Source organism: Zophobas morio, unplaced genomic scaffold (genome assembly GCF_036711695.1).
Source record: "Zophobas morio isolate AGI-343-1 ecotype UQ-CSIRO unplaced genomic scaffold, CSIRO_AGI_Zmor_V1 ptg000019l, whole genome shotgun sequence".
Lineage (NCBI taxonomy): Eukaryota > Metazoa > Arthropoda > Insecta > Coleoptera > Tenebrionidae > Zophobas > Zophobas morio.
In genome coordinates this window covers 1487152-1626215 of record NW_026972124.1, presented here as the reverse complement: position 1 = coordinate 1626215, position 139064 = coordinate 1487152, and the positions used below count along the sequence as shown (strand labels likewise).

The 139064-nt window shown below is 37.4% G+C and overlaps 17 protein-coding genes and 1 long non-coding RNA gene across 40 annotated transcripts in view; 8 read left to right on the top strand and 10 right to left on the bottom strand.

Annotated features, from left to right (window-relative positions):
• The window catches only part of LOC135131121 (potassium voltage-gated channel subfamily KQT member 4-like), a 36122-nt gene extending 13003 nt beyond the window's left edge, over positions 1 to 23119 (bottom strand). For 2 of the 8 annotated variants that reach the window (XM_064058671.1, XM_064058672.1), the window contains exons 1-3: positions 22961 to 23118; positions 13355 to 13545; positions 1 to 165 (exon numbers count right to left, since the gene is read on the bottom strand). The exon at positions 1 to 165 is cut by the window's left edge and continues 9 nt beyond it. In XM_064058671.1, the coding sequence (XP_063914741.1) occupies positions 1 to 165; positions 13355 to 13518 (329 nt within the window). In that variant the 5' untranslated portion in view covers positions 13519 to 13545; positions 22961 to 23118. Of the gene's footprint in view, positions 166 to 7163; positions 7354 to 8751; positions 8932 to 8987; positions 9171 to 13354; positions 13546 to 22960 lie in introns of those variants that run through there. The other 6 variants (XM_064058673.1, XM_064058670.1, XM_064058676.1 and 3 more) reach the window with 6 other exon arrangements.
• On the bottom strand, positions 4662 to 5682 carry LOC135131229 (uncharacterized). Its single transcript, XR_010280900.1, has 2 exons — positions 5429 to 5682; positions 4662 to 5376 (listed from the first exon to the last, which is right to left on the bottom strand). It is a non-coding gene; the product is annotated as an uncharacterized LOC135131229 (long non-coding RNA).
• A 2960-nt stretch (positions 23120 to 26079) lies between the features above and the next one.
• Positions 26080 to 28533, bottom strand: LOC135131195 (solute carrier family 25 member 32-like). Of its 2 annotated transcripts, none has more exons than XM_064058788.1 (6): positions 28375 to 28533; positions 27987 to 28202; positions 27785 to 27935; positions 27083 to 27335; positions 26892 to 27005; positions 26080 to 26823 (listed from the first exon to the last, which is right to left on the bottom strand). In XM_064058788.1, coding segments are annotated over exons 1-6 (990 nt in total). In that variant the 5' UTR covers positions 28376 to 28533; the 3' UTR covers positions 26080 to 26568. The 2 variants fall into 2 exon arrangements, with proteins under 2 accessions (XP_063914858.1, XP_063914859.1); XM_064058789.1 differs by having other exon boundaries at positions 28333 to 28531.
• Positions 28534 to 30399: 1866 nt separating this feature from the next.
• Positions 30400 to 34129, top strand: LOC135131235 (CTTNBP2 N-terminal-like protein). 2 transcript variants are annotated; one of them, XM_064058865.1, is made up of 8 exons: positions 30400 to 30809; positions 30863 to 30964; positions 31015 to 31548; positions 31600 to 31760; positions 32476 to 32639; positions 32688 to 32773; positions 32823 to 33117; positions 33228 to 34129. In XM_064058865.1, the coding sequence occupies exons 1-8, from the start codon at positions 30633 to 30635 to the stop codon at positions 33230 to 33232; spliced, it is 1524 nt and encodes a 507-aa protein (XP_063914935.1). In that variant the 5' UTR covers positions 30400 to 30632; the 3' UTR covers positions 33233 to 34129. The 2 variants fall into 2 exon arrangements, with proteins under 2 accessions (XP_063914935.1, XP_063914934.1); XM_064058864.1 differs by having other exon boundaries at positions 32823 to 34129.
• Positions 34130 to 34780: 651 nt separating this feature from the next.
• On the bottom strand, positions 34781 to 43401 carry LOC135131234 (histone-lysine N-methyltransferase trithorax). Its single transcript, XM_064058863.1, has 8 exons — positions 43188 to 43401; positions 41606 to 43111; positions 40876 to 41286; positions 40462 to 40620; positions 36071 to 40410; positions 35860 to 36022; positions 35567 to 35713; positions 34781 to 35518 (listed from the first exon to the last, which is right to left on the bottom strand). The coding sequence occupies exons 1-8, from the start codon at positions 43323 to 43325 to the stop codon at positions 35345 to 35347; spliced, it is 7038 nt and encodes a 2345-aa protein (XP_063914933.1). The 5' UTR covers positions 43326 to 43401; the 3' UTR covers positions 34781 to 35344.
• A 712-nt stretch (positions 43402 to 44113) lies between these two features.
• On the bottom strand, positions 44114 to 46316 carry LOC135131196 (adapter molecule Crk). Its single transcript, XM_064058790.1, has 5 exons — positions 45554 to 46316; positions 45384 to 45506; positions 45001 to 45334; positions 44523 to 44630; positions 44114 to 44472 (listed from the first exon to the last, which is right to left on the bottom strand). The coding sequence occupies exons 1-5, from the start codon at positions 45589 to 45591 to the stop codon at positions 44269 to 44271; spliced, it is 807 nt and encodes a 268-aa protein (XP_063914860.1). The 5' UTR covers positions 45592 to 46316; the 3' UTR covers positions 44114 to 44268.
• A 4499-nt stretch (positions 46317 to 50815) lies between these two features.
• LOC135131200 (uncharacterized) lies at positions 50816 to 51414 on the top strand. The gene is made up of 2 exons (XM_064058795.1): positions 50816 to 50904; positions 50984 to 51414. Exons 1-2 carry the CDS (start codon positions 50864 to 50866, stop codon positions 51351 to 51353), a joined length of 411 nt encoding a protein of 136 aa, XP_063914865.1. The 5' UTR covers positions 50816 to 50863; the 3' UTR covers positions 51354 to 51414.
• Positions 51415 to 54489: 3075 nt separating this feature from the next.
• LOC135131198 (protein giant-lens) lies at positions 54490 to 60470 on the top strand. Its single transcript, XM_064058791.1, has 4 exons — positions 54490 to 55081; positions 57418 to 57626; positions 59731 to 59905; positions 59956 to 60470. Exons 1-4 carry the CDS (start codon positions 54887 to 54889, stop codon positions 60163 to 60165), a joined length of 789 nt encoding a protein of 262 aa, XP_063914861.1. The 5' UTR covers positions 54490 to 54886; the 3' UTR covers positions 60166 to 60470.
• A 6819-nt stretch (positions 60471 to 67289) lies between these two features.
• Positions 67290 to 82865, top strand: Dsx-c73a (doublesex cognate 73A). Its single transcript, XM_064058893.1, has 5 exons — positions 67290 to 67943; positions 80826 to 80939; positions 80990 to 81130; positions 82037 to 82190; positions 82243 to 82865. The coding sequence occupies exons 1-5, from the start codon at positions 67476 to 67478 to the stop codon at positions 82422 to 82424; spliced, it is 1059 nt and encodes a 352-aa protein (XP_063914963.1). The 5' UTR covers positions 67290 to 67475; the 3' UTR covers positions 82425 to 82865.
• A 185-nt stretch (positions 82866 to 83050) lies between these two features.
• On the bottom strand, positions 83051 to 84749 carry LOC135131246 (GTP-binding protein Rheb). The gene is made up of 5 exons (XM_064058894.1): positions 84249 to 84749; positions 84127 to 84198; positions 83869 to 84076; positions 83655 to 83784; positions 83051 to 83605 (listed from the first exon to the last, which is right to left on the bottom strand). The coding sequence occupies exons 1-5, from the start codon at positions 84295 to 84297 to the stop codon at positions 83516 to 83518; spliced, it is 549 nt and encodes a 182-aa protein (XP_063914964.1). The 5' UTR covers positions 84298 to 84749; the 3' UTR covers positions 83051 to 83515.
• A 70-nt stretch (positions 84750 to 84819) lies between these two features.
• Positions 84820 to 88869, top strand: LOC135131244 (AP-3 complex subunit beta-2). Of its 3 annotated transcripts, none has more exons than XM_064058890.1 (12): positions 84820 to 85047; positions 85094 to 85169; positions 85220 to 85390; positions 85437 to 85597; positions 85762 to 86570; positions 86628 to 86848; positions 86904 to 87150; positions 87234 to 87540; positions 87588 to 88023; positions 88070 to 88208; positions 88257 to 88464; positions 88514 to 88869. In XM_064058890.1, exons 1-12 carry the CDS (start codon positions 84926 to 84928, stop codon positions 88650 to 88652), a joined length of 3036 nt encoding a protein of 1011 aa, XP_063914960.1. In that variant the 5' UTR covers positions 84820 to 84925; the 3' UTR covers positions 88653 to 88869. The 3 variants fall into 3 exon arrangements, with proteins under 3 accessions (XP_063914960.1, XP_063914959.1, XP_063914961.1); XM_064058889.1 differs by having other exon boundaries at positions 84821 to 85047; positions 87225 to 87540; XM_064058891.1 differs by lacking the exons at positions 84820 to 85047; positions 85094 to 85169 and having other exon boundaries at positions 85301 to 85390; positions 85430 to 85597; positions 87225 to 87540.
• Positions 88870 to 88979: 110 nt separating this feature from the next.
• Positions 88980 to 90037, bottom strand: LOC135131132 (NEDD8-conjugating enzyme UBE2F-like). Its single transcript, XM_064058701.1, has 3 exons — positions 89547 to 90037; positions 89335 to 89496; positions 88980 to 89287 (listed from the first exon to the last, which is right to left on the bottom strand). The coding sequence occupies exons 1-3, from the start codon at positions 89802 to 89804 to the stop codon at positions 89171 to 89173; spliced, it is 537 nt and encodes a 178-aa protein (XP_063914771.1). The 5' UTR covers positions 89805 to 90037; the 3' UTR covers positions 88980 to 89170.
• Positions 90038 to 91631: 1594 nt separating this feature from the next.
• LOC135131128 (beta-arrestin-1) lies at positions 91632 to 106902 on the top strand. 10 transcript variants are annotated; one of them, XM_064058692.1, is made up of 12 exons: positions 91632 to 91724; positions 101635 to 101747; positions 101848 to 101878; positions 103250 to 103310; positions 103426 to 103616; positions 103676 to 103866; positions 103926 to 104207; positions 104942 to 105085; positions 105319 to 105462; positions 106185 to 106271; positions 106336 to 106479; positions 106602 to 106902. In XM_064058692.1, exons 2-12 carry the CDS (start codon positions 101713 to 101715, stop codon positions 106690 to 106692), a joined length of 1401 nt encoding a protein of 466 aa, XP_063914762.1. In that variant the 5' UTR covers positions 91632 to 91724; positions 101635 to 101712; the 3' UTR covers positions 106693 to 106902. The 10 variants fall into 10 exon arrangements, 9 of the variants coding, with proteins under 9 accessions (XP_063914762.1, XP_063914757.1, XP_063914761.1 ...); XM_064058687.1 differs by lacking the exon at positions 91632 to 91724 and adding an exon at positions 94589 to 94696; XM_064058688.1 differs by lacking the exon at positions 91632 to 91724 and adding an exon at positions 96059 to 96142.
• Positions 106903 to 108418: 1516 nt separating this feature from the next.
• Positions 108419 to 112332, top strand: LOC135131126 (patj homolog). Its single transcript, XM_064058685.1, has 3 exons — positions 108419 to 109443; positions 110075 to 110787; positions 110970 to 112332. Exons 1-3 carry the CDS (start codon positions 108703 to 108705, stop codon positions 112012 to 112014), a joined length of 2499 nt encoding a protein of 832 aa, XP_063914755.1. The 5' UTR covers positions 108419 to 108702; the 3' UTR covers positions 112015 to 112332.
• Positions 112333 to 112473: 141 nt separating this feature from the next.
• On the top strand, positions 112474 to 113802 carry LOC135131131 (electron transfer flavoprotein subunit alpha, mitochondrial). Its single transcript, XM_064058700.1, has 4 exons — positions 112474 to 112612; positions 112665 to 113082; positions 113136 to 113503; positions 113556 to 113802. Exons 1-4 carry the CDS (start codon positions 112577 to 112579, stop codon positions 113733 to 113735), a joined length of 1002 nt encoding a protein of 333 aa, XP_063914770.1. The 5' UTR covers positions 112474 to 112576; the 3' UTR covers positions 113736 to 113802.
• LOC135131130 (protein ABHD8-like) lies at positions 113792 to 116324 on the bottom strand. 3 transcript variants are annotated; one of them, XM_064058696.1, is made up of 7 exons: positions 116069 to 116324; positions 115552 to 116019; positions 115249 to 115495; positions 114918 to 115168; positions 114667 to 114840; positions 114336 to 114546; positions 113792 to 114280 (listed from the first exon to the last, which is right to left on the bottom strand). In XM_064058696.1, the coding sequence occupies exons 2-7, from the start codon at positions 115929 to 115931 to the stop codon at positions 114167 to 114169; spliced, it is 1377 nt and encodes a 458-aa protein (XP_063914766.1). In that variant the 5' UTR covers positions 115932 to 116019; positions 116069 to 116324; the 3' UTR covers positions 113792 to 114166. The 3 variants fall into 3 exon arrangements, with proteins under 3 accessions (XP_063914766.1, XP_063914767.1, XP_063914769.1); XM_064058697.1 differs by having other exon boundaries at positions 115552 to 116015; XM_064058699.1 differs by having other exon boundaries at positions 115552 to 115972.
• Positions 116325 to 116381: 57 nt separating this feature from the next.
• LOC135131202 (COP9 signalosome complex subunit 2) lies at positions 116382 to 118541 on the bottom strand. The gene is made up of 7 exons (XM_064058799.1): positions 118359 to 118541; positions 118039 to 118233; positions 117863 to 117988; positions 117471 to 117813; positions 117286 to 117424; positions 116906 to 117238; positions 116382 to 116862 (listed from the first exon to the last, which is right to left on the bottom strand). The coding sequence occupies exons 1-7, from the start codon at positions 118410 to 118412 to the stop codon at positions 116718 to 116720; spliced, it is 1335 nt and encodes a 444-aa protein (XP_063914869.1). The 5' UTR covers positions 118413 to 118541; the 3' UTR covers positions 116382 to 116717.
• Positions 118542 to 119282: 741 nt separating this feature from the next.
• On the bottom strand, positions 119283 to 121675 carry LOC135131127 (peroxidase-like). The gene is made up of 9 exons (XM_064058686.1): positions 121541 to 121675; positions 121136 to 121461; positions 120741 to 121085; positions 120349 to 120691; positions 120144 to 120300; positions 119926 to 120096; positions 119647 to 119845; positions 119463 to 119568; positions 119283 to 119411 (listed from the first exon to the last, which is right to left on the bottom strand). Exons 1-9 carry the CDS (start codon positions 121645 to 121647, stop codon positions 119354 to 119356), a joined length of 1812 nt encoding a protein of 603 aa, XP_063914756.1. The 5' UTR covers positions 121648 to 121675; the 3' UTR covers positions 119283 to 119353.
• Between the last annotated feature and the right edge of the window lie 17389 nt (positions 121676 to 139064).

Genomic DNA, 139064 nt, shown 5'->3' with positions numbered 1-139064 from the left:
TGGTAGAAGATAGCAACCCCCCTAGGCCTTTCCAAGAAGTTATAGACCCGGCTTTGAATGCGACGATAGCGAGCATCCCGTCGTGAAGCTCTGTAGTTGAGCGGTCTACCAAGAAGACTCATCCGGGGTTGAGTAAGACGACCGCGCTTTTGTCGTTGCGTCAAACTAAAACAAATTACACAGGTACTCAAAGAAACCATAATTAACGCCCCAATACTCATTTACATATAAATCAGACTCTAATCGTACAAACAAATTGGAAACACCAGATGCTCCTATCAACATTCTGCTGATAATGCACACGCTCGGCTACACATTGCTCCCATTGTTGGACTGCTGGAACAACCAATTTGGATAAACCACTACCCAAATAATTCCGACCGGTCCCGTGTTCCTTCGATAATTACTCACGCTATTTTGCAAACTTTGTCGATAACACTACTACCCTCACACTTTATTAACTTGGTTTTTATTCAACAACTTACCCTCTGTTTTTCTATAGTTATATACTGTGATGGGCTACGAATATGTTTAAATTCCATCACAGTATAGAAAAAACGGACGAATTTGAAATATTTTCCAAAAGACGCAACGTTTTGGAAGCGCTGGATTCTCCGTTCTCATCAAAGCAATCGCTAAAATTTTCAAGTAGTTGCCTAGCAACAGTGAAGCTTTACCGGTTTGATGCAATTTTTTAACGTCACGCTTGCTTAACTAGAAATTTCCTTTTTCAAGTGTCAAATAAAATTTCGCCAGATGTCGGCCGTTTTAAGAATGAAATCTGAAACAAAATATTTAAAGGATTGCTCATTGTGAAACGGCGTTCATACAAAATTTATTTACATTTGTCCTTGATTAGTCGTAATGGCCGCAAAGAGTCCAGTGGTGCCCAACTTTTTTCTACGTAGCTCTCTAATATGCGAATCGAGGGTAAATTGGATAACCACCGGTGTCTCTTTTCATGTTGAAATCGTTGGCACTGTGACCCGTCTGAGATTTATTAGAGTTTGAAGAAATGGCTGGGGTTTCAGGGGAAATACATTGATACGGCATATGAGTGAAAAGTCTCTCTTCCATATATTTTTCATTCGATTTTTGATTGGACTGTTGCTCAGTTTCTTTCGACATGTACATATTTTATATCGCTCGGTAATTTTTACAACTCGGGTTCGCTTGCAATTATGAGATGGGCTATATTTCAGCCAAATCGTTATAAGCAGTAAAGATGTCAGTAAATCTTTCCCGTCCGTAGTTTATTTTCGACGTATTACTTTAACATTCGTTTGTGCCGAATGTTTAAACGCGTCCCGTCGACATGAATATATAGCTTTTTTCAATTGGAGCGATCGAATTTCGATTTCCTCTCATCAAGTGAGCGTATGTCGTAAGTGTTATTGCTCAATAAAAACAAAGTGCGTGACGTAACGCGTTAGTCTGTTGTGTTCGGCATCAAACTGCTACCGTCGCTTAACGCTTACGTAATGATGACGTCACATAACCTCACAGTTGCATCCAGCGCGACAAGTCAGGTCAGTGACCTGTCGAGTCATCAGTCGCGAAGGGGAGTGATGAGCTCAGATCGAGCGCACCCGCAAATTCCGCTAAGTAACTTTTCATTTATGAAGCCGTAACCCCAATAAGTTATAAAATATTCTCCATGCTAGTGAAACTTACGAAATCGAAGTCGTAATTTATTTAGCTCGCTCCCCGGACTTGAATCTGCTAGAACAAGCACGAGATTTGTTGGAAAGAGGCTTGTGAACACACGAGATGTTTCAACCCAAATCCAGGCAGCAAGAAATGTTTTGCCTATTTTAGGAAACATATATGTATATCCTACATGATCATACTATATTATAATTTGTTGCATGGCACGCCGAATAACTTATCCTTTGTAGGGAGAAATATTTACTGCTTTATCTCCGAAATCCATTTTTTTACATTTCGAGCGGAGGCAGTGCAACGCGAATAAGACGTTACTACGGAGATAAAACCTTTTTCTCCAATACAGATCGCATTACAGTCGACTATCTGAAGCAACTAGTGTTTAATGCCACTTGAGCGAACTCGATCGTAGAATTAACTTTACCATCGATGTATTTTAAATTGAAACCAAGGGTGATAGTTTTATCACTACTTAAAACAAGTTTTAGTGCTTGGTGGAAACCGTTTTTAAGCACGCGAGTTTATAAAAGGAGATACTCCATGCGCCGATTATAAATCCGTTTTTATAACGATTTTCACTTACCTACATTTCTCGTAAATCAGTCTGTATTTGAATTTTATGTTAGTCACACGTTTACGCCAAAACCTTGGCCCTTTTACAATCTCGTCAAAGCAGGTAATGTGCTGCGGAACGGCATATGGTAAAGATATTTAGATCTTATCGGATCTAAAAGCTTATATACATACGTCTCCCAAATTAAACTCCTTGGGCATAAAATAGAGCTGCGCTAAGCTATATTATTAATTACCGCACGATACGCACACCACTATTATCAAGAACAAGCCAAGAACAAGATCTTTTATTTTCATGCTTCGACGCCGCCAATTTTCAGGTGTTTTACTTTTTCAATTAAATTATTCCGGTAGATATTTCAAAGTCGCTCCTACTTTTCGGATGCATGATGGACGGGATGTAAATGAGATTTTGTGTAATGAACACTTAGTTCTATACCCTCAGCCTCTCTCATGATATAATCCCGATGGATCAGCGAAAACTCCAAAATTATTTATCTCACGTAATTTAATATACCGACTACCTATTTATTATTGTCTAATACCACCTTCGCCTCCATTCTAAACAAATTGCTCCAAATATATCACTACATCGTTTATCAGCATGGCCCCTCTACAAACAGAAGGACACTTTCGCATCAGCATGACGCCACATCTGCCCCCCGCATCTTCCGAACTTTACATTAAACATCTAGACTTTCTCAGACGTCCAGAAAACCACATAAAAAATAACGCTTGAGAAGGTGCCAGAAAGTCGATTTTAATATCGCGTTCTTATTGTTTCTTCTGTTTGTTATTGTTTGTGCAAAGAAACACTTTTATTTAAGATACGGTTTATTTGAAAAGAAATGAACGTAATGTAATAGCGGCGTATAACGTTTAAAAATAATCGATCGACGTATAATTTCCTTGATTATAACGTTAAAAATAGTGAATATGAGGCGTCGGAGTTCATTCATTCGTTCATTTACGTACTTTCAAAATTATGATCCTACATAAACACACATTTTTGCGGCAATTGCTTTGTTATTGTAAATCAGGGAGATGGAAATCAGGAATTATTAATTTTTCAAAGTCTATAATATTTATACGTTATATACAAAAAGAGAACATAAATCACTCATGATCCTACGTGGGAAGTTTTGTTATTTTCGTGTTAAGTCGTTAAAGTGTATATTTTATTACTATTATGTCAAACATTTCTAACACACAATTTCATTTCATTATTGAAATTTACTGGATCGAACAGTTTCCCCCAAACTATTCCTTCATTTATATTCATGCCTCTCCTGTCATTCTAATTTCATCAATCTTTCGCCAGAAATGCCTACAACTCTCACAAGTACAGGGTCATTATAAAATATTGTAGTCAACTCACCTATGAAAAACAAATGAAATTTTTCTCGTGCCGCTAATCACCAAAATGATTTGAACTGTTTTGAAATGTCACGAACGTCCAAACAAATCTGTCAGATGTGTCAAAAATTGAAATGCCCGGTTCGCGGTTTAATTTCATTTTAAATAGACACGAAAAGACGCCAGGCCAGAGCATTAAGGGTTGCAGTGTTATCGAGCATTTGTGAACGCCACTGCAATACATTTCAGTTTCAAAAATTGTAAATTGTCAGAAAAACGTTTAAGGGCTTTGTCATGAATTACACCTTGGAAAGTCGATTGGAGTTGAACAGAATAAATCATCTGGTCTGTTTTGCAAAGAAGCAATAATTTTTCAAATAATGAAATCCAAAAAGTGAGGTTAAGTTTGTCGAAACCAATGAACACGGTAATTATTTAAAAAATTACATTTTTATAGGTACCCTGAAGGTAAAAATTGTGAAAAATCACGTAATGGACAATGGCAGAGGAAGTCTTATCACAGTTAACGAACACTATGAGTACCTAATGAGTTTTTGCAGTAAATAATTTTGCCAAAGTTGTGATCCCGCGAAAGTTCTGTTTGTAAATTGTAAGGAATCGTCAAAATATTGGTGCAGACATGGTTTGTGACCGGTGCTTTTCTCTTGAAAAAACACAACTGAAATCCTTGATCTTCATCCCTACAATAGGTGAAAATTGCTATGTCCAAACATTACCTTCAGCTTTGCAGTTTCTAGATATCTGAAACATGCCAGATCTGCATAACAGGAATGTCAAAAAGGTTCTACCCAAAACACGCCCACATGGCCATCCTAATATCAAGATTTTTCAAAATTTCTATAAGAAAAAAGATGAAAAAACCAATAAAATTTCAGGAGCATAGTGTTAAGAGTTCTGTAGCTGATTATGAGATCTCTTGAAACAACAGAATGTTTAATAAAGATTTTTAACTTTCCTAATAGTAAAATTACAATTATTACTAAACAGTAAGTTGAAGTAAGTTTTAAATTAAGAGAATGCAACTAACACCGAAAGAAAAATGAAAGTTACTGAAAATAAAAAACTTTATTGCAGTACCTACATACACTTTCTACATCTAATTTTGTTTATTGATCACATTCATTTACTTGAAAAAGTATCAGGCCTATGAATCGTCGTCTGCTAACCACACACCAACCTTCATTGCGTGTGATGGTGTTTCTTCAAAAGCGTGAGTATTTTCTATACACCAAATTCTGAAGTTCTGTCAGTTGACATAATAGCCTAACAGATGAAACCAGGCTTCATCAGAAAAGAACGACAAATCGAGAATCCCGTTATCGTCCATATCAGCTTGAAACCAACTACACTACCCAACGCGGCAAGGAAAATCAGCTGGTTGCAGCTCCTGAACCAACAAAATCTTGTATGGATGCATATGTAACTTCTCTTATACGATTTTCTGACATGGGCTGTATGGTACTCCGGACAGTAAAGATTTTTGACAAAGCTTTATTCGGACTTTGTTCCATTCTCATCCTTAAATCTTCAACAACGTCTTCACTAACTTGAGGTCTCCCCGTCGGTTTTCACTTAGAAATGCTACCAGTGTCGTTAAATCTGGCCATAATTCGCCATATAGCGTCTTCAAAGATTCTTCATCAATGACAACAGAACATTTCACTAGATACTCGTTTTTAGACGCCTCCACAGAGTACACTCCATCCCCATCCTCATTTAACACCCCATTACGGTAATAGGCATGATGATTGCGCCAAAGGACTAAAAAAATCATTTGTAACACTGACCATAGTTATTCCTCTCTGTTCATTACCTGAGATTATTCCACAATGATCTGTAGTTTTGATAAAAACTGTTTTTTGAGACACTTATTAAAGTTCTAACAAAGGGGAAGACAGCAAAAATGAAAACAAGACAAGTCAATTAACGCACAAAGTGAGGGAAAACGTACCAGTACAAACGAAAAAATTATTGACATCTGACAGAATTTGATGAAGCGTTGAAACAGTGCAACCGCTAATGTCAACTAATGTGGCGCTAAAAATAAAAATTCCAATATTAGTGTAATCCTTTCCACAAAACTGAAAAAGGCGGCACAAAATGTCACCAAAATCATGGCCTTCTTCGACTACAATATTTTATAATGACCCTGTATAATACCAAATTGGAAAATCATCGACTTTACACGACTTTATACACATTACAATAAAACACATTAATCTTAACTTTAATCATTTCTGCGTTCGACTCCATTGCGATAAACACACATCCTTTCTGAATTTATTTTGACAGACACTTCCGCCGCAATAAAATATGAATGCAGCTGAGAGCTGATAGCACATCTCGTTTCACATCCATTAGAAAATGTGTCAAAACGTATCACTTCATATTCAGATTCGATGTAGCTGTCGTGTACATTTTAAGAGATAACGAAACCCGCATCCGAAAAATCTACAAAGTGTATAAACGTTGGGAATCTCTCGTTCGCGGAGATCAAGTCTTTAATTCGTCCGAACGAGTAACCGTTTCTTTGATTATTTTCTTTGACAGATTATCCTTTGTGAATTTGTTTTGACAGGACACTTCCGTTACGGCAAACTACGAATAGATGATGCACGTACGTCAAGCGTGTTAGATCTAGTTACTTAGGGAGGTTTATTTCGAGAGTTGGTTATTTCGGTAACGTTAAAACAACGCGGTCTTAGAAATTAGTTAGATTAACGTAATGCGATCGACGTCTCGAACAGGTAGCGTAAAACGAACAATCGAGTTCGTTTTAGAAAATTGCCTACAAATATTCGCTTTACTCTTTATTGGTAAAGTCGATACTCAGCAGCCTTGAAAATGTAATTTATAAATCGCCAATCAATTTTTCATTCTTGCCCGCGTAACCGCGATGATGTAAATCTGAATTCAACCTTTTATAAAGTTACATGACAAAAGGGAAAAAAATCGCAAGCACTCTCAATTACGAGAACGCGGCTCAGTAATTTTGTTCAAAGTTGAAAGAAACAGGTAGTTGGCACGGCAGATTATAAACACAATGTTTGCGTATTTATATTTAGCTTAAGAAACAATTTTTCAAGTTTGTACGTTGACTTTTTCGAGCGTCGCATCTGAATCAAATACACGTTATAAAACCTGCGATCAATTAGTATTAAATTACAATTTAGTTATTAGTTAAAATTAATTAAATTTCTGACAGTGACAGCTGTTCAACAGCAGTCTCAGGAAACAAACGTTCCCTCCATAATAAAACTGAAATTTCAGACGGCATTCAGGTAAATGTGTTTTCGCTCGGGTGAATGTAAATAATGCTTTATTGAATAAAGAAAGGATTTAAGAGAAATGCAAATAAAAGTTTGCGATTTGGTGAAAAGCCAACAGATTTTTTAACTCGTCTTTGAGGGTATTTCGAGTAGACAGAATTATGACAAAATAAAAGTTGGATTATTTATAAAACCGCCTATTTACATTCACCAGTTGCAAACGATCCAACGCAACTTTGTCAAAAATATTAATTTTTTTGTTTTAGCTACGTCACCTACGACAAAAACAACGTGTTTGTCTCTTCGCCCTGAAACAAACATCTTCTATAGGATTCACTCCGTAAGTTTCCATTAGTCACATTTCTATTGATTCCTCGCAAGAACGGTCACCACTTGCACGTAATGGTCTTTGTTGTTAACTTGTTTCCACGAGAACTAGATTTTCTCCACAGCATATGCAATTAAATTTGGGATCGAGACCACCTATGAACAACCGAAACGATATGAATAAAGTCAGATAAATGTCAGACTTTCTTGATGCTTTATGCATTCGCGTCCACTTCGTATAATATACGTTTTGTAAGATAAATGTCGGAAACAATAAGACATTTATCTGTCACGTGTAACAGCGGTAACTTTAATTTCAGAACTCGTTCGAACGTTACACATATTCTTGTACAACCACGAATACGTATTCAGCTCGGAGAGCATTAACTGTAATTTAATTGTGGTACGTACATGTTATACGGGGTTTTGTTACACGAATATTGCGCTGACGTTTATTTGTAAATTCAATTAACTTTACGTGACATATTTTCAAATCTGTCGCCCAAAACATGCTTTTTATCTTTATGAGATTCGCTGTATTTTAATTATGGTATGTGCGTGTATGTTATTCGTGTTGTCACCAGACGAAGATTTTCCTTAAAAAATTAATTGAATTGCCTCTTTGTAAACTTAATTAACTTAGGCACACGCAATCCGGTAAAGGGAATGTTTAATAAACACAGCTTGGAGCAATCGTAACAGTCTGATCTGTTAATTTTTAATATAAAATATCCATTAAAATAAAATGGCGACCATTGTAAGTCGACATAGGAAGGTGTGTAAACATATTACATTGTTTGAAGAACAGTAATTAAGATACATTTAGGAGTTTCTCGCCACCATGAGCCATTCCGAATGCATAATTAATTCACTAAACGACAACCCACAGCTTTGCTTTCTCCCTTACATCAGCAAACAAACTCTTGAATTTCAGATTCAGTCCTATTAGGAAAAGTTTTTTCGCAAAACTTGGGACACTGGAAGAAGTTTGTCTCTGACATGAAACAAAAATGCCGTCCCTTAAGATTAAAAAAAAAAACTATCCGGCGAACCAGGTGTAGGAAATAATTACAAGAGAATAAAAAGTCGTCGGTATTAACCGAGATGGAACAACTCGACTTGACATGTATATATTTTCCGATAAAAGTCTAATCACAGTTTGTGAATATAACTGTCTTCGTGAGCATAATATTTACAGTTCGTTTTGTATATTGAATGTAAGCTGATTACTTAATAACCCCCGTACATTTTGTTTGAAAGAATCATCTATTGTAAAATAAACTTAATACTCTTTCGGTGTTCGGCTATTCTTAAAGGAATATTATGTCACTCTTTTATGAAATTTATTTCCGCTATAAATATAGCGGTTTACGACGCCTTTACAAGAATTATAACTACTACGATTACTTAGTAACGTGGCAACAAGACGTAGACGTTTTTTTTTTTTTTCTCAAATTAAGTTTTGTGGAGCAATGCAGAGATTCGACACAGCAAAATGTTGAAAGATTTGTAAAATAACGTGATTAAGCGCTATAATTACCATTATCCGCAATAGTGTGTGTATCGCAGACGAAACGGCATTCTTACCTCAGAAACAAGGGTTTTGCCTTAGTGCGGCAAAGTTTGAAACTTGTTGCATAATGCCGTTCCGCGCTCGCAAGTTCGTAGAGATAAAAAAAAGTTACCACCAGTCAGAAGCGTATCCGTTTCAGTCGTTTTCCTGGAAGTAATTGGTGAACATTTGCAATAAAATATTGGCGGGAAGATAAAAAATACCCTGTAGCCGGTGACACGTCGGCTGCCATGTGCACCGCGACCGGTTAGCGGTAGAGTGCGTTCGCGCGTTACACTGAGTCAAACGCAGCCGGCACCGAACTGACCGCCGTTACCGCCGTTACCATGGTGCCTCTCGGCCAGGTAATCAGGATCTGAATCTGAACGAAACGCGCCTCTGGGCAGGGCGCGTGCAAACGAACGACGCTGCCACGAGTGCACCCGAATTGGTGGCCATGCGCCTGGACGGCCACCTATTCGTCGAAATAACGCTGCCAGGTGCACGTCAAATTGCTCTCCACCTCACCATACGCATTGCTAATTCCGCCGCCGAAGATAAGCCATTAATCACCACTCTCCCGCGGCCGAGGAGATTGTTTATTTAAAGCCAGGGCTAAGGCAAAATCACGCCCTATAAATTCTAACGGACGCGAAATAAATCACCATATAGGTGGCGATTTTTTTCTGAGGCGATAAATCTACATCGGCAAGGAACGCAGCGTTGCCGCGTACGTTACCGTTTTCGCAGGCAACCGGGAACGAGAAGTTTTTTCGACTTGCTCGCATTAGCGAGAGTCCCCGCCGGACACGCTGTTTTTCAATTGCGAGGAAACTTTTTTCATGGGAACTGATTATGATTTTTTGAGACTATGGACCAAAAGTTGCTCCAACAAAAATTAGAAAAAGTGGAATATTTTGTATCCTAAGTAAATTTCAGGTTAAATAGCATGCCGATGAACTGATTCAACACCAATTTTGAAAACTCAAATAACATGAGAATATTCTAAAGTATGTCTGACTAACGAAATATGCTATTTTTGGAGACATGATATTAAAAAAAATAGTCTACAGTTATTTAGACAGAAAATTTACACCACTTAGGGTGGTAACGATGGATAGAAAATTTTTGGTCATTGATCCATCAGAATGATGATAGACTCAAAATCCGTGGTAGATTTCAGAACGAATAGCTTTTCTTATGAGTTTCTAAGTGAAATTTGATCGCAGTTTTGAATTTTTTTCTTTCAAACTTTTTCAAAAATAAAACATCAGGGGCTAAGATTCCTTCAAATTTTTTCAAAAAGTAGTAGTACTAGTATAAGACAGATTTTAGCAGATATTTTATTGGCAACTGACATATTCTCTAAGAAAATAGAGGGTGTTCCATTGGGAAAACACAAAGTATACATAAATTATTTAATTTGTTATACGTGTATTATGGCAAGGTGACTAAAATATTATGTGCAAAATTACAATTCTCCATTTTTCAAAATGGCGGAACAGAAAACAAATATTGTACACAAGTGTGACAAATGTTAACGATTTAAATATTCAAAATTAACATTCAACAGAGAAAAATGTGTGAACACTAGAGATGTACCGACTGTGGGTCTGGCCGACTAACCGACTAGCCGATTGTTTGGCCAGTAAAAACCGACTAGTCGGCCGACTGTTCGGCTTTGCTAAAACCGGTTTATAAATGCGACAGACAGTGTTTTTTTTCTATTTCTCTGGCTACTTTTAAAATTTGTTTTATTTTAATAAAAGGAATAACTAAAGTTCCTTTGTTTTCCAAAAAATGTGTTAAATTTGTTTGGATAATTCTAACATTTAGTTTTTTTGTAGTAACTCAGTACAAAAATAAAAAATAACACAATTTAGGGCCAGTTTATACAATATTTTAACTGAGATTTAGTTGATCGCGCATTTAACAAGGCCATTAGCGGCGTCTGATTGGCGTAGAGTCGGTCACATGGTTAAAAATTAAATCGCAATTAAATATTAATTGAGGTTCTGTAAACCGGGTTTAATTGTTTTATATACTATTTTAATTTCAATAAAAAAAGCCGACCGATCGGCTGTTTAGCCGACCAGTCGCTGACTGCCAACCGACGATGAAAAACGGCCGAATAGTCGGCTTATCCGACCTGTCGGCCACTAGTCGGTACATCCCTAGTGCACACATTTTAAGTGAATTAACAAAACATCCAGATGAAGCAAGAAAATTAAATTTAGAACTTAGGAAAAAGTTAGTTTTGGCTTTTTTTTCTTCTGAAATAAGAAATGAATCTTATAGCAAATAGTACAACAAAAAAATTACGTTTGGCTCTTTTTTCGCCTTTTTTACAGCCCACTCTACAGAAGAACATATAATTAACCCCACCCACCCACCCAGCCTCCATTTCACTGATTAATTTTATCTGCTCTGGATGGACACAAATCTTATACTCACCACAAATAAAATTTGTCGTTATAATGAGAAGAGAGCGGGTGGGCGGGGTTAGCACTTGCTAAGATAAGACTGATTTTGGATAAAATTTGTCGTTACAATGAGAAAAGGGCGGGTGGGCGGGGTTAGTATTTGCTAAGGTAAGACCTTAGATCATATAATAAATAGATACCACCATGCCGTGTTCTTTCCCTGGCAGAGCCTGTGACGACATCCTCCTGTCACACATCTCTCTTCTGTATAGAGGGATTACAATCAAGCTATCCTTGCTTGATCACTATTTGAATTTTGCGCGCCTAAATTTTGGGAAGTATGTCTGAACTAATTTCGTACGAAAGATGTTGACAGCTTGATTTTATAAATAATTCACAGTAGATAACGAAAGGAATAGTAAATTATTGGGCAGCAATTGTGATCCTTTATGATTACATCACTTAAAATAGAATCTTTGTTCTAAATTCTAAAATTGTTTTTCGTACAAGAACTCGAAAGAGAGGTTAGAAGAAACATCTGTCAAAAGCGATTTGTTGCGCTGGTGCGGTACCAGGATGGAAGTGAAATAGAGATATACAGATGAAATGCATATAACAAAGATGAAGATGTGGTGATCACACAAGGATAGCATTATAATACTCCCGTTGACGTAGAAAACGACAACAGATAGCTTCATGTCTAGTCACAGCTTTCAGTTTGAGTATTGGTATCTATTTATTATATGATCTAAGGGTAAGACTGATTTTGGCAGATCTTTAAATGACACATTCTCTAAAAAGAAAAATAGAGGTGTTCCATTGGGGAAAAACACCGCGCACACATTAGTACATAAATTGTTTAATTTGTTACACGTGCATCAAGGCACAGTGATTAAAAAATTGTGTGCAAAATTTCCCATTTTTCAAAATGGCGGAACTGGAAACAAATATTTAGAAAACTGTTAATCAAAAACATGTTTGGTTTATTTGTGTATGTATTGTTATAATCGTGAAAAATGATATATCAGGTGTTCAATTAGAAAAGTCATCAAGCTGGTTGATTTTTTGTAAAAGATGCGAAATTTGTCTAAATTTAACTTAAAATTTAATCGATGATAGCTGAAATGTCAATTGTATAGAGCGGTATGAAGTAATAAAACACATGCGTTTTTCTCTACGTTTTCTTCTATCGAAAAAGCAACGCCAACTTGATAACTTTTTTCGGCGTCAAATTTGCGTTGAATCTGGTGTGAGTCTATAAAAAACAATTAAAATTTTTTGGAAAATATCGCTCGGTTAATTTCTTTATTAATTAGTGTGATTAAGTGATTCTTGAGGAACAGTCTTTCGGTTTTTGGCGAACAATTTTTTCACAACAACATTTTTTGATGACGTCATGAACACTTTATCAAGGACACATATATCAATTTGAATGGGTGTAGTGTAAAAACGATTGGTGATGGGTGTAGCAATGAAGATATTTTTCTCTTAATGTAATATGTAGAAACCCTAGTCGTTTATATGCAAAGCCTACTCGTTTAAATTAACAAAATGTTTTAGCCACTCTTTGTTGAATTAATTTTAGCATAAAATAAGGTGTGCAATAATAATAGTTGACCAGTTTCATAATTTGGGTGATTTGAATTTTGGCCACATATTTTCGAGTTCGTCTTTCTGTGCGGCGCTACTTTCCGGGCAAGAGCGCCGCGGAACTTTGAAGTTGCCGTCGTTTTTAGGGGATGTATGAACTTGAAGCTCCTTATTGCTACTCAGGCGGTGATAGCAACGGCATCGTCGGATCGATGTATGGAAGCGAATAGAAAAGACCGAATTTGCAGACGTCGCTTCGAGTTGTAAAAGTTTATGCAAAGAATGTTTGCTGCGGTAAACAATTTTATTTGATATTTGTGGAAAAAGCGTACGCGTTTGCGCCACAGCAGGCATACACATGTGGGATTTGAAATTTTTAATTTGCCGGAAAGGCGGCGCTTCCGATCGGGCGGTAACAAAGAAATAGCTTTAGTTTGTAATTCGAAACTCTTCAGTACAGTTTCCCCTTTGAGAAGCTTTATAAAGTGAAAGCACGGAAGAAGCAGTCTGTCATCATTATTAAAGACACTCGACTACGTCTTCCAACAAATTAAAAGTCCGGCTATAGCGCTTCTTACCTTTCGGGATCCTTATTAGATTTAGCATCATCGGAGCTGTTTTTGGTGGGCACGTTTTCGAATTCGACTGTTTTTTTCAATGGTTGAACGGTGGCGGTGAGCAGAGGTCTTTGGGACAAGGACGGCGAATCCGTTGGTGTTGGTGAAGATGTTCCAGACGTCATGGTGTTGGTGGTGGAAGGTTAAAGTATCTGCAAATGTATAATATCTATGCTGGTTATGGCGAAACTGAAAGGTGGTTTTGAAGTGTGTTGTGTAAAGCCTGACATTTCGAATATTTGCTGCGGCGTAATGCTACTTGCGTTTGCACTCTCACATTTACCAATCTTATGACAAGTCACTAATTGCCCGATTGTCCCAGAATTATATAACACAAACTTCCGAGTTGACACCGCAATAAAGCACAAACGCCTCGAACCCGGCGCCTCCACCAAAATTTCGGGACACGAAAGCGAATATCTTCAACATTAATTTTAACGAATACTCGCGATTCTAAATTATATTCAATTATAAATGAAGTACGTTTCCATACGCTCCATTTTCGGAAACTTATATCTTAGGACTCTCGACTAATTAAGACGAGTTGCTTTTAAGATCGCTCCGCGTTAATTTATTTACACGGATTGAGTTCTGTTATAAAGACAATCTTAGCAAGGAAAGTATGATTTGAGGGAGGATTATTATAGTGACGAAAACGATGCTTAGTCTAAATTGATGTAGACGGCTTTTCAGAAAGAGACTGAATCACAATTCATTTATTCCTCAACAAGATGTGCTGCCAAGATGGATCAAGTCCAAGAATCCCATCAGTGTCAATGTCACTATCTTGGTTATGTTTCATGATTCACTCATCAAACTATATTATTGTGTTTCGTCGGAAAATTCGCGCCACTTTTATAAATATGCCTTCGTCCGATTTACATAACAAAGCACATCAGCTCGTCCTCAAAAAACCCTCCGTACTAATATGCGTCGCGTCGTGCGGTTTAATTTACTAGATCGAATGCGACATACAAAAAACTAATACCGGATAATGAAAGGAAATTCCTTCGATACACTGACATTAAAGAGTTTTATTTGACGGTTCGCGTGATGTATGTGAGCATTTTAAATTCCCGAATCAGATTGGGAGATGAACGGCAGACGTTTATTTATTTATCGCAATATTCCCTACCAAATCACGTAATTTAACTTTTCAATTTAAGAGATAACGAACCCACATCGGGACAAAGAAGACCAACAAATAAATGCGAACAATACCAGCCCAAAGTAATTAAAGTAATTAACGAACTAGTGGAGTTTGGAAGTTTGACCTTAGCTGCGCAAGCCGTACCTGAAAGATCCACGGAAATCTCTCATTCGTGAAAATCCAGTCTTTCGTTATACTACATCAAAATAACTCAAAATAAACTAGATTTAACTTGGAAATCCCTCGTTCGTGGAAATTAAGTCTTGTCTCTGGGGCGCGTGACGTCAAGCTTGAGTCACCGAAATCGGCGCGGATGATTTATTGTCGTAAACGCACGATTCTCATTACGTGATAATTTTATGGTGTCATTAAAATTTACTGTTTCGTGGGTTTTAAAGTTCCCGAGAGATGGCAGTTTGTGTACTCGTTCGTGTGTTATAACAATTATTACTAGATCGCTTATTTATAGCAGCCCACGTTTAAGATATTTGTCATGCGGAGCAATTTTATTATTAATCGAAAATTTTGAAAGCAAATTACATTGTAATGGCATTTGAACCAGCTTTATTGAAAATTAATCTCTCGCGCAGCAGGATAATTAATACGTTCAGTCCCTAACGTTCTAAAGACATGGCAAAAACTAATTTTGCAAAATTGAAAACAGTTTGTTAATACACGAAATCGGTTAGGAATTAAATTAAAAAATCCGACATCAAACATTTTTACATACAGGTAAAGACTTTTATTGAGTTTTTTTTTAATATACTCAGATGACGTAGTTAACTTTTCATTTTCTCGCTTGTTTACGTTTAATTTCAGCGCGGCGTTAAAAATAACTTTAGTACAGAAAAAAACTGACATTTTCAAATGTATTATTTCGTAATAGTAAAACAAATCAAAGCAGGCTAGTTTTATGTTAGTCGAATTTTAATGCTCTACATTATGGCACCGTCACGCATTCGGTTTTTTTTTGTGTCGAGAAATCGACGCAGTTTGCACGTTTTGTAGTCTTCTGTATTGAATTCCGTTCACGTTCCAAAAAGTGTTTTATGTATGTTCCCTTCAATTAATCATTTAATACGGCGAAATGCGATAATATTGTGTGGGTATAAGTGTTATCCACAAAATCAATACGCAGCGATTTCGTTTGTTTAAAAAAAATGAAAGCTGGGAGCAATGATTTTTTCGGCGTGTGAATGTTTAATACGTGCGGACGGTAAACACAGAACCAGTCTTTGCTCTGATGAGAGCTAATAAAGCTGAAAGGGCTGTACTGCTGGTAAGGTGAACGGCCTTTATCGATTTTCTTTTTAAAAGTAAAATTACATCATCAATGACAAAAGAGATGACTGGCAAATTGCGCCGCTGAAATCTGCCTCTGTAACTTTTTGATAGGGGTAAGCGCTATGATATGTCATTACAGGCGAAATGTTTAATTCATCTGCCAATAAAGAGATGGCGCTTCAGTTATCCCGCCTTCCATTTTCATACATAAAATATTTCAATCACGCGTCGTTGATATCGAAAAAGTTTGCAGGCATCAAATAAAAGTTTGTTAAATTGGAAAAAAGGTACAGGTATTTGTATAATTATACAACTACGCGTTGCGTCGAAATTACAGCTATGCGTAGGAGATTTTTTCTTTTTAATATTTCAAATGCAATAAACAAATCCGGCACGCCCAAATCTGTAATTTTATAGCAACTTGGGAAATCAAAACAAAATGATGCAAGATAGGTAGATATAAAATTGCGATTACAGTAGGAGGATTTTACGGGGGGAAACCGTAAAAATTATAACGCCGCAGTTACCTACATGCTCGCTTTGCACAATTAAATGTTTTAAACCAGTGATTTAGGGTTATATTAGTGCTAACTGATGCTTACAGCGTCTTACCGCTTACAGAGGTATTACTTCAATTCCTGCAAACTGAACAAGCTTATCTGTGCTTTCGTAAATATTAAAATTTAATTAGAAAGCTCTTTGTGTTACGATTCCAGCAAAGGGGGACGAGTCACACAAAGCAAATCAGCAGTAATCAATGCAAATAGAAAAACGCTAACGAATGTATACAGTAAGTTGAAACTAACGTGTGACGTAAGTGGGTTTTATACAGATATTAGTGACACCTGTCAACGACAACTGTCGGTGTTCATTATGTGCTCTGAAACATATGTCAGGAAGAGCTCAATTCTAAGAATGACGTCATATCTGGAGAGGCTATTCGAAGAGACCGGCGACATCTTGTGGGATGAAAAACGCGCTAAATCAGCTTTCCATTGAGTCCTAAATTGCGTTACATGTGCTTTACTTTCGTTTGCCGGTAGTGAATAGAAAACGCACGCTGGTAATAATTGGTGTAATTTGTATAGCTTAATTATGATCGTCTATCTGGACTTCAGATCGTCGAATTTGGCGAATTATTCTATTGTATGTTTAATTTGATGAAGCGTCCAAACTCGTCCGAAATATATGAGTTTTATTTCGGCTTTAACGATGTCCATTAGTTAGATCAATTGGAGATGATTCTTGTAGTTCCGTTCTAATAAACGTAAAGATTCTCTAACAGAAATATCTCCTCGGAACTTGTCCGAACTTTGTTAACGTATAGCCCATCTATTAGTAGAAGTAGTCCGACAAAATTTATCGAATTATCTCGTGTCGTGTCGATGATCGATTACCTGTATTTTTAGAATAGTAGATTCCACTATTCGCACAAATCAAAGGCGCGTATCCGAAAATAACACGTATCGACTTCCTCAATTGTCACCTCTCCAAAAATTTCGAAGAAAAAAGTGACGGCAAACAGGTGTACCCCATCAACACGTTTTACGATTCAAACAATATTCGAAAAATGATCGCCTTCGGTCGACGGCAGCCTATTTAACTTTCGTCGGGACAAATTTATAAACCGACGGAGCTAATTAATTGATTAAACAATTAAGTTTTCGCGTAAACAATTCCGAGGAAGCGTATTACAGATTAGAATTACATAAACTCGACTTGCTTAAGACAGGCTATAAACAGCTGCAATATCTAAATTTATTGAAATCCAAAGCGCTTTGATAAATTCGATATGGTTCGTACAAATGAGATTGACAAGATTCAGTTTTGTTAACAACGGGGTCTGTTGTTGAGTTCTACACTCTGACGCAGTTACAAAAGAGAGGAGGGTAAATTTCTCCAAGTGAGCTTAGCGAAATCCGTCTCTTTCTTCTCGAATAATCCAGAGCGCAGAATAATTTGTCAATAAAAAACACACACAAATGACTACCCTTCAAACATTATTCGCTATTGTGTAGACGTTTAATGCGGAAATCTTTGTTTCCCGGCTATTATGCCTCGATGACAATATAATTGCTTGTCGTTGTCATAAATCAACAATTTTCTGGTGAATAATTGCCACAGCATGCATAATATATCGTTTTTTCGGAAACCTAGTTGAGCAAAACCGACCTTAATTACTATCCTTTACTTGCACATTTACGTGTGATTAATACCGGAAACTTTAATTACTACAAGATGCTAATTAACTCCGTTTACTAATGGGGATAATCGCAGAGAAATTATGTAATAACTCACTAACAATCAAAGCCGGCGCTTCGATAACTTTTAATTCGAAAAATATTACAAATCTTTTGACACAAATTGGCCCTGTGCCTAGAAAAGAACACTAGATTTTTAAGTTGACTTGGTTGTTACAACCATGTGACGGAATGTGATGTAAGGAATTTTAAAGTACGAAAAGTTTGGAGTTACAGTTTTCGTAAATATAAACAGATGCTTAGAACGCGTAAACGTAATTTCGCTATTTACAAATCGATCGTTTTTGATAAATTGGATTTGTTTGTTTTTTGTAAACTTGTCTAAAATTAGCGAGTATAGTATTTGTTACGTGAAAATAACCGAATGTCTCGCAAGACATGTCAGAGCAATAAACACAGACGAAGCAGTTAAAAAAAACATTTATTTACAATGAGTGTTAATAGTTGGAAGGAAATTGTATTTATTTGTATTCTAGGAAACGTGTTAATACAAAGTAAAGAAAACTGACTTTAAACATTTTAACTTTTTAAAGCAACAAAAGATGCTTTTGAAGATAAAAATGGATGCGAGAAATTTCAGGTTTTGTTAGCCGCGGTAGCAGCGATATTGATTATTTAAATGGAGCAAATTGAGTTAAATCACTTGAAAAAACTCGACGGTTTAACATTAACTATTATGTTTTCAGACAGTGCATCCACATAAAATCTAATTTCGGAGAAGAATGTAAAATTTTTGCGAATAACGGAATATTAACGGTGGAATATAGTGACGTCGTCAAAATGTCGGAGGGCTGTTGGCCCGTTGCCAAATACTCCTTTCTTTAACGCCCTACACCTCACACTCTAAAACTGAATCTCTTTGAGAAAACGAAATATCAAGTTGGAATTGGTGCATCAAAGAAAAAATTGCTGCTGCATTGACTGGGTGGTTTTTACGTTCGCACTAAAAATGATTGTTAAGTTGTAAGTGGGACGTTTTTATCGACGTATTAATTACGTGAGGCATCCCCTTCGGGGCGGCCAAACTTGCGAAAATATGATAACTATCTGAACGTTCGAAGGCATTTTCTAAATTAAATTTAAGGTGGCGTTTCAGCATTATCGATTGACTTCGCCACCCATATTAACTAATAGTTTGCCACGACATCAAATTAACTTTACAACACGCCGCTAAATTTATTGGAAACATTCCACCAATAAACCCCATGCTCTCATTTAGAAACACTTCGTCTACAAAGGAACAAATCAAGCGTTTCGAACCTTGTCTGTGTTTTAGATCAGCAATATTTTCTAAAATGGCAAACAACTGTGAATATATTTTTAGCACACCAGCTCTGAATCCGACAAGCCACGTCGACGAAAAAGAGTGCATACTCGGGAAAAATAACAAAACTATACGAAACTATAGTAGCGTAAATTTTAAACAGACGCATCATACTCACGACTACGTTTAACTTTGCATGCCGGAATCACGAGTAACTACACCTGTTTAATGGCCTAATAGGATAATTGGGGATCTTGGTTCATATACAATACAAACTATGCATGGGTGTTCCACCAGCGGATATTATGGTACTCTTCTATTCATAGAATTTTAAAAATTAATAGTTCCCGTTTATTTGCGACTCATCATTGAAGATAATTTTAAATGAAGGGTGAAATTTCGTTAAACCATAATTTAAGTGACAGCCGGCCCATTTTTACACCACCGTAGGGTAAATTTTTTCCGTTTCGTTTTCCACTGTTTCGAATTCTCTATGATCCCGTGATATGGCCTGGAATGAATTTAGAGAAAATGATAAACTTTGCGAGAAGTTAATGTGGTTCGCAGACTGTGTGCGTAGTTTAGAACAAGGAACAAATTTAATTGTGTTCGTTGGTGAGAATAATTAATAATTTGCCAAGCGGCAAAAATAACTGGATGGATTTTAAACGCAATTTTCTCAATTTACAATATTTTCCGTTTCAGATGATTTCAAGAAAAACCGGTGAGCGGCAGATGCTGAACTGCCTGATCGATTGCACAACACAACATAAATCACAAGAGTTAAGGACGTAAATTCCCCACATTCGAACAATTCGTATAAGTTCCAGGTTATAACCCGAAACCAACCGCTCCACCCAAAACATGATTTAAGAAATCATTAACGCCGTTAATGTCTTTACGGACATCCTTTCATGACGCAACCGCAACATTTATCTAGTATAAGTGCATAATACTTAAAAAGTTAAAAACGCGTAACACAACCACTGCTCCAGTCGGACAATTGTATGCATTTTTATTCCAAAACAATTGTGTGTGTGTGTGTAAAATACGTGCACAGTTTAATCCTTCTATACATCACGCTTATAAAGTTTGAACTCGATCCGATTATTTTTAACGGTCCGCACACCTAACACTCCTGGACGTGGTTGCTACAAAAAATACAAGTACATGATTTACAAAGTACATCATGTGTCAAATTTTAACTCGATTGACGGGCATTTTAGTGCGAAATTTAACGGTTACTCAAAATTTCTGCGTACATCGCACCTACCGGGTTTGAACTTGACTGGGCTATTTTTAACGTTCCGCGTCCATCTGTATATTAGCCAGATGCGAAAGATAGTATATTTACCAAATAAAAATCGATCAGGATATTTTTAACGGTTCGCACCGATGACAGGTTTAGTGCACTTTAGCAGTTACTCGTAGAAACATCACATTAAATCGGTTAAATATACTACATACACAAAATTTCGACTCGATAAGACTACTTTTGACGTTGTGAACGTGATTTTAAGACATAGTTTTTAACGGTCACCCGTTAAACACACTTTACTCAAACCAGTTTTTAAGGGCTATACTCAAAAAACATAGTTATCGAATTTGAGTCGATTGGCAGTACTCTTAACGATCCGCATCCATTACAGTTTTAGTTGTTGCTCGTAAATGTTAAAATTTATACGTTAAGTAAATCATGCGTGTTAAGTTTACTTAGTCGGTCTATTTTTGAGCCACGCACCTGCGACTGTCTGACATTTGTTGGTAAATAAAAAGCCCATATTGTTTCACATCTAGCAGCGTCCGCGCACCATTTTGATTCGATCGGATTATTTTTAACGTGACAGTTTTGATTTTAACAGTTACTCATAGAATCACGTAAGTGTTAACTCCACATTGAAACTCGATCGAAGTATTTTTAGCTAGCACTACGGAAAAAAGGCAGCGCGTGGTTGTGACAAGTAAAGGCGTTCGAATGATGTATGACACATGTGTCAAGTTTTTGACAAGCGTATTGAGTGTCGGTGGTTTGATGTGGTGCGTTTATCTCGAAGTAGGCCGAGATTGAAAATATCGTTATTTTGTCCGCGCGGCCATAAATTAGAAAGTTATGGCGGGATTTTTCGACTCTCCGGGGAATCGCTATTATGACTCCCCACAACATAAAATGCTACAAGAATCACATTCACTCCAAAGTTATATCACTTGGCGTGATGTTGGAAATAAATTTTCATAATGTTGTTAAGATAAAGTTGACGAGATATTTCCTCATCTGAGTATGTATATTTTTAGTTGAAGTAACGGAAGTGTCGAGGGTCACGTATTTGGGATAGTAATCCTGTTTATCTCGGTAACATTTTTTCCTCGGTACGGACGTAAGTTTTATTGGAGTTGGCTAAAATTACGGAATTAACTTAACAAATCTTAATTTAATATCAAGTACAAAGCCGCAGTTTACGGCCTTAGAAAATGAATAGCACCTGCTGCCAAGTCTCCGAGTTTGGACTTTTAATAACGAAACTGCCGTCTTGTAGTTATCGAATTTTTTATAGACCTACGTATTTACATTCTTAAAGTCGGTATCCATCTTTGCAAGACTCGGAGTGAATTTTTAGAGGAACGGGTATCAGCTTTATGCGAAATTCAGACGGTTTTGTCGGAAAATGAGGGTCAAGCTGATATTGGTTTATTTGCTTCTGTTCAAAACGATCTCCTTCATTGTACCGTTTTATGATCGTGATCCATTGTAAAGTAAGTCGTTTGATTTTATTCGCTCTGTCCAGAAAGCGAGCACTGTTTTAATTGAGTTCTCTTCTTAGAAACATTTATGCCTGGTCTGCTTTTTCCATATTTCGCGCTAATTATTCAGGTCGAAAATCATTATGCAAATAGAGGATACTGTTTAGATCTCGCATATAAAATGAACCTTCTTAGAAAGGTGCTGTCAAGAGTGTCAACGATCAAGCTTGACCCCAAAATTCACACTCGAGTATAATTTATTCGGGGCAAATTATTTATTCATGTTCTGGATAAGGATCGTGCTTATAGTTTCAACTAATAACGAACGCGTTAATCACGGAATTACTAAGTGAGTATCTGGGATGCAGATCAGCTGTGAATAAATGTTGAATCTTGAGAGCCCACACATCTGCAAGGGGAATGAGATCCGTAAATCAGTTTGATCCGTTTTCCGCAAATAATGTTGTGGGTTGTGTAGGTGAGTTTTTCTTAGTGAGAAAGTCTTAATGAAAACGTCGAGTGGAGTAGACCACGTGCGAAACGTACAGAAATACTATACGCAAGAGTGAATGTCCTTAACCCGACATAAACACTCTTGATCAGTTTGCTTTTCAAACAGAAGAACTGACTTCTACTTCATCATGCAAGGGAAAAGTGAAGAATTAGTTAGCGCAGTTAAAAGTTTGAAACAGGGGAGTGACAAAATAGAGGATCGAAAGAATTGAATAAGAAAGTTTGTTCGGTGTTTGTGAGTAGTAGCGTCAAGTTTTAAAATTCATATAGAAGAGGCAGCAAATTGTTAAAGGCGTATCTGGTGAGGTAAACACAAAGATGAGATTGCCGGCTGAGGGAACTACTGTACTATTCACCTTTTAAGTTTTCATGAGTATTGTAAGGTAGCGGCGATTACGGAAGAGGAAAAATTCTTGATTATATTCGGCATAATCCTCAAAGTTGTAAATAAGTCACGAGATGTGGGAAAACGTGGAAACTCGAAGAACGGACGCTATGAACATAACGTTTTGGCACTGATTTTCCGCACCGGTCACCGCCGATACTAACATTACTAATGTTAAAATCCTCACAGGGCGCGCATCCTTCACACTGCACAGTCTCCGCTTTTCCGAACTCTGCCTCCGTTTCAAATCGCAGTTTACTACAATTTCATTTAACTCTAATTTATAATGTGAAAGCATTTTATTACAGCTGTGGCATTTCCATTTTATTATTTATCTCGGCTCAAATACGGTCGAATTGCGTAATTCCGCTCTGCTTATTCGCACCTAAGTTTCCTTCTACTTTGCACGTTGATTCGTCGAGAACCCGACAAGCGAAACTTGCCGGCACAATTACCTAAATAATTCATCGGAGCTCGCCAAAATTAAAATTATAACTCAGATCCGCAATTCTTCACTTGAACTCGACTACGCCTCCTAACAATACCGCCTTTGTATTAATCGCGCTCTTACACAACTAACGATCACCTTTGATATCGAATTTCAAAGAAAAATAAACGATCAAACCCCACAAACCACATCACTTAAACAATTATTTTGCTTGTTAATTGGAACCCATCAAATTTGGGTTCAATTAACACAACCGACCGCACTCGCGGCGACATTAGCTTATTTAAACAAGTCGCGAGCTTCGCTCGCCTTCAATATTTTACAGGTAACGCTTCGGGAATTATGACTATAAGTTTGACAATATGCCTACTTGCATTTAAAAAATTCTTGCCAGCACGCGTGAGTGCTAACTTCACCAATTAGAAAAAAATTCTTGAGCATGCGCACTACTCCGTAATAATTTTAATTTATTTTTCACAAATAAAAAACTAAAAGCAATTCGTAATTTTCTGTTGTGACGCTTAAATCAAGTTTTGTTAAACATAATTCCGTAAGTTCTAGTTCTTAATTGTAATTTCCAAAGTGGCTGGAACTAAAACGACCACCCGTTCGACGCCCTTTGTTCGTCGTCGAGTGTTCGCAAACAAGCTGCCATTGCAACGGCGAAAAATTGAGTTCGCGCCTGAAGCCTAATGAACGTTGTTAAACTCGTGGATGTTTTGTATAAACCCTCTCGAATTCTCGTTGCTGCTCAACAAAACACAAAACATTTTCTCGTCAAATACTGCGAATGTCCGATGAGTGTGCGGCGTCCTTTGTTTGTGTCTAATATCTGTTTGCAAACAAACCAGTAGTGCAATGTGACAACATTCTGACAAAGCGAAAGAAGGCTGAGGTGCTGAGGTATCGTTGAAAGCTAACGTGAGGCACTGGGGCTTGATTTTGTGTTGGCAACAATGCGTCTGAGATTTCGAGAAATCCAAGGTGGCATCAGACTTGCATAGAATTGGTTTTTAAAAATCATTTCTGCGTTTGGTTAGCTTTTGAAAGCTGTTCCTATAAATAACTCAAGCAACTGCTTTTTAACTTAAGAACAGGTGATTGAAACAGTACTTGCGTTTTGACATATTTATTTTGATGTTGTCGGTACGACAGATGAAGGAAGAGTCCTGGAGTTTGTAAAATTGAAATGAAAAGAAAGGTCTATAGAAAGCGGTGAAAACGGTTGTGTCTAAAGGGTTCTTGGAAGGTATTTTAAATCTGGGAAAGGATAAGTATTACTGAGAAGGGTGAACAAAAGATAGGTTTTACGACATGCAGGTGGACGAAGAGAAAGTTTCGGGGTGATACTGGTTGGAAGTAATTAAATACAGATTATATACAAATATACTAATGCTATACAATTTTGTGGGACTTGCCAGCTCCCACAAACATACAAAAGTCGATAAAAATTTCGATTTTTGATAATCATTAATACCTCACTCTATTGTGACACTATAACGATGTAACTACATTCCCCGTGTATTACAACCCAATCAACGCGAATACTTCAGAGCCGATTTGTGTGTAAGTTGGTGTTAGTATAACATATTAATTAACATACACTAATCCCATCACCACAAGAACTCAGAATAATAGACCAACATGAAACATAAATAGGAAAACGAATTTCGTCTGCAGCTACAAAAACGTAACAATTGCAGTCCGACTGCAGCTCAGTTTCAGCTGTGCACGCACTCTATCGTGCAACCACGGAAACTTCAAAACACACGCTCTAAGCATTGGGTTATTTCTTTTTTTCTCCTCTATTGTGTACAAATTTATCCTTTTGTTAAACATTTTAATTTCGAACTAAACATATTGTGTATTGTACATATACAAGTATGATATATTTAGTAGCCTACCAACCACAAAGCAAACTACACTGTTTCATTTCCGTCGTACGGGTGCTAGGAATATGGTTTACGGAAATCTTGAGCAAGTAATCCTTTAGTTACTACATATTTGATTATGTCAGTACGTGAACATAATCCGGGTATGAGCGAACACAAAATCGGGTTAAATTACGGAACCAAATCCTCGTTTATGATGTATGAATTAAGATTTTTCTCAAGATTCATAGCTAATTCATGTAATAACCAAATTAACTAGTGTAGTGTAGTGTACACGAAAGCCCTGTTTCTGAGACACCCGGTGTACGTAATGGTGTTACTTAAGTACATTTAAATGGTGTATTTCGTTAAGAGTATAATTGTTTTGTTTGTTTTCACCCAAAAAATCCGAGCTAATCTAATAATTCATCAAATATTTGAAATTCCTGCTGACGGTTTCATCGTATTTACATCCGGTTTGATTATTAATTAACTAAACATTAGGTATAGTTGATATTAAACGAGAACATGGATGTTTTACTTGTAAAATCCATCAATCAATCAGTAATAATGATACGCTTATCTTTATGCAGGAACAATAACTTTGAAGATGAGTGAACTTTGCCCGGGGCAGTTAAATGAGGAATGTCGAAGTCCCCTTGCAACACAATTTCACAATCCGTAATTTTTTATCTCAGAAATTGCAAATTTCACATGTTGTAAATATAATTTCGTAACTTTTCCACTTTTAGGGTCAAATAAGACAAAATATTTTCAAACATCACATTTATTATTGTAATGACAAGGACAACAATACTTTAGGTTCACCTAGCATCATAATAGAAAAATAATTTTATTAACCCTGCTTCATGTTGCATACAACGTAATTCTCTCACTCATTTATACATCACCCTTAAAATGTATAATGATATGTAAATAACTCACTAAAAACAGAACTAAACTTAACAGGAAAGTTCCATTAAACTATTAATACTTAGATCTTATACTTACATCTTTAATAATTTAATTTAATTATTACATCAGAGGTGATAAATGTCTATGAATACAAATTTTCTAACAAAATACAAAATGCATATCGTTAACTTTTGACAAGCAAGTCGAGTTCAGAGAGTGATTATGAATTTTATTTAACATTTTCTGAATATGCTAGATTTCTAAACAGTTAAAATCTTTCAAGTTAGTATATATCATCACCTAAAGAAATTAAGTCTTAACTTTCCTTTATTTCATTGAATTAAGTTAATTGTTAGTAAATTTTTCATAAATAAGCATGACTAGACATATATTCGGAGTGACGTGAAGTAAGTAAGGTGCTAAGCCTTTGTAAAAGCCTCTCATGTGCTCATACTTCCAAGTTTTTTTAATACAGTCCCATGTTCCATTATAGCAGTGGTGCTGATCTTGCAACCGCGCTCTTATTACTTGATATGGATAGGTAGCAGCAGCCGCAATCAACTTCGAAATTGCGGCAAAAGTCAAGTATTCACCTGTAGTCTATTGCAAAAAAAAAATATTATAATAATAACGACGTCATTTTTTTCTTTTTTTTTAAATAAACTTACTAATTTATTGTCAAATGGAATTCCTCTATAACGATTATAAAAAGTTTTCATTTCTTCGTAAGTCATGAATTGGAGAGCTCCATGAGTAACACCAAACATCCCCGGAATGAAACCCTGCAAATATTATATAAGGAAATCCCAATTCCCTAACACAGTTCATTGGAACTGATTTGGTTTCTTGATTAACTGACCCTATATAAACCCCGAACACCTTCTGTTCTATATATTTTAACTAAAGCATCTGTCATTCCTTTATAACATTCTCTTGTAGATAATGGAGTTTCTGGTCCATATTGCAAACACAGCCTAGTTTTCACCACCCAAATTGGATTGGTAACGAACAGCGTCAATACACCAGCTTCGGCCGCTGCCAACATATGCAAACTTGGTCCTAAAGGATACTGACTGTCGCCAGCCTGAATCCAATTTTTTATAGAATTGTAACTGCAAATAAATCAATCGAAAACGTTCAGATGCCATAAATAAACGGGCTTACAATGCCAAACGATAACCGGTACTAACAACCGACTTTCTGATAAAGACGTGTCTCCAGACAAAGCATAGGAAAATTTTATACGGAAACGTAGAATTCGAATCACATATACGCGAACACCAAATATTTTCCTTGGAAGGCGGAAAATACGATTACGTTCAGGAATGGTTATCCTTGGCATTTAATAATAATTGTACAAGTTTTGGCGAATTTTTGCTTTACGGGCACGCAAACAAAATTTCTTTGTGCAAATGCACGCAGGTTTGCTACTAAAACGCGGAAAACCCTTTCCGTGGATCGGCGAGTCTCGGATTTGTTACAGGTAGGTTTGCACAAGAAACTACTGTGCGTGTTGAATCAGCGGCCCGTGAAGTAAAAGATGCCCACGTTTCGAACTTACAACAAAAAATAACACCCCCAGGCACTTCCAGAGCCCCAGACGTTAGGGGCGACTCCTCTGTACAGCCCTCTGACCCCTTCTTGTTTAACAATCGTATAAAACGCGCTCGTTAAGCTGCTATATTGCGGAATTGTCGTTCTGCCGTCGCTTACTTTAAAAAAAGCTCTTCACCTACCGGAAGTTTTACTGTGACATTACTTACCTGCGAACCTAATTTTCATTAAATCTAAAGGATGCAATATGAGTGTGGAAATAGCCCCCCCTGAGATTCCAGCTATAAGGTGTTCGTATTTGATGTGACTGAGGAGTGAAATGGTGGTTTTGGATGTGGTGGGATTCTTCATAGTGGATGATTTTAACTGTAACGTGCCAGGTTCGGATGCCTCAATGATGAAAACGTCAACATCTTGAACTTTCACTGGAAATCGAAAACATTGCGGCTTCAGCTTCTCGTTTTTTCATTTTCGGAAAAAATCAATTTGAAGGTTATGTAATTTTTAAGCGAATTGCACCATTGGCATTAAATAAAAATTTGGAAAACGACTCACGTGGATCGATTAAGTAAATCGTGTTATAAACACATTATTTACTTTTTATTCAATGCATGCCACAAAGGAAATTCCATTTAGAAGCATAAAACCACTTCGGACAACCCACACATCGGAACCACAAGGCTGCACTACCACTACACGCAAGATAGAACCGTATCGCACCAGATCCCCAATCTGTCAGTGGACCTGACGCAGACGTAACAGAACGTAACGCGTAAACGTCCTGACGTCACTCGTTCCGAGAATCACGTGTTTATGTCGCAAATTTCCAACATTCTAATTTTACTTTAAACTTGCAAATAAATAATGTAAATATACAAATAAACAACTTAATGTTATCGAATTATTGAGCGAAATAACGCAAACAATTTAGTAGAAACTGAAATCGTTTCACAATGTTTAAAAAAATCGACGCAAGTCTGCGTTATGTGCACGTAACTTTCTTACTCTCTCAAGTATGTTAAATACCTGATGATGATGACTCTCAGAACGTGCTTCCCGGATTTTGTTATTTTTTTAATTACGAAAAAATTTGAATAAAATGTTTGTCTGTTGTTCTTTCAAAGCGTATTTTACCGTCAATTTATATTTTTATTATTAACAATGTTTTGACTCGGTGCAACATCTACACTACACGATATTCTTATAAAAGTTTGCGTAAATTTTTCAAATAATAAATGCAGACGGAAATGAGAAACCGACATTTTTGTATTTTACAATCTGTGAAACTCCGTAAAATTAAACATTCATCAAACTTACTATATTATCATATTTCCTTCAGTTATTGCTTTTTACTATTACCAAATGTAAAAAAGCAGGTCATGTTCCACATTTCGAGTGCGATTTATACATCACTGTTTAGGGAGGGGCGAAATAAACACGGTTCAAAGTTTGTATTTTACCGACTTTGCAATAATCGTACAAGTTCAAACTAATTAGATTTTAGAATCTAAATTTGAACCCTACATTTAGATGTAGGGTTCAAATTTATTTTGTGGAAATAAAGATATAAACAAGGGATGAGTTCTTAATTGCTGACTTTTATGAGACTGGTTCAAACTGGAGCACGGTTGTAGAATAGATAGGTTTGTACACTAATGGCTTGGAATGGCGACGCTTCTTTTCGATCCCTATATCCATGGAAAGGACACATACAGCTAGCGCCTCTACCTTGTCGAGCGGAAATCGTTCTAGTTATTTTGGGGATTTTCATTGACATTTCTTTATGAACAATACAAAATTTGTAAATGACATTTGATCGGAGTCGATAAATACGATTTCTTTTATTAATTACATCGGTTATAGACAGATGCCTATAGAGTTCTGGGTCCCTAAAACGTCAAAAACCAGGCGACGCGATCGGCAATTGGCGTCGCTGACCAGGGATATGCAAATGTATGCTAGTGTATCAACCTATCTATTCTACAACCGTGAACTGGAGTAACCTCGTTAGGTTTATTTAAAAAATGGATGTTTATTCTTATCACACTGGGTTGATCTATTGATTAAAACTCAATATGTCCCAGATGGAGTCACTCATATTGGGATGTCCCAATAATTTCCGCCAATAAATGTCTGAATGTGCTAAATCTACTAATCCAATAAAACATTTGTTGGGCAAATTTAACATCACAAAAAGTCATAATATAGTTAGACAAAAAAAACATAAAAAAATGCATCAAAAAAAGATGACAAAAGGCGTAAAAAAGTTGACCGAAAAAAGGGCCAAAAAAAAATTAAAAAGGGGTTACAAATTAAAACTACAAAAAATAAAAAAATAATTGACAGAATGCCAAAAAACTAAGAACAAGCAGTAGTGTGCATTACAGAAAGGATTTATCTAGCAAAATTTTGCAATGACGTCATGAGGTTTCTGCAGCGGGAAGTAAAAAGTATTTAAAAAAAAAAATAAAAAAATTGTGAGCCTCTATTTTTAGTCCGCGTCTTTTCCAGAGGTTTTGTCCCAGCTTTTGCTCTATAAGCTCTGTACTCTGTTGAGTCTGTTGCGCTGTGTTGCGTCCGGATGCGTCCCTTCCGGCTAGGGAGTTTCACATTTCGAATGCTGTGAAAAGTGTAAAATCGAAATTCCCCAAGTGGGTTGTTCTGTTGGTTATGAGAAAATTAATCGATTGTTCACTTTAACCTATAAGGGTGTTTTTGTCTATTGCAAAACGTTTATGCAACAGTAAATATAATGTCGATAATAAAAATATTATCGATAAAAACAAATTTAGGCACCCCAGGGTTCTAGCATCAAAATTGGTGAAAATTAGGAAGCAGGAAAAAAATCCGTCAACATGGCTTCTAATAACAATCAGCAGAATGGATGGTTGAGTGGCTTAGGAATAGGATTCGGAAACTCCTTAAGTTGTGTCCCTGAACAACAACAGCAGCAGCAACAGCCAGGAGCATCCTCAGACCCAAATCAATACGAACAACTCGATAGATCTACTGTTGGCAGTAACACACTCAAGGTTTACCCCATTGTACATAAGTCACTATCTTCCACTTACTTATTTTTTAACAGAGAAATCCCAAAATGGAGCTTTCAAAAACTGATCTACTCAAACTAGTTACTTACTTTGAAGGGGAAATCCAAGCTAGAGACATCGCAATAGCAGCCATGAAGGTATTGTTACACTTAACTCACTACATTGTTCTAATCACTTTTTCCTCCAGTCGGAGAGGCTAAAGCAAGTGGTGAACGTGGGGCGCTACAGACCAGCGGTAGCCGCCGATCCGTACACCGCCCTGCTGCGAGACAGCATCGCGGACGGCCCCAACGCCAAACCCGTCGTTACCGAACAAGAAATGGCGGTCGCAGCGGAACAACAATTGCAAGCTTTAGAACAACTGGCGCTTCAACAACGCCGTGCCCACCAACACATGATTAATATCTTAAAGGATGCAGAAACCAAACACCGGAAAGTTATCCAAGAATTGGAGGAGGAAAAATGTAAACATGAACATGACACCGCGCAAGGCGATGATATTACTTATGGCTTGGAAATGGAGAGAACTAGATTAAGACAAGAATTAGAAATGGAAAGATCTGCAAGGAAGAAATTAGAAAAAGAGGTGAAAAAACAGCTTGAAATGGCAGATGAAGAAAGGGCGAGGCAGAAACAAATTGTACTTCTTCTGCTAGCTGAGAGGAAGAAAATCATAGTTAAGTATATTGAAGAGAGGAAGAGAAGTGAAGATTTAGCGCAAGTAAGTTTAGGTGGGTTTTATTGGTTTTTGTTGAAGGTTTTGGTGTTTTAGATTTTGTCAGAGGAAAAGTCGCGAATTGATAGTATGGCTGAAGGGCTGGAAGAAGAGAGCAAAAAGTCATTGCAGATGGAAGCTGAACTTGAAAAACAAGTACATGTTTTTGAAGCCGATAAGAAAACGTTAACAGCTCAATTTGCGGTCAAGGAGGCTAGGTAAAATGGCTGCAGCAGTGTCAAAAACCTAACGGTTTTGACACATTATGGTTAAAAAATCACTAGACTGTATTTATTTATCATTTTACTAACCCACATAGTTTAACAATTGCAGGTATCAAGAACTCAAACTTGGATTAGAAAATGACGTTTTGCTATTTTTTATATATTCGTAGACTGCAGTAAATTTGAACTACAATGAAAAAATTATATGAGATGAATCTTTTTTGTTTCTAGAAAGCGATAGTTTAAAAATCTACGTCATCAAAACAAAAAAGATGTCTTGACGTCCAAGTTTCAGCTTTCTTTAAAAAATTACATTTCTACGATCAAGTGACCCGTGACGACTTATAGCTGTCATGAACTCGGATCTTGATATCAAGAAATTTAAGGTCAAAATCAATACAATCAAGATTATGTAGCTATTATTTGACCAATTTCTAGTATAAATGACATTTTGATAGTTCGTCAATTACGACAAACCGTCTAATTTTTTAGATTGTATTGGTTGGTAGGCGACCTTGACATTTTTAACATAGTGAAGCCCAGTCTGCAAGTCAGAAATGTGTCAAGACACGACTTTAATAATTTTATTGGGGTTAACTGATCTCGCTTGAGAAATACAATAATTGCATAGCAACTTGACAGTTTCTGACTTTGACGGGCCGGCGTCATTTTTTTGCGATTAATGACGTCTCCAACCAAAAAATTGCAGGTGTCAAGAACTCGAATCAGAATTACAGAAACTCAAGGCTGACTACGAGCTTTTAAAAAATCGAAGTAGTGCAACTTGTGATAGCGCAGCTCCCATGATAAGTAGCGTAGCGAAAGTCGTTCAACCAACAGCAACAGTATCAAGTGTTCCAGTGTCAGGGCCAAGTAACTATTTTGAAACTTTGTTATTCGAAATGTCTAACTCGATTACAGCTACAGGAATCGCTCAGTCCGTTACTCCCGGTCAAGCACTCCGCCAGACGACGATAGCGCCCCCTATACCGATCGCAACGACTAAGGTAAGTAAAAGGTTAATTTCGAGTGGATTGATGAAATGACTTTTTGTAGTTGATGACGAATACCGGTGCTGCAGCGCAGCAGTCGCCGGCGGCCCGATCTCAACCTAAACCAGGCTTTCATACTCAATATCAAGGCGCCACCGCCCCCCAAACGCCCCCGAAGAAGGGGGCGGTGGCCGGGAGAGGCGTTCCTCCCCCCATTCCCCCTAATAAACCTGTCATTCCTTGTAAGCAAACACCAGCGCGACGGCCGGAGAGCGCAGACGATAAAAAAAAAGCAAGTAGCGGCGGGAGCAAGGAAGCGGCGCCCTCTTCCGGTGAAAGCAGTCGTAGTGGTTCTCAAGGTATAGAAATTTTAGGGCAAGAATTGGCCGATTTTCAACAAATGTTTGTTACTATGGCAACTAGCAATAACACTTAGGAATCGTTTTGTAATTTATGTATTTGTTGGCAGATTGAGGTTTGGTAGTACTCGGACAGACCTCAAGTCCACTCCTTATGTGATAATTACTAAGTAAATCTACACTTGGACGCTGAGTTATTAGAATTATTTTTTTACTACTTTGCATTTGGCACTGCAACTTTAGCCCAGAGGTTTCAAAGACTCAAATTTACGTACCAAATATGTAAATGCTGATACCGATTTTGTTGACTGAAGTTGTAGCATGTACGTTTTCAGAGTTTGTACTTGGTTCTTAATTATTTCGAATTGCTTTTTTTCTATTTTTGTAGAAAGTATTGTTATTTAATTTGACTCTAATGAACTACTTAAATTTTGTTGTATTTTTTTTACAAAATAAACTCTTCCTATTGTCTCGCCTGACCATTTATGATACATCACCAACTTAAAATTGGCGTTTTACTTATAATTACGTCTAGGTGCATCTGTATATGTAATACATAGTAGGTATTAAATATCTGTATATAGTGTAAAGTGTTTACTTGTACAAAAATAGTATTAAAATGTGTATATGCATACAACACACTTAGAGACTAAGAGTAGTTCTTATGGATCTCGTGACAACTTCCTTAAGGTTACTGAATCGAGGCGTGCATTAGAAGGGGTTAATACCCTGTGATTTTCGTTTTTAACTATGATTTTAAGCTTATTTAGCGTAATTAAATTAATGTAAACTATAAGGGAGCTAGTCGTTAGTGTAGCCAACTGTGGTAGAAAACTATCACGATTATCGAGATTACATTAATCATACTTTACTATGGTATTCTGTGTTTTCCTGGCTCGATGTATGATCTCAAATGTAAGAGCACTCATACCTTGTGAGTAGGTACTAACTATTATTTACGATCCCCCCTGTTACTAATTTAAAGATTAAATTAAATTATTAACATTGAAAACTCATTTTAGTAAAAACACCACACAACCGAAAATCGTCGCGTCTCGCGGTACGAGCGAGACTATGCAAAAACCGCTTAATTAAACAAAGTGCGTATTCTGAATCTTTTATTCGTAATAGTACAAGTGTATAGCACAGCTGCTCGAATTAGTATAATAAGCACCAGAAGGAGCACGATTGAATTTTATATACAATAAAAATTTTAAGACACTGTTCATTCAGTTTATATACAACACTACAAGGCCTCTTATCACGCTGTAGAACTCGTCGTTCTACTTATAGACTGATATGTTGATATTGTCATTTGTAAGGTTACAATCACAATTTGTAACATGCTCTTTATTGTACACACGTTTTTAAGTAGATCGAAATTTGCTGTATGTAGTTTGAAAGTCATCTTTGCCGTAGGTACCTATAAAACACATTAACGTAAAAAAATATATACAAAATACAAATTTCCATATACATTTAAAAATATATAACTGTAATAATAGAACAGTTACTGAAGCCCTTCAGATTTCACAGTGGAGTTTGAAAATTTTTCGTTACGCGTACTGACAAAAAATGCGGATGGCAGGGGCGTCACTTCGTTGCAACGTACAACTCTACAATAACTTAGTGATAAGGAAAATATTAGCAATAATAGTAAATGTACAATAATAAGATCTGTATTTGTACGTAAGAAATTCTAATTAGTAGTTTCACATTCGCACTGAAAATGTGGTACAATAGTAATCATTACTCAAAATTAAAGAAATTTTCGCTCTGACGTGTATAACTAGATAATTACACTGGACTATGAAACATATCACATATTCACTTTTTATCAAAATTTATAACTATATAGCACCTATGCAGCCAATGGCACAAATGCATAATATCTCACAGCCAAATATATACATAAATTTCAAATACTGACGATACAAAATTCGAAGAATGTAATAACTTTATAAATGGCAAATATAGGTGCTACCGTGGAAGTAAATTACACATAAAATCTTAATATATACAAGAATAATTACAAAACAATGTACAGATACATACACAATAAAAAGTATAAAAAAAAAAGTAAGAAGAGGTCATCATTTGTTCCAGTTCGTATTTATCATGAGAGAATTTGAGCACTGAACAATACGCTCACCCAATAAAACAAAAATACTGACAAATTGAAAATATCATTATAGCTAAACCAGAATAGAACTAGTCAAATTAAATATCAGTTGAGAAATTTGCGACAACGCCTCGTTCCGCAAGTACACGGGATCTTATCTTCTTCAATAGGAAACTTGTAATCGTAAGTTAATTCTTCTCCACAGATTATTCTTCTCAAGGCAAAAATGATAATGTGCTTATGACCCAAAATTTCGACGACTTTTGAATAACAATTTGGCTAAAATTTCCGCGTTAGCTACGAAACGTCAACTTACGAACAACTTACATCACACGAATGGTTGATGAATCTCGCTGCGTTACCCGTCATGGTCGCATCAACTACTAAATTGTCATCAATTCGGAACATGTAACAACCTATTCCTTTCGAATTGTAAAACTTTTCTCTTTTATCAGTCAAAACAGATCTAATAACCTAAAAAATAAAAACACCACACTGTAGAACTTCGCGACGTGCCGCTTACTTCAAAAACGAGCAATGCTACAACTGTGCCGCCTCTCGCAAATAGTTACCGTATTAGTTGTTAATAGTACGACAATTAAGCTAAAAGTAATACTTACTTCACCTGAGTATTCTATAACCATTTCTCCAGCTTCAAAATCTCTCAAACAGAATAACCCCCTTCTGTGTATCTTTGAACGATATACACCTACTGAATATTTACTAGTAAGTTTCAGTTGCCGGAATCGCATTGCCATAGGCAAATTATTTACAGAGCCCCTTCTGAAAACGACCAATCACAAACGATAAATTACGTTACGTTCTACATACCTGGGCACCAAATCCGAACAAAACAAGCTATGTTCAGGTTTGCGATGTTTGGAAGCTAACCATCCAAACATGTCGTAAGGTTCATTTCTTTTCACGTGCGGGGCACAGCGGGCACACCCACTCGAGTGCCCCACCAGATCCTCTTCGATTTCTATATATTTCGACGGAAAATTGAAAGTCGGCCTGTACTTCGTGCATTTACTCGCCCCCGGTAACTGCTCGATCAAGTACTTCAAACCCGAAGTTTTCAACCCCAGAATTTGCAAACTGTTGACGATATTCGTGGAATCCGTAGGCAGCAGGGGCATGTTATGGGCAGCTCTGGCATTCTGCACGGCTTCGAAAACCTTGGTCCACAAATCCGCGATGGAAGTCGACGAGTATTTGAAACCATCTTGCGTTTCGATTGTATACAAAATGGAGGGTACGTTCTCGTTTTCTTTTTTCTCTTGAATGGGAAAGTGCTTTGGTGCTTCTAAACTAACTTTTTTATCTAGTTTGTCCTGCTGGCGGTTTTGCTTATCGCTGAGGGACAAGATGTGTACAGATTTGGGCGGGTTGAAAGTGGACTTGATGGGTTTCAACGGTGCTATTTGTACTGGAGAGTTGCGGCTGCTGAAGTTGTTGTTGATTTTGTAAACGGCTTCCGTCGGTTTGTTGAAGTTGGTTATTTTAGGGGTGGTGATATTCGGGATTGGGAGTTCTTCGGCCGCTTTAAAACAACTGGTTTCTGTTGGTTTTGGAAATAGTAGTTTTAGATTCTGGTCCTTTTTGATGTTCGGGTCGTTCTCGAGGGGTACCGGTAGGGGTTTTTTGACGCTCTCCGGGATTATTTTTTTGTCGTATTCCACCACGGGTTCGACTATTTTGTTAATTTTTATTTCTTTTCTGATGGCTTCTATTTTTTCCACCAGTTTGATTTTCGTTTCTTTAGTTTCTTTGAGAGTTTGCATCGGTAGTACCCGGCTCATCGGCCGACTCTGCATGGTCGGTAAAGGTTTCGGCGTAGGGGTAACAATGTTGGTTGGTATTCCTTGTTCCGGAACAAACGGGGCTGTTGGTAAAGTAATACTGTTCGAATTGTTGAGAGCAACCGTTTGGTTCAACTTGTGGAACGACGGTTGTGAGTATTTGCACGAATTAACCTCTTGTGGTTGTATCTGGAGCGTATTTTGTGGTACTTCTAACTGCGAATTAACCAACTGTCCTGTATTAACTAAGACGAAACTATTCGCTGCTACATCTAATACTGGTTCTAGTTTACTAGTTTGAAACACTTGCGTCGTTGTTGAATAACTACTATTAGCAGTTAACACCCCTGGAACCGTGGAAGGAAGGAACTGTTGAGATTGCATGACCGTGTTTTGGACTATAGTTTCAAAACCGTAGTACACTGGTTGTACTTGTTGTGGCGACCAACTCAACGAACCATTACCATCTACTATCAGCTGGTTTTCCAAAACCCGTGGTTGTTGTATGATCATGGTTGGTTGAATACCGGGCAGAAGACTAATCAAGTTACTGTCGGCTTGAAACTGCACTAGTGGTTGCGAAGGTATCGTCTGTGGCGCTATCGTCGTAACATACTGTACATTTTGCCCAGATTGTTGTTGAAACGCGTCTACGAACGTGGGAATGAAACCCGCAGACGGCAAATGTTGTAGAATCACAGGCGTAGAACTTGCTTCCTCTTCACCTTGAGCACGCTTCGCAGCAATAGATCGTCCTCTTCCTTTGAAAGTTTTCGGGCTTTGAATCTGCTCCACCGGCTTCACCCACCGATTTCCAGGAACGTTGATCACCGAGTTAAGTATATTTGGGTTGTTCAGCGGAGGCACGTTTATAATAGGAGCTATGTTCGTGGAGTACGGCAGTGATTGAATTGTGACGGATGGTGGTTGGAATTCCAGTTGTGGCTGACTTATGGCAATCTGATTTATAATCGGGTTATTATTGATAACTGGTTGCGTCGGTTGTATTGTGAGTGGTGGATTTACGCATAACGAAACCGGGTTGATGCAAAATTGTTGTTGTTCATTGACAGGAACGGACGGTTGAGACGGTGTGAACACCTCGTTGCTGATGATCGGTTCGGTTATTGGTTCGGTTACGCTACAAGATATTTCCGGTTGAATAATCGGTTTCTGGATGATTATTTCCGAGTTTTGAGGGACCGACATCACTTCGGAAGTTGCTTTAGAAGCGACGAAAGTTTGAGTATTTAAAACCGAAGTGTGGACCTCGTTTTGGTACGATTCGTACGATGCTATGACGAGTGGTTGAGTATCAGTGGCTACGGAAACGGGAGCAGTGTCCGGTATATGTATCTGAGGCGTTTCGAGATTACTATTCCCGTTATCTTGATCCTGGTTTAGTTCCGAATCACTCTCACTACTACAGATAATTTCGCAAGCGTCTAAATGTCTTTTGTAACTAGCCTGCGTTCTGTAAGTACATTGACACCTCTCACACGTGACTGGCTCTTCAGACAAATCTGAATCCCACACTGTGTGCGTAGTACCCACTGGAGACCCACAGTCACTCGAACTATCATCAAAATTACCATCCACTTGTAACAACTGAAAAAATAAATTATTTTCTCTTGGAGCAATTTTCCGTTTTTTAATCACAGGCGAGAAACTGTTGTCGAGTTTACAACTCAGCGTTAAATTACACGACCGTTGCTGATTTTTGTTTTTCCCGTCGAATTCGTCGACGTTGTCAAACTCGTCCGACTTTTTCACGTCGGTGACCCCATCGGAGTGATTCGTTTCCGATTTCGAGTCCATACTGATAAAATCTTCGTACGACATCAACTTAGGGAAAATATCCTGAACGGAGATTCCATCTAAAAGTTCGTGCGGAAGTTCCTCGAAAATCGCATCGGTTATTTCCGGGGACAACAAATCGGCACCGTTTTGTGGCTCCTCCTCATCGTCGAACTCCATCACGTCTAGCTTCTTCTTGTCGATATCTTTATGCCACAATAAAATATCTTTGAGTTTGCGTTCAACAACCGACTTCGGTAGCGAATGGTCAACCGTAAAACTCTTATCAATGTGTAAATTGTTCACGTGAGCGTTTAAAATGGACGTGGTTATTTTATAAGAAACCAACTTCCACGGTTCCACCGTCGACCAAAACAACCTCGAGCAACTGTACCCTGTAGGAATGATCGCCTCCGACGTATCTGACATCACAGGATTGATCTTCCCGAGATTCGTAACACAGAGCGATCCCACCATCACGTTAACTTTCTCGATGTGAGAAAACTGCCCCTTTTTATAATCGGCGAGTTCCACGAACACGCTTCTCCTAATATTGAAATCAGTGGGAGTAACTATGACGCTACTCGTTTTCGGCAGCTCGTGACTGCAACAGTACACAGTTTTGTCGTGCATGAAGTGGCACTTCGCCGTACGCGCGCATAAAAAATGGTAAATTTCGCAACAGTTCTTGAAACAACAACCCACAGTTGCCCCTTTTTGTTTACAGTAGGAGCACCGCATGAGGCGAGCGCGCGTCAAAGCCCCGTGGACGTTCTGCAACGATCCGTCGATTTCTTCGTACACTTCCGATGACCACACGGCGCAGTTAATGTGCACCCATTCGTTTTGGCCACAGTAGAGCAAGCGAGATTCGAGGTGGCTTAAGCCATCACCTATGCTTTTGCAAAATGAGCAATATCGTGAATCTATAGATACGCATTCGATTTGGTCGTAAATGTCTTCGCTAATACTAGTTAAAAACCGTTTGGAATTGCTTTTCGTTACGTCGTCGGGGGCCAGTGATGGCTTAAACCAAGGGAACACCGACTTGAAGATCGATTTGTAGATGTTTAATAACTCGTCGGATTGTGTGTGAGCCAACGCTTCTTCCATCTCTTTGTTGAAATCGCTCACGGAAGAGTATTCGTTCGAATTCGATTTGCGTTTAATATCTAACACAGTTAGGGTTCGAGGGTGGCTTTTAAAATCGGCTGCACTGTCGTTCAGTTTCTCGCTATTGTCAAAATATGTCTCGTGATTGTCATTGCTATTCTCACAATCGCTCTCTTTCTTATCACCGGCTCTATTCAATGAAATATAATTATTTAAAAAACTTAATTTTAACATACTTTTCGCTGTTTTGTTCTTACTCAGTAACCTTAAAACATGATTAAAACTATACTTCAGTTCGAACTCTACTGCTTTGCACCAGTACGAAGGCGACTGTTTGGAACACACACAACACAAGTACTTGACGGACTCGGGAAGATAACTTAATATATGATAATACTCTTCTGACAGATTTTCACAATCGGCATGAACCCATTTTTTACACCTTGTACACTCCATCACCTGAAATAAGGACGTTTTTGGGTGACCACACATGTTTAATGATGATAGTACCTTTTCGTCACAGGGTACTTCTTTGAAGGGTACCAGACACATCGGACACGAGTTCCCCTTTTTCCGTTGCTTAAAACACGAAATACAGAGAGGCAAGTTTCCGAAAAATTTTGTCGTGCTGTCTCCACAGTCTTTGCAACTTACGCATTTGGAACATATCTACAAAGAAAGCGTCATTAATGTAGTCGCTATGTTGCGTAAACTAACATACTGCTAGCATTTTTGAAAAAATTGAAAAAAATTAAATGCGACGAAAGACAAAGACATCTTGATATACACGTGTACCAAAAAATGGCGATGTGACGTATCGGAAAAACCAAACTAGGTACCGATATAGGTTATGTACTGACAAATGTGTCAATGCGCAACGCTACAACTAACGTACCAATACAAGAAATTAGTTTTTATACTCACAATTGGTCTATCTTTTCCGGTCCACTCTGTTTTGAAACATTCAGAGTGATACACTTTGGAACACTTTTGACAGTTCAGTTTTTGTCTGCCTACTTGATTACACCCATTGCACGTCGTGCATTTAGGGCACAGCCACAAGTACTGTCTACTATTGTTGCTATTAACAAGTGGAGGACTTCTCTCTAGACAATATGGATGATATGGTTCACAACAAAGTGAACAGTGTAACATAGCTTCACGACCTGCGCTCCCGCAGAGGAAACAAATAGCAGGCATTGGAAACTGCTGGGAAGCAATAAGACAAAACCCATTTTGATTTATATCGTCCAACTCGTAGTTTTCCCAATAATCTAGCGAGATCATATTTTGAACATCTTGTGGAGTGGGTTTCTTCTCAAGGTCCGATTTGTTCTGGAAAAGAACGAATTTAAAAATTTTTCAACAAAAGGATTTTCCGTCACTTGGAATCTTTGCTTGTTCATATCGCCAAGTTCGTAGCCTTGAATTATTTTTTTAAGCGATTTAAAATGGCGATATATCAAAGTTCATAAAAAAAATACAATAGAAATTTGCAATAAATTTTTTTGACGTTCTAAAAAAAGCACAAAAATTTATCAGTTGGCAAGACTCGAAGCGACGGTCAACCCTGCGTAAAAACAAAAAAGTTAATTTAAGCATAGACTCGGGCGGTTGTAAAAGTTAAAAAACGTAAATACACGAAATATTCTACCTCGCACGCTGGTGTAGATGAAAGTGAAGACGAAAACGCGGAAGAAAACGAAAGTGATGATACAGATGAAACAGTTGAAGGCACTCTATGGCTCCTATCCCTCTTGATATTCGCAACATTTTCATTAGTGAGTGATGGCACCTTTGCAGATTTATCGTTATCGGATTCATGCTCACTACATTCATCTCTTGCAGGTTTAGTAAGCTGTGTATCTAAATTTTCTGTACACGTGTTAGATACACCTTTGCTTTGTGCTTTTTTACCCGAGCTTTGTTCCTGCGCGTCTTTCTTTTTCTGCGTCTCTGAAGGAAAAGTAGCCAACGGCTGTCCTAAAACTATAGAAGCACTTCTACACACGTGCTTGACCCGAGGTCCTTTCAAGTCGACTTTCTGCCTCTTGATCTCCGAACTCGGGGGCGGCACACTGACGGGTTTATTTTTAAACCTCACAGGTCTCTGAGCCACGTCACTTTCGGTTCTCTGTTTGCTGATCTGATTATCGATATTCTGAACACTAACTTGCCATAACAACGGTAACGAGTTATTAAACATAACGTCAGACCCTTGCATATTTTTAGGAAGTAATTGGATTAGACTATTCTTTAAGGATAATGGCATTTGAAAGGAACGAAGGCACATCTTTAACCAACACGCCGGACACCGTGACCGATAAGCGCACCGAATGAGTTTCATCTGCTGGCTGCGGACGATCGGCGGCACGTGACACATCCCTTGTCCCTTGTGACACACCAACGTGGGGTTGTTGACGTTTTTCCCGCAAGATTGGCGTTTTATCATCTTCGAGATGAACTTCCTACAGGACTCGCAGCTGTATATGTTGAACTTGCGCGCTTGCTTCACGAAACGATAGAAACGGACGGCACCGCAGACACCGCACGTGACGGTTCCTGGAGGAGAGCCGTTCGTCGACGTGCTGGAGAAGGGGCCTTCGGAGCCCTTTGGAGTTTGGTTGTGGAGTTTGAGGCGGGCTTGGCGCAGCACTACTCCAGAGAAGGGCTTCGAAGGGGACTCCGTCACGATGTCCTTTTGTTTCGACGGGCCTTCAGGTTGTTTGAGGTGTCTTTTGTTGATGACGCGTTTTTTCAGTGTTAGGGTGTCACTGAGGTCGACGTTGATGAATCTCTTGTTGGGTTTGATGACCCGGGAAGAGTGGACGCTTCGGGTCGGCAAGACGAACTTTCCAACTAAATTGTTGCTTTCTTTCGCTCGACACTGCTTGATTTTTATCGGAGAGTAAGCGTGCACGGACTTTCGCGTGATGTTGGATTTGCGGGAACCTTTGCAGTTTAGTTTGTTTTTAACGGATAATTTAACACTGTTTTTGTTACAAAGTTTGGACATGAGCCCGCGCTTCGTCGAGTTATTGCTCATGAGTGCTTTCGAGCTCTGCATCTTCCTAGTCAGTCTTCTTCTCAATGACACTTTTGTGTTTATGGTATTGTTTAAATTTACACTTTCGCGGGTCTCTTCTACATCTTTTTCAACCTGAAATGGACGGAATTACCACTTTTAGCACGTACTCGAGGGGGCTTTCGGCATATACAAAACTGTTTATGTTTACCTGTTTGTTTTCTGCAACAGTTTCAACTGTCATAGGCCCACTAGATTCAATAATTCCGTCTGAGGTGGGTGGAAGAACGTTAATTCTTTTCCGGTTAACATGTTTTGATGGTTTTCCGGGAAATTTTGAACGACCCATTTTGTTTTATATTTATTATTTACATTTTAAAGACAGGATAATCAACAATCAACGCATCACACACTTTCCTAGTGTATGTAATTGTCCGGTCGGTAATGCAGGAAATTACCAACGCTAACAACTGCAAGGATCAAATTTCACCAAATGACACCTTCAAAACGTCGATTTAACCAAAACCTGAGCGAAATTTAACCAAAAATGACAAAAAATTTAACTATTTTACTAAACTTTGCAAGATAGGTGATTACTGAGTAATGTGCCATTGATAATTCGCACGAAAAAAATCTTTCCGGACGACGACCTTGAGGCTAAAAATACCTAAAGCCAGCCATAAAGGCGGGCGTTTTTCAAGTCGCCTTGACAACAACGCGGGAAATTCAAAAACCAACTCAACAATCTACAGAATGTTTCAATATGTTTCGACAGGTCGAAAAAAACGTGCAAAAAAAATCAAAGTAGAATTATAATAAAATAATCTTCAGGCAAGTTTACCCATCACTCGAAGTTTTCGTCGCAAATGCATGATTTGGGCGAAACATTGATTGTTACATAAATTGCGACACGCCCGTGATATTTGAGCGATGGTCATCTTATTGTTATTTTCTACTCACGTTGTCATACATAATTAACCATCAATAAGACGGATATCTTTAGTTCTGGTGTGTTACAAGGATCAACTATGGGTGCATTCTTATTTACTTTTTTATTAACGAGGTTGCGCTGAGTGATGTCGACTTCACAATACACATACTTACTCCAGACATACCAGTGTTGAAATAAGAAGCAACTTATGTAAATATTGATATGTAATTAATAAAAATACAAATCGATATTAACAACACAAGTAGCTGATTAGGTTAAACATTATATGTTAGTGCCAAATAAATTTAATAAATATACAGCAGATTGGAGCATTTATACAATCATATTATCATTTAAAACACTAAATTTCATTATCATTATCTAGAAACTCTACATGTGTAAACGGAAAGTAGCCAGTTTTCCCATTCAGCTCCCCCTCCCATTGCCCATTGATGTTAGTTTTGGTAACAGTGATAATATCGCCGATTTCCAATTTTAAAGCAGTTTTGTCATAAGCGTTTGGTACACGAACTTGTTTCACTCGCGCTTTTGCTGGAAGCTTTCGCTAGAACGTCATGATTAGCACACGCAACAATACTTCAAAACCCAACGTACTTGCATTTGACTTCGTTTCATGGCAGTTTCAGCTTGTTGAGCTGATGTTGTCACACCACCCCCAGAACCAGGCCGCGGGATTTCATTGTTTACTTGACATTCTTCATACTAAAATCAGCACATAAAAAAATTGGTATTTTTGCTTGAGGAACTTCTGGATTTTTTATTTTTTTCAAAACCCTACACCTATGACGTCCCCTTGAATCTTGTGCAAGTGTTCGTTAAAAATCTGAAAAAAGCACGATTGTTTGAATATATTAAAATTGAATCACGTGCACAAGACTACAATTTTTGTTTTCTAAATTCCAGAAGTTCAATAAACAAATGGTCAAAAATGGCGTCCACAGAAGGAGGGGCACGAATTTATCTACCAATAATAACGAAACGTAGGTCACGTGTATGAAATTGGGACGTATTATTGGTGGATGAGCGTGACGTGTGCGAAGTGGAAGCGAGGTTAGAATGGTCAAAATAATACCTTCTGAACATACGGAACAGGGATTGATCCTTTCATACCAGCACTATTTCTTGCCGTCCACCACTGCTCCTCGTCCTTTGCAATAATAGTGAGAATCTCTCCCTTTTTAAAGACTAGATCATCTGGATCCCTACCATCGAAATCGAACTTGGCGATAACTTTTTCCTCTTTCTTTGAAACAGGTCTAATAAGTGGTGTTGTATCTAAATAATGCACCTTATAGAACGAAAGCAAGCTTGGTAAATCGTTGAAACATTGATCTCCAATCCTATATTTAATTTGATCCATTTGTTGCGTCTTGTTAATTATATAGTGGCTTACTTTACTATCTTCTCTGAAATGGGGGAGTTAGCATTTATTATAAGGGGGTAGTCGAGACGTACTTTACACACAGCACAAAGTCTCCAACACAAGTTGCACTATCACGAACTAAGAAAACACCTCCTCCTCGTTCTGCCATAAGTAAGTCGGTCGCTTCTTTCCGGCTGATTGGTCCAAAATACCAGCTAAAAACAAGCGTGAGTAGGGCGTAGTGCGACGAAGTGGGACTCACCTGGCCTTATCTTCATGATCAAACGTATTATTTGCCATTTTTATGTTTGCACTATATTTTAAAACCACGTAATAATATAACAGCAATAGTTAAGCATGTTTAGATGGGACTCCAAGTTTTAATAAATTAATACATTTACATACCTATATACAGTCCAATATTGTTTAGCGTTTAATTACCCTATCTTAACCTAATTTTTTTTCTCATATTATGTTTGCGTTTGTGTGTCTTTCTATGCGACACATTACTGCATATTATCCCGTCATGAAATCACCTAATTCTCGATTTAACCTGATTTAACTTCCGTCTTCACTATTTATTATTAAACTGACATTTCAGTACTTTCATTTACAACAGCACTGTTCGCGTATATCGGCGTTTTATCGCATGGACGATACTGCGGCACTGTCGTTCCCGAATTGGCCAGCAGATATGGCCGACTGACCTGGCCTGCCTTCGAGCCTAAGGCCAAAATATGCGAAGAAGGGAATTGACTTTCTGTCCTAGAAGCCGGTAGTTTACCAGTAAGTACATTTCCAGACCTGTCTCACTACCAAATCCACTAAATGACGGCGTACGGGCGTTAAAAAAAATTCTCGAGTGACAGTTCTCTCCGTGCCCACTGCGATTATGTGATAAACACAATCACCCAACCAAGTTTTGGGGATGCCGAATTACTCTGATCGTACAGATGTATAATCTCGACTAGTAACAACAAATATCGAAATCGAAAGAAAAATCAACACTTATCGCAGACGTTGAAACAGTTTTCATGTTCGATAGCGTATCAGCTAAATTGCGCAATTTAATTATTATTAGATTTAAAAGTGAGAGACACAAAATATTTGCTGTTGTGCTCTTTTTTTATGCGATTACACGATTCGAACCAGCTTACTTTATATTAAGAACGAGTTATAAATGGCATCGATTTTTTTCAAGTAATGCGGTAATGCGACAAACGAGACTGTCGTTTTTATTGTAGTAGGTGGTCTGTAGGATTATATTTTTTCTGTTCTTTATTATGTTCATTACTGTTCATGCTGTAAATATGTTTGTTTTATTGTATTAGTGGTTTTTGCGTGACCTGAATATTAGGGAACTTATGTTTTGTTACTATATTGCATTAATTAAACGACCACTGATTAAAAATGTAACTAAAAACGACAATTGACTGTGAAAATGTGTAAAAGTGAGGCCAACGACCACAAGCAGATTACTGGGAAAACCTAGAACTTTGTCCAAAGGTTGCGTTTATACATTATGATAATTGTAATGTTGGTTGCATATATCGACGATTCAAAACTCATCATCATCAATTAGTTTTCTATAGTAATCCAAATCGCAAAAATCTCTTAGATGCAGCCTGTAATGGAAATGACGCTTCGTTGGCTTATTTTATCCACTCTTTCATAGATAGCGCTATACTGAATGTTAAATAAAATTGATAAACATATACTATGGAATTGGGAACACATTATTTACAATTTTTGCTATGAAAAAGCTGTTTCGTTATAATAACAACTAAAACTTCCAAAGCTTCCAAAAATGTTCGAAGGTGTTATCGAAATATAGGCAACACAATTAACACCGAGGTCTTATAGTTGCCTACTCATCAACATGGTTCTTTGTCAACTAGTTCAAGACGAGGCCAAAATGGAATTATAAAAAAAATTGGTCTAAAGAGTTTAGACAGTACTTCCCTTGCTGTCGGAAACGTGACGACTGCATGTCTATTATGTTTTTTTTTCGCAGTAGATTTCATTTTTTTTTTGAGTCACCCGGTATATGCAAATTCAAAAAATATTAATGGAATGATAAATTACAAGTACAGACCATTGATTAAATACATATGTATTTAATCAATGTACAGACTCATCATATTTTGTACATTTTACATAGGATTTATTTGGCAAACTTTTGAGCTGACGTCATCAAGTTTTTGGAGGGGATAACCAAATATATTTTGAGTAAAGATTTATGATGCTCTTTATAGCCTTAAAATATCTGCAACATTTCAAAACATTCGGATTAGCAAATTCAAAATTAGATTGCAAAATGTTATTTTATAATTTTGATTTTTTTTCCAAAAATCTGGACGTTTCGGGTAAAAACTCAATTCGGAGTCGTAAACTACATTATTTTATACAATTTAAAACCCCTTTACTATGTACAATTTTGAAGTGACGTCATCATATTAGTGGTGGGGATGATTAGACAAATTTGGTTAGCGTTTTACCACCTACATGATATTCCTAATATAAGTACAAAATTTCACAACAATCGGTCAAGTACTTTCGGAGATTATCTGCGTAATAAAAATCCGGGACGGCAGACAGACGGACAGACGGACGGACAGACGGACAGACAGACAGACGGACAGACGGACGGAAATGGGAGACCTATTTCTTCGTCTTCTAGGGGTCATGAAAGATCGAGAAAACGTAAAGTAGAAACTCGGCCGACGGACTCGATTACAATACTTCTTTTGCTTACGCTCGGGAAGTAAAAAACTAAAATAAAAACGTTAGAATATTTAATTATTTCAGAATCGACATATATTTTTTAAATACAAGAATCCAAAATGTAAATACTCATGGTATATAGATCCACGGGGGAACATAGCGTGTTATTACGACTTGTCCAATAATTTTCTCATTTTAATTTATTATACCCCCATACACAAAACTGTTATAATTGTCAATTATTTATTCTATTACTTCTGTAATTTTTTTTATTATTTAAAATTCAGAAAAAAGCTTTAAGGATAATTTGTAAAATTAGTTCAAGAACTTCTTGTAAAAATTTTTTTCAATCTCTAAATATATTAACACTACCTTGTTTGTTTATCTACATACTACACTTTAATCTATACTTTTGATAATCAATCCAAATTTTTGTTAAACTCTGACAATCATTGCTACAATACAAGAAATCGCAGTCAATTAACTATTCCTTATTGCCGTTTGCAAAAGATACAACATACAACAGTCGGTAAACTTCATCTCCGTAAAATTGTTTAATGCTGTACCGTGTACTGTCAAATGTCTTCAAAGAAATTGCTTTAAAAGTAGAATTAAAACAATGCTGCAATCGCATAGTTTTTATTGTATTAGCGAGTTTATAGACTTTGTGCTAACGGAAATTTAATGTAGACATTTAAAGTGTTTGTGAATCTATACATGTTTTGTGTACAATTTTATATGTTATACAATTATATACTTTCTGACGAGCTTTAATGTAGTTGTTTTATATATGAGCAATACATTTATTATTATTAAACCGCGTACGCTATCTCCTTTGCGCCTTTTTATACTGCGAATTAAACGATATTTTTAAATGAATGTATTTTAACCCAGTTTAATTTTAATTCTATGGCTTTAGTATCTTTTGTACCTCTTTCAGTCAGTACTATTTTGACCTTGCTACTGCTTGCCTAGAAAAAATTCTCTAGGAAAAAGTTAAACTTGGCCCCGCCCACCCACCCGTTCTCTCATTTATTTTTATCTTGAAATACGAAATAAATCTTATAACAAATAGTACAACAAAAAAAGTTACGATTAGATATATATATATATATACCGGTGTCTGGAAAATGGCCGATTAACTCTCCGCTACGCTCTTAAAAATCAACTGGTGAGTGTGGGAAAAAAATAAAAAAAATCCTTCCTACATTTTGGTGGAGTAATAATGATTTTAAAATTGGTTTTTTGCTACGTTTAACAGCTAAACAACTCATTCATTATCACAATAACTAGTAATAAAACTTTTAGTTAATATTTTTCTCGTCCATGACCATGTTTAATTACCATTTCACTTAGAATGCACAAAGATATGGTTGTGTTGTTTTTGTAATAATTTGATAAAATTCCATTTGACAACAATGTTTGCCTGATATAAAGCGAAGGTGGATTTCAGTCACCATCGTTACTAAGAAACCAGAAAGTAAGCCGAAGGTATTCACGCATTAGATGTGTGCTGTGTTGCCAATTTTACTTTTATAAAATTACATTTTTTTCGTAATCTACATCATAAAGAATTTTTTTATTATTTTTTTGGGACTCCCGAAACTCCCGTATATAACGTACGCCATTTTCCAGACACGCGGTATACATATAGTGCTCATTGTATCAGTTCACACTCCCACTCTATAGAAAAACATATAACTAACCCCGCCCACCCACCCGCCTCCATTTCGGTGACTAATTTTATCTACTATGAATGAAAGGTGGATCTTATACAGAAATAAAATTAGTCGCTAAAATGAGAAGACGGAGGGTGGGCGGGACTAGTACTTGCTAAGATAAGACTGATTTTGGCAAGTGATATATTCTGTAAGAAAATAGAGGGTGGGCGGGCGGGGCTAGTACTTGCGATGATAAGACTGAACAATATTAAGAGTAGTCACTGGAATGAAATGGGGGAGGGTGGGCGGGGCTATTGCTTGCCTATAATAGACTCTATAGGAAAAAATTAACAATAAATACTAAATAATTTTCTCATTTTAATTTATCACCACCATATATATTTTTGCACAAAATTGTTATAATTGTTAGTTATTTGTTCTATTACTTCTGTATTTTTTTTATTAAACGGCGTCTGCTACCTTCTTTGCACCTTTTTATACTGTGAATCAAAGTTTATTTTTAAATGAATGTATATTAAACCAATTTAATTTTAATTATATGGCTTTTGTGTCTTTTGTACCTCTCTCAGTACTATTTTGACCTTTTGTCATCCATATGGTATTACAAAAACCACAAAAACATTAAAAATACTAAAATATTTACAAAAATTTCACACTGGCACAACAAAGGTACATATTGAACATTTTTTAAAACTATGTGTCAAATTTGATAATACTCTGCAAAAATAACACAAACATGAGTGTATATATTATACCTATATTTGGAAGAAATTCACCCCGAACGTCAATCCTACGTATAAACCTGCAGGATTCTATATATAGCCGCTTTAACACACAAATTGTCTGGACAATTGCAACAAATTTAAAATACAATGGATACATTGTGATTCATGAACCCTTTTACTCAATATCACTTTAATGAAGTTATGTGTATTATTAAAAATGCAGGAAATGAAAAAGTAGATAAAAAGTAATGAATAACTTCATATTTTAAGCACTATGATAAACAAGTCAAGCTACAAGCGAATCCCTACAGTTGCGAAAAGAAGAAACTGTTTAATCAAACACTCATAGATAACAACGCATATGCTCCATTAATTATGAATTTCTCCCGAATAATAACTGACATCAAGATAAAACAAACGTATAAAAACGCTAAGCGTTCAATGATGATCAGTTCCAAGTGGTTACTCTTCCGAACTAGAGAGTAAGTAGCAATACATGTTCATATTTTAGAAACAATATATGTGTGTGCCGTTTCTAAAAATTTGTAAATTTGTTTTTAGAAACATGAAGGCCGCTTTCATCCTCCTGGCTATTGCCCTCCCGGCAGCCTATTGCTTCTACTTGCAACCTAACGTGCATTACATGCCCGCAAGAGTCAATTCTAGAAGTGCCCCAGTTTACAAGCGTCTCGGTGATATGTTCCACCGCTTGCATCTTGCCAGCAGACGTTGTGTCAATACGTTTGACGAAAGCTGTATCAATGACAACATTAATGGCGCAGCATCGGACGAAGGGTTCCTCAATGGAGGCAGCGGACCAGGAAAACGCTGCGTCAACACTTTCGACGAAAGCTGTGCTAATGGAGACATTGACGGAGCTGGAACTGACGACGACTGGCTCAATGGCGGAGACACCCCTGGCAGGAGATAATTTACCTATCGTTTGTAATTATCACAAGCAATTAGTTTGAATAAAGTTTAATATGAAGAGATCGAGTAGTTTGATGTGCGCGTGCGCGGAAATTAACAATTAACAAATACACATGCGCACGTCGCTGACTTTCTGAGCAAACGTCCGCTGAACACTTCGAGAAACAGCGTCGGCATCCGTTGAACCTGAAACTCGGGCGATAGAGCCAGTTTTTCTTGAAGTGCCTTAGGTGACGGAAGTCATACACTAACATGAAATTTACCCGCGCTTTGTATCTAGCAAATGACTTCTACCTTTTTTGTCTTATAATAATTATGTCTTTGTTGTGTCGAAAAAGGAACCAAATTTTTTGCTGCGAGGGCAAATTAATTCCTTTTAAATCTAAAATTTGCATTTGATTAATCAGTAAGAAACCACACAACTGGTTGAACCAGTTCGGATTGGTGTCATACAAACACGGTTGCAATTTTAAACGGAGTCGGTCCTTAATTGCCATCAATAAGATAACCGTCTGCGGGCACTGGTAAAATATAGCTCTGCTACCCAAATAATAATAATAACGTTAGTCTTTAATTATGCGTTATCGGCTTATTATTACGATTATTAGCGTTCTTCATTTGCCAGTGTGCATGAATTTAATAAAGCGAGTACGATCTTAGTACTACCACTTTATCGACACAACTAAAACGGACTATTAGTACTTTTCAAGAGTATTTTCTACGCTAATAGTCGCATCCGTGATATAAATAGCTGCCGCCATAAACTCTAGATACAGAAAAAAACACTCTCAGATAGCAATAAACACAAATTGCAGGTAAAACGGAAACAGTACGACATGAAGTTTTTTCGAAATTCTTGCGCCGGAAATAGTTTATTATAGCGATTATTATATTTGCATAAACATTTGTGGATCGAGAAAAGTGGTCTCGGCGCCAGACCTTTCCAAAATACGACCCCCCCGTCGAGACATCGCGGTACCACCATTTTAGTTATTTTTAATTGACATCTCATTTGAAAGTCCGCCGCTTCCGGTTTTTTAACTGTGCTACTAAGCAAGGACTCTCTAAAATTTTGACAAAACGGAAATTGGACACTCAGAAGCGGCTCAAGCCCGCCTCGGAGCGATTTACGGTGATACCGCCATGAGAAATACCAAACCATGCATACTTGGCACACCAATCACACAAAAAATTTTTTGTACTCATTCCGGATACTGATAACGGCACCCAAAGTGCACACACTATTTCGGTACTCGTTATAAATACATCGTCTTGAAGATTCTTCGATCTAATGTCCACTGCGCACTCACGCGTCAGTTAGTACCTCCCATCATTATTAAGAATCTGACATTTTGGAACTTGTTTATAGGAGACATTTCTGTTACGTGAACTTCCGGACGCAACAGGTGCGGAATGCACGGTCCCATACAGGTCAGGTATGAGGAATATCTTCGATCCATCCCTTCGTTTCCGTTTTCTCTTCAAATTCGGTACTACTTGATAAAATTCGGCGAGAAAACAGAAACGAAAAACCGGTATTTAAGTGAAGACTGTTTTCGATGACGTAACGTTGAAGAATGCGAAACCGCAGCAGGCCTAACTTCCACTGCCTAAATCCGGTACTGGTCAAGCACAGTCGGTACCATCATGCTGCGACTTCTCTACGGACTTCTTTCACGACCGGCTTTAAAAGCGGTCGCCGGAAATCAGATCGCTGCTAGATTTTTTAAGGCTTGGAACGAGGTATTCGTTCTCCGAGCGTGGGCGATGGGCAAGGTGAGATATTTAAATCGCGAAAATGGTACTTAGTGGTACTACTAATGAAAGGAGAAGCAGAGCACGCATTTTGATGCCTTGTGAAAGAAAAGGTGGGGTGACGCTGCTTTTTAACGAATGAAAGCGCCTACGTACCGTCGTACCGAAAGATATCGGCAAATATGTTGAAATTTATGTTGAGCACTTTGATTTTTAGATTACTTTTAAAAGAGAAAGATAATGAGAGGTGCCTATATGGTGATGATTATTTCAGGCTCAAAAACATGTCACACTAAAAATGCATTTTCGAATTTCTACACTTCGTAGAATACGAAAATGAAGGTTTTCCGTTGCCGTCTTTCTTTCTGTTGAAAATTTCGTAAAAAGCGAACCTTCAGAAGTAGAAAATCGACTATTTTAAAATTCGAGTTTGGGTTTTATATGGAAAGCCATTTTCTGTGGATTTTTTAATTTTGGATTCGTTGTGAATCTGAATGCTTGCGCCTCTTGTCCTGAATTTGGCCTTGTAATTAAAATTATATTTGTTGAATAATAATAATATTGATAATAATAAAAAAAAAATGGTGGCAAAGGGTTAAATTGTGTGTCGGCGGAATCAGTAACTTATAGTTAGCGGAGTTAGATATTACGGACGAACGCACACGCAGGCACCTATACAACGTAGACATAGTGGAATTTGCACACAACAACCGGCTTTAGGCATCATTGTTATTAATAATATTAAAATAATGTGAATATTTTTCGTAGAACAGAAATAATAAAAAATTCTGTGAACAGAATGAGTAAGCAGTCATCACAAAGAAAACAAAATATTGTAGCAATTAATGTTGTTAAGTATGGATTTTAGGAATTAATGATGAAATTAAGTCATCTCGACAATTAAAATTTTCTAGGAACAAGTTTTTGTTTGAATAATTATGATTTAAATTGAGAATGTTTACGTGATGTGTTGCACAGACAACACGTTATAAAAATAATAATAATAATAATAAAAAAAATTGGAAGTGGTGTGTTGTGTGCAACGAAGGAATTCAGGGCCTCTGTCACTGCCGGTGACGGCATAGTTTAAAGTGCGAGCAAATGCAATAACCGGGGTAATTAAAACAATTACGTTAGGAGTTACGTAGGAAAAAAGGTGGCCGGTGCGCGTCAAATAATTAAAAACAAACAATTAATCGATCCGATATGAAGAATAAATACGAAGCGGTCGCCTTTCACTTTTTCTCTCGGCCAATCGAACAAAGAACCGAAGTCAGTTTACGTTTGATAACGCGTTTGGTAGAATGTGCATGAATCGGCGTACGTATGAATGAAAATTTTACAATTACAAGAGTACGACCGTGGTACCATTCATAAATCCGGGCACCCTGCGCAGACAGCCCCCACTTCGGCGACAGGTGTGCGCTGATGTGCAAAAAAGTCGAAAAAACCTTACGCAATCGTGCTCAAGGCTTTGGTCTTTTTTCATAGGTGGTACCGGAGGAAAAGGGTGGTACCCTTGGCGAAAAATCCCGTTAGTGGTAGTGCGAATCGGCGAGTGCGTTGCGTCTAGGGGGCATGCCTGGTCCCTGATCTGTCTCCATTCATGCTCGCTAGTAGTACCTCTGGTAGTACGCTCTGTGAAATGATCAAAGTAGCACTAAGGCATAGTCTTAGCGTTACGCAATTCATTCATATCGGTACGCCGCTTGCGGTTCAGTGTTTGTGCGTTCGGACTGTGTTTTTGCCAATACTCGACTGATCGGATGGAATTTTTGTATGATGTATTTCGAAAGTGTCGTCGTTTTAGTGCTTTTTTCGATTCAATGCATCTGCTCGAGATTACCTTTGGAAGTTTTTCAGCACCATCCGATCGAACACTATGTTCATCACCATAGACTTAATCACAATGCGGGCTTTCATCGAAAGAAAAACATCGATTTCGACAACGTTAAAATTTTGTACCAAATTGGGGTAAGCATTTTCGTACATTTAAAATTTAAAACAACTTTCTCATATTTTATGGGCGACTTTACGCAATCAACTGGAAACACGACCGTCGTTACATATCCAAAAAAACAATTCGTTTGTTTATGTTGTGGTCATTCTCGGTCACAAATACTGCGGAAAAAGAAAACGAAGCCTGCAGTACCGCATAGAATATTCATAATTCAGATCCTGAGTAATTATCAAAAAAAAAACCGCGATTTTACAAACATCCGAAACCATTTTTTTCCAACGATGATAGCGTCTTTCTTGTTTGAAAAATCGCAAAAATCGACTCTGAAACCCGGAAAGAAAACCACCGGAAACTAAAAACATTACACAAAGCAATTTACTGACTCTAATGAGAAATCCCATTTAAAACATATTGGAAAACGCTTTGATTAATTACTTTAGTGATTTAACCCAAATCTTTGTACACATCCGCAGCAATTTTCCCAAATACCAACAACTTTAAAATTACCATATTACAGCATCCAGGAATGTTCTTTGTTTCATCGCTATAGACATCCACTCTCCTTCAAATTGTTTCTATTTTTTTTTCTCGCAGCAGCTCTGCACAGGTGTCCAAACACTGAAAGCTCGACCACGTGACATAAAAAGATCAGAGCTTCAAATTTCGTCGATACGGTACTGGTACTACACGCTTGTCCTCAATTAAAGCAATGAACACCTACGCTTCCAATACTTTCACATAACGATCGCTTCCAGAATTGATCTATTTGGCATTTTTACGGCGATTAGGCAACATTGTTTACCTAGCGATTCATAACAATAACACTCATTTGCATACCACAACAACAGCGAACATTTAAAATTTAAAAGTTACGATTTTAAATGTTAATTCGAACTGTTGCGTCATTTACTTACTCGTGGTAACATTCACGATTTTGAGAATTTCAATTTGTCGTTATTTTTTGATTGTAACTTTCAAAGGTTACTAGGTTAATTATGAAATTATATCGAACGGTACGACGATGTGCTCCGCCATTAATCTTCATTTAGCGTTAAAACGAAACAACACTGGACTGACAATTTTAGGGTTATCTTCGAAAATTAGTCAAGACGAATGAACAGTTAAACAGTAGCTGTTATTACGCGATTGGAATGTTCAGTCGTTTTGAACGAACTGTGTGAATTAATGGTTACTGAAGTTAACGAGTGTTATTTAAATGTTAACTGTCTCAAGTAGGTGTAATTGCGGCAAAAATGGTTTGGCGTTTTGGCGTGAATTTAAAAAATGCGGTTGAAAGGACTTCCTGGGGGATTCTTTGGATAGATGTGTACGAGTCGCGAAGGTTTTATGTCGGCTGACAAAAGGCAGCGAGCGATTTTAAAAGAGCGGAAGTACCGGAACCCAGGACGGGCAAGAGAGCGATTCTTAGCGTGGTCCTAAATCATTGCGGGCTATTGTGGAGAGTTCAATGGGGAGGAAGTGAATTGAAGCAGACCTACGTATCCGCATTTAACTAGCAATATTTACAATAGCGATAGTTGCGTCGGTTCTAAGAAACGCATATAGAAAAATGTCGAGGCTTCGGTCACCGGAACTGCTTTTACGAGACAAAAACCATCATTTTTACGTATACGTAACGATGATGGGTTGGAAAATTACAGCAGATCCGGTACTAAACGGGTTTTACGAAACTCCTCGAGTAATAAGAAGAAAAATGGTGTTTTTTAAAAAAGTTTTGATGGTAGCGACGGTACTTGGCCCCGCCTCTAAATACGGGACGTCGTTAATTTCGGGCTATCTCCTTATCGACGCTCCGAGTTAAATTCTAAAGCCCGGTAGTTAATTTATGTTTATGCCGTCAGATTTAATCTCCAAATCTGACTCAGGTAGCAGCGTACTAATTGCGAACGTTTCTCGGAACAAACCGAACCGGATTCAATTTTCGCGCTAATCGCGTGACCCAAGATGGCGCGCGTTAATTGCCAATCGACTCCTTAGTTCGAATTAGCGACGTATCCGTTCCCATGGCGAAATCTAGAAGGAAAGCTTCCGGCCAAATCTGAGCCGGCGGGGGAAGGGGGCGGATGGAGGGTGCCGGCATTGTGCTGGGCGGCTGCCTGGCCCACGACCAGCCGAGCAACTGGTCGATTTTCCCACGGCTGGCAAAGACCAGACGCAAGGTGTACGGTCGTGGGGCACCCCCTAAGAACACCTGTACGGCCGCACCGCCCTTCCCTCCGGCTCTCAACCTCGGATATCATGTTCGGCCATTCATTGTTTTCACCATTCTTCAAACCTGACGTCTGCCGCTAATTTAACGACCGTTGATTGATGAGCGTTTTTTCCGCAGACGTCCGACGCTGATCTACCCGAATGTGCACCAAGGGCGATCTGCAACAAGCTTGACCTCTACGACGCCCCGTGGATCGAAAAACAGTGCAGGTGCGCGGGGGGGAGGATGTGTCCTCTGGAACTCCAAACGGACGACGGATTCACTCTGGCGGACAAAACGAGGCAGTATAAGCTCTGCGAGCCCGTCAAGAAGATACCAAAGTGCAGGTAGGTTCAAGGCAGCGGTGCGAACGGAGCTCCGGACGCGTTCGAGCTGGAGTGTGGACGTGTCCATCAGGGGCGGCTTGTCCTATGAGGCAGGTGAGGCAGTGCCTCACCAATGAATTTTACGCCTTATTAGGATTTTTATTATTTTATACGGACACATTTCGGCCAATAATTTGTGTCTTTTTTCTAAAATTTTAAAAATAAATATAGAAAATTATATTCTTATTTTTATCTCGGTAGGTACTCGTTGCTCCCTTAATTAAACAGCGCGCTTAAACACTCGGCACAACATGTATTTTGTGACGCGAATGAGGCCGACTCGAAGCTTGCCTCTACAGCATATTATATAGAAATCATGTCGTTAATAGGCAAGCAACCTGCAATACACTTATAAGCGGTATGAGTTGAAAAAAGACAAAATTGAGGCTAGCCTCATTTCCGTGCTTGCAAAAGAGATGGACAACTATATTATTTGCGCGCGGGGAACGTGCGATTGCAATGCAGTCTGCATTCGCAGGAGTATTCAAAATTAGGCCGTTGATTGTTTTGCCACAAATCTGTGTGTGTATAAATTGATTCAAAATTTCGGTAACAGAATTTTGTCTTAAAAGTGCCTACGTTTGCGTGGGTCGCGTTAGTGCTTTGTGCTTGTCATAATTTGATTTCGGTAATCGTTATTTAAGATTACGAGTAAATCGGAATTTTTCTCTACTAACGTTAAATGACAATGGCAGTTCTGTTTTTTCTACTTTCACGTATGATGATAAATTGTATGTAGTTAAGGAATTAAAACCGCCGGTTCCTGATTTGAGTAAATCGTTAATTGATCCATAAAAAAAAATTTAAAATAAATCCGTATTTATATTTTATATTTTTTTCATTTTGTTTTTTGTTATAAATCAAATTAGCTTTATTTTATGTTGTATTTGATCTTTTTCGATATGTTTCCTTTAAAGTTTATTTTAATTTTGTTTTTTGTTAGAAGTTATATTAGTTTTTTCTGACCACGCTTCCCTTTCCTTTTGTCCTGTCATTCTCATCCTTTCCTTGCAAGACCTCCTTACACCTTCACCTTGGTTCTTTGTGGACAGTTAAATGAGTTTACAAATTTGTTTATTTGACTAAATAGAAAATATTTAAGTAAACTTGATTTATTTATATTTTAGAGCGTTTTGTGCTGTGCCTCATCAATTTTTCAAGTCATGAGCCGCCCCTGGTGTCCATGTTTGTGAAAGCTTGTTTATTGCCAAAGTTGCCACTGTTGGGTCCAAGGGTAATTTAATTCGTTACAATTTTATGCAACTAGGTCTCTTGTAAGAAGCGTGTTTGGTTGCATAACCGACCAAAATGATAAAATTTTTAGATAATTGGGCTAATCTCCGGATGAATGAAAATTGCTCTCTTCTATCCAGCCTAGAACAAGTTGCGAGAGCACATTTCATTCATGTCTGTTTCCTTTATAGGTGTGGCAAAATTAATTATCTTCATTAAGTTAGTCACGATTTTGTTGCATCGATAGCTTGTTCTGTTTCGATTTCAAAACTATGTCTCTAAATTTTCGCACACCTTCTTCAAAAGATGATTTTATGCGATCTATTTATGCTTAATAGCTTCCAGTTTTAGCGGAAACGACATCAACTTCGTAACGAAATGACGCACTTGATTTCTTTAATGAATTGTTTTTGTTCATAGTTATGAATAAATTCGAAATTACGCTCAAGTGAAGAATCTAATGAGGTATGCCTTATATCCTGGACTAAAAAAACTTTGATTTTTTACTCTAATTATAAATTGATGTACTCCTTCCGAGAAAAGAAAGGGTTAAAATAGTGCGTACAAATATCTTTGTCGTCCATTAAAGTACAATAACTTATTCAGAATTCTCACAAGTGCACAGTTCTTACTAACGGAACTTTTTCGATTTCCTAAGCCTAAGGGCATCCGCTTTAAGATGTTTCACTATAGATTAATGTTATTGTAATAGTACGTGCACAGAAGCAGTCGCAGCACGTGTAGTTCACTAATAGTGGGTCAGCGCTTTTTCGAACAATCTTCGCACTCTCTGAGAGAGCGCAGCGAGTCCACTGACAGTTTTGTGTTTCAGATTCTTCAGAGACACCACTTGGACGATTACCTTGTTCGCGAACAACGTGACGGAACAGATCGTTCAATGTCACTGTCCGAAGAACTCCATGACGTACTTGACAAAACGTCAAGCTGTCCATTTGCCGAATGGCCAGGTGGCGTTTCAGTATTACTTTTCGTGTTCACCGCAAGCCGTAAGTGACTTGAGGCGTCCTAGACACATGTACTATGTGGGTTTTTTCAGAGACTTCGCTGTCAGCGTAAGGAACCTTGCCGCTTGTTTACCGTACGCAAACGTCAAGAATTTTTGGACGAAGTGAATGTGAACAGTTTGTGCCAATGTCCTCACGCGCATCGATGTCCGCACCACCATATGGACTATGGCGTAATCGCGGGCAAAAGCTATACAGAGGAAGCTATTAAAACATACAGTGGTTATTGCTTGCCATCTTAGTACGTTGTCGTGAGATGTCGTTATGTACCGTTTAACTCCGTTGAAATATTTTTTTGGCGCGTTTTTTGCTAGACAGATCATTATGTAAATAATTATTTTATTGAAGCCGTTATATATAGGACAAGAGCCGCCATTTGTAAAGACATTGTATATTTTAGAGTATTAAGCGACGTTTGAAACGTAAATTATATTATAAATAGGTAAGTCGAGTGCCTCTTTGATTTGCAGTTTTTGTACAATTTTATGTTATTTTTTTAATATGTATCAGTGTACAAACGTATATAAAAGTATGTTATTTTTATAAACATTTTGACTTTCCTCTGAAAAATCCCGTGCTAAAAAATACTTGTAAGTGAAAAACGAAGCACAATATGAAGTTAAAATATAGTGGATATGCAACACATTTTACGAGTCTAAGTTTTGCGGGTTGCATAAATCTCAGGTATAATTTTGACCGTAATTTGGCGTCCGCAGAGCACATTTCTCTCCACCCGAGTCTTCTCGATTTACGCATTCTTTATGGCAGCAGTTGGCAGCTTGTATTGAACGATTTTAAGTGGGTACTTGTGGGTCAACTAAAAAATGGTTTACGCATTAAACATTTACTGCTAATAAAACCGCGGAAAATAAACGAGTGTTTTTGCGTCAAATCTGTTATTAAACTAATCAGATAGTACTTTCGGTGTGTAATTTCACCGTCCCGTTTGGACAAAATTCTGATTAAACTCGTTATCGTTGTAATTTATGACATTTCTGTTGGAACTGGGTGCTAAATGTGGTCATTACGAAGGAATCCTGTTCAGTTGACACATAAAGCTTTTAGAGAATAAAGACTTTTTAAACTAATTGCAAAAAATTATAGCTCGTATGACCGTAATTAGGAATGAAACGGACAGAAAATACAGGCGAGCTTTTTAATTGTAATCATTCTGTCGAGTTGGATTTTCCAGTTCAGTTGTTTTTTGGACGAAACATTCAAACATTGCTGTGGTCGCTGAAACCACACTATTTACGGCTTTGTCGTAAAAAACGGTTGTTGAAACGTTTAAAAAGTTTTATTAATATTACAGCATGTAACTATGCGCAGCTGCTAATTTAATATTGCGCAAAAATAAAACAATTTTTGACAATAGGTGGTACCTAGTACTTCAAAACCCTTTTTGCGTGGAAGGAAGTTAATGTAATACGTGAGTGCAGCGCGACTCAAACGGCAATAATGGATCTCCATATCGCATTAAATCTCGATCTAGAAACCCAGATGAATACCCAACAAATGGTAGGTTATAATTCCTGTAATCGGCAGTACCGTTTCGGTTTGCGTAACTATTACCATTAATCACTAAAACAATTGGATGCAGGGTTCTAAGTAAGAGATCAAACTAATCTTAAAGGCTCCAAGTATAGATCGAAATTTATTTCCCACGATCTTCGTAAATTACCGTGAACGGTATTTAAATTTATAGGAAGAGAATTCGTATTTAAGTATTGTCCTGGTAAATTACCTCCAGCATTCAGCAAAACGTCCAGAAATTGAGTTAGTTTTTTCACGGATACAGTTAGGCTTCGTTCCTAAACGCTAAGCGTGCGATTATGTAGGGCCACCTGAAATCGCTTTTTTGCGACAACCGCTCTGACGAATTCACAATTCGCACTTTCGCGGGGAATTTTCGCCCGATTTTGGGTCACAATCGACGAAATCGATTTCGCAACGGTGCAGAACTGTGAAAGAGAAAAAAGATACGGACAGAAATAGGCCCTGCGAGGAGCACTGCGGCCCGGCGAACAAGAACAGGCCCGGAGAGATGCGCTGCGGTTCCCAGAAGCGATACAGGGTGTCCAGATGGTGTCACCGGACAATACGAAATCGCGTATTATAGAGACATTTCTCATTCCGTTATTTTATTATGTTTGTGACGAAGCTCGCAATAAATGTCCAGTTATCGGAGACGTAGAAGGTTAAATGCAATTTAATAGACGTCAAGACGATTAGTACTCTATTATCTTCACAGACATAAAATGTTTTGTCGTAGTTTTAACTCCTCGCATCTGACTTGATTATTGCTCCTAGCTCTAATTTCTTAGGGTGCTTATATTTGCTAGAGAAAAGTAAAATTTCTAACAGTAATTTTGCAGGTAGAAAATTGTGCTAAGATATCGTATTTCTCTGTCGCCTACACATTTAAGTAGCGCGTCGGTCTTTCCGGTTCGAATCGTTAAAGTTATTGGGTAATAAAGTAAATTTTTTCAAAACTGACCGAGAGAACAGACGTTTATTAACCCAATTGGAAGCTGAGAGTTCCGGATAGACTACAGCCGCTAATGGGATTTTAATGGTTATTTTAACTTCTGGAAGAGTAGCTATGATCAAAATGTGATTTTATTTCACTTGCAAAAGAAAAATAGCTCGCTTCGCTCGTGATGATTTTTTACGACATACACAGTTCATTTAAACAAATTTGAGTTTTGTTTAATTTAATAAAGGTTTCATCATGGAGTGTTGTCGTGCAGGAGTGGCATGATCAGAAATGCAGTGAATGAATTTTTTGTCGGTATGAATCTAAATGTGGGTTCGCTTATTAAATAATTTTGCCTTATTATGTAACCGACTTTATTATTAGCGTTTTCACTATCTACTAATTGTGGACGTTTGGTGTTTAGACAGTAGTCGTTTTAAAAGCGAATTATAACTGCTCGTCAGGTGTGTAAAATTTTGTGAATTTGTTTTTGTTTGCAAATTTGTGTACAGTTATAAATGGCGATGTTGTTGAATTGCAAGCTTTGTTTTATTGGCCCGTCAAATCTAGGTTACCTCCATTTATGTAGCAAATCCTTTTGTAAACAAAGTGTAAATGTACAAAGTGGAACAATAATTTCTTGAAACTGAAAATAAGATTATAAATCGTCTTATTTGAATACAGCTGTGAGGCGGTAGTAACCTGATAATCCGTAATTATCGCGATTCAATTAAATCAAGAAATTTCGCTGCGATGCAAATTTGAGACGACGTTAAGGACGTCCCAGATTTATTGATCCTCCGAGCTTCCGTGTTAAAATTGTTACATCCGTAACAAACGGGTTAAATTAAATTACGATTATTGTCTTTAGATTCATTCAATGCAACGAGGAAACATTAATTTCTTCGAGAAAAAGGTAATTCGTTTCCACTACGAATAGTACGAGTACTAAAATTGCCACCTCAAGGTAGAAAATCTTTGTTCGCGTGCAGGCTACAGCACTCAGAAAAGGGAAAAAAATATACCCATACGTCGAATCATACAAGATATAATCAAAGAATTTGATTGTTGAAATACAACCGAGGCGTTAATTGTTAAAATAACTTCATAGATGAAGATTTATGGCCGTTGTTGAAATTTCACAAAAATCACGATCGCCGATCGAATTCGGCCTAGAAACGGCGATCGTCGTGAACGATGTAATTTCGGTCGTGACAAGCGCGATTAATTCTTTATCTCCTCGAATTAGCTTTGTTCTTTGAAGATTTTCCCGCCGGAAAAGTGAAAACTTCGCGTTCGACGCGATGTGGGTCAATGTTGTTCAGGATTCGACATTTGGCCTACGCGATTAAACCGCTCGACCAAGTGCTGAATTTATCTGCTTGCTCTTAATGCACAATCTGCATCTGCATCTCGCACGAATCGAACTCGCTAATGACTCGCTAATTGCGGCGGAGCCGGCCGAAAAATCCAGTAGCAGTTACGCAGGGCGTTACTTTCGGCCCTCTACTTTCACGTTTTGTTGGAACGGTTCTCATATATGCGCACACGACGCGACTATTATGCCTTTCCCGTAATAATATGTTGGCTCGGTCGAACTACAAACGGTTTAATCGGTTCCAAGCTAAAACAACAAATATAAACCGAGGCAGAATGTGATTGGGACTTCGACGTCGGCAGTCTTCCTAATTGGTTGGTCGTGGCATTGTTCACTTATCACCACAAAGAGCTGCACGTTTAGAAAATATAAGGTTGACCTTAACTGTATTTTCACCATATAAAACTTCTTTCTACTATTCTAAAATATGGAAAGGTAAAAATGCCAGCAATTACTCTCGTCTCGTTGAAAGTTGACAAAAATCCAACTGTCGATAATTAAGCCGTCGGTGTACCGTAATCCTCGGAACGACAGGAATTGTTAAATTAAATGTGTCAATCATATCAACACATTAATCGCAAATGGTGGAAACACAAATAACACAAAAGCAAAATTGCATGACAATTACGGCAGAATCATTAGAGATAATATAAACAGAAAGTAAGATGGTTAATTGGAGAAGTCATTGAGGTAAATGTGCAAGTTTTTTTCGCATATACCACCTGTCTTGGTTTTCTTTATGCGGGTAGATCGTAAGGCCGTATCTAGAAATAAATCAAGACAATTAAGCCAACTTGTTTAAATTATAAAAAAACAGGTTTATTACAATTTTTGATTATCCTTTTAGAAGTTATTTATTACTCTTTACCTAATACGTCAAATCTCATCAACGTCATAATGACTGAAATAAACTATTTCCACTTTCTTGGAAACTTGTATTGACAGTTCGATGTCGAAAAAATTGATCGAAGGTTATTTTATATACAATATATTCACTTTCTCGAAAAATAATAAGATTTGATTTTCAGAATTTTAATTTTCTCTAAGAAAAAAAAAAGATGGATAATGCCAACCACGATATAAGAGGTGAATTTGCGTTTATTCCATTATTTGAAGAGGTACTGCAAAAATAATGGCAGAATCGTAATTATTTTTATGTGCTATGCTAATTCCAAAAATATAGCGTGTTTATGGTAACGAAGCAATATTTTCGACATATTCGGTGTGAAATTCGGATTTTTTTGAAATTTTTAAAAATTGCGATATTTCAAAGGGTGATTCTGGAAAAACGGTTGGAGTTATAGAAGAAATGAGGCCGGAAGTGACATCTGCGGCCTGAAATCTACAAAAATATGTATATATGTAGTTAAGTTTCGAAAATGGACCGAAATTTGAAGAAGGGACCATCGGAAATATTTCACTTTTAAAAAAGTTATCTAAAAATTCTAAAAAAATTCAGGGACGTAGATCTCGACATGCTGATTCCAAAAGTGTACGGTGTTGATGATCACGGAGCAACATTTTCGAAAGAATCGGTACGAAATGCGAATTTTTGAAAATTTCTAAAAATTACGATATTTCAACAGACAATTCTGGAAAAACGGTTGCAGTTATCAAAGAATCGAAGCCGCACTTGAGTTGTAGAGCTCGAAATCTACAAGAAAATGTATTTAGTTAAGATTCGAAAATGTCAAATATTAGTCGAAATTTGAAGAAGGAAAAATTTGACTGTTACAAATGTTTTCTAAAAATTCTGAAAAAATTCAGGGACGTAGATCTCGACATGCTGATTCTAAAAATATAGCATATTGAAGGTCACGGATCAACATTTTCGAAAGAATCGGCATGAAATGCGAATTTTCGATAATTTCTAAAAATTTCGAAATTTCAATGGGCGTTTCTGGAAAAACGATTGGAGTTAACGAAAAAATGAGGCTGTAAGTGATTTCTGCGCCCCAAAATCTACAGGAAAATGGGTTTAGTTAAATTTAGAAAATCGTGATAAATGGGTCGAAATTCACTCGGTCGATTCGGACGTATTTTAATAAAACCAAAAAATAAATGGGGACAGATGAATCTGCGTTTTTGCTCATTTGAAGAGATACAACAAAAATAATGATGGAATCTTAATTCTGAGAAATCGGATGGCTTTATCGCAATACTACTTTATCTCAGTCTCGAGAAGTAAAATTTTAGTCGATACAGAAATAACGTTCTGAGTATATCTGTTTTGTAATTAGTTTTAATTTTTATGACAAATTCTGCGTGTTTTTACCAATAACAGTAAATAAAAACAATTTCAATATATAAATATTGTGAATGTCACATCTTCTCCAGTTTCATTTTATCACACAATTTGCAAAAATCATTTGATTGGATGGAGTTTTACGCGATCAAACGCGAACTACACGAAGTCTTTCACTTGTTTTATTACACATTTTACGGATCTCCTTTCATTTCGATTCTGAGTGTTATTGTATTTGCCATAAATGTGATTAAAATTTTGAGAAGTCATTAAATGCTTTAAATGTCAAGCGTCCTCAATGCGTGCGTAAAATTTTAAATTTCAGCTAGCCCTAATTGATGTACAATCTAAATTTTCAAAAAGGAGAACAAGACTTAAGATTCATTGTAAGTTTTTAATGAAGTTAAAATTATGTCAGACAATTAGTTTTTATTTATTTATTCACATCGCGAATAGTCAAAGTGACCGCACTTATTGTGAGAGATAATAAGATTTTTTTATAGAAGCACAAAGCCCATGGTGCTTGCATTATTGTAACATTTAATAATGAAGAGAATAATAATCACCTCCGTGCATCAAACAATAACATCTGCGATAAAATTTAGGTTACAAAAATGGTAATGACACTTGAAGCAAAAATTTCCCATGATTTCAACTCATTCTCCGTTAAAAAGTAGCTAAATTAAATTTGATAATGTCTGTGACTGAGAAGACAATCGTCGCTGTAAAACGTAAAAAATATTTTAATTAAGCGAGATTTATTTCCGAGTACTTTCCGTAAATTAGTAGGCACGTTTAAACTGTAACTGTACAGTACGGTGCGACAAATTCCGGCATATTTGTTAAGGTTAGGAGTAACGGACTCGCAAAAATGACAAAATATTAAAACAAAATTGACGAAATTACTCGGAAGTATCTAACCACAAATAGCGGATCGCTGTCACTAGGCGTTTTGCTTTTGACGAGATTATTTCAACGCTCAATACGATAGCAAAAAAGGAAACAGTTTGGAAAGCAAGACCGACACAAACTGGGAAAGTACTTCGCAAACCCGGCTCAAAAAATCTTTAAAATACTAAACACCCCGGCGATCGCTAACGGTACCGTTAGTACTTTCGGTACTGCCCTCGCTTTTTCGGCAAGAGTGAAGCCGTTTCGGCAAAGGTTGGCCCCGGCGCTTCTGCAGGAATTCGGCGCAAGAACAGTACCGGAGGGAGTAAATTGGACGCTTTGAGTACGGTATCATTGGTTAGGAAGTGGGTTAGCTGTTGGTAAACCGCTTGCATCGCGTACATAGTGCATGAAGCTTCTTCCGCGGCACAGACCTTCACAAGCCTCCGCAAGTACCACCGGCTTAGTACCACCCAAGGACGCGTCCGCGAACAATCTCAAGAAATTGACGGAGCCGCGGAAATAATACAAGCTTTGGTCTGCAGTTCCGAAAATTTTCAAAATGCGCGTTTTCATATTCGTCGCTATTCTGTGCGCAGTGCAAGTCGAGTCGCAATTTTGGAAGTACCCTCAGGAGTTCCTTTCGTCCTGGCTGCGCCAGGGGAAGACTGGGAGTGACAAAGTGACGACCGTCGCGCCTACCACTCTGAACCTTACCACGAGGGGGTTGCCGAAAACCACTCTGCCGGCGAAACGACCGACGAAGGCGAAAGGTACCACCGTGGAGGTCACCACGGCGAAGACGACAATGGTGCCCTTGACGACGACGAGGAAGATCAACGGGACGCTCACCACGAAACGAATTTTTTCGACGTCGAGCTTCGCCACAGAGACTAGTACTTTCATGGAGACCACGACCCACGAAGTGACGGTCACTACGGAGGAGCCAAGGGAGAATCAAAGGACACACGAGTTCTACTTGAGCAAGAGGGAAAAGCCACAAGTTAAGATAGCCTCGAACATCAGCCAGGTTAGTGTGATATATGCATTTTCTCAACGAAATGAAAAACTGGTTCAATTAAGTTTCAAACGGTCGATGTAAATAGCCCTTAATTGCTTGTATCTAGCGCAAAAAAATTTAATCAGGTACTTGACACACGTAACGGGTTTAAATGTTTAAAATTTACCGGGCTTACGGATTTATAATTTTTTTGTTGTTCGTGTTAATTAGTGTCTGGTCGAAAAATGCCAAGTTCGAATTGTTGTATTTAAGTTTATGCTACCGCTTCGACCGGAAATTCGAGTGGTGGTCTTTCGGTACTAATTTGAGAACGCTATAGTGTGGGAAGTGCATTTAGACGTTTTTGGCGACAAAAAATCACCGTTGATGTTTTCATTATCGCGGTTTCTCTAGCCATAACTCAGGTACCACCTTCGAGTTTTAGTACTGTCAAATTGCGGCCGAGGTCTTTTCGTGCGAATTTTAATGGAAACATCGATTATGTGGTTTCGCATTATTTTCCTTACGGTATGGACGTACGGGACCTCTATAATGCGAAATGATATAGCAAATCCGATGTTCAAAATCCGTCTTCACTTTCAATGCTTGTCTAATTCCTTTGATTCGTACGACAATAACCTTGCGAAAAATAGAAGCCAGTAGCCGAACAATTTGATAAGCTTGAATTAGCAACGGTTTTGCATAAAAAAGCCCCGTTATCTCGAGCACCATTCACAAAAATTTCCAAAATCAAAAACTAATTACGTCGGGAGGTTACAACAGAGTGGTTCCTTGATTAGGCACGACTGTGGGCGTAGGTTAACACCGGTGAGTATATCTTCCTTATTCAGCAAATCAATTAGTTTTGTGTAAAAATGGCAAAGCAAATCCGCAATCTTGGAACGGTCGGTTGTACTACATTAAATATAGGATGAAGACGAGGAAGTAGTACCCACATGTGTGGACATACATATTCATCATGTTGTCTAGTTGTTAAACGGCGAAAAATGGAAATCTGACAAAATTGTGATGCTTACATGCGATAAATTTGTTCGGTCGCTTCAAGATTAGTACCGATGCAGCTCAATGACCCAAGTCAGATCAACCACGACGGACGCTGCATGCCGTTGCCATTATGCTTTGATATGCATCATGGTAGGCTATGCAAATTCTAATTACACACTTCAATTAGCAGGTCCGGAAGTCGCACCAGACGCACTTCTTGATTTTATAATCTCATCTTTGAGATTATCACGCTACGATAACTGCACCTGACGTATTAATGCACCCTTTTCGCACGAGTGCGATAAAACTTCGATCGTCTTCTGGGTGGTACCACCCTGCCTAAAAGACGAAACGAACGCGTCGAGAAGAAAGGAAAATGTCACGACGTACACGAATCCGTATAATTAAGTGATTTGCTCGTCGTGCTCGAGACTCCATTGTGTTTGTTAAATTGTCAATAATCAGGTCGAATCTGACGCATCCCCGATTTGTTTTAGCCAAAATTTCGATTAAATAATAAGGTACCGCACGACTGATTATTTGGTACGTTTTGTTCTAATTGTAGTCACGTGACAAAGCAGTTTCGTTTCAGTTTTGTTTTATTCTAACTGCTCTTGCCATTTAGAACTTATCTAAGTCGGCTGTCGTGAATGAAAGTGAGATAACGCGTTTACGTTACACATTTTTAAGATTTGTAAAGAATCTACCGCGGGACGCAGATCACTTCCGTTCTTTTTCTGTCAGTAAGATTGTTTAAAGATAATTGAGACATTCGCGAGTCGTGAAAAAAACTTCTTACATCTCCAAATCAATCATCGGAAGCTGTCAATCATCATTAATAATAATAGGAGTGAATATAAAGGACTTCCAAATTAGATTCGTTGGACGATCTGTCATTTTTGATTCTCTTCCTGAGTTATCCATCACCAAATGATAAGTGTAACTTGCTCTCGAATCCTCTGACGAAAAAGTACCGCCTTCGGCTGCACAAAGACGTTCAGTTTGAATCCAGATTTAAAGCTAATTCTTTGGATTCTATTGTTGCTCCAGCAGCGATTATCGCGCCATAATAGTCATCCAAAGTACACATTAAAGTCAATGAATAACGACGAACTGTCCAAAGACATATTTCTTTGATTTACTTGTTAGTGATTTGGAATTAAAGTGCGTGCTAAGTAGAATTATCTATGTATAAATGCATAGTAGCCCACAGCGTTGAAAACATAAGCAATAAAACAAAAGTATGCGTTTGCTAGAAAGTCATTAGGAGATATCTTATTGTAGTCATAAATAAATTGTGGACAAGTGTGAAATTATGAAGGATTATGAACGATTACGGTTGGGAAAAATGCAGAAAGGTGGTACCGCCATAAATCCTTCGCTATTCTAAACAGGCGTAATTACATTTTTCGTGTAAATGTGGCTTCAGGATCATCAGTGGTATCTTTTTCTTCTTAATGCAGCGCGATACAGCGATAATATCCGGTGGTACTATTAATTAGGGCTGATTACGTGGAATTATACGTTGGACGCTTGTGATGCGTTAAAATCGAAACATGAGCGTTTATAAACTGGTTAACGAGAAAAAACCTTTAGAAGAAAAACAAGAAAAGAAACAAACGCAATCATCGGTGCATAAGATTGAATTCTATCGGGAAAAGAAATTATTGAAGATGGTGCATAATCTGTAATGATAATAAACGACATTGGTAGAAGATCTTTCCGCACCATTACACTTGTGCACTACCAAGTTCAAGTTCAAAAACCTTCGCTTTGGATATTTTGGTTCTTATGGGTATGTATTACCAACAAACAATCAATTTGTGCTTATTTCCCAGATCTACATAGCAAACCGCATGGAAAACCAACCGTTTGTTTTTTTTTAGGAAGAATGGCATAGATAGTTACGTGAGTGTATATTAATACCAGGAAGTCGATCGTCTATATGAACCGTGTCAAAGCAAAAGTGGTACTTTAAACAAAGAAAATTTCATTTTCCTCGTCGTCGAGCGTACACTCCAACGGATTGAATCCTCTTCGAATTGTCAATTTGATTACACTTTTTACGTTTTGTAATTAATAAAGCCACGATTTGTTCCGGTAAATATAAGTAAATTGCATTTTTCAATTAATTTTTTCGACGCTTGGCTGGCCTATGCAAATAGCGCTTTTTTCACTAGATAATAATGCAATTCAGTAAAGGTGATGGGTTTTTTGGTTTTTTGTCATTTAGCGTGTATTAACCCGAAGGCGTTCCGCAAGGTACTCCGTTCGTCCCTTTTCTGTGTTTGCAGCGACTTTTCGAAAAACTGCTGGTTTTGGTGTGACACTTTCGCTAGTGCTACTTGTCAAATTCCTGGAGCGAGTAATTTGCCAAGCGAGCGCGACGGATGTTTGCTCGATTACATGAGTTTTCAGCGTATGTGGTTAATTGTTTTAGCACAGTTTTTCTGCAAGTTGCAAGGTTAATTGCACGATTTATTTTTAGTAGTGTAACAAGGTGCGAACAAGACGATTCGTGCCTGGGTTACAAAATGAGTTTCGTGCTTTGTGCTGAAATTAATTTGCGATGGGCCGAACAGTTCTTTTTTGTAACACTCGCCCGTGTAACTATTATATTAGTAATTCAATTAGCATGGCGTATTGATAGTCATGTGTCACGCTTTAAAACGGGTATAGAAGCATGATATTATTTCAGGCTTAGCGCAATTAAGGGGCATGAACACTCATTTTTTTGTTTGTTAGGTTGGCGATGAAAATAATAAAAAAATTATAATTGAAAGTGAAAATTATTTATCGCGGGCATCCGCATTCTGTTGTAATCATTCCAGAACTCATTTCCCCATTCGCATATTAAATGTTATGACAGACATAAATTCTATTATAGTTCATCGTTCGATAATCACTCTAGACGCACTTGCTTCGTTAATAAAGCTAAAAGAAGTACAGGCGCCACTCGATATCTCAAGTTTCGCAAGGAAATTGTTGCATTCTTCAGTAGACAAATATTGGGTGCTTCTTCCTTCCACTGCCTCCAGGTAATGTTTAACGAGCAGTTACCAACTGCTGCCTGCTTATTAACACTCAAACAAAGGAGAATTAACATCGACATGCAAGATTATGCATGGCTAGTTTTTCTACGGTAACGTCGTTTTCAAGATATACACTAGAAGAATTTTTGCACTTCGTTACAAAACATCAGTTTGAACATGACACATGGCGCTTACACGTCACGGAGACCAGTTATCCACTTGACACGAGACCCACTAGTAATGATGAGTTTTTGCGAAAGACGGCACAATTATAGCGCAGTCTAGTTTTTGAGTAGGCGGCACACCGAAGATTGCACGTGATAAATTACAGAAAGCCCAGTTTACAGTTTCACAATAATGCTTGAAGTATAAAGTAACTAACGGTTAACGTACCTACATTAATTAAAGCAATTACTTTTGGCTATTTTATAACGTGCGAACAAAGAAGATAACTTTTGTTGCTTTTTTTTTTGTTTCTAATTCTTACTGTTAGTCAAAAATGTGTGACCGAGGGCGTCGAATCATGCAACCCTCTATACTTCGTGTCGTGTATCGTTTTTAATTGGGCTCCGTGCTGTGTTAATTGCCCGATTTAGAAGACTCCAAACTGTGTTCGCCTACACAATCCCGAATTTTTCTTGTCGCGTAGATTTCGTCGTGACCGATCGTCTAGATCTCAATCTGTGTTAATTCGAAAATAAAGTGGTCGAGCACAATTACTTTGAACAAATTGGAAGATTAATGGATATAATTCCACAAAAAGCAGTAAGGTCGTGGCGCTTCGTGAGAAAATGCTTTTGTCATTTATCCGGAGATAGTCAGTGTGTTTTGTCAAAATTGGGACGTAAGTAAGTAGGGCGTAAAATAATAAGCACTCACGTTTCAACAATGGTTAATGTAAACCGCAGGTGCTCGGAAAATCGTGAAGTACTTTGTGCGTTCTCTGATTTTTCACAATCCGGGCATAAAAGACGTTCATTAACGAGTATTAATGAATATTTCATATCTTTATGATGGTGATCGCGAAGTAGCGTTCCCTCTTTATGATCCTTTGGCAAATAAACTGAGCGATGGAGTAATTACCGTTCGGCATAGCTAAATTTACTTAATTATACCGCCAATGCGCATGTATGCGCCGCATAATGAGCTTATCTGTCACTTGCTGTGACAGTTATGATCGAAAGTAAGATTGCGGAATTTTATATTTAGCTCATTGTTGTGCATACCTACGCAAGAATCCGACCAACACCGAGATTCAGCCAATTACTATCATTTTACATAAATTACAGCATAGACGAGCTACACTCGTAAAAGTGACAGTTATTTTCTTGCGCGAATTTATCAAACTGCCACGCCGACACCTCGGGCGTTTTGAAACACAAAAATCGGGTGGAGACAGTTACAAGACGTGAGGAAATTAAGCAATCGATGAATGACTCATCAAAAGTCAATCCGGTACTGTGCGAGGGGTCAAAGGGCGCCGTCTTCTATACCAGTTTTTATCAAGTTTCAAGCTTCTTAATCGCTGTTTACCCATCGTTCTGCTAATAGTTTATGGAAGCTGTTTTTAGTTGCTTCTTTGTATAAAACGAGGCAGTTATCGTCATCTCGCAATTTCCTCTTAACAGGAAATTTTTACGAGAGAGTAATTTGTTTCTTATTACAATAATCTCACCACCGGAGCGGCAAACGATCCGTAGGCACTCCCGATGTTTAATTTAGACATGCAAGATATGTTAACGTCAGGAAGAGCTTACTACGAGACTATACTATGACTATACTTAAGCAAGGTCACCGGACTGCAATCTCACCAGAAACAAGTGATTTCATTGCGATATTTCTCGTCAGTTTTTAACTTCAATATGTAATAGTCACTATTCAAAAATGTCAAAACACGAAAAGTCCAAAATCACGCACCCATTCTCTCGCCACCAGTTACAATAATAATCATATTCACTCTATGTGGTCTATTGTTGTGACTTTTAACCATCATTAACCACGACCATGTCGTAACGGTTACTTACGGATATAAATTTCCATCAAACTCATCATTTCACTTATAGAGTGAACGCAGATAAATCAAAGTTAATAATTTAACCGTTTAGGTATGACGAATGTGACACTACAGTAACGCTTACGTTATTTGACGGAAAGCCATCGTCATATTTGTTAAAAATCATCATCTTATAAACTGCACTTATTAAAACACTTCCTAAGATCAAATTTATTTCCTTGCAGAAAATATCCTGCTGTCTCGTTTATTAAAGGAAATGAATAATCCGAAAGTCGTAAACATCAACCACTCGACGTACAGTTAGCGCCGTTTGCGATTATAAAATGTGATAGCGCTGTCTCTGTCTATCGCGTTCGCAATCATTTTCCATTTTTGGGAACACGCATCCGTTTTTTCTTTCCCGAGTAGTACCGTTGTCGGCCTAAATGTGTCAAAAGTGTCATAATTATGAAACAACAATGACTTCGAATTAATACGATGCGTGTCCACTAAACTACCACTTTAAAAACAATTAACTAATTTTCCACTTACAGTTCCTTTCGTTGGATGAATTATAACCCATTGAAGCTATATAATTAAGAAATATCAATAAGAAATATTTGTCCGATACCCCGAGACTTGTAATTAACGGTTTCCAGCAAATAAAAGCAAAACAGTACAGTGTGTCTCCTTCAAACTAGCACGTTTTATTAAAGTGAATAGTTTTGGAAGAACCTTTCATGACTAGCATCTGCGAAGCGTGTTAATGCAAAATGCAACCACTAGGTTGCACATCAAACAGTAATTTAATTTTTTATTACAGTTAAACACGAACAGCTTACACTGTGCCACTATGACCGATTTGAAAGGCACGAAAACGGGACAAATACATACATAATAACCTTTTTTAAAGTGGAAGGTGTTACAAAAACGACGAAACTGAAACAGTTGATGATGGTTATTTGTACTTGAGTAATACTAATAATAATGTCTTATTTAATAAAAGCGTGTAGAATTTTTACTTAATAAAGCGCAAATGGTTTTAATTTAGCGTGAATTGGTTGCTCTGTTCGTTGTTTAATAAGTCAATTTAAAAGCAATAATAAACCAATTCAGACGTGCAAGTTAAATGATAATGGGATTCGAACATTAGGTACTACTTCAATTTACGGAAAAGCTGTAACTAATAACGATCTAATTATTTCGTTTTAATCAATCATAATGCATAAAATCCTGAATCACGCACGGCTGATGTTAATTAAGTGTATTGAAGATACTTTATCGACCTTTAAACGGAATATATTATGTTCGAGATGAGTAACTTCAACTTCTCGGAGCTACGTTTTTCAAAAAAATTTCCATCTTAAGAGCGATATAATACATTAGAGTCCGACATCAATCTCTTTCAATCTTGGTGGCTCGTAACATCCAACTCACGGATAAGATATATAATAGTCTTTACTTCGATTGGTATTGTGTTCTGAAGCACCGTCCGTTAGTTTTGCGTTTCTAACAGCAAGAAAACGTGTTCCGACTTTTACTTTTTTCGTTTTCCTTTCTCACGATAACTGAAGATGATTCAATTCCGTGGCGTGACATTTCTACTGTTACAAATCACAAACTAACGTGCAAAAAGGACCTTAGATCGAGGTTCGCCTTTATGGCATATACCGTAAGGGCTACAATCCGTGGCGGTTTTGGAATCGGTTCTAGGCCACCTGCGTACTTTTACCAAAGCTGAAAAAATACTGAAACTCGACACGTTTCAGCAAGATTGGTACTAATTTTTGTATTTGTTGTGCGATAAAGGCGAGTTGAGTGACTTACCTCTTTGTGAACTTTCCGCCGAGATTTATTAGTCGTGTGATTTTATCATATATCCGTCATGTCGTGTTAAATCGCGATTAAGCTCACATATTTAATCTTCTCGTAGATTAGGTACTTGTGAGAAACCCCCATTGTCCAAAAACCCACAAAAAGTCAAATTATCGCAGTACGACGGCGATCAAATCTCATCCAGATTCGATTTGGTAGTAAAAATGGGTAATTTACTTCACTTTCAGCATCATTAACTTAATAAATACAGTGCAAGTTGTTGACCAAAAAAAACTGGTTATCTACCACATTGCTTTATAAGTGTCGGATTTAAAAGAACAGTACGCCATGAGCAAAATTGCTATAATTTGAGGTGTTTTACACCTAAGTGTGAAGCGTCATTTTTTTAAAAAGCCGCAAATTAAACCTTCCGCATATACTTAAAATAGACACAACTGAACGTAATTAACAACTAGCTCTGACTTGTTTTGCCCAGTGATCCTATGTTAATAGTTAACCGTTTAACAGTGGAAACATGAACGTGCACAACCCAGATCTCAGCGCATTGTGCTAATCTTGACGTTCCATTTATTCTTAATATTACACTCCTAACTTGGAGATATTTTTAAATTCACTCGGCATCTTAATAACAGTTAGCAGAGGCCACAGAGTTGCTAAAAATTTCAAATAATACCACTACATTCATTCCATCTGACGTTAAAACGACGTCCTCTTGACGACGAGCCCCACGTCACTTCTGCGCCTTATAAGGCCGGTTTTTAATCTCCACATCTTACATGTTGTTGGAAATTGCGTCGCTAGCATGTGTCCAAATTGTGTAGTTCATGATCAGTATGACTGCCCATTCACAATGGACATAAGACATAAAAACGAGCGCATAACATAATTTACGTTTTTGGTTTGTGTCTGGCTTATGTTTATCTACGTTCACAGTGGACAGAGTGAACTTTGTAAGAATTGTTAAACTGCGCAAACGCAGAACGGAATAACTCCCGGCTAAACATAGAAACGGCTAACCTCAAACTGAGTCAATCAAAATATCTAACCTACAATTTCATACGATATTCGAACTTGACAACTCGCAGTACAGAACACACTCGCAGTGAGAAGCTTTGATTATAATTTATATAATATTATCAAAGGTGTGAAGTGCCAACTGTCAAAGGGAATTCAATAACAGCATTCAAAAGTCCCTAGATTTTAACATAATTTTGACATAATTCGTGCACAAAGTTGAACTTATTTCAACTTTGTGTACGCACACAAGGATTACATAAAACGTTCATAAGCATAAGAATTACGTTCGTCCACTGTGAACAGGGGTACACGTTTTCCATCGTTTCAACTTTACGTATTTATGTAAGCTTTATGTACTTGTTATGCCTTATGTCCATTGTGAATGGGCAGTGAGAGTTGAGTAGACACTTCTAGTCTTTAAGTTTGGGAACTTAGGCACTTCTGCGATACCTTGACCACAAACAACCTTTGTTTGTGTCGGGCCGACCTTACCTAACTCTAACTGTTGCGGTCGTATGCTGACTCGTCTAGACTAAATATGGCGTCCGTGCGCTAAAAATGGCTGAATATTCTAACCCTTGCCATTTCCATTATTGTCAAAGTTTGTGTAGAAGTGAACAATTGTGATAAATGCTGTCGTGTTTCAGCGATTACATAAATTATTTGCAACAATGGATTTCGTGACAAAAGATTTTTACTCAAAATTCCCACTAACTGTAGTAAATTGTAAAAGTCCACCATATTGGTGATGTCCATGTCTGTTTCTAATTATCAAAACGGGACAGATTCGTTCGAAATAATTTCCTTGTCGTTATGTAGCAGATTTCCTCGATCTAATCGATCGCTTAACAGTATTGCCAATGTCTCGTTAAAAACTGGAAATAATTAAACCATATTGAATGACTGCACCTCAAACCGTAATTATAGCTTATGTATAAACATAAGAGACAAATCGTGACTGTATTGTCCTTGACGTAAATCGCGTGCGCATGCGTCGCTTTGTCATAGGTCAAGAACATACTCAAAGGATACGATTTTGATACATTCAGCATCGTGGACGATAAATCAGCGGGATAAACTCACGATAATATATTGCTTGGACACCGCTCGCCAAGCTCGGCTAATTGCCATGACAGCGAAAGCGAGCTTTAACAGCGGCGCCGTTCACTCGATCTAACCCCTTCAAAACCGAAAATTGTGAAAACAAAATGTCGTTTTTTGGTTTTTGGACTGCCCTTGTTATACATGGTGTTTCTAGGCGTCAACGACGCGTCCATGTTAACAAGACCATAACAAATCTGATAACACGGTGCCCGAGGATTGCTTTATCCCGATGCAAAAAAGACGTAATTGGCTCTCGTAATTTACATTTTAATAAGTGCATGTCCTTTTGTAAAGGATAATGTGATCGCCGTAGCAAATCGGTTAGTAGGGCAGTTTCGCATGCTAGAGTAATTTTATAAAAATGGTAAAATTTCAACGCGATGTTCGAGTGTGATGTTTTACGTTTTAATGAGTACAAACTCATACAAAATAAAATTAACTGTTTACTGTTACCCAGTTATTAACATGACATTCTGTGCGTAGGCGGTTTCATTACGCCCGAACGTACCTAATCAGTTTTCCTCTTGAGAATTAGGCCGATTTTTTCGAATCGGAGAAAGTTGCAGTGGTCGTAATTAAGGATAAGAATCGTGATTTTCTTCATAAAGCAACAATATAAGTTCTTATCCTTATATGATGGTGAATGACATGCCGGCATTCCGAGAAGCACACTGCTTGTCAAAAACTCATTTATTTTTTAAATCTTGTCTCGTGCTACAAATTATGTACCCATTGTAACCAGAGTAACTAGGGCAGAAACAAATTCAACATATATGTCGATTTTTTGTCGCGTCCGAGAAGAAAGCAAAATTAGACACACGGCTCGAAATAGAAGGAAATTAAACTTGCAAAGGACGTTGGCATAACTGGACCTAAAATTCAACGACACTTGCTTCTAATGATTCGGCTTCTTATCCTTCCTCTTAAATTTACAGTTATGTGAATAAATGCGTTCAGGATTTTGTTTTGTAGGCACCTTTATGTACCTAAATTGCTACAATTCACTCAATTATTTTTTTCTATATTGGGTGTCGTAATTGGATTACTGTTTTTTGAAATTCCAATCATTACATTGGTCACGCTTGTTAGAACTTTCGAAGTATGCACGAACAACGAAAGAAAAAACATCTATAACTGTATGCATATATTGACACAGAGAATTTCCTCTTCGCTCAAGTATTGGCTTCTTCTTATTAAAAAACACTCGAGCTGAGAACAGATGCGAAAGTAATCATACAAGAATCGCAAATATCAATCTACCTATTTATTATAGTCAGATATAAAACAAATTTATCCTTGTAGTCATTATTTATAATAGCTTTGACAAATAATTCGCACTTGTGTGTACTATAAATCAACTTCTTTTTACTTTATCGAGCGAATAAGTGATAAATGACACTTAATAAGTATTTCGAAAAAAGTGGTTATGCTTATCCTCGATATTTACATTGTAAAGAAACTGTTTAATGACATCCTTTATATTTATTGACAAAGCTTGCTTTTATTCTACCTTTTCAAAATGAGTACACATAACCTACTAGCACAAATTCATAATGGACTCATATTTGCTTTATCGCATTAGGAAATTAATAAAGATAAACACGTCTGACTGTAAACGTTGACCGAAGTTTACGACAGGTAGCCACTAACTTCGCCTTCCTTTAAAAAAAAAAATCGAAGTAAAACGCCACCACAATCACGGTAATAACACTTTTTCTGGCGTTTTTGCTCGAGAGGCGTTGACGTAAACCCGTTTCGCCGGAAATAACACCACCTTGGATTAGCAATTACACATTGTTGTCATCGCAGTGAAAACTGGCTTATTTACATACTCGAGCAAAATAATCACCCAAAAAGTAATCCTTAATAACTGTCAGACGTAAGAAGCTTGGAAGTTTACAATTTTCTTAATGATACATATCCGATATGTATTGATATTCAACCTGCTGCTAGAAATATAAAAAATCCGATAATATAACAGCGAACGACGCCTGTGGCAAATCGGAAGTCATTAAAAGGGAAATTTCAAATAATTAAGATCAATGTGGCGGAATATATCAAGAAAAAGCACTTCCTAGATAACGGACGGTGCGACTGTCATTTGTTTTAGAAATTTTCAAAGCGTGGGAAATTAGGCTGCGAAGGAAATCCTCTTCAGGTTGACAATATGTTAAGTAGCGTCAATAAACATTAATAACTAGTAGCAATTAAAGGTACGAGGTTAACGATCATCTTTTCTTGGCGAAGTTCTAATCTAATCTACAACCTCTCCAAGAAAAGAGAACTTGAATCCGCGCTGACTTTTCTTTTTTTTTATTTGACATTTTAGACGTTAGAGGTGGTGGATTTTGCGAAAGGCGGCACAAGTGTAGCAACAACCCGCGTTTGGTATAAGCGGCACGCTCTGTTACAATACAAAAGCGACTACTATCTTCATTATACCCATAATGGGTGATTTTATAGTTGTGGTGGCGTATTTCGTGGAACGTTCTCCTATAAATGGTTTATTAAAAACGGAGACTTTTTATTATCATGAACGTGGAACACATCATTGCCTTTTTGCTGAAACAGATGACTCATCACAACAGTATCTCTCTCTTCGCTGTTTTTCTACAAAAAGATTTACATTAATTATTAGTCTGGAGATAGAAACCACATAAGGTAATCTTGTCTCTTCTCTTCCAGTAATTCCACTGTAATTCACACGGAACAATCGACGATCGTCGTAAATTGCCACGCGTAACAACAGTAGCCGGTGTAATTGATACCTACCACTTATTATTATTACAACAAAGAGACCGTCAGATTGTCGCAATTATTTCATGTTTCGCAAACCGTTATGTGGATAATTGCTAAAACGCGTAGTTTGTAAACCTAAACTCTGCGGGACACGCTGATTTTTTTTACGTGATTTTTATTTTACAGAATTTGCTGCCCTTGCCGGCTGGCGCTAGCGCTGCCTTGGTGAAACCAACAAAGTACCATTACTACCCACACAACCAACACATTTACCTACTTCCGGAATGTGCAATCCAGCAAGTAAGTTTTGGAAACTCGTGGATTAGTACATTCAAACACGATTTTTACAGGTTTGTAATGCGGTGTACGTCAGGTTAAACTGGACGCAACCTCTTTGTGCTTGTCCTTCGAGATACAGAGATCCTTGCTCTGCGTCGCTGAATTCGGACGATCTGCATACCACCGAATTAATGATTGACAGAAAGTCGAGGGTAAGTGGACGTTGAAGCAACATTTTTTTGACGACTTGGTTAAATTTAGTTGTCGGGAAGTCGGTTTTTGTCCTTACTTAGAACTATTAGCGTGCCTATTCACGTTCTATAATCTTCTTAAAGCGTTGAAATGCTATAATTTTATTGCTAGAAAATTGGCGCACATTGTGAGTACTCAATTCTTGAACGGACGTAGTGATTATTGCGAATTTATAATTGTGATGGCGAGTAGGATTCGCAGAACAAATCCTACTTATTTCTCTAGCATAATTATGTTTTTCCAACAGAGCGTCTATTGTCGTTTAATCTCCTGCTTAGAGTCAGACAAATATGTTCTAATTATCTCCTTAAGGTTAATTACGTTGAACTATAAATGTGCTAGAGGTTTTCATACACTCGATACAATCGCGAAATCTCTAGTTGCAATTATATTCAATGAACTGTGTAAAATTACAGCTGCTTCTCATTTCCAAGATGTAATTTAAAGACAAACTATATCGCAACGAAGCCCAGCTTCCGCTCACTTTGATTCAATCAAACAAAGAACATCTTACGAAAGTTTTAATTTTCTAAAAACGGAACTTTCAACCACAAAAAAACGCTGGTCCACAGTACAATAGATCATATCTGTAAAAATTTCTGTGCACGATTTCTTGATCGGAATGCAGCTATTGTACGGCAACGTTAAGTCCACGCTCTCAAGTGACATTTTCAAATAAAACAATCTCCGCAACAAATCTACCAACTCCTGTCGTTTCTACACATTTGCGACGCAAATAATTAATATAACTATACGGGCACGTTTTCCGGCGTGCGTGGGCTCTAATATGAAATTTTATCGATTGATGCACCATTCATCATTCAAGCGACGTGTCTACGGTCACAAAATATATTTTTCTGTTCCAGCGTGCCCTCACTTTGGTAAAAACCTGCGAACCCACGTCTGAAATGCGAGTTTGTCGTTCTCCTCGCGATTGGTCCCTTCTTGCTCTCCAGAACATTCGCACCGGTAAATCACACTATTTGGTGATTTGTAGATGTCCCGAAGTGAGCGTTTTGGGTAAGTTTTCAAAAGTACCCTTTACGAATTACCTATAATTTTGTTATTACAGAAGGTCCGATGTCTCACGATCAGCCGACCTATGCCAGTGTTCCTGGTATTAGAGTATATGGTATGATGTGCGTGGACACTAAACGTCGTGGACGACCTTTGAGGACCTCCCGATCGGTGGAAGTCCCTCCGTTCCCGTGGGATAAAGCAGTCGAGTTAGCTAAGTCGGCACTATGGGATTAAATATGGCGGATTAGTGTAATTGTGATTTAGCGATTTTTTATATGTAGACATGAGGAATTTTAAGCAATTTAGCTTGTGTTCGTCCTACTTAGCAAATGCTGAAAGTGACTTTTTTTAAAGTAATTTAGTGATGTTTATGGCCATGTTTAAAATGTGTGTAAGTAGTGGCGATTTTTATCAAATGCGTGTAAAAATTGGTCGCTACTTTCTAGGCGAAACCGCGTTTCGAAAATGGAGGTTTTTAGAATGCCGTTTAGTACTTTTTTAAACATGGCTATATGTGGGTTAATACACATATTTCTGTAGCACGACTGTCTAACTTTTGGTGGAAGGTTCTAACAAGTTATTTATTTATTTATATTATTTAGATTATTTGAAAAATACTCTGCTTTTATTTATATTTCTGTATATATGGCGCGCTAATAAAGACATAACGACATATACTTTTATTTTTACTTACAGAAATTTGAAATACGCGCCAAATACTGACTGTTGTTGACGTTATATGCAACCAACATTACACTTATGTTGGCTACAGTAAAACGTTATTTTTGACACTCCGAATTATTGAGTCCTACTGTGTCATAAAAGATTTACATTTAAATGTAAAATAAATAAAACGCTGGTTGTTCACATCATGTTTAATAACAAAAATAGTAATAATAAATATACATATAATCTAGAGTAATCTCCAATGAAGAAATTGTCAGTAAAATATATTTCTTGATTGCAAAGTTTGTGAACTGCAGAATATAGCTACATCTTTAACAATAATTAAAATTTCAATGACTTAACGCAAGTTTTTTATCCAATTGTGACTTTTAAACACTCATATAAATACAATACAATAAACAGAGGCCACCAATTGCATAACAAACTTGACAGAAAACATACAAGGTGAAACTTACAATCAAGCTGACAAAAATTTGTACTTTTAATATCATAAATAAATTTTAAACAGTACATCACAAAATAGCAATTTGAAAAATATATGCTAACATTATCACTTTCTACTATCACTAAAAAGGGAAGTGAAGCTATAAATTATTGAAAATAAGAAAGCAATTTGAATGTGTTTCCAGTCATCCCTTTTAAGATATAATACAATTCGGTCTGTCACCCAAAATACCATCGATTTTTTCCATTTCTGACAACAACATGTGGAAAATTTCAGAAGCAGACTACAAGAAAAAAAAATGTCACAGCAATTTTTCAAAAATTAAGACTTACAGCAGTTTGCTTAGCTGATGTTTCTAGAAAAATAGCGTTCCAGTCTTCAGCCAACTTTTTACCTTCCTCATATGAAATCATGCGTTCCATATGCAGATCAGTTTTATTACCTACCAGAACAACCGGCACTCTGAAATATCAGTTTAATTTAATCACAATGATAACGACCATTCTAATAATAGAATAATAGAAATAATAATAATGTAAAACGCACTGGATCTTTCCGTTGAGATCCTGTAGTTTATGAAAAATTGTTCCCACTACTTCAAAAGACCTTATATCTGTTATACTGTACACTAAAACGTAGCCATGAACATCTATGCTATATTGTGATGGGAAGAGAGTCAATTCGTCTTGTCCGGCCGTATCTACCAACGTAAGCTCATAATCTTGTGAATTTATCCTCACAGTCTTTGTAAACGCTAAAACGTTCAGGCTTTCAGGTAAGTTTTTCGTTCAGTCTTTTACTTACTATTTTCGATTGTAGGGTCGTACGAATCCACAAACTGCCCATCAACGAACTGAATACTAAGGGAAGACTTACCTAAAACGTAAAATTAAGCGTCCTTTTCGCTCAATGGCTGCAGAACTCACCGACAGATCTGTACCCCATAACCGCAATTTTCCGCTGCTTACACGACATTTTCACTTCAAGACCTTAATTTCCTATCACATGTACGAGATTTTTAAATAAATAAGCTAATTTAACTCAAAAAACAACCGAAAATCAACCAACACAGAAGAATTTTTTAGTTAGGTTACGGCATACTATGACAGGCAATTTACACAGCACACTACTCGAAAAAAAATTTTTGCGTTTCATAATTTTCAAAGCGGTTTATTGTTTGCCTTTTTTCTTTAATCACATTTATTATTGCCTGGATGAAGGTACTTGTAACTATAAATGCGAACTGAATGACAGTGCGCACAAAAAAATGAGAAAAAGGACCTATCGGGACATGCTTGTAGCGAGGGGTGGCACAAAAAGACGGAAACTAAATATTAAGAAATAAAATAGTCAGGGGGCATTTACGGATATTACAAATACGGGAAAATAAAATTTCAAACCCTTTAATTAATGAAATTGATTGGATACAGGTTTCGATTTTATCGACACTAGTACCAACGTGAACGGGGTTACGTTGGTGGCAGTGATTGTCATAACCTAGAAATTTTGTTCGCAGTGTAGATGGACGTGTCATCTTTGCAATTTCTATGTTTTGAGCAATTTTAATGATATTTTTAATTGTTAAAAAAATTTATCATCAATTATGTTGACTTCGTCTCATGTTTCCAACAATGGTTCTTATTCTAATGACCGGGGGGCTGGATTTGAGACCGAGTTTGCGGTCGATCCAGCCTCCGGAGGATTCTTCCATACAGATTTCAAAAAGTAAGTTTTCTCATTATACGACACGTTTTACGCTTAAATGTCGTAGGCACGATGACCTCAAAGAAATGCTTGATTCTAATAAAGACAGCCTCAAATTGGAAGCAATGAAAAGAATCATTGGGGTAAAAATTAAGCTTTTTTTTACAAGTGCACACTAATTTTTGTTTCTTAGATGGTTGCAAAAGGTCGAGACGCGTCTATGCTTTTTCCAGCTGTTGTTAAGAACGTCGTTTCTAAAAACATTGAAGTCAAGAAGTTGGTTTATGTGTATTTGGAAAGATATGCTGAAGAACAGCAAGATTTAGCTTTACTTTCGATTTCTACGTTTCAGAGAGCTTTAAAAGTAGGAGTTTTTATAGCAATTATGTTTAACTAGTGTCAGTTTATAGGAACCTAACCAACTGATCAGGGCAGGAGCGTTGCGGGTTTTATCCAGTATAAGGGTCAAAATGATTTCACCCATCGTCATGTTAGCAATACGAGACGCTTCGTCCGACATGTCGCCTTATGTGCGCAAAACCGCAGCACACGCCATCCCCAAATTATATGGGTATGACTATGTCAATTCTGACCAATCACAAGTAACACAAGCACGCCTCTTTCACGTGGTGCCTTCCCATTCGTTGCAGCTGCTTGTCAAAATCACGTGATTTATTAAGCCACAAGCACATTTCTCGTCACCCAATTAACTACCTTTTCATTTTTTTTTTATAGTTTAGACAATGAACTTAAATCCGAACTGGTTACCATCATCCAGAAACTCCTCGCGGACAAGACGGTCCTCGTCATCGGCTCGGCCGTGATGGCCTTCACTGAAGTTTGCCCCGAGCGCGTCGACTTAATTCATCAAGTGTATAGAAAACTGTGTGCCTTGCTCGTCGACGTGGACGAATGGGGTCAAGTGACCATCGTCAACATGCTGACTCGCTACGCTCGCATGCAGTTCGCCGACCCTAACCTACACGAACATGGCGATGACTCGGACCGTCCGTTTTACGACTCAGGGTCCGATTCCTCCGAGAAGCCCGCCCCCACTCTCGACCCCGACCACCGCCTCTTGTTGAGATCCACCAGGCCTCTGCTGCAATCGCGCAACGCCGCCGTCGTCATGGCGGTGGCGCAGCTGTACCATCACGGCGCCCCCAAGAGCGAAAGCCTCTTGGCGGCGAAGGCTATGGTTCGGCTTCTGCGGTCGCACGTGGAGGTCCAGAGTGTGGTTTTGAACGCCATTGCGTCGATTAGTGCGCAGAATAAGGGGATGTTTGAGGCGTACTTGAAGAGTTTCTTCGTGCGGACTTCCGATCCGACGAATATTAAGTTGTTGAAGCTTGAGATTTTGACGAATCTGACGACGGATTCGAATGTTTCGATTATTTTGAGAGAACTGCAGACTTATATTTCTAATAGTGATAAGAAGTTTGTTGCGGCGACGATTCAAGCGATTGGGAGGTGTGCCTGTTCCATTAATGAAGTTACGGATTCTTGCCTTAACGGATTGGTGTCGCTGTTGTCAAATAGAGATGGTTGGTTTTTGGTGCACCATTTTATTTTATTGGTTTTTTCTTAACGTCATTTTGTAGAGGCTGTTGTTGCTGAAAGTGTAGTCGTCATTAAGAGGCTCCTTCAAACACAAGCTGCCGACCCGAAGGAAATTATCACTCATATGGCGCGACTTCTCGATAGTATAACTGTTGCGCAAGCGCGAGCTGCCATTTTGTGGCTGCTTGGCGAACATTCCCAAAAAGTGCCGCATATTGCACCCGATATTCTTAGGAAATTAGCTAAAACGTTCTCTGACGAGGTATATAAAATGTTTTTTTTTTGTACCCGTAAACATAACCTATTGGTAATTTTAGCATGACATAGTTAAATTACAAGTGATGAATTTAGCCGTGAAACTGTACATAACAAACTCGGAACAAACTTCGCTTTTATGTCAATACATTTTTAATTTGGCGCGTTATGATCAAAACTACGACATTAGAGATAAAGCAAGATTGCTTAAGCAATTTATCCCTAGACAAGAAGGAAAAATCACTTCCTACGCAACAAGAATTTTCCTAGCGAGTAAACCGGCACCGTTATTACAGTCACAGTTCAAAGGTGGGTGTGGTTATAAATAACCAATAAGTGATCGATCTTCAAATCACGTGAACTGCGAGTTGTTTAAATTGTAGATCATGAAGACTTGCAATTAGGTTCACTGTCGCATTACATCAAACAGAGAGCAACCGGTTATGAACCTCTTCCACCTTTCCCTGAACACCCGCCACCTAGTGACGTCAGAAACGTCGAACCAATCGTAACAACTGAAGATTCCAAACCGTATAAAAAATCGGATAAGAAGAGCAAAGACATGTTTTTGTGGGAATCTGGGAGTTCGCGTGGTGCTAGTAGCAATAACACTTCTGGAAGCGAAGATTCGTCGAGTAGTAGCGAAAGTACGAGCGAAGAAAGTGATAGTCAGTATGAAGAAGAATCATCAAGTGAAGAGTAAGTCGTTGATTTGGTAGGTGAACATGTCGTCAATTTTGTTTTAGAAAATCGGGAACTAAATCGTCTAACTCGAGCTCCAGCGAAGAATCAAGTGAAGAAGAAAGTGAAGATGAAAGACCTAAGCACGAAAAATCGCAAATATCAAGACCAGAGCCGCCAAAACCAAAGTCGAATTTAGATTTACTGCTAGATTTAAGCGATCTTGATAGTTCTATTCCTGTGATGACACCATCCCTGGGTGGGTTTTTGACTCCAAGTACCATAGTCAGCGTCAACCCATTACTCATTGAAATAATTCCCGCAATCTACACTCACACTAAATCAATGGAACTAATTAATAAAATCAACGGCAGAGGATTATCAGCTATCTATAGGTTTACAAGGTCACCACATATATTATCCCCCAGTATGGCAAACATCAACATCATGTTCACTAATAACATTAACGAAGACATAACGGACATCCGACTCGGCAAAAAGGTTGTTAAAATAGCGTCACTTTTTCGTCTTAATTGTCGTTTTGTAGAACTTGGGTATGGACATGTCAATTTACGACTTCGCAAACATCCCAAAGTTGCCGCCAAATGGGTGTTTGCCAGCAACTTTAGGGATCGATTTTAACGATACTATACAATCTGCGAATTTCGAAATAGTGTGTTCATTAGGTAAACCTCCTAATTTTATGGCCACACCCATCAGGATCAATGTTTTAGGAAACTTTACTGTATGCGTGAAACCGACAATAGGCGAACTGATCCGACCCATAAAAATGGAAAACGTCGTTTTCTATGAAAAACAATCAAAGTTGGGCGGGATGAACGAGCATGTTGGGCATGCAAAGTGTGTTAATAATGTTACAGAGAAGGTGTTAGAGTGTACAAATTTGGGCGTTTGCGGTAACCCGGATGGTGATACGTTGAGGTAATGGTTTCCACGGTATTACTAACAAGGTTACTAATTTTGTTTATAGATTCGCGGGTCAGACGCTGAAATCGTCGAATTTAATTTTGGTTACAATTACAAATCAAGAAACGATTATAGTTAATTGCGAAAATATGGTGTTCGGGTCCGTTCTGCTCAACGAACTGCTACACAACTTGAAGACATAATCTCAGCTTAAACATATATGAAACATTATATTCTTACCTTATGTACTTTTTTTTTTGTAACGAGAAATACTTAAAACATAATGTGCACCAAGTAGCCGCTTACAGTTCTAGAGCTTCCTTTGTCGAGTGAATATTATGTTATTTGTATTTTATGCACATGTAAAGTTCAACTTGTTTTTTATCCTTTCAAATAAATATCTAATTGAATTTTTTGAAATTATGCTTAATGTTATTACTGCGCATGCGCGAAGTAAATCCGCGATTGGTAGTTTTTGCGCTACGTTAATTCCGATTTGCTATTGGTGAACGCCCCTTTTCAAATAAATATTGCAACAAATACGAAATTTTAATAAGAGAAAGATTACACACTAGAATTGATATAAATATAAATCGTAGAAAAGCCGAGAGCTCTCTACTCATACAATAATTTACAAAATGACCATCTCTTGAGTATCCACGATGTAAAAATTGACGGAAAAAGCGAAACAATGTAAATTGAAAAAGTCTACATTGAAATATTATTCTTTCGCATATAACATTACATATTCATTAACTTTCATTCTGAACTCTTCTTTAGAATTTCTATACATATCGGAAGCTTCTATATTTAAGGGATCATCAAAATTTAATAGATCCTAAAAAGAAAATATAAACATCGCACGGAAACGCGCTTTTCCCTCACCGTAAATAAAGCGTGTAGGCCCCAAACAACATCATTTAACCTTCTAATTGGTGACCAACCTAATCCATCCATACTATGTTGCCGTAAAAGTGATAGACAAACTTCTCCAACTTCTGTTATGTTTGGATGCCACAATCGAGTAAGGCATTTGACTGTAGGAGGCTGAAAGAACACGCTAAACAAAAACACCGCTGCGAGTTTTTTATACTTACAACCATATTATATTCTTCTGTTACATTAATAGCAAATTTGAACGTTCCGCCTTCCCAGTACCCTTCTGTAGGTTTCACGGTCAGTATAAACTTACTTAAATCGTTTTCGTTTTCGTAAAATACTGAACAATTATTTGGCAAAAGCTGAGACATCTCTTGCGACTCCTTTATCAACAATTTATCTCTGATTGAAATTCTGTTTACGGCAGCAGAACGATCATCTTGTTGTTTTTTCAAGCGTTGGGAAAGCGTAATCATTTTTTAATATTCCTAATTTTTAAATTAAAGCACAAGTCATCGCATTGTTTATTTCTTGGGTTTTACTTTGATATCATAGATCTGATATGGACTGGACTTTTAGGTTAGGACTAGAATGAGTAGGTATTTTTGTGAATCTGATTGGCTCACCTGTCTGTGACGTCATTGAAAACGAAAGTCGGGAAAGAAAAAACAAACTGTTTAATAAGGTGCGTGGGGATCGCAAACTAACATTAGTCTTTTTTATTATGTTATATATATTTTTTGTTCAAATAAGTTGTTGTGCGCATGACGAAAGTCTTCTGTCACAAACTTCTGTAGCTAATACGATTTTTAACTGGTTTAGAGAATATGTAGGTAATAATAATTCGTTATAAACGGCATTCTCATTTAATATACCCGAACGTAAAATTTTGTCTTTAAATAACCTAACATTTTAGGACAAATTTTATTTATCAACTAAACATTTTTTTTAATGTTTACGTTTGACGGGACGTCTTATTCACGTGCGTTAAAATTAATGACTGCAAAAACCAGTTTATTGTGCAGAAACACCCAGTGCGTCCTTTGTTTACAGTTGTAGAATTTCAGAAATTTACATTTTTGTGCCGTATTAATATTTATTAGAATGTGTCAAAAGAATAAAAAAAAAAATAGTCAAATAGAAACATGGTATGTATAAAGATTTGATATTAGAGACAAAAACAACAAAAATGAAAAAGAAAAATTGGAATATAAAATAATTACTAATTTTTCACAAAATATATTAAAACTAAAATGTGGCGCACACACGCGACTGCATTTATCAGAACTTTGGATACCTGTGCCCCGATGTACCTTATGAATGGTGTGAAACATGTAACTGAAACAAATAATTCTGTCGTGTTTATTGACTTAACGTAGTTATTTTTAAACATCTTTATACAACAATATGAATGAATTATTATTTATTTAAACGTTTACACAGTTGTAATACCATAAACCACAAAAACCAACTTAACAATGGAAAAATTCCATTGATAAACATTTTATGCTTTTCGTGTTGTGTAATTTGTCGCGGACAAAAAGACATCGATTAATATAGCACTTTACAATAACGATAATTAATATTAAAACCTCCGCAGTGCATGTTATGAATAAACCGGCGCTTTTAATGCGTTTTATCTCGACAAATATGTTGTTTAATAATTAACATTCCTGGCAGTGGTAAATTTTCAAGTGAAAAGTCCCAAATCATCATTTTCCTTTGTTTGTAAAATCTATTATATACATCAGAATGATAATTTATAAAGTGAAGCAATATGAATTATTAATTCTGAATTAATTGCGGAAACTGGTTGAGTCGTCTCTTTGTTTCAGTGGAATTGATTGCGGTATTCATATTCAAATTCGAATATTCTTATTGAGATTTTGCGCGCGTCTGGAATTTGACTCTTGTTCCCCCAGTCCGCGCTAGGTTGGCAGCAAAAATGAAATTTTTTGTTGTTCAATTTACTTTATTGCTAAAGAAAAAGGGGCCCGGTTGAGTATCGCTCGGGCTTTTATCGCGTCATTTACGTCGTTTTTTGCGCGTTTATCCTAAATAAAAAATTACTGCGAGGTGTTCGAATCGGTTGGCAGGCCTGGTATGGCGCGCGCGCTTGCGCGCCGCTCCGCTTGCACCCCTTCCACGGCACACTTCCCAGTTTTCAGAGTTGGGAAGTTGGACAAGGCCCAAAGTGTTCCAGTGGGAAGGAAGTCCAAGTTCGAGGTGACGAAGTCGTGAAAATCGTGGCAACGGCGTATCCTTTGGTAGAAATCACGACGTTTCGACAGAAGCCTCGCAGTTCTACTGAGACCGACAAGCAAGTGGACTTTTCTTGCCGTGTTTAGAACGTGTGGACTTGGAATTTTTGGCATTTCTAGGAAAATAGTGTACACGTAAGTGAAAATTTTTGCTTTTCGGCGGTTGTGCCCTACCGGGCCGGATTCTCCGAGTTTGTTTTGGTTGTGTGGGTTGTTTTGAGGCGAGTTTGTGTGAAGGATGTGGAATAACCTGCAAAGTGCTTTTTGGGAAGTTTTGAGGTTGGGCCGTTTCGGTCGGGATTTGTTCGTTTTGGTGTTTGTTCGATTTGTTGGTTTGTTTGACAACCGGGCGATAAAAATTATCTCACGTAATTCAGAAATCGCATAAATTTTTACGGCGCGGGGACCCATTGTGGCCAATTAAAGCCCATAAAGATATTAGATTAAGTCGAAGACACTCATTTTGATTGGTCCGAGAATTATAAGGGCGCGTTTTATTGGGTGCACCTAGCTGAGTAAGTTCGAACGTGTTTGATAGACAAATACAGATAATGAGTATTTGAACAGTTTGAATCCGCGCTTCGATGAGAAAATTCACTTACGAATCTCCATGATTCATAAGAAATTTAATTAAGAAACCTTTTCCCGAGTTTGGATGAGGCAAAGTATACTTGGAAATTGGAAGCGAAAGGTGAACATCAATTACTTTTGCTATATGAATCATATTTCCATTTAATTTTACTTACGTATCTCCTTTGATACCTCCTTCGTAGCGAGTAACATAAATTGGTCGTGTTTCATCTTAAATTCACTATGATCTTTCTTATTAAAACGTAATCAACGAAATTTCTGTTATATTTCAAGCCCGATCCGATCAACACGTTTGTTTAAATTTCGTACCGGCATCGGCACAAAATTGAAAATATCCTGGAATCTTTCTAATCTCGGCGAGGTAGGAATCGCTCTATTATTTATGAACGTGTGTTCAACTTCATTGAGAAAATCAGAATAATTCATGGAATTAATTCCGGGGAATCACTGCGGAAGGCATTAATGCTGTTGGCGCTATTAAGCAAAGGGACTTGCCTTCAAATTGAGTTTACTCAAAAGACTGAGTTACACCCAAAACCTGCTAACTCGATTATTTTAGAAAGGCTACTGATGATGTACCCTCTAAATCAATTCGCCTTTTTCCGAAAGACGAGACGAGAAAATTCTGATATAACGAAGCCACTAAACGACTCCAATCGAAACAATATACCAAGAGGAAATAAAAATTTTATACCTGCACTACGAGTTTGTTATCTTTTTACCGAGTTTAATGAGTCAAGTATTTGAAACTCTTGACCTCATTAGAGTTTGAGAGGACGGCTACAAGTCTCACTACAAGCAAATACCTTAAAACAAAGACCTAATTATTTGCGTAAATTGCCGACGGCTGTGCCCGCTTTCGGCTCAATAGTGGCGCAAAATTCCTAGAATGTTAAAGGAAACTCAATTTTGCACTACACCCCCGTTTTCAAATATTAACGACCACATGGGAAATTTTATTTCCCAAAAATTACCAATTTATAAGCCTTTTCAAGCCTCTAATAGCTCAAACACTACTTTTTCAATTCTACGCCCAAACACTGTTTGAAAGGCCAACTTAATTTGTATCCACATAATAGAATAGCAATTTCAATGCTGAAAACAAAATATGAACTAATTGTGATATTTGTCACTAAAGTAGGTAACATTGAAAAAAAAAACATTTGATCGTCTCTCTAAAATTGCTATTGATTCTGTGAATGTCGTACGGTGAATAATAGCCCTCAATTCGAATTGAAATGTTAATTTTAACCCGAAAACATTAAACTATATACATGGCAGTTTTAAAACAAAACTAATTTTGAAATCTTTTTTTCGTTCTTAGGTTTATACACCTGTACACGTTTTTTATAAAATTGTACAATTACAAAAATAGGTGTTTTCTGGAATAACGAAAAGCATTTATTTTTGGCACTATGCAAAATTGTTTACTGGGCGTAAAATATATTTAGGCAAAATTTTGCCTTGACGTTCCGGTTGGTTAAACGTGAAAACGTAAAGGGTTTCAGTGTGATGGGCTACGAAATAGCAGGACGCTTGAATAAAAGTGTTTTTTTCTGATGTGACGTGAGCTTTATGTGGACTTGGCAGGCCGAATTACATATAGAGAAATTTGAAAAAATAAAGGCCGAAAATGTAAAATAAATATCCTTTTATGTATTTTATAAATTGTCAGTTGAATCGTGTGCGCGACAGAAGAGATTATAAAAAAATGTATTTGAAAGTAAAAGTCAGGGACAAAGGCTGGGACTTGTAAAAACATCATGCTGATTTTTTTTCGGCCGTCATGAAACGAGATTTCGTTTGTTTTTTCGTACGTCGGTGGAAAAGTTGCAGAGAAACTGTGTCGAGCAGAAAAACGGCGCCACGTACTGCCAAGAATTATTCTGAAAGAGTAGGAAATAAACCGTGAAATATTTCCTTTCCATGTAAATGCAAATGATGTTATAATTTCCTTTGTATATTATTTTTTTAATATTTGAAATCAATCTAAATGCACAGTAGTCGTTATTGAAAAATCGTTACGGGGGTTTCTTCGGTTCCTTGTTTATTTTCATCTCGGCGGGGAGCAGAAATTAAAAAAAGAGAAAACCTGCGAAGTGGCAGCGATGTTAATTATATTTGAAATTATGAACTGCGGGAAGTGCAATAAGTTATTGGTTTTACAGATTGGGAGTTCCGTTTTGAGCCAAGTTTACTCAAACACTAAATGGAGAAGTTTGTGTAAGCGTACTAAAGTTTGGCTATTAACACGAAATAACGCTGCACCAGACGATTTTTGAATCAATCGGTGTTTGGACTAACATTAATAGTTAATTATCTTCTCACAATTCGAGTATTTTTCAGGTCGATGACGTAGGAGTGTTTTTGAAATTAAAGCAAACACAAAAAAATGTTTTAAATGCGATTTCATGTGTTTTAATATGCGTAGGAGCAATTTTTTCGCGCCTATCCAGAATTGGATTTCACGGTTTTACAATGGGCGGATGGGCCGGCTCGAGATTGATAGCAAAGAGGTGAGTTTGTGTGGTTTGATCGGCTTGATTGTGCGAACTTGTTAATAATACGAGCCGATTCGCAGCAAATAAATGCCATAAAGGGTATTGGGCGCTAATTACTTCGAAATGCTTTACTCGATCAAAATCCAAACGAATCACCTCTTTGATTGCTCTTTATGGACGTACTTGTTCGAAATTGTTTTATTAACGCTGTTTCGCATTGAAATGATCCTCGGATGTGTGCTACACCAAATCGAATAATCGTCAACGTTCCAAATCCATAACTTTGGAAACTCCCTACACAATTTGGATGTTTGTAATATTCAGAACTGTTGAATTTCAACTTACGCCACCAAAAGGGGAATATGAGGGCTTCGCTGATCAAAAGCACCGAGGAAGCAAACTGTTTGGGGTGGTTAAAGATCCCTCGGATTCATTTTTTTGACATATTAATTAACGCACTCAACGAAGTTATAAATATTTGAAATAATGAAAACTTCCAGCTTGTTGAATTGTATTTTTATATTAAAAAGTTTGTTTTCGTTTTAATTGAATTTTATTGTATACGTGCGTCATGGACTCTAATTGCTTTGAAGTTCAGAGGTAAACTACTCGGATGAATTTTAAGCCAATTTGGAGAATGAGAGGGAAAGTTTTTTAATAAAACAACCGAGGGTCATTTTGTATCATCCACGGTTCAGTTGATACGCATTTTCGCCAGCCGGCTATGATATTTCTCATTTTTATCAATCCCGCGATTATTGTTAAGGCGCAATTACGCACCCGATGGTTTGCCAAGTCGAGCTTGATGTAATTTCTCAACCGCCGGCAATCCAAAAATTAAGACTGACCCTTCTCGGAACGAAAAATTTTATTTCTGGCTTAACGAATCATAAAAAGCACTAATTGCCGTTGCTATTATCTGTCTATGTATAGTAATGCGATAAATTCCTATTAATTTACTCGTCAAATACCTTAATCGCTTTTATCTTTGAATCGAACTATAGTTTCGCGATCTAGCTTAGCTCGTAAAACTGCAGTCATTAAAATTGCTTTGAAATGTAAGTACATAATGTTGTCGATAGCGGGTATTTTTTAGTATAATACAATAGCGATTATACGCTCCACCCGCATTTGTCCAATCGTGGAACTAAATTTAAAACGCGTTGAACGAGTTGTTTCGGAAATTTTGTGTGTGTTCGAACGACTCGTTCCCAGCAGTTAAAGACAAGCGTGTTTTGATTTCTGTTCAGGCATGTTTAATGGGTAATGGCGTTTTTTAATTTTTCTATTTGAAAAAAATTGTATTTTGATGATTGTAAAATCATAATGTCATAAATTGTGTAATTTAAAGAACGATTATTGTAGTTGCGGTTTGTTTTTTTGCTTCGTCAAATGTCAGTGTGCGGTTATGATTGTAAAATGTGTAGAGTGCGTAGTTCATCGCGTAAGCTAAAAAATGAGGTATTTGCAAACTGTTGACTTAACGCTGAAAATTTCAATTTATATGTAAAAAGTAGCAAATTGCCCGCCGACCATGAAGGATGGGATCTTCTTTATGATTCTGATGTAGCATATATGTTTTAACAACGAATTTTGTTCTTGCTAGATTGAGATAATTTATGTATAAAAAGTCAGAAGTGATTTGTGATTAATGTTAAAAGCGTGAGATAATAAATTACGCACAATTAAGTACGATAGAAAGCGTATGCCAGAATACGTCAATAAAAAGGAGCGATTGAAGTTGCATGAAATTTTCAATACTACAAATATGAATGATGTAATAACGCAAAGATAACACTTTTTAGTGATAGCAAATTAAAATAGGAAATAGAAATGAGTAATTGGGCGTTTTCTGTTGTATGTTTGATGCGGTTATAGCATGAGTAATGACAATGAGGACATTGCAAGTAACGTACGAATATCGAGAGTCGGATAACCCGTGACGTCAAAACATTAACAGTACTTTTGTTTTATTTGTTCTTAAATTAACATCAGCGGAAAGTAACTGACTGTAATGATCAAACAAATAAGATTGTCAGAGAATATTAAACATAATTACAATAATCGCGAAAATAGTCCAGATAATTACTAATCGTTACGACAAATGACGGCATTGAAAATCGTGAAAAGCTGATGATTTATTGTTTCCTGAGTAATAACGTAGTCCGTTCGAGACTCTTTAAAAATAAACTCGATGGTGCAAATAAATATATTATTGATTTTGTGTATTACCTCTGCGAATTATGGACCGAGCGAAGAGTAATGGGTGAAATTATGCCTCAATAGTTTTGAGATGGAGTTTTTTTTGCGAAATCGGGGAGACCATTGTGGCGTTCGCAGAAGCATTTTCTTGTATTATTTCGAAGATTTTTCTTCATATATCAGTGTTTTTGTTTGAGGTTTATTGTGTTATCGTCCGTGCTGCGGTTTGCAAGACGTCATGTATTATCTAGTTATCTAACAATTGTGGTGAGTATATCAAAAGTTATTTTTATTTTGATAGTGGTGGCAAAGTTTCTTTAGATGGCGTTTTCGCGCTAACGACTCATCCTTTGAAAGTCGTCGTATCGTCGCAACTGTCCGACAAAAACAAATTTTGTCATATTTAGTGTTTTCATGGATGCACGCATCTCTCGTTTTGCATTAATAGGTGTGCGCAATTTGATGTATTGTGTTAAAATATGCCCATAAAATTTGTTTTGTGTTGAATTTAATTAAGTAGAAAGGTGCGTCCTTTTGAATAATTTGTGAATTAGAAGCATCGTGTTTATTTTCGTGGCGCTCTATGAATTAATTAAATGTTTAGAATTAAACGAAATCAATCACTTACAGCAAATCATCTCATCAATAAACTTCACGAGTGTTAATTTAGACTCATATTTCATGGTGAATGTCGCTGTCTCGTCGCAATCGCGATAACAAAAAAGATTGGAATTTTTCCCAAGTTGGCATAGTTTTATCATTTATTGCTGCATTATTGTGGAAATGCGCGCTAATTAGATTTTATCACATCCAGTTGTGGCTTGACAGATGGTCGTATCATCGTTAAATAACAGCGAAAATCGCCTCGAAATCGACCGATTATCAACGTTTTCGCTAATTACATCTTCTCGACGTTCAATTTCTTTGTTTATTTCTGGCTTGTTTTACACGTCAATTTCCTTGCATACTAAATGACTTTTGCGTCAACTGCATGAATATACATGATGCTTTATCGTGACTGGAAATTTTCGAAACATTTAAATGTCCACCGAGATTTTACCCATTGTCCATACTCATTCCAGATTTAAATTGATTATACAACTTCTTCTTCGAAGACATTCGCAATTAATTCCTGCCAGTGTTTCGCGGTTAAGCTCTGCTTTTAATTAAATTTCGCGACATTATTATGTTCTTTTGTCTTTAACACGCGCTATATTTCCCCGCGTACCCTACATTTAACTTCGTTAAATCAGATCGCATCTTTTTCTTTCGCTTTTTCTTTCGATCCGACGAAGAAAAACGAAAAAGGTATTCCAGAAAAGCCGCTCCCCCGTGTTTTTCGTCGATTGCCACTCATGAAGGTAATTTATTCATGTAAATAGAAACAGTGTGTGCCGAAATCGAAAACAAAAAAATTTTATCGCGGGTGTAATAAATAACGAACTGACTTTACCAAGGAACGTAAACTTTTAAGTCAGCCGTTGACGAAATAATTTCAACATTCGTCACAAATTCCGGGGAGGAGTTGGAATTAGTGTTTGGATTTATCGTGCGTTTTTTTTTTTTCGTTTTACAATTTCTCAAATTCATTTGTCATAACTTTCCAGCGGCTAAAATATCACATTTTCTTTTTGAGCTTCGTTTAATATGCTTACAGTATTTTCTGTAACATTTGATTAAGTTATTGTTTGCCCTTATTTGTCTCATCCGTCATCTTGTCGTTCCAGTTTTTCCCCCTGTTTCACAATCTTGGCATCAAAGGAATGCCTTCCGGCACTCGTCTAAAAGATAAATTAGGATGCGATTTTCAGGTTTTTGCTCCGTGGATTGTGGTCACTATTGTTTATTTATTTCTACGTTATCGTTTTTGATATACATTTTTTAATAGAGTGACTTAATTAAGAAATGCGGTTACAATGCGCAAATGCGCGTCTAGATTCGAATTCGTTACTTTTAACAACAGAGTAACTCTACGTACAAAATTTAGTTAACGCCGGAAACGACCGAAGTCGATGTTCGTTAAACAAATAATTGCGTTATTGAGGTTTAGGATCTATGTCGTGTTCTGTCATTACAAGCACGTCTGGATTTCCTAGGAAATGTGTCATGTAGACTACGAACATCCAAATACTTGTTGGTTTATTGTCACGTACATACAACATGTTGGGACTTGCAGAACACGCCAAAACCTGTCTCAAACTTTATACAAAATACTAAGTATTTCAGCAAGTGTTGTTTGTGGTGTGTTACTTCATTGCTGTGACAAGCGCAGCGAGTGATCAAGTGGATTCTATCTATATAATGCGCAAATATGGTCATAGCGGTGTTTATCCAACAGGTGTTATAACATCAGTGTGGGTGTGTATGAAAATGTGGCTTTTCGTGGTTGTGTAAATAATCCAGATATATTTTCACCGTCACCTACCGACGGGAACAGTTGAACGTCCACTGCCAACTAGATGACGTTCTTTATTATTTTTAACGGTCGTTTGTATTAAAATTTACAGCGCAACGTCATAGTTTATTTGATTTGCGAAAAACTCGTACGAGTTGTATCTGATCCGTCTAGAACTACGCGATCGTCGGATAATTTTTTTCTATGGCATGCTTGTGTTATTAATCTTGAGCGTACAAGGCGTGAAACAATATGCATCTCTTTACGATATTGTTTATATTATTTATATAGGAACTTTGACACGTCGTGACCTCGATTATTATCAGGTGTGATGTTGGAGTGGAGCTTTTTTGCGTCCGGCGACAAAAAAGTCGTACTTTTCGCTGTTCAAATAATGTAAATTACAATAAATATTGTCCGTTTTAATTACACACGCTGTTCCGCTTAAGCCGGAAATGACTTTTTTTCCGCAGTTATCTGGTACACTATACCATTTTGATAAGATAATTTCGTCCGAAATGTTTTTTCGCGTGGCGCAGCCATAGCCTTTGTGTAAGCACGAATAAATGATAGCTGATAATATTTCGGGTTCGATATCGGGTTTCATTTTAAAAGAAGCGCTTAACGGAAAGACGGGAATTCTAAAATTATCCTGAACGTTGACTTGAAGTATTCGGTGATGGTAATTTAGACAAGGGGTTGTTTTATGAATATTGACAAGTTCACTATTAAGATTGGCGGTTTTCTAACGAGGTTTAAATTCCACCCTTACGTGCACATCAAATCGCGCAACTTAATTGGTTTCCTTAAAAGCAAACACGATTTTAGCGCGCCGTGCTGGATTTTGTTGGGATTGTTTCGTACGTGAGGTGAAGATTTTTTCTCGTTCGAAAAGTGAGATTTTCATTTGCGTTCAAGGTGACAACAAACGTTTATTTTTACAATTGTAATAGTTTGCACGTTCTTACCGACGAGACTGATTATTTTTCCGCGGTTTATTGCTCCTCTTGAGAAAATAATCACGTTCCTACGGGGAGCGAAATTGTGACCGAACCCAATATAATGAATGGTCGGGTAACGGCGGCGTAAACGAAAATTTAAATAAAGTGGAGCAATTTGCGAATTTATTACGTCTCATATATCTGATTGGGAGTAATTCACGTTGGGCGGCGTTTCTTTCAAGAACGTATAACATAATAGTCGTGAAGTTTTAATTTCATAACGATTGTCGGAAGGAGTAGCTACCGCAAGCGGCGTCGTCGTCGTCAGCGTGTAAACTCGCCGAGACACTCGTTTACACGAAGTAAACTTACTGGAGTGATCAGATCGTCTAGCCGGCGCTGCATGGAAGGACAATTCGCGAACGCCGTCTTCGAGGTTGTTCTGGAGTCCGCCATCGAGGCACATACTAGAAAACCCATAGGCGTCGTACCGGGGCGGTGTATGGGTTTATTTCGTAACATTATGTATTGTTTTGTACGAATGGTATATGCACCGTCAGTTTATAACCGGATAATTATGATGTATGCCAGTTGGCAAAGTTGTGTATGGTGCGGTAATGTGATACATTATCGTAAATTTTGTTCGTGGCATCCTATTTGGACAAACCGACGTTAGTTAATACGAGATAGTTCTTGGTAAAGTTTGTTTAAATGAAAAAGCCTGTTAATAAAAAGCGAGCGCATTGGTTTTTTCGCCTCGTGTATAGGGAATAATCCGGATTTTTATTACTTCTCTTGGGGAGAATTGATTGGCGCGGATGAGAAATCTTGTTAGGTGGAAAAGATTTGATAAAGCAAGTGAGTTCACTTTTTAACATGAGCGCGTGACAGTAGCCTTACGTTGTTTGAGATCAATAGAGTGATGAGAAAGGATAAATGAGATCTTAACTTGGTTGTCAGTAAACTTTCAAATTAGATTTGAGACCTCCAATCGGAAGTGCAAATAGAAGATCGATAGGAAAAATCTAGGGGATTTTAGGGCAGCAGTGGTCGTCTTTTGATTTCCTTGCGTAAACGTTTTGATTGGTCTAGTGTTTTCGGAGTATCCGATCCCTTCCGCGCGAATTATTTTCGACGTCTTGTTTATTTAAGCTGCGACTATCATCTGTGGTTAATTAGCGGAAGTTTAGAGGTTCTAGTAAATCTATAAATGCGGTGTTTGGTCAAAAACCGAAAAAACAATATCGTTCGACTATTTTTAAATCCGCGTAATTGACGTCTTTTTTTTATTGAACGATATTGTAATTCGCACTCGCCTAAACATCTTTTATTGGTTCCGATTTATAAATAAAGAGCAATCAAAATTGAGATGTTGCGTCATAAATTCATTTATTTCACTTTAAAATTATTTACAGATCAGACTGGAGGGGCACACAGTGCCCTCACTTTGTCCAACGGACGCTGGCACCACGTTGGCTCCTTCTAGCCCAGATATGGACGATGGCAGCAGCAAGAGGCAAGCCACGAGGTAAAAAATTAATAGACATTTACGCACACTAATGGAATAATTAAATTTTAACTATTCTACGTGCTTTTTCAAATCCCTTACGATCTTTTATCCTTTTCAGGGTTTTTAAGAAAAGTTCTCCCAACGGAAAGGTAGGTTGCGACCGCTTTACTCTCAAAAAAATTTACACTTATCCCACTTCTGATGTAAGTGTTTGCGTTTTATTACTTTTCAACTCGTTCTCAAAGAGTTCTTGTTTCTGTTTTTCCACTTTTGGGAGTAAATATCCACGGGCGAAGTTCCTTCTGATTCTTTGTTCAGTTGATTGCGAGGGGATATTTTTTCTTAAACTTGAGTTCGATTCAATTTTCACGGATTTTTCTTCGCAGAATTCGAATGCGACCCGAGAAAAAAGTCTATTAAGGAAAATTCAGAACCGTAAATAACTATTTCGGCGAACGGTATGTTAAAACGAACTTGTCGTCGATTACCAAACCGACGGGAGGTGTTGATTGAGGCGATCGCTTCCCAATTAGCTGCCAAGAAAAGAAATTTTCTTTTTAAAAGTTCGTTCAGGATACCGTTTAATACGCCCTTCGAATGTAGAACGTTACATTTACAAAGCATCACTAAGCAACGTTCTCGAAGCCAAATTACATAGTTACAATGTTCATAAAGTTTCTTTGCTCTTTTATCTCGTATCATGCGACCGAAAATATTTTAATTTAAAGTTGATCGTGACTCGCTACAGTTGGTATTATTGTTGTTCTTGTGCCCTCATTTTGTTTCGTCAACTAAACGAGGGCTGACGATTCGGGCATACTGAACGAAGTTAACTCTGAATAAAAATATTTTCGCTTGCGCGATATTTGCATTTGTAGATGGATTTTTACATGGACTGTTGGTGAAAAAATTGTTTTTTTTTTAAGTTAGCATGTAAATGCGAAAACAGATTTGTTTATTGAACGAAATTGATGTTGCGGTCCGATATTCCATATACTCGATTTATTTGATTATGACGATACGTGTGACAGTGTTGAAGTTAAGAATACTCGAACATTTTTCAAAATAAGTTCATATTTGTTGTTGATTGGGTTACGTAAAGTTTTTTGGTAAAACAAGTGGCATCTGTTGGAGTGAGGCGTGTGTTTAGGAGAACTGTTTTTCTGGGATTTGGTTTAATTAAAACGCGAGGAACGTGAATTACGACATTTCTATTCGCGTTAATGTTTGTCTTGATTTCTGCATTAGTGTTCTTAGTGCTTCATTAGCCTGTGTTAAGCAGTAGTGTAAATTATTTATTTGCCCTTATCTCGGCACCTGTTATTGCTTCTAAGCTCCGTGAAACACTATCTTATTTGCGGTTTATTTAATTAAATTTTTGTTTGTTTTGACCCCGTCTTGTATACTCGAATGACGTCTTAGTGCTAGAGATATTTTTAGTCTAATTTGGTTATTCTAGAAGTGGGATATCGTCGAAGAACCATGTTGACATTATTATTGAAGGGGGTTATTTCTTGTAGATAACGGTATATCTAGGGAAGCGAGATTTCGTCGATCACATAGACCACGTGGACCCTATAGGTAAGCACTCCGATCGAATTGGTTGCATAAGCTTAGTTACTTAATAGATTCCGTAAGTTTATATAGGCTGGTTACCTCGACTAACAATTTGTTTGACGAAGACGTATGTTTATAGATGGCGTTGTTCTCATCGATCCCGATTATGTAAAAGATAGGAAAGTTTTCGGCCATGTTTTGGCCGCGTTCAGGTATGGTCGCGAAGACTTAGACGTTTTAGGACTTACTTTTCGTAAGGACCTTTACTTGGCAGCCGAGCAGATTTACCCTCCGGAGAGCAAAAATAAAAGAGAACCAACTAGGCTTCAGGTGGTTAATACCTCAAAAAAAGTTTATTCTTCATTCGAAAGTCGAATCGGTTTTTGCAGGAGCGTCTTATAAAAAAATTGGGACCAAACGCTTATCCTTTCTATTTTGAATTGCCGCCGCATTGTCCAGCCTCCGTAACCTTGCAGCCTGCTCCTGGCGATACGGGGAAGCCTTGCGGCGTTGATTACGAGCTTAAAGCGTTTGTCGGCGAATCTCAAGATGACAAACCCCACAAAAGGAATTCAGTTAGGTCAGTTTGCGTGGGCGTTTTTAATTTGAGAGCTTTTATGTAACGTGTTTGTTGTATAGATTGGCTATTCGTAAGATAATGTATGCACCAAGCAAACAGGGCGAACAACCATCGGTCGAAGTTAGTAAGGAGTTCATGATGAGTCCGAATAAATTACATTTAGAAGCTTCGCTAGACAAGGAATTGTATCATCACGGCGAAAATATCGCCGTCAACGTCCACATAGCCAACAATTCCAATAGGACAGTCAAGAAAATTAAAGTTTCGGTGCGGCAGTTCGCTGACATTTGCCTTTTTTCTACTGCTCAGTATAAATGTATAGTTGCTGAAACGGAGAGCGAGTAAGTCACTAATTCACAATTTTTTTGCAATACGAACATTCACGTGATATTTAATTTTTATATTGTGAGGTAAAAGTTAGATATAGGTCCATTTGATCTGCGAAATTTATGGTTACATAGTACCGATGCCGACCCGCTTTTTGGCGAAGCTTGAGCGATTTTGCGAAACGGTCTCACGCGAGCGGTTTTTGAAAGCGCTCTTGATTTTTTAAAATTACCGCCAACAAGTGGGTTAGATTAAAAGAGAAACTACGTAACTATCGAAATATATTCTCGAGAGTTTTAGTTGCAGGCGCTACCGAATGTACCGAGAATGGCTCCATATATCTATCGTGAAAATTATAGTAGGCTTAATTTTTTTTAATGTAATTTTTGTACTAGGTGCAACAACGGAACGACGAAATAAATGTGAAGACTTTGTTCGACTGTTACGTTTAAGAACTCAGGCTTTGTAGTAGGAAATGAAATTGTTTTATCTTGTCAGTGCAGATTTTTGAACAAAAAATTTTTTTAAGCGGTTTCAGGAATTGCTACAAAACTTGTGTTCGCGTATCGACCAATATCTTGCTTATCGTTGAAAATATTTTTTTTACGTGTGTCGATATCTTGGTGGTGAGCAGGATGTTGGTTTAGCGATAAGTGATATGGATCTATATGTAACGAGTACCGTAATTCGTGTACGACTAGGGGTTAGACCTAGCGCAGAAAATGATGAGATACTGAGGGTATTATAGTGCAGGTTGTCCGATACCGCAAGGGTGTACATTGAATAAGGTGTTCTCAGTAAGGCCACTTTTGGCCAATAACAAGGACAAAAGAGGCTTGGCCTTAGACGGCCAGCTAAAGCATGAGGACACCAATTTGGCTTCGTCCACTATGTGAGTTAATCTGCAGCTCGCCTTCCCTACTTACCATGACAGTTACCATAAGTTTGATATTGATTGCAGTAAAAAGTAGTAAACGGTTCATATCCCAGCGAACCAGTTTTTAGGTGTTGGTTTTCTTGCATGCTATCCAATAATTAATAAGGGCGATGGGATTGCAGTGTCTGCAGATTTCGCAAAATTGTCGTATACGTTTAAAATTGATTTTTGTGATTTGGTTTGGGTAGTGAAAGCTGTCCCATCGGCCCAGGCTTCACTTTGAGCAAAGTGTTCACTCTAACACCTCTTCTGGCCAATAATAAGGATAAGTGGGGCCTCGCCTTGGACGGACAGTTAAAGCACGAGGATACTAACTTAGCATCGAGTACTTTGTAAGTTATCAAACAATATTGTTACATTCGCCTCCATCTTTTTGCCAATTATATGTATTATTTTTAATATGCTTACTTTGCCTGATACGGAATATACGTTTCTAGAGAGTTACCTACAATTGACACAACTTAACACGCACAGCTTTTTAGAAACGTGTTCATACAACTCTGGATATAAATGTTTTGATACTAATGTGCATGATAATTCGAAAAATGCATTTATTTTGTTAGTTTAGAAGCTCAGCACATTATATGGAAATGGCAATTTCAGAGGCAAGTTCATTATTTTATTGTTAACAAACATTTTATTATCATCATCAAGGAACTAACGACACGGGAGAGAGAGAGAGAGAGAGAGAGAGAAAAAAACGATGATAATAAGATGTTTAACGAAACGTTATTGATTGCTACATTGTTGATGCATCATGTAATTTTCTACATAATATTTAGAACGACCCTTGTTCTTTTCAAACAATTAAACACATACATGTATTTTGTTTGACCCTTTCAGCATTAATTATTTCCTCTTATTAAATTACTCTATGAAAATCTTGTTAATTGGCTATCTTATCCTTATTTCATCGCCAGAACTCACCGCCGACAATTTCTCGATAACACTTTAAACCCACACACCTCCAACTAGTGCATGTTCATGTACTGTCGTCGCATGAATAATCAATTAATCGCTTTGCCGCTCAAAAACTAACACCTTCCAATTGCAGAGTTGCCGATCCGTCACAGAGAGAAAATTTGGGAATTATTGTCCAATATAAAGTTAAAGTTAAGTTATGTTTAGGAGCTCTGGGAGGGTAAGTCGTTTTAAAATTGCGACGTCGCAAAAACTCACACTTTTTTTTATTTATTTCGGCGCAGGGATTTAGTAGCCGAGCTCCCATTTATTCTTATGCACCCGAAACCGGAGGAAGAAACACCACCGCCTGCGCCAGGATCGCGAAGATCGAGCAAAGACGTAGGAGTAGATGTTCCTGTCGATGCCAACTTGATTCAACTGGACGCGTACGTATTTATTATTCTGAGTATGCGCATGCTGACGTCATCGTGACTGCGTACGTAAACACTGCGCAGACACGAAATGGTACGAGTTTGTCGTAACGTGTTTTTGTTTTTTTGTTCGTTAGCGACGAGAATAACTTGCAAGATCACGACGATGACATAATATTTGAAGATTTCGCTCGTCTTCGATTAAAGGGAGGTGAGACTGACGCATGAAAGAAGGTACAGGCTATGGCTATGCAGCCTGCCCGTCCATTCCAACCCATACGTACTGATGTGTATATCAGCTGCGATTAGGTGTGAACCCATGATCCAAGTGTGTGCCCTAGTCATCGGCTGTGCTGCCAGTCACAACCAGAATGCACCCATTTATTCTATTTTAGGGCAGGGGTTTTTAATAAATAAACATAATCGGAGCACTCGTTTTCTTTGTAGTTTTATTGCTTTCCACTATGCAGTTTTTCGTATGTTATTATGTCAATGAAAAAGAGTAGAACCTAGTCAAGCGTCGAGGTGAGTGCAGAGGTTAAAAACCCCTGGTTTAGGCATCAAATAACTTTTCTTTTTCGACCTCTGTATTATAAAACCGTATTCTTGCTTCTTAACATAAATCAAAGTTAGTTTTGGATGATTTTCTAACCTTTCTGTACCTTATGATCTGTGTTTTGTATATTTGTTTAATTCTATACCTATTATCAGAAGCACAGAGCTCAAAATTCGTGTTGTGTCTATCTCGCTCTCAGTACTCTATATGCTGTTAATTTCTTAATTTCAGTGCATCGATCTTTTTGAGTTGGTGGTCTATCTGTCTATTAAAATTGTGCACAATTATTAACTGGCTGTATTTATTTTCTTGTAAATAGTCGTTTTCTGCATTTGATTTTCTCTGGCTCTTATAATGGGTGTAAAAGTTTAAATTACTCGCAGAACATTATAAAATAACGCTACATACTAATTTTACAATTAAATGATAACTTGGTACTGAATTTAATTAGTAAGTATTTTGTATTACTTTTTTAAAGCACTTTTATACTCAGATATGGAAGTACTGACTATCGGTCGTAGTCATAATCCTATTAAGGCTGATAAAGATATATATTTTTTTTGCGCGTGAAGTATCGGAGTGGATAATAATCAGCGCTAATTATGATTACGATCGTAGATGTTTTGGGTAATTAGTTAAGTGCTACTGTTACCTAAATGCAGTTCAACACAACATTTTTAGGGTTAATGTTCGTAAAATGTATGTATGTTCCTCTTTTTCTGTATACACAAAGCTTTCCTAAAAATTATTTATGTGCTATCTTTGCTGTGTTTTGTCTGTTGTCTTTAGATTATTGCATTTTAGCGTTAATCAAAATCTCATTGCATTTATTTCAAAAACCACAAGGAGAAAATATTTATCACTACGCAGATGATCTATTTACGTGAGTCGAACAGTATTCTATGTTATAAGTAAATGTGATATATATATTTTTTTCATATTTTTTTAAATAATAAGCACATTTTGGTACAAATAGTAACTTTGACACAAAAGATAATTAAGTCCATATCCATATCAGTTCATGTTAATATATTTTCATACACGCGTGCCTTGTGATAAATGTATTTTCTTCGAAACGAAATCATCCATTCGCATTATGTCAAATTCCCATCATGTAGCCGCCTTAGTTTCAGTGCTAGTCTACATATTTTTTAAGTAATTTCCATTTCTTATTTACGTGTTTATTTTTGGTTCGTTCGTATTTGATAAATATTTTGTTTTGTAAAAATAATAGATATTTATTACAGTTTCTTTTTATTTTATTATGTAATCTTTCTGTAAGATAACTGTGTATACTAAGTAAATACAATAAACTAGGAGTAGAAAAAGGTTTTTCATTGTTCCCTACGTCATTACAGTGCGAAATAACGCGTGTGCGCGTATGTCACCTTTAATGTGAATTTCGACGCATTAATAATTGATTTGTGGTTGAATTTTAAATGCATTTAACCACGCGGAAAATGTCCACTTAACCCCCTGTCGATACGCCACTGGCTAGTGCATGCCGATGCTTTCCAATAGAATTGGCACTCCTGCAGCGAAGTGACAGTTGACGTTTCATTAATTCCTTAATTTGTTTTTTCTACGAGAGTTGTGAAGTTAGTTGAGGGTGTGTTCGTGTACTTACTTAAATTTTGTTTTTCTTTTAACATTCTTTACTTGGTAAAAGCAAATTGTCGATAATGCATTTGAATGCCGATATATCGAGTGCCCTGCAACTATTAGAAGATATCAAACAAACGGTAGATGATCTGAGCGATCCGAAATTACAAGTTAACACATATCAGGATTTATGTTTATTGATATCCGTGCTCGAAAATCCCGTTTTTAGAAGCGTTGTAACGGTTCAGGATTCCTTGAGCGAATTGAACCAGCAATTAGGTCAGCACCCCTCTATATTACCCGTAGACTTTGATATCACGGCATCTGGAGAGTTAGTACTGAATGTACCCCCTTCTGGTGAACTGTACGACCCAGATTACGCGGACGATTATCCAACGTCCAGAGATTTTGACGAGCAGAGAGTTCCCTCAGCGCCTATCTCTCCAGGCTCGCCTCACGTACACCCTTTCAACACCACAGACAATAAAATGATACTTCTTAATAGTAAAACGCTGAACGGCAATATTTGCAACCAAGAAACTTTGCGCTTGTTGCAAAACAACCAAGGGTTCACTGCCAGCGATGATGACGTCATACACAGGTCACCATCAATTGGAAGTGATGCCTCTAAAACGGGCTCAGACAGTTTGCTTAGCAGCGAATGGTCTCAAGTCGAAAGCATCGACCTTATCAATGACGGAACGGGGCTGGGATTTGGGATTGTAGGCATGAGAAACATGGGGGTCGTCGTCAAAACTATTTTGCCAGGAGGGGTCGCAGATAGAGATGGCCGACTGCAAAGCGGAGACCACATTTTACAGGTAAAACCGCGCTCCAAAAATGTTTGCCCGACGGCCAAAAACCTCCCCTCGTTTCGGGGCCGCAACGATTCCCCTCTTCTTAACACTCCCGGACATATCAAAACGAAATGAACCAACTCTTTATGCCCTTTGTGTTGTTTTGTCCGTTACATTCGTCACAGAAACATCAAAGAAACTTATTATCCGGGGTTGCCACACCCCGCAGATTGAAATCGTACGTTTGTGCGACGCCCCGCCGACAAACGCGAAATTTCAGAGGTTTGCGAACTCAAGCTGAGTAAAATATTACGGTACCGTCGAGACGGCAGACTCTGCAAAAGTACTTGGTTTGTTGGCGGGGCGACACCAGAATTTTTAATTCGGAAGGATCAATGAAAATTCGTAGATGGTAGTAGTTTCTTCCTCTTTTGGTCTAATCAGTACAGCGCATTTCGGTGGTATTTAATCTTATATGGTTGAGGCAAACAGACTAATTAATATCTCCTAGATCTCAGTAAATTCAACCGTGGTTTGTACATGATTAAGCCGAAGCCGAGAGGTGGCAACCCCGGTTGTCTTCGGGTCGCTTGTGGCGAGTCCCGTCATGTCGATAATCGTACTTGGCAAATTCCAAATGTTGTGTGTTTTGTAGATCGGTGATGTGAACTTGCACGAGATGGGATCCGAGCAGGTGGCTACCGTTTTACGACAATCGGGAACACACGTGCGACTAGTAGTAGCAAGACCAGTCGATATTAGTTCACCAGAATATAAGTATTTAGGATCATCAGCTCCGCTTGTGCCTACAAGACTGCTTAACGATTCGGTAGAGTTAGATCGTTATTTGATTCAGCACAAATATCCCCCGATTTTTCACAAGGCGATGGATCAAATAACGGATCTGTACCAATTTGACCAATCGAAAAGTTACACGGGATTGTCTAGAGTTCCGGCGTCTCCGTCTTTGCCGCTTCTGAATCTGGACATGGCGGTGAAGATGCCCGAGATGGAGAAGTTCGTCGTCGAGCTGAAGAAAGACGTGAAGGGATTGGGGATTACGATCGCGGGCTACGTGTGCGAGAAGGAGGAGTTGTCGGGGATTTTCGTGAAGAGCGTGAGTAAGGGGAGTGCAGCGGACGTAAGCGGAAGAATTAAAGTGAACGATCGGATCGTGGAAGTGGATGGGCAGTCATTGCAAGGATATACGAATCTTCAAGCTGTAGAAGTTTTACGAAATTGTGGAAACGTTGTTAAATTGTGTTTGGAGAGATATTTACATGGGCCAAAGTATGAACAGCTTCAACAAGCAATAGCAGCTAGCGAAATAAAACCACCAACGCCATCAAGTCCGACCGAAGTGCCACGGTAATAGATGAATACGTGGAATTTTTTAAGTGCTAAATCCCCTTAGTTGCTTTTCTCAATCGTTAAACCTTTGTCCTTTGTCTAGTCTTTACTAATCACTAACACTACCTAATGTACTAATGAAGGTGTCTGGATGTAGTAAACTGTGTTGTTATTAAAAGTATCATGTATATAAATTTCAGATATCCTAAAGGAGAAGATGGGAATTTTATTCGTAACGATGACAATACCGAGGAACCGGTTGAGGCAAAAAATGAGATATTTTGCGGATATGCAAAGAATTCTCCTGACAAACCGGCGTTGCTGAGCGAAGAAGAAATTAAGAAAAAGTGGCAGAAAGTAATGGGCCCTGAAACAGAAATTGTCGTTGCTGAATTGACAAAGTTTGGCGAGAAAGGCGGATTAGGGATAAGTCTCGAAGGTACTGTTGACGTTGAGGATGGACAAGAAGTAAGGCCTCACCATTATATCAGATCGATTTTGCCTGAAGGACCGGTGGGTAAGAACGGAACCCTCAGATCAGGCGATGAGCTGCTAGAAGTGAACGGCCACAAACTCTTAGGAATGAATCACCACGAAGTTGTCTCTATATTAAAAGAGCTTCCGATTAACGTATGTATGGTTTGCGGGAGGAGTCCAGTTAATTTATTCGACCAACGCCCTCCTGAAGATTCGACGTTTTCGGAAAGAGCGGCGCTGAATAGAAGTTTACACAATCTGTTGCCGGCTTCCGATAGGTTGGTTAAAGCGAAGTCCGACGGATCTTTAGCTAGTAGCATCGCCGCAGTCAACTCCGATAGTTCTTTCAATAAAATGAAATCCAGATCTTTAGAACCTCTCACGGGGTTAGCAATGTGGAGTTCAGAACCGCAGATTATAGAGTTAGTAAAAGGGGAAAGAGGTTTAGGATTTTCTATTTTAGATTACCAGGATCCCATCGATCCGAACGATACAGTCATTGTTATTAGAAGCTTAGTACCTGGTGGGGTAGCTCAATTAGACGGCCGGTTAATACCTGGTGATCGCTTATTATTTGTCAATGATACTGTTCTAGAAAACGCCTCTTTAGACCAAGCCGTTCAAGCTCTTAAGGGTGCTCCAAAGGGAATCGTTCGCATCGGAGTAGCTAAACCCCTGCCGATTCCAGACACAGTTGCTCACAGTTCATTAGTAGATGTGGATCAAAACCGATTTGTTACAACTAATTCTAAAGTAAATCTAGAATAACACATAAGTGATACGATCGATCGAATTATATCGTCTAATCCTCGTCTAAAAGATGATCACTTTTAAATCGGGAGTAGACAATATCTCTTGTTTCTAAATTTTTATAACAAAATTATATAGGAAGTCAGGAGTTGATCTGATGTTTGTGATATTGAGTTGCTTTTAGTTGTACTTAATCGAGATCCGTTATATTTATTGACGCTCTATTTTATTACTTGTTATTAGTCCACCGTGATACTCATATTTTCACCGTTCGGTTGATTTCTATGTAATTTTACATTTATTAGACAATATTATGAATAAAGCTATTGTTGAATACGTGGTCGTTTTGATTGAGCGCGCGCGTGCACGAACGTATACTGAAGAAGACGAGTCGCCGCTGTTCGTCCCGACAATAAATCAATAACTTTAGGTTGGTAATCCTTAGCACGTAACCAATATAGCCAACTTCGTTCCTCATTCCACTAAACAAAAGTCAAAAGTTGTACTTTGAACGGTGTACTTTGACAAGCCAATTTAACTTAGAAACAACCATAAGTCGAGTTTTACTCATTTAACGAAAATGTTTTCCCCGTGTTCTCGTCAGTTCACCTCACAGGTGGGTCTTTCATTAGTTAAAAAACCAAAAACCCGAATTTCTCTGTTTCTAGTTCACCAACCATTTAAAGAGGCTACAAAGTACCTTGGTCATCGCAGAACACGACAATAAAGGACTATTACCAATTACGCAAAACGCCTTAACTGCGGCGAAAAAACTAGGAGGAGAAGTTTCCGTTTTAGTAGCAGGAACAAAATGTGGTCCAGCTGCTGAAGCTCTTTCCAAAGCCAATGGTCTTTCGAAAGTTCTTGTCGCCGAAAGCGACGCTTTCAAGGGTTTTACAGCCGAAAGCATCACCCCTTTAATCCTTGCAACCCAAAAACAGTTCAATTACACACATATCGTGGCTGGGGCTTCCGCTTTCGGCAAAGCTTTACTTCCAAGGGTCGCCGCAAAGCTTGACGTTTCTCCAATCTCAGATGTTATTGGTATTAAAGCACCTGATACCTTCGTGCGGAGTATTTACGCAGGTATTTAGTCGAAATGGCTCGCTTCGCTCGCTGTAGCGTTTTTTGTTTCACAGGGAATGCCATCCAAACTCTTACAGCGAATGATGCTATCAAAATCTTCACTATTAGAGGGACTAGTTTTGAAGCTGATGCACTGGAAGGGGGTTCGGCGAACACCGAAACAGTCGCATCAGATGGGTGTGCTACTGACTTAACCGTTTTCTTAAGTCAGCAGTTGAGTAAATCAGACAGACCTGAACTGACCAGCGCTAAGTCAGTGGTTAGTGGGGGTAGGGGTCTTAAGTCTGGCGACAATTTCAAGTTGCTATATGACCTTGCTGATAAGCTGAATGCGGCAGTTGGGGCTTCTCGGGCTGCTGTAGACGCTGGTTTTGTGGCAAACGACCTTCAGGTTGGACAGACTGGAAAAATCGTCGCTCCGGTAAGGCCATCTTTTTTTTTTAATCCGTGTATATTTATTTTTAATGTGCTAGGATTTGTACATCGCAGTTGGTATTTCTGGTGCGATCCAACATTTAGCGGGGATGAAGGACAGCAAGACGATTGTCGCTATTAATAAAGACCCAGAAGCTCCAATTTTCCAGGTCGCCGATTATGGGCTGGTAGCTGACCTTTTTAAGGCCGTTCCAGAATTAACCAGTAAACTGACTTAAGTCGAGATGAAAACTATTTTTATAAAGTTGGTATTTTTGAAATAAAACTTGTTAAGTACGTTTAAAACATTTATTTGAAGTGTTAACAGGGTACCCGCGGTTTGGACGGATTGTTATTCCATGGTTGAATATCACGTGTTAAAAAGTACACCGAAAGCGTTAATTTGTAATTTGGGTTTTTTGGTTACAGGTGGCGAATGTCCTTGACGGGTAAGGTGTACGTATACATGCGCACCAAAATAGGTATCTGTCACGTAAAGAGTATTAATGATTATCAACATCAAATAGTCAAGTATTTTCTTATAAACAACAAACACTAACAATAAGTTACTAATAAATATATAAAAAAATAGATCCGGGGAGGGTAAGTTTTGACAACGGTGGCTAAGCCTACTTTACTACAGGTAAACTTGTCCAAAAATATTTCAACATTAACTCCAAGTTTCAATGAAACACAGAATCATGTGACCTAGATGTTCTGGAGTCTCTAACATCGACATGTGTCCGGCGTTTGGGATAAGTTCTAGGAACGCCCTCGGGATGGTCTGCAACACCCTCATAAACCAAGACGAAAAAAAGAAAAAGGAATCTTTTCTTTACCCTTTCCATTTCGCACTGCTGCACAAGCGTTATATGTTTATCTTGCAACCCATGAACCAACAGCGTTGGCACAAGAATTCGTCTATGAAAAGCCGCATCTCCCTCGGGCCAGTTTTGACCCATTGACAGATACTCGACGATTTGGGGAGGTATAGCAGATTCGGGATCACAGATACTGAAGTGTTTGCCACGAGATGAAAACAAAAAACTCCTGAAATATAAATCGTGAAATGCGGCAAGTCGTTATTTCGAACCACGTGAGTGGGCGTGGTTTGAACCACTAATAGCAAGTCGCCATTTTGAACCATGTGAGTGGGCGTGCTCGAATTACCTTTTCAAGCCACAAAATAATAATGGTTTGAATAACGTATGCACACATCCGAATGGTGAAATTTCATTATTTTTCACGGGAGCGGCCAAGGGGGTGGGTCCTCCTCCACTGATTAAAATTAACTGGGAAATTTGAGATGCCCTATGTCTATATAGAGCTGTCGCTAAGCTGCATCTGCAAAAAACGAACACATTTACGTAAAAATAAATAACGTTACTTTTGATTAATAAAAAAAAAATGATAAAAAGTACCCGTAAGAATGTCCTATTACAATACATTTTCTTTTATCGTCTGAGGCAGTGTAATGGTCAAAAATGGTAATGGTGTGAATTAACAAATTATGAAATGTGTACGAATTGGCTTTATTCGGAGCTGAGCTGTAGCCGTGTCCTAACATGTCAGGGGCAATGACCTCATAGCCTTTATTAACTAAACTATGTATGATAGACCACCATACATCTGCAGAGTTGCCAATTCCATGCAGCAAAAGAATGAATGGTCTCTACAATAAAATGAAAAAATCAAGAATGCCGTGATTTGACGCAGTCATAGTCTACCACGATTCAAAATTTTTCAACTTACTTTTTGAACGTGTTTTTTGTGCAAACAGTGCGTCTTTGTTGGTTGTTTGCTCACTGGAAGAGGTTTTTTTCGTAAAACGACGTCCTCGTCGTCTATTTTTTGGTATCCTAAATTCACAACTCCTTTCCCTTGACTTCTCAAAACACAATATTCCTGAAATGCTTCAAAAATCGTTTCTTGGATTATTCTTTCAACAAATGTCTCAACGTTGACAATACGTTTTGGAACTGCGTCAAAACTTGAAATACTAGAGAGAAAAATAAATAAATAAGTAGTACATGCGCAATCATTTGTAAAAACTACCTCTCCTTGTTTTCCTCGCCTTTCAATCGATTCGAGTGACTTGATAAAGTCGAGAGTCTGAAAGACCTTCTGAATGAACAATTACACCCGATTTTCAGCGGTTTGTTCCATTTTGTAAACCAGTACTCCTCTGACAGCGAACTTCTCTTTGATCCCTGCTCCAAGCTGTATCTAACTTTGTGGACACTGTCTGGTCCTACATGTATAACTCTGATCCGTATTTTCGCATCGACTATGAAGAACTCGCTGTTTTCAGGCGCTATGGGATCGAGGGGGTACACAGGATGTCTGAGATTCAAACTGGACAAAATTTGCTGCCAGGAGTCGAATACTTTGGGGAAACAGCTGCTGGAGTCTGCTGCAAACTGTTCGTCGGTCATTTCGTCTTATGTTACACCCATTTTCTTGTTTAAAACACGGCCTACATTCATTTACATGGGTCAATTGGTGATGAACTTTCTACACTTCCTGACATTAAAAATGGGTTTATGGGTTGATTAGTGACTCAAATACTTACGAATTGGTCGTTTGAAGTGGATTAGTCCGTTAGAATTGTTCATGTGTTAAGCTTAATTTAAATAAATTTCTTGTTTGCTTTTTTTTGTCGTGGAGTGGTGGGAGTGCGAATTTCGGCATTTCGGTGTTTTTAAGGGCGATTTGATTATTTACCACGATTCATTTTCGCACATTGTTGTTAAACGTGGATAAAACACGAAACGTTGTATGTTTAAACAATAAACAACACGATTTGTGAAAGTTGCGCGTTGGGGATTTTGTCAAACGGTTTGTAGCATCGTCTGTCACTAGGGCGCGAATTTCAATAAAAACTATTTTTGAATTACCAAAGTCTTTATTAAGTTATGACAAATGTAATCAATTAATTACAATCTACACAATACAAAAAAATTTACAACTGTTGCCACTATCGGGTTTGAGAAAGCATGTACACCTTTTGAAAATTAATAAATACAACTAATTCAAACTAGTGATACCGCATATTGACAAAAGTATCACATTTTATACAAATTATAACTAGAACATTTCTTTTTTATTGATGCATGTAAAAAAATCACTGAAAGTTTTCACAATGGAAAAATTAATTCAAGACAAGTCAAAAACATGAAAGAACTCAGCTAACTTAAAACGGCAAACGAAAAATGAAATTGTTAAGCCATTTTGTTAATTATTGATAAGTGGAGAGTGTTTAGTTGATTCGTCCATCGATCCAAAGCGTTATATCTAGCCATATTCACAGCAGCTCTCTCCAGGAAAAGAACTTGATTGACTTGATCAATACGACCCTCAATAGTACTAAAAACCAATAAATACGTTCTCACAGAAAATCAATACTTACTTATCTAAAATGCACGAAACTAAAAGATTCTCAACTTCAGAAACATCAATGTTTAGTTCAGTTGAAATAAATGGAATCTGGATCCGAGTATATGGCTTAATTAGTTTTATTAAAACTTGGGTTCTAATGTTACGAAGTAGATCTTCTATATGTTCCCTAATAAACGGATCATCCATGATATTCTGTCTGTTCTGTTTTAAGATTGACTCAAATTCATTGATATCGTTGGTTTGATAAGCATTAACTAAATTAGTCATTGCTAAAATTTCAGGATCATTTTTATATGGTTTAGCCTCCTGTGAGTCAAAGGGATTTATCCCTGACTTCATCAACCTGCAACATCACAAATAATACAAATCCAAAATTTTTTAAATTCATACATATTAGCCAGTACGAGGTACTTTAAACATGTTGTTCTTCTAGGACTTCCAGACTCGTCATAATTTTTAAACGCTTCGAAAAAGTCCGTGTGTGCTTTTTCAAATTCATCCTCTCTCAAGTGCATTTTGCCACCACACTCTTAAACAAGGTTGTTATCAAGAGAAGAAAATAGTGTTTTATTTACCTCTAATAACACCCATGATAAGAGGGTGAGGTATTGCTGATTTAATATGTAAAGACTGCTCATATAAAGTTTTCAGTTTCTTATTGTTTTTTTGTGCTGTGTACATTTGGATTTCTAAGGCATAAATTTCAAGAAGTTGAGTTCCTTTTTTCAAATCATCTTCACCGTCGTCGGTCTGACACGACTGGTGCAGCTGTTTGAGAATCTTAGCCAACTTATTAAAATCACCCCGATCATAATACAATTTTCCTAGTTTTGTGTTGGTCTTGAACCAAAGTCTGTCATTTTTAGCATCCTTGAGAGCTTCCAGCGTAGTTTCATAGAAGTTTTGCAACAATTCCATCTACAAATGCGCTAATAATAATAAAAAAATTACAAAAAAATGTATTTACATTTTTTGATGTAGAAATGTAGTCCAGAATCGAGTTGATCGATTTTTCACTGTGATTCCGTGTTACCGCACTTTTGATATACGTAAGTAGTTGTTTATAGCGGCTCATCATTTCTTCAAAATTCCCCTTAAAAAATTCAAATTCCAAAAACAGCCTTACGAATGCTGAATTCTCACCAGTTTAAAATTGATTTTGATCATTTGTTTGAGGGCTTTGAACCCCCATTCCCCCTTCTCGCCACTCTCTAAATCTAAAACTTTCTGAAAAGATGCTAAAGCGGCCTTAGGTTCCTCTTCCTTCAGAGATTTGCTGTTATAATATTGGTTCTCTAAATCAACATCTGGTTCTGAATTGCTGTCTTCAGAGTACTCCTACGAATAAAAAAAGCCGAAAATGCATCTCGCCGTAATAAATTATTAATAAATATAATGAACGTTTAAAAATAGTAGCATTATTTTGTTTAGTCTCAAAGAATTGTGAGGTTAGGTCGGCTTACCAGACCGTAATCTTCTTCATCTTCGCACATGAAGTCGTCCTCTGCGTCCGACATGGTTTTAATAGTTGGCTAATGTGATTTTTGAGGATTATTTGCGTAAAAAGGGCCAAATTTGCCCAGATGTTGCTCTGATTAGTGACAAGTTCAATTTTAAACTGTTTGACAGCTGAGCGGCACAGTGGCGTAGAAATGGAATTTCCGACCGGGAGTACAGAGGCGGAGCGACAGTTCCGTTTAAGGGTTATTAGTAAAATACCGCCGGCACGTAACCAGCCTTTTATTTTGGAGGGGCCCAGCTTGAGCACTAATTTCAAATAAGGAGGCCTTTAAAAAAGTCATATCAGTTGTATCGGCTAATTGCTTAAAAAAGTTATCGACAAAAATGTTCACGGCAGTATTGCTTTACTCAAAGAGTTATATTACAAGATAAGAACATAAGATTACTCATGGCTAAAATTTACTGTTGATCTGAAATTTCGAATTTGCTTTACTTTTTAAACTTAAAATTAATTTAAGAGGCCACCAGGAGTGGCACAGGGTTTTGCTGGGGTGGCCTGTGCCCCCCAGCCCCCCCAGCCCCCCCCCCTGGTTACGTCCCTGCTGCCTATACAATAAACATGGGACAGAAAAAGAGTCACGAGACTCAGATCAAATGTGGAAATTTTTAAATTAATCAAAGGACTCTACAGACCTTGCTCATTTTTGTTACCAACATTTGACTCACTGGCAAAAATATATTAAAATGTAGAAATCAGTGATAGAGGTACTTCTTTATGCAATTATAGTTTCTAATTTTTTGATACACCGATTTTCATCATTTTCAAAAAGGAAAAATATTCTCTATTTTTGGTGTGTCGACATTTTGAAAAGTGGTGCTGTGTTGTACAATCACAGAACTCTTACAAGTACAAATAAAGTTACTGGTAAAGCGTAAATATTTATTATTAATACCAAAAATACAACAAGTTTGTAAAATATTTGCCTCTGGTTTCAAATTAAAGCCATTTCGTAAAATCGATGCGTGGAATTTCGTCACATGGGACAATCGGATTGCTAAAATAAAGAAAAATAGAAACTACTTATTCGTGCTTGAATGGAACTTACTTATCACTAGGGGGTGCCCAAGCATTTACAGTGACATTCACTATGTAATCACTGGTGTCACAGACCACACGTGAGAGTGTAAGTTTTCTAATTTCGTCAAGTTGTTCTACAATTAACAACACATTAAGATCAAGCAGCATTTGCCAGTTTCATAGGTCACTAGGTGTATTAAATTTTGTGTTACCTGGGGTGAACGAATGCGGTTGTCCTTCTATTTCATACCAGAACCGATCGCCATTTTTCCACCGATAAAATTGTTCACCAATTATACACTCCATAACTGGGCTCAGTCTATGGCCTTCACGTTTATTTTCAAAGTTAGCGGCAACAAATAAGTCGATGTCGTCCACTGAGGTATAAATTTGCCGGACCAACTCGATTTTCTGAAAATTTATTCCATTGAATCAGGTCAGGTCATGTCAATTTGTCATATAGAGTTAGTTTACTTAAAAAAAATACCAACTTCAGCGGGCCACAGGTCGGCCAAATCATCAAAATCTTTCACTTCGACACCAGTACATCCGTATAGAACGGTTGGATATCCGGGAACACCATGATCTCTTGCCCTTTGTATATCGATGGCATTTAAATCAGTGCCGTACGGTCTGCTCATATGGAATAATTTTCCTTCAATCTATGGAGATGTCACTATGCGAAAAATTATATAACAAATAGTCGAACCTGAGACGTATAGAATGAGTCAAGAGTTTGCATTGGTTGCGTTATCACGCCAAGAATGAGCTCGTCAAAGTGGTTTTCTTCTTCTAAAATTCCGGGAGAGTTCATGTAATCGGTTAGATTGATGTGGCTAGTGGGATCCAGATGGTAACTGTACAACCTAGAGGAAGAAAATAAAAAATTGATCTCCCACTTGCATACCATTTACCCTATGATACCCTGAAGGCCAGAATGGAAGATTCGGAAAGCTGGATTACTAAAACTTATGATCACGATGTTGGGAACTTCCGGATCGTATTTGTGATAACCTTTACTTCTAGATTTTAGTTCATTTTTAACTATAAACTCTTCGCTAAGAATATTCGGCAAGAATTCATCATAAGTAACGTGAAGATAAGCTCCCACAACAATAGCTCTAGCTTCTTGATAAATAGTCTCATCATCCCATTCAGGATGAAGAGCAGCTAGAGCATCTGCTACTATATTATGTGCTCTAACTAACATCGTGTGTAACACGGTTAGTTGCGTATTTTGATTAACCCGTGCTTCACCTACAACCAAAAGTTACCTTTCTTCTCCTAGACACAACTCCACATGTACCTGCTACATAACAAACATCCGAATTGAAGCAGCTACCTTCCGATGGCAAGAAACACCTTCCATCTGACAAAGTTCTCACCAACATTCTTCCTCCTTCATGTTCCCGCAAAGATTGAGCCGTTTCTTCGTCAGATCCGTAAACCTGAGAACCATCAAGTCCGTGGGTCACTCCATTCACCTGGATTTTAGGACCATCTGGATCACAGTCGCCACAAACAGTGGTCTGTGTACGTGTGACCGCCAAACAAGTTGTGTTGAACTGAGCATAGAACGCATCGTCTTCGGGAACAGGAATCGGTAGACAAACCAGTGGATCGTCGACCTCGCAGCAGTTTCCGGTGGTCTCTAGAAAAATATCAATGGGCTAAAATTTTCACACGACGTGTTTAAGCTACCTTTGTTTACGCCAACAGCGAAATCGTGGGCTATAAATTGGGCCCATTGGGCCACAATTAAGGACACGCTATCTGGAACATCGTGGTCTTCGAATATAGAAGTGACTATTTTTCTAGCACCGGGTAGTTCGGAGCCGTCTGCTGCTACCGGTGGGAGCTCGATTCCGTCACTGTATCTGGGTTCAAAAAGTCGGACGAAGGCCGAACCAAGCATTCCCCAAGTGGGGTGGTCGAGGTTGTTGCAAGAACCATCGATCGATCTGTACTTGTAGGTTGGGTCACAATCGGCAACGTCTAGGAAACACGTATCTAGAGACTTTGGATCGCTGGAAAACAATTAACTAAAGAAGTGCAACGTTTTGGAATAATCCACCCATTAAAAAAAAAATGGTTTATACAACTTACCTGATTTTCTTAGTTCTGTCCACTGTATAGACTGGAGTAACGGGTGCTTTGGCAGCTAGTGCCTCGGCGCAAAAAATTAACAGCAATACACTTAGTAGTACTCTCATCGTTGCAGGTACGACAATGCTTAATGTAAAGAGGTGGCTCTTTATATAGTTTCACGCAGGTATATCTTATCTACTTAATGTAATTCCCTTCTTGGTAAAAGGTGGAATATTAAGTTCAAATTTCACAAAAAAAGACTTGATAAGTTTTTGCACAATATGCGCAAATAGGTGACTAACGATATTTAAATTTATATGAGAAACATGAAACAACCGAAGCAGATTTTTTTTTATTTTAGTTTTTTCTGGATCGTTCATCGGTATACCGGATGTCTTAGATAAAATTTTCACTATTGGTAGAAATATAGACAAAAAATGTCAAAAGTGCGCAATATATTTGGAACATCATCAGCATATTTTTGATTTATCTTTTTTTTTTGATAACGAAAGGCCAATTTATCTTCAAGCTTGAAGTTGATCGATTTTTAGCAACTTATTAAAAAAAATACTATGATTATAAAGACTTGAACTTTAATTTCGAGAAATATCTTTTATCGTACAGAACGTAATCCCTTCCCGAGAAAGGTGTGGTCATATCTTGGTTTATAAAGTTTACGTTTATGCATATTTCTTCACGACAGTTACTCTCAGAAATAGATTTGTGACAGTGGATAGTGTTTTGGCTTAAACACGAATTCTGAAAAGTTTAATTTAAGAAGAAAAATTGTTAAAGCCCATTAATAGTCAACTACTTATCTAAATTGCAACAGTTGTTTATTTGATAAGTGTCTTTTTTGAGAGCAGGTTGTTTTGAAATCAATAAAAGTTCAATATATTATGAAAAGTGTAAATAATGTTATCGTCTGACGGAACAGATATTTAACAGGATACTTGTAATTTTCAGATAAAGATCTTTTTCGATGAGCCTTGAATTTGTCAATCAATCAAATATAATCGTAGGGTTTTAGTTGAGAGTAGTATATTTGTAATAAATTTCGGTTGTGTTTCGAATTGCGTTTTACCTAAAATGTTCGTACTCAAATGCATTTGAAACTAGCCGGACTCCGTTTCTAGTTGCAAAGTTACGAACTGTTCATTCTCTCATTTATTACGTGAAAATTATACCTTGCTGTATATAATTTAAACAATAGTAAGTGCATTCAGGTAGAATTTCAGATCAAGCGATTTGCCGAATCTGTACTTCTCTAGTTGCTTATTAATCTATTATGTTATTGTTTACAACATTCGGTATGAAATTACACGGAATATTCGAAGCACTAATCGAAGCTCGAAAGCAAGAGCTTGGCTTCCTCATGCATGCGAAATTTGTTTATACGAGAGTTAATAACTAATCCATGCTAACTGAAAGTCATTTCCTAACTCAATAAAATTATTTATATTTAACTAATTATAACACCTATTTAACAACTAATTAAGTTAACATCTTCACTGAACCTCACCCTTACCATAAACTTTGCCAGTCTTAATTAAATCTGGCGTCTGCTGAACGGGGGCAAAAATTTTGCTTCATGTTTGCGGTTTCACTTCGTAATGTAACGCATAATTGCCAGAATATAAAATTTACTAAGTGGGTTTATTTTATTAAAAGAGTGAGAGAGACTGCAACTGTAAATCTGCATTCGTTGAAGGTATTTTTGCTTGATTAGTTTTCGTTTAACAAATGGAAGTGCCGTCGAGAGCGCTGTGGATAGAGGTAGAAATGCTCGAGAAGTGGAATATTATTTAAACAGAATGCGAGTGCATTATAAATCAAATCGTACTCGAGTCTCTATACTTTTTTACGAGTTAATTATAGTTGCGGCTAGCCGAATATCGAAGCTGGGATTGTCTGTTTGTATAAAAGAACTAATTTAGGTGAGCGCTATAAAACGCGGTCCGGTTTGAGGATTTCCGGCTCGATTTTTGGCATATATTCGCAATGCTTGCATTGTTTCGATGATCGACTTTCCCTTGAATTGTATTGCCTACTTTATTGCTGCCTTTGTATTTGATACGTTTATAAGCTATCCTGTTATATGCGGTTCGCATCGATAGCTTCAGTTTTTATTTCACCTTTATTTTGATTTTATATGCCGCAGTAACAGGTATCGACTAAAGACCGGAATAAACGCCAGAATCATTACTTATGATAAAAAGTATTTCTTTTTTTGATGGCAAAGTTTCTACAGCGGCTCACATTTTCAGATACAAAGCTTAGAGTCCCGAAGGGTTGTTTGACTGTAAGCACCGCGTGTTGCTGACATGTGATGGCGACACCTGTAAGTTGTGGATATGTGTTGATATAAAGGACCCGATGCATTTTAGGAATAAATAAAATTTCCTATCTTTGGAATTTTCGACATTACCGTATATTCCGATATTTGAGGTCGCAATGTTTATTTGCAAACCCAAACCCACCGCTAAACATAAACTTTAATTGCAAACACAAAAGAGCATACGCGATCTAGATTAAACTTGTCTACAGGGTGGTTGGTTCTAACGCAATTCGTCTTATTCTGTACTCCATTTACTGAACAGATGGAGTTGTAAAAAAGTGTGATCTTTTAAAACCACCACTATTTGACACTCATTTTCCGACTCATGTCTCGTGTTCGATTTTAAAACAGTAGGTACGGTCGTGAATTGTCGTCGTCTGGCACGCAACTTCTAAAAGACGTTATAAATTAATGCGCCTACGAACTTTAAATCTTCAAGGGTACGTTATTCTTGGTTACCTTTTCGAGTCTTTCCTCGAGCATCACATACATTCATAGCTGCATTTTTTAAAATTTGGCTATAATTAAAATTAATGTAGTATAAATTCAAGGGAGAAGCATACAAATGAAAAAAGTCCATGTTAATAATTTATTCGTGACAAGCTAACATGCAATAAAAAAATGAACATCTGTTACCTATCATGAGAAATGTTTTGTTGTTTATATTCTAAATGAAAATTGATGCCTTTTGTAGGAAGCCGCATGAGCGACATAATCGGGACGAATGTTATACCGTTAGCTTCGAAATTTATTAAAATGTTAAAAAAAGATTCGTAATCGTAATCCCCGCATTTAAGACGAGATGAGTTTGGATTATCTTGTTTTGGCAAATTTAATCTTTTTAGGGCATTACGTTTATTTATAAATAAGATCTGATGTTTCTGATCGACGATTGAAAAAGGTGATAAGATTAAACGTATCGATGTACTTGAGTTGATGGTTAAAGCAGAGACTTTAATACATAGACTGGCTGTGTCAGGAAAAACGTGAAGTTTTTCGACCGCCATATTGCTTATAACTAGAGCTGTGCGGTCGAAATTTAAACGCTGCGAATTGACCCCCACTCCGGCAGGCCAGAGGCTTGCAACCGACGTTATGTATCGCGAAGAAAATTACGCGAAAATTATTTTTCGCGTAATTTAACGGCATGTCAGTTGATGATTTTAAAATCCATATTCACGAAATAAGAGTAATAATAATTTTAATAATGTTCAGGTGTCCGTCTCGTTGACAATAAAACTATTTGTGTGAATTATCAAAAATAATCCACGACTGAAAAGCGAGAAGCGAACAAGGCAAGGCTGTAGCGATCGGCACTGTGGGCCGATAGTGGGGGTAAATAAATTTCGAACGCACAGCTCTACTTATAACCGAAAGTGCGCGAAATTTGAATTTTCAGGTCACAAAATGCAATTTAAAATGTTAAATAAAAAAGACAACAAATCGTAATTATTTATTTAGCATAACAATATCTATATGTGTATGTAAATTCATTTAAAAATATTAATGTCCTTGAAACAAAATTAAGTTCGTGAATTTTTGTCTTAAAGAGATAGCTTTTTCACGCTCAGTAGTTAAGCGGCACTCATAACCTATTCTGAGAGTCAAATAATTTCTCAAAATTAATTTAAGCAACAAATTAAAATGAGAATTATTTACGTCCAACTAATCCATACTAACTAAACAAATGTTCATTATGTAAAAAAAAAATGTATGGCCCTACTTTGCAAAGTTAAGGCAAACATTTTAGTTACCAAATCATTTTAATGGCCATATTTACAAACAATTTCGGAAGTCCCGACACACAACCACTTTTATTTCGAGGTCTAGAAACGTTCTGTGCTAGAAACTACTGCTGCTAACCACCATAACCTCGCTTGATTTGACTTAAAAGTTATAGCAATGGCGTCCATACTACCATGCGCTATGGCTTCACCAAAATGCATTAGAAATATTACTAACAGCCAGTCTATGTATTTAAAGTCTCTGGGTTAAAGCAATTAGTGCATATTTGATGGTGTCGTTTTAATGAGCTGAGAGTGTATATTTGGTTGCCTATTTATTATTTTTTCTATCATAAAAAGCTACTAATTTTAGCAATCCTTAACGTTTATGAATATTTGTCATAAAGTTGGGGAAATCTCGTGAAGGCTGTTTTTGTCACGTTCACCTGTGTTCCTGATAACACAGCAACGGACCGCTTTTTGTTTTAGTAGTCCAAAAGCTTACGATATGATTTATTTCATTTCAAGTATTTGGACGTACCGTAACTGTGTTTTGTTTGCCCTAAGGTTGTCAATTCGATTGATGTCGAGGACTTAGATTTCATCGAATGTATGTGATGTGTTGTTAACTAAAGTAGTTAACTGCAATTGGGTCAAGCGACACGCTTGGAGATAACGTAGGTTAGCGACATTACAGTGACATCAGCTCGGTTATGTAATTCCGAAGATGGTCAGATATATTTGTTTATTCGATGCGAATGAAATGTTTCCCAAGTTGGCAACAGTGATGTGTCAATGTTGACATTATGCTTCTATTTTATTCTTCCACGAAATACGGAAAACAAACTGTCACACGTCGAATGACATTTGTTATTTTTTTCTTTATTATTTACAACGAACTCTTATTTAAGGGCGTTTAGTTACCCATTATAATTAAAACGTGAATTCAAAATTAGCATATTAACAAAATTAATTAACGCTTGTACTAGCGGGTTAGGTAAATATCGTTTGACGTTAAAGATTATACTTTAACCAAGTGGTAAATTACCAGCAACGGCAAATAAATAAATGCCCTCAATGTTCTACTCGTGTGTAATAAAGCAGCCAAACATGCACAGAAAATGTTTTCGTCCAACAATAAAACGCACTTTTTTCTGTTTCAGACGAAAACATAAGTGTTTGCAGAATTATGACTAATAATATAAACCAGTCGAAATTTAAATTGAATTTAATAATTCAGTGCACACTTCAGAAACGTTTTTCAATAGTGGTATCGGCTGATCCTTGGGGAAATTTTCGAATATTCCTTCGGGCCAGTCCACCCCTGCTTGGCTTGAACGGTTCTCAGACCACGCACTGTTGTCCAAGGAATTTCACATACGACCAACTCTGGGACTGACACGTTGCAATATTAATATACGGAGTGGCTCAACCAAAGGAGAACAAATAAATAATCCAAAAGGTATAGTTGTCAACGCAGACAATTTACAGCGACTATTAGGAAATAATCCTAGCGGCTGCGCCAATTAAAAAACAATATACGTATATATAATAAAAATTCGGTAAGCAGAGATAAAGAGGGTGATATCGGTATTGGAAATTAAGTGTCTGAGTGTCGTGTCGGTGGTGCCGCCTGTATGTTCGTGGGGTGGGTTGAAGATTAAATTGTGGTAGTGATTAGGCCGGTTTCGGCGTTATTAGTGGGAATGGAAAGCTGCGCGAGTACAACGTGTTAGGGGGGAAATCAACAAATGCACAAGAAATAAAGCAAGTGGAATGACACGATAAAGCTCCCTTTGCGTTTTGCGAGCGTGTAGCTAGTAACCAGTACGCACAGTTCGTTGTTTATGTTATTAACGCCGGACCATTCATCCTAGCGGTAGACAGATACAGAGCTTAATAAAAGAGTAAGCAACCACCGTAAAGAAATAAAACGTCACCAAGAGGAAAACGCGCGGAGGAGAGCAATTTGAAACATATTGCATTATATTGTGGACTATACGGGATCGTACCCAGGGGCAAAGCGAGATAATTGCTCGTGAAACGCCGAAGCAGGCTAATTTTTAAAAAAAGGCTTATCTCGAACAACTGGCATCAATAAGTCACGCGAAATGCTGCGGTTTCGAAATGTCGCTATCTCGAGTCAAGATGCGTTATTATGTTGACGGTGGCGCAGTCGGTGGGATAGTTTTTGTAATTGTTCTAGAGTTTAAGTTATGTGGATATCATTGAGGATAGTTTGAGTATGCGTTTTTGTCGACAATAGTTTTTCTAGTTTTGACGTATAGCTCCGTCGTGAAGTAATTATGTTATTTTTTTGGTAGAGTAGCTGTAATTGGGTGGCTATTTTTTATATAAATTTGCTCAAGTTGGACAGTTACGAGCGCGTGAATGGCCATTTGAAGTGGTGGAAAAGAGGGTGTCTCCAGTGCCCCTGTCACGCGGGAGGTTCGAGTTAATAAGAATAGGTTAACGACAACGGTAGTTTCATGGAAAATGAACTCGAACGCGTTTCGTGTAGCAGTTTATTTCATGCTTAGAGTTTACAATAAAGTTGAGTGATGATGAGAAATGCGAACATTTTTCTCCGTTGTCAAGTAGCGCAAAGCCGTTCAGGCGTTCACGGTAGTGTATAAAGCCGCAATATATTTCCTATTTCCAAGATGTTTTTCTATGTCCTTCAAGGATTCTCCATCATATCATAAATCAGGATTAACCTTGTAACCATCATGGAAACATGCATCTCACTTTCATGCCCATGGGTGTTTTGGGCGCGAACAGGCCGGCTATGGTTATGATTTTTTCAAATCTTGGCGCACAGCGCCGGTGTATGGGATAAATCTGTCAGTGTCAAAATTGTACGTGATTCCCTTGCCTTATTCCCGGTCTTCATAATTCTGACCAATGGTCTCCCAATTACGGCGCGGACCACATGCTTAATCACGTCTCGGCGTCATTTTTCAAGCAAACTCTATCGCTCAAATAACTACTTTTATGAAAAATCGCCCCACTAACCGACAAAGCGCTCCTAAGCCCGAACACTTTGACAAAAAAGCAACCTCAACGCTGACGGATTTAGACAAACTTAGTTTAAATAAAAGGAAGAAACCAAGTGCCATTCCCGTGATTGATTCGGTTAGTCGTTTTAACACACCTCCTATTCTACTTGCCACAAAAATGACTGGGTAATTGTTCGGGGTTGTATAAAGGAGTCAAACGTGTTTTGATTTTATTGCAGACGCTCCGCGATCGCACATATTACTTCATTGAACATTTCTTTTTGGTTTCAATTAACTTCCGTATGGCATCATAGGTTCACGTATAAGCCAAACACTGGCTCAGGATTGCGCTTTCACGATGTTACGTGTGCTAATGAAACCTGGCTCACCCTCGTTTTTATTTTTATTGTCAATCTAGTAAGGCAATTGTACTGCGTACGACTGTATGCTCCAAACACATTCTTTCACAGAAAATTACCTTATTTCTTCTTTTACTTGTTATGAGCGGCACTACTGCCGTAATCACGCGTTCGGAACGATCCACCTACACGTGATTATTATTTTCATTATGGATAAAGAATTAAAAATTAAGCCTTTGGGAACACTAAACCTTATATATTGACATAGCGAAACCCGTCGACAACGAGAAATTTTGTCAAAGCTTAAAAATGAAAATAAACACATTTCTCACAAACTTTCAGCGTACTGCACGAACAATTTCAGAAGCGTTTAACGCAGTGCAGAGTTTAGTTAACGACGTGGGAGCGCCGAATTTACTGTGCATTTTTAAAATTTACATACTGCTAAGAGATTTTTTACGCAGAGTGGAGGCAAGTTTCACCAAACCATTGAGATTTTTCAGTCATTTAATGAACTGTGGTGCACTGTGATAATTACCAGGAGACCGAAATAGTTACGTGTCCGGCGAACGCTTCGATTATTCGCAGGCCACGATCGTAGAGATTTTTGTGGTCTTTAGTTAACGAAGTGTGTAGTGTGCGGAGACTTTCAATCATAACTTTCAGTCCATTGACTGACGATCAAAATTTGTGACCGAATGGGCTTCTTAAGCAAGCAGGCTACTAGTCACGTTAGCTCGACCAAACGATGGATATGATTTTTACAAAAACTTACTTTTTGTTGGGGAGTATTGTGACGAACTAGTTTATTACCACTTTGCTAGTATTTTACATATGAATTTTTTTGTTATATCTTAAATATATCTAATTGTTGAATGTACCTGAATTCCGTTCGACCAAGGACGTGTTCATACGATTCGTCTGACCTACTGAACGAAGTTTCATCAGCGGTAAAGTTGATACATTGTTACAAATCAGCGCTGGAAGTGTTAAAATTAACCAAGTAACCGAGAGTCACGTGCAGTGGTTTCAGTTTGGTCAATTGAAGCATTGCCTATTTCATTGCTGCAGAATTTTAATAGATGAGCGGTCAATTACGAACTATAGCTGAATCAGCATACGTTTCAATTTGAGTTTCATGTTCAATTATTAACGGACAATGTTATTGTAACGAAGTTAATTGTTTTTCCATGAATGTGAATGGCCGCTGCTTTCATTTCAAATACTAATAAAACAATTTGGAACGACGTTTTTAAATCTGATATAAAGTTATTTTTTATTATACGGGATTTAAGTGTTTCGTGGCGCCATTTCTCGGAATGAGAGGAAACATGTTGGCAACGTGAAGAGATGACACAACTTGTTGAAAGCACTTGGCGTTTAAGTTACGATGTCGATAACTGGACGATTTTAATTGCGTTTAGGTTTTAGGTGGACTTGGGACCATCGGTTTTGGTGGTACCATGGTTAGACGTATTCGAGGAGAGAGGGACTACGGTATATCGTATTTCAAAGAAGTAATAAATTTAGCATCTCTGATAGAAACATTGTGAAGTTGTTTAGTTTGTATGTGTGCTAATCTCGGCTAAAATACGGTTGAGTTAATAACTAGAGCAGCGAGAAACGGGAGGCTAATTAAGAAAATCGGGGTTATTTGGGCTTATTTGATTAATTAAATGGCTAAATGAGTAGTTTTATAAAGCTGACAGTGTAAGTTTTAATGTTATACGGTTCTGGTCCGGTTGAGCATCGTACGTCAGCGCAAAATAACAGTTTAAGGACCACTAAGCAAAATCTATTAGCTGAGTAGACATATTGAATAGTCGGTTATCTGGAAGAGGGTTCAACCTCTATTTTATACACTCGAGTAAAATACCACAAAAATAAGAATTTTCTTTGTCGGCAACGAAATTGATTATGCTTTATTTTCGTCGATTACAGGCTTCCTTTGAACAAAACCTCAAATAGCAAAAGAAGGAAAAAAGCTCGATCAATTATCCTCGGTGATCTCAAAGAAATCGATAAGTTAAGAAATGAACAACAAACCGCAATAGAAAAAAAAAATGTTTCGGTTTTCGTTTTAATACGCAACTGAAATTGCCGGTCGGAGTTAAGTGACGATGTTTACAGCGAGGGCTGGCAATGTAACGAACTTGATAATCAGATTTAAATGCGAAGGGGTAGGACAATGATGGTAATAGCAGCGTTACAGGTGGTTATTTCTTTTTAAAGGAATTAGTCCAATAAACACCATTTCCCGTTAATTATTCTCGGAAAATTTTATTGAGATTCAAATTAATTTACTTTTAATTACGTCTGGCTATAATATTTACATTCAATCTCTTCAACCCGACCCGATGTTATTGTCCAAAGTATAATTGAGTTCGAAGCTGATTTATTAAAAAAAATATTGTTTACTTTAAAATTCAATTCGCACAGTATATATTAATTCTTAAGCGAACACCTCCTGAATAAATTCTTCGTAACAATATCCACGTGGACGTTGCAAATGCAAATTGTACTTTCTCACACTACAATTTCTTTTTTATCAACTGCTTTACCTAATGGCTTCGATATTGTACACTCTCACCAAATATTATATTAAGGAAAGCTTTTATTAAAACGCCTCCAGACTTCACAATCTTGTATTCCTCCACAAACCGCGACACGTTTCTTTTACTCATTTGGAAAAACACCCAGGACAAATATTCTTCCAATTCTAACCCAAGTTGTTCCACTTCGAAATTGAATCTCGGGACGACTGCCGAATTGTATCGACTGCTAATACACAAATTGCGTTTAAAACACAAACAGGTAAAATTCGAACGCAGAGAGGACACATTTTATTTCTAAAAAAACGTAAAACTTCGATCAGTCGCTTTGACGTTTTAGATATCGGAGCTTAAACGTGTAAATCCTTTTATACGTATCTTTTTTAATTTTGACGCTTACACTTTTAGCCCAGAATTTTTGATTGCTAAGCCTCGAAGCTTCGAAGCTTATTTAAAAGTATCTCTCTCGAGAGTTTTTTCGCCATTTTGAATCTCTGGAATCTAGAAACTTTGATTTTGAAATCTTTCCGAATGTTGTCGGATTGGAAGGATTATTTTATAAGACGGTTTGTAGTTTTATAGTACTGAATAAACAGTTTAGTTTTACGGTCGAGTCTCCGAGATTAATATCGCAGTGAGGCGTTCGTTAAAAGAAACGTTAAAGTAATATGTGCGATAAAAATGAAACTGACGTTTTTTTGACGTTGTTGCGAGGCGGAATGTGAGTTTTGTTGTAGTGAAAGGGTCGAGAGCACATCAGGTGTTTGGAAGTAATTATTGTGGCCGAGATTGATTGTCAGTTTGTTGACATTTGGGTTTAATAGAGGAGGTGCGAAAATCTGGCGTGTGCGCGCTTATTCAGCAAAATAGATCGGAAATAATTTCTCGAAAGATGTGCTGAGTTCGCTTATGCCTAGTAATCACAGTGATTGCAGCGATGACGCCCTTTGGTGAAAAGAACTCGTATTAAAGTTAGTGCATATGCATCTCTCTTTGATATTTTCCTTTGTTGGCGTTCATTTTGCAGTTCTTATTTAACGTCAGCGGGCGCTCAATGGATACTCCAATTTTGAAATTTTGCGGTGTCTTCGTATAGAGTCGAGTCATTAAAGATCGAGAGGTAGAGGAAAATCTCCAATATTTGACAACGCCAATAAAATTTAAGTGATTGCAATATTTCTAAATACCGCTCAAGAGGGATCGATTTATAGTGAAAATCGTTTCGGAGCCAATCACGTCGTTTCGTTGGTCTTGTTCTAAATGTTTAAGATTCCTTGTGTGGGAGGCAGACATAAGAGTTTATTTTTCACGTTTTGACCCGACTCGACCCACCACTACATTTTTAAAGGATCAGCTACACATCTCGTCTGTGTTACCTGTACCATTTTAGATGCTTTCAAGGAAATTGGCCGCTTACAAATGTTAGGAGTAGAGTTGTGCAGTTGTGGCAAAAACTGCCGTTTACTACTATAAGCATATTTTGTGACAAGTTAAAATGTTACATCGTGTAATGTATCCATTTTTCACGGCAATTTATCAATACACGTCATACTAGCGTTTTCTCACGGTTTATCATTTTTCATATTCTCGTACCTGCAGCATGCAGCCTGTTTTACTAAATTATACACAAATTAGACTTTCCTTTTAACATAAAAATAACAGATGCTCCTCGTTAAATATATTTGCTAGATTAATAAAAGTGATATGCTGCTGAAGCGGCTACTTTCGAAAATTCGCATCGATGGGGTTTCGCAGCACTAACGACGACGAGCGAGGCGATAATGCAATTAAAGCAATTCCGGTAAGTGGAGTATAAATGAAACGGCTAAATTAGTGTGATTTTATGTTTGAAAGACAAGCAAGGATTCAATTAATCATATATTTCTTGTCGTTCCCCTGTTGTACAGAAGCCACTAATCTAGATGGAGTTACATCTGCCAACTGACTACTTAATCCGATGCTTAAACGATCCATTTCATTACTTAAATCGCAAAAACCTTACCAGCAAGCTTTTTTGTCTTATTAAAATTATATGTGTCATTCATACGCTACATTTCTTGGCCCTTCCGCTTCGCGTCTCTTACAGGAACAAACGACCACTTCAACGCCGCCCTGTAATAAAAATGAAATTTACAAGACTTCGACTCTTGCCTATTTTGAGTAACACGCCTAGTGTTTACGAATCAAAATTCAATTATAATTCGTATTTTATTTACTTTTTTTTGGGGAGTATTGTGACGATCAAAACTGTATGTATGTCATTCATGCACCACACTTTCTTCAACGGCAATAGGTACACGATAAAACTTAAACTTAAGTCCACGTCTCAGTAATCAAATTCCGCTCATAATATATTCCTAATCTGATAACCTCGTCATAAAGGAACCGGAGAAACAATTTACGAATAGATCGTACTTAGGTTGATGCTGTGTCTTCGAAGACTTACAAAACCTTCGTCTAGGCTCTAGCTCAATAGTTACCTGTCGCGTGTTCGTCCTCATGAATAAAACAAAAGATCCATCCAAAGGAAAGACGCCATCTTGATGAATATTGCCTCAAAACAGAGCAAAGAGACCCTACTTTATTACAAATAAATCACACATAAACTATATTTACTCTTAACACGAACGCCAGCTTCCATGCAAGATGATTTGAAGCTACATTATTTTAACGTAAAGTTTTATAGCCTCTTGACTCTATAATTTGAGAATTAGTTGTTTAAAAATTAACTGGCGCAGTCGTTGTTTTGTAAATTTTGTCGAGTTCGCAGACGTCGTTTTTATCGAAAAGGGATTTTGCGCGTTTAATAATATTGTGGGGTGTAATAATTAATACCAATTTGTTAACTGCATGCATCGCTAGATCAGGTTAAAAGCTGCTATCTATGTTTCCAACAGGGTGGTTCTCTATTCAGCAACTTCATGAGATTGTGGTCCGTCATGATTAGCAAGAAAAGCTTCCTATCTGGATAGGAATATTACACCTAAGTTAATAACTAACCTGTCAATAAAATTATGTTTGATGTTACATGACAGAATCATTAATAAACGTAATGCACGTTTAAAGAGCGACCACTTTGTGTGTGAAGATTGGTGGAAGCGGATTATTTTGTTTTTTCTGACGAAGTTTTTCGGAAAAGGGATGTAAGAATGGATGTGTCCTTTAGGGAAAGTGTGAACGTTTAAAGGTGAATGTATGTTTATGTCTCTCCCGTGTTCAGTCAATTTGAAATTTGTGGTGTATTTATGTGTTGTTTCGCCCATGTTCGATTTGTTGAAATTTATTTCATGTTTTAATTTTGGTTTAGAGTTGTAACATTTTAAACCTTCTGATGACATTAATGCCTCGACTAGATATAAATCAAACAGTTGGCAATATATTATTGATAAAATTCCATAAGGCAGGAAGGCAATTTCAGTATTCAATCCACGTAGGGCGTTTAAAATGCAGGTAATCAAAAATTTACATGGCAACGATTTCGGTCGTAAAGTTCCCATGGGTGCATTGCCCAAGTTGACAAGTGGGTCTCCTGTGAAATAATATATACATCAATATCGGTACTTAGTACAAAGCTTTTCACAACGTACTTTATGGGCTATTGTTTACCAAATAATAGAGTAACCTCGGATCACTCTATTGTGGTATACATTACAAAGTAATTGTGAGCAGATAAAGTATCTACATTTTTAATCTGCGTGCTTACGTCGTCCTTTGCCTCCTATTAGGAAGGCATCAGTGCAATTTTCGGGGCAATTAAAAAAGAAAATTTGTTTCAAGTTTTCACTGTTTCGAGATACACTTTTAAATGATTTAATTACTTACTTTCTTCGTTCCTGGCTACTTGCCGAGGGTTTGTCAAGCAATAATAAAATTTTTCTTTTACGAGATCACTGGAAAGTCGGCAGACTTTAAATCAATCAAAGGTTTACAAGACGTTTTTATTACGCCACTCGCTTTAACCGCGGAATTTTATACATAGGTAAATAAATAATAACTTTCCGTGCTTGATGCAATTATTTAAGTGGCGTACAGTTTTACGTGCACTTGTTGCTTCGCGTTGCAGTCGACCGGTAGTTACGCTACACTAAAAAATGTATAGATTTTTAGGAAGCACTTCGAAACTGTATGTTGCCGAAAATTTGCTCATATTTATAGATTCTGGAAAAACAAGCCTACCTTTATCCGTTACACGTAGTTAAATTGGATTTAACTCGCTAGGGGTTTTGCTACCCTTTAAACTTACCCTACGCTGTACTTTAATCTCGTCTGTTATTCTCTAAAGTAAATTTTGATTTAAAATCTCTTATCGTGTACCTAAGCATTGTTTAAATACAAACTGTATGGCCATTTTCATAAAAAAAACGCGAAAGAAAATGCCTTATAAACTAGATTGGAAATGGAAGGGACAATAAAAATGGCTTAAAAATATTTGACCGGTTTTTTTATGGTGAGGTTTTTCTCATTTTTGTTTACTCGACGTTTTATTGTGGTGCACCAAATAACAATAGCACAAAATATTTGCTTTATTATTGCTTTCGCTACAGTAATAACGACGGATGTTGCTGTAATTTGTATTATAATGTGTCGGTTGGTCATAAACAGATCGGTACAACTAATGGAAATAATGGAATATTTTAACGGGCTTTTGTAATTTGGAGAAGCATCGATCACAAAGACACACACCGATAGCTATTTCGATATCAATAAAAGATGCGCATTAACACTTTTTACCATTTCTTTTTTAATTCAATTAACCGCAAAATTTACATCTCAGGATTAACACACATTATTACCAGACGTGATTTTGTAAATGGTGATTTAATTAAACCATGTTATTGTCTAATATTAGTTATTTAATTATCGGTACCCTTATTTGACCTCTGGACGTATGACATCTGTTGTATGTTTATTAAATAATGTTGTATTTGTCCTTTCCAGGAGTTCCGGGCCTTTGAGGTTAGTTAGAGTGGTGCTCCATCTCCTTTATTTCGTAATTAACAAACATGAATTATTATTAGCGGTAAAATGTCCTACTTTATCATGCAAGAAATTGTTGAAGCAATATCGGTTTTTACATTTTACAAAATTTCCAAAATGTCGATAAAATTTAAAAATAACTAGTGCAAATAGAGTTGTGGGTATATTAGTTAAAGTTAACAAAGAAGTAAAAATTAGCAGACGAATGTTTCGACTGTAATTTTTAAAACATTTACTTTTTGGTAGGGAGTGTTGCGACGGTCCATTTTAGTAATATTTATTTTATTAATTTGTAGACACTAGTGATAATAAAAGAAGTCGATCAAATTTGCTATAAATCTTTGCATGAAGTTTTCGAGTTTGAAATAAATAAATAAAAGTAGCTTAATAGAAAAGTAAGAGTGTTGTTTTTTCAGATTTGATTAGAGAGCCGTTTATTAATGGTGAGAATAGGATTAGGTAGCTCTTGATATTTAGCAGTACAAGTAGGGTGCAGTGGTTGAATCGATAGAGATTACACTATCGTAAACATTATTTACTTCGGAGTAAACCGGAGTTATGAAAACTGGCCAATACAATAGCCCGGCATTTGTAGGATGCAAAGTTAAGTTTGCTCAAAGCATTAACCGTCCGTGTTCGGTCCGTGTAATTTATGAGTTTGCGATTTTTATTATAACGCTCGCATTTGCGTGAATTTTGATGATTCGTTTGACGGTTTTAAGTGTAAATTTGCGAGATGGATGGTTTGTTGTATTTTCATTAAAAGATAATCCTTTTATTATTAGTTGGATAAGTGTAAACAGACGAAGGGTCTCACACAAGATGTAAGAATTGAAATTTGTCATACCGTTCTGCAAACACTTTGGCATGAGGATGAGTGGTAAGATAGTATTTAATCTATTCTGCATTTCGAATTATGTAGTTGAGCCTCGAGGGTTAGAAGGATTGAGTTCGATTCTCAAACCGGAGATAATGCGGAACTGAATTAAAACGGGACTATCACACTGCCACTATTTAGTTGGTTTACTGAAGTTTGTTTCTCTGTTCGGAATATATCAGCAAGATCCACTAATTGACAAGATAGTTTTCATTTCAACTTTAAATTAGTAGGACATTACCAGATATTTTCTGCACGGTTTCAACAAACTTCGATTTATTTCTCTAACCATCTTTTCGAGCTTGCAACATGAGAATAGTTCAAACTTTTCTGCAACTAAACTATGAGAATGCAATATTGTTCTTTTTGCCGTAATTCAGATCAAACTTGGACATACAGGTGCTTGCGAGGAAAGTTTGCTTGCAACGAACTTTAACAACGTACTTCTGACGCCTAAAAATTTTGATTATTCACCGTCTTCGCCGGTTTTAATTTATCGTTATTGTGCTTTTGTTTTCAAAGTCACAGAAAATTATCTTAATGGATAACAACAAAAGATGAAGTTCAGTTTTCGTGGACTCGCGAAATGCTGAACTTTCCCGAGAGTATTACTGATTCGTAGAAATTACCTGCAGTTGTAATATGTACGTACTTGTTCCTTTGGGATAGGACCGAGTTCGTTCGGTGCCCCTTTCTTGGTCCTAATAGACTCAACTTGTTCTCTAACTGAATAAGATAGATGCAGCAAAAGCACAAAAAGATAGCATGCGCTAAATCGAAAACAGCACTGGTTTCAGTGAATATTACCCAGTTAAAGTTCACAGTTGTTGGCTCTTTTATTTACATTAAACTGTAAGCCATTTTGTAAGACAATTTTCGATGACTCTATCTAAATTGGCGATCGACAAGTTGTCTGCTTCAGAGGCGACGGAAGTTCGGTTTTAATGTCACGTTAACTGGTTTGTACATGTCCTATTAGTATATTATGTAAGCAATAAATCGTACGTAAAGCGTTCAGAGAAGATACAGTTTCTCCCGTTGAATATAAATATACGGTGGATTGGTTCCCCAGGAAGTTAACTTTTTTTGTATTATATAAGTTTTCTTACATACCGAAAGAAAAAGTTTGAGTTATGTAAAATTTTCAGTAGCGATGTGTAAGCATATTTTCGTGTTCACTCCTAACGTACAACTGTAAATAATTTTATTAAATTGAAATAGATTTGGTCAGTAATTATTGTTTCGCTAATTTTATCTATCGATAAGAACGATCGATTCCCTCCAACTTTTAGAAAATTTTTAGTATTCGATGGGGATCCCGGGTTACCGCTTGCGCCCCAAGAAATATTCATCGAGTTAATGAGGGTAGAATTAGCTTATTCTCAAGACAGTTATTAAATCATCTGATGAAGTATAAATTCAGTACATGATTAATTAGTCCACTTAGTCCCTTTGCATACATCGTAAATGTTTAAAATTGGTATTGCATTCTCGATTTTAATTACCGATGTGTTTGGTGCTCGCGAACGGGCGTTGAATATTTAAAACTTTCGCTAAGTTTGCGTCATAGTGACGGCCGGGTGGGTAAACAAGACAGGGTGGAGATCAAAGGGCGACTAGCACACGCCCCCACCATTGATTAACACACAACTGGTGCTCGCATTAAATAGGCAGCCATTAAATGAATCCTAAAACACTTACTTATCCGATACTGAC

Excerpts from the sequence above, each read along its gene's own strand:
- LOC135131127 (XM_064058686.1), bottom strand. The coding sequence starts at position 121,647 with ATGAGAGTACTACTAAGTGTATTGCTGTTAATTTTTTGCGCCGAGGCA. Across the intron at positions 120,097-120,143 it reads ACTCATTCTATACGTCTCAG|ATTGAAGGAAAATTATTCCA; the intron begins GTTCGACTATTT and ends ACATCTCCATAG. Across the intron at positions 119,569-119,646 it reads ACCGCATTCGTTCACCCCAG|AACAACTTGACGAAATTAGA; the intron begins GTAACACAAAAT and ends TGTTAATTGTAG.
- Dsx-c73a (XM_064058893.1), top strand. The coding sequence starts at position 67,476 with ATGCGCGTTTTCATATTCGTCGCTATTCTGTGCGCAGTGCAAGTCGAG. Across the intron at positions 67,944-80,825 it reads TAGCCTCGAACATCAGCCAG|AATTTGCTGCCCTTGCCGGC; the intron begins GTTAGTGTGATA and ends TTTATTTTACAG. Across the intron at positions 81,131-82,036 it reads TGATTGACAGAAAGTCGAGG|CGTGCCCTCACTTTGGTAAA; the intron begins GTAAGTGGACGT and ends TTTCTGTTCCAG.
- LOC135131202 (XM_064058799.1), bottom strand. The coding sequence starts at position 118,412 with ATGTCGGACGCAGAGGACGACTTCATGTGCGAAGATGAAGAAGATTAC. Across the intron at positions 117,239-117,285 it reads TACCTCGTACTGGCTAATAT|GTTGATGAAGTCAGGGATAA; the intron begins GTATGAATTTAA and ends GTGATGTTGCAG. Across the intron at positions 116,863-116,905 it reads GTTTCGTGCATTTTAGATAA|TACTATTGAGGGTCGTATTG; the intron begins GTAAGTATTGAT and ends ATTGGTTTTTAG.
- LOC135131246 (XM_064058894.1), bottom strand. The coding sequence starts at position 84,297 with ATGTCGTGTAAGCAGCGGAAAATTGCGGTTATGGGGTACAGATCTGTC. Across the intron at positions 84,199-84,248 it reads TATGGGGTACAGATCTGTCG|GTAAGTCTTCCCTTAGTATT; the intron begins GTGAGTTCTGCA and ends TTTACGTTTTAG. Across the intron at positions 83,606-83,654 it reads CATCAGCTAAGCAAACTGCT|TCTGCTTCTGAAATTTTCCA; the intron begins GTAAGTCTTAAT and ends TTTTTCTTGTAG.
- LOC135131198 (XM_064058791.1), top strand. The coding sequence starts at position 54,887 with ATGATGTATTTCGAAAGTGTCGTCGTTTTAGTGCTTTTTTCGATTCAA. Across the intron at positions 55,082-57,417 it reads AAATTTTGTACCAAATTGGG|ACGTCCGACGCTGATCTACC; the intron begins GTAAGCATTTTC and ends TTTTTTCCGCAG. Across the intron at positions 57,627-59,730 it reads AAGAAGATACCAAAGTGCAG|ATTCTTCAGAGACACCACTT; the intron begins GTAGGTTCAAGG and ends TTTGTGTTTCAG.
- LOC135131126 (XM_064058685.1), top strand. The coding sequence starts at position 108,703 with ATGCATTTGAATGCCGATATATCGAGTGCCCTGCAACTATTAGAAGAT. Across the intron at positions 109,444-110,074 it reads GCGGAGACCACATTTTACAG|ATCGGTGATGTGAACTTGCA; the intron begins GTAAAACCGCGC and ends TGTGTTTTGTAG. Across the intron at positions 110,788-110,969 it reads AGTCCGACCGAAGTGCCACG|ATATCCTAAAGGAGAAGATG; the intron begins GTAATAGATGAA and ends TATAAATTTCAG.
- LOC135131132 (XM_064058701.1), bottom strand. The coding sequence starts at position 89,804 with ATGATTACGCTTTCCCAACGCTTGAAAAAACAACAAGATGATCGTTCT. Across the intron at positions 89,497-89,546 it reads CAGAAGAATATAATATGGTT|CCTCCTACAGTCAAATGCCT; the intron begins GTAAGTATAAAA and ends GTGTTCTTTCAG. Across the intron at positions 89,288-89,334 it reads GCCTACACGCTTTATTTACG|GATCTATTAAATTTTGATGA; the intron begins GTGAGGGAAAAG and ends TTTTCTTTTTAG.
- LOC135131195 (XM_064058788.1), bottom strand. Across the intron at positions 27,936-27,986 it reads AATGAAAATTAGGTTCGCAG|TAAGCGACGGCAGAACGACA; the intron begins GTAAGTAATGTC and ends CTTTTTTTAAAG. Across the intron at positions 27,006-27,082 it reads GTGTTCGGGGTTTATATAGG|GGTTTCATTCCGGGGATGTT; the intron begins GTCAGTTAATCA and ends TAATATTTGCAG.
- LOC135131234 (XM_064058863.1), bottom strand. The coding sequence starts at position 43,325 with ATGGGTCGTTCAAAATTTCCCGGAAAACCATCAAAACATGTTAACCGG. Across the intron at positions 41,287-41,605 it reads CATCTACACCAGCGTGCGAG|AACAAATCGGACCTTGAGAA; the intron begins GTAGAATATTTC and ends GTTCTTTTCCAG. Across the intron at positions 40,411-40,461 it reads AAGTACCCTGTGACGAAAAG|GTGATGGAGTGTACAAGGTG; the intron begins GTACTATCATCA and ends TCCTTATTTCAG.
- LOC135131235 (XM_064058864.1), top strand. The coding sequence starts at position 30,633 with ATGGCTTCTAATAACAATCAGCAGAATGGATGGTTGAGTGGCTTAGGA. Across the intron at positions 31,549-31,599 it reads GAAGTGAAGATTTAGCGCAA|ATTTTGTCAGAGGAAAAGTC; the intron begins GTAAGTTTAGGT and ends TTGGTGTTTTAG. Across the intron at positions 32,640-32,687 it reads TGTTCCAGTGTCAGGGCCAA|CTACAGGAATCGCTCAGTCC; the intron begins GTAACTATTTTG and ends ACTCGATTACAG.
- LOC135131131 (XM_064058700.1), top strand. The coding sequence starts at position 112,577 with ATGTTTTCCCCGTGTTCTCGTCAGTTCACCTCACAG. Across the intron at positions 113,083-113,135 it reads CGTGCGGAGTATTTACGCAG|GGAATGCCATCCAAACTCTT; the intron begins GTATTTAGTCGA and ends TTTGTTTCACAG. Across the intron at positions 113,504-113,555 it reads CTGGAAAAATCGTCGCTCCG|GATTTGTACATCGCAGTTGG; the intron begins GTAAGGCCATCT and ends TTAATGTGCTAG.
- LOC135131196 (XM_064058790.1), bottom strand. The coding sequence starts at position 45,591 with ATGGCAAATAATACGTTTGATCATGAAGATAAGGCCAG. Across the intron at positions 45,507-45,553 it reads GATCATGAAGATAAGGCCAG|CTGGTATTTTGGACCAATCA; the intron begins GTGAGTCCCACT and ends GCTTGTTTTTAG. Across the intron at positions 44,631-45,000 it reads CTGTTCCGTATGTTCAGAAG|TATGAAGAATGTCAAGTAAA; the intron begins GTATTATTTTGA and ends TGCTGATTTTAG.
- LOC135131130 (XM_064058696.1), bottom strand. The coding sequence starts at position 115,931 with ATGACCGACGAACAGTTTGCAGCAGACTCCAGCAGCTGTTTCCCCAAA. Across the intron at positions 114,841-114,917 it reads GTAATAGGACATTCTTACGG|ATGCAGCTTAGCGACAGCTC; the intron begins GTACTTTTTATC and ends CGTTTTTTGCAG. Across the intron at positions 114,281-114,335 it reads AGCAGTGCGAAATGGAAAGG|ACCATCCCGAGGGCGTTCCT; the intron begins GTAAAGAAAAGA and ends AGGGTGTTGCAG.
- LOC135131200 (XM_064058795.1), top strand. The coding sequence starts at position 50,864 with ATGATGATCAGTTCCAAGTGGTTACTCTTCCGAACTAGAGA. Across the intron at positions 50,905-50,983 it reads TTACTCTTCCGAACTAGAGA|AAACATGAAGGCCGCTTTCA; the intron begins GTAAGTAGCAAT and ends ATTTGTTTTTAG.
- LOC135131244 (XM_064058889.1), top strand. The coding sequence starts at position 84,926 with ATGTTGACTTCGTCTCATGTTTCCAACAATGGTTCTTATTCTAATGAC. Across the intron at positions 88,024-88,069 it reads ACATCCGACTCGGCAAAAAG|AACTTGGGTATGGACATGTC; the intron begins GTTGTTAAAATA and ends GTCGTTTTGTAG. Across the intron at positions 88,465-88,513 it reads CCGGATGGTGATACGTTGAG|ATTCGCGGGTCAGACGCTGA; the intron begins GTAATGGTTTCC and ends TTTTGTTTATAG.
- LOC135131128 (XM_064058687.1), top strand. The coding sequence starts at position 94,592 with ATGTGTTTTAATATGCGTAGGAGCAATTTTTTCGCGCCTATCCAGAAT. Across the intron at positions 101,879-103,249 it reads AAAGTTCTCCCAACGGAAAG|ATAACGGTATATCTAGGGAA; the intron begins GTAGGTTGCGAC and ends TATTTCTTGTAG. Across the intron at positions 105,463-106,184 it reads AACTTAGCATCGAGTACTTT|AGTTGCCGATCCGTCACAGA; the intron begins GTAAGTTATCAA and ends TTCCAATTGCAG.